Source organism: Acinonyx jubatus, chromosome E1 (assembly GCF_027475565.1).
Source record: "Acinonyx jubatus isolate Ajub_Pintada_27869175 chromosome E1, VMU_Ajub_asm_v1.0, whole genome shotgun sequence".
In the NCBI taxonomy this organism is placed as follows: domain Eukaryota; kingdom Metazoa; phylum Chordata; class Mammalia; order Carnivora; family Felidae; genus Acinonyx; species Acinonyx jubatus.
In genome coordinates, this window is record NC_069397.1 from 19,782,682 (window position 1) to 19,925,214 (window position 142,533).

Genomic DNA, 142,533 nt, shown 5'->3' on the forward strand with positions numbered 1-142,533 from the left:
CCCCGGGCGGTGCAGCCACTTCCCCGCCAGCCCCGCCGCAGCTCTGCCCCCTCTCCTCCCGGGGCCGCGCAGCTCTGACCGATTTGGCTCTGGTGGTGGCGCCCGGGGGTGGGGGGGGGGGTGGGGGCGGGGGACGGCGGTCCCCGGGAGCAGCCCCGCCCCCGCCCGCGCGCCGCCCCCGAGGAGTCCGCGGGGAGGAGGAGACTCCGGCGCAGAGCTGGGGCCGCGGGAAGCGGGAAGGGAGCGCGGGGAGCCGCGGGGCCAGGGCCGGCCCAAGGGCGCCCTCGCCTCTGAGCCGGGCGTGGGGGCCTGGGCGGAGGCCGGCGGGGCCGCGAGCGCGGAGAAGTTTGGCGGCGAGGGGCCGGGCGTCCCGGGGTGGCGAGGCGGCGACGCGGGGGCCGGGGCCATGGGGGCGGGCGCGGGCGGCGGGGCTGGCGCGGAGGCGGCGCGGTGCGCACAGGGCCCCCGGAGCGGCGCGGCCGGCGCCGCGCAAAGTTAGCCCGGCGCGCCGGGACGAGCCCCACAGCCGCCCGCCGGCCCTGGACCCCGCGTCGGCATGGGAGAGCACCCCAGCCCGGGCCCCGCAGTGGCCGCCTGCGCCGAGGCGGAGCGCATCGAGGAGCTGGAACCCGAGGCCGAGGAGCGGCCGCCGGCGGCGCCGGAGGACGTGAGTGCCCCCTCCCCCGCCCGGGCAAACTTTCTGGGGGGCACTGTGGGGGAGCTGCCCCCGTCTCTCCCCCGCGGGGCAACTTGGAGGTTTCAAGGTGACGGCGGGAGCGCCCCGGATTGGCCGGGTCCCCGCGGGCGGGAGAGGGCGGAGGGACCGGTCTCCCCCAAACGCGCGCGCGCCACCCCCCTGCTCGGGCTCCCTCCGTTTCGCTGCGGGACACAGCCCCGCCGCTGCGCTGGGGACCCGTCTGCCGCCGGAGCCCCCTCCCCGCGGCTGGTGCAGTGCCCGGGACACGGCGTTTTCCCGCAGAGGCGGCCGCGTCACAGCAGTGACTCCCCCTCCCCTCCCACTCGCGACCTGCGGGCTCCCTGAGCCCGGGGAAGGAGCGGGCGCCGCAGAGTCCCCGGAACCCGGCAGCGCCGACCGGTCTGGCGACCCCCTTCTTCGCTTCCGGATTAGCTCCCTCCCTGCACCTGCCCTGTCGCGACACTGATTGAAATTCAAGCCGGCCGCAGCCCCCGAACCTGGCCGGAGGAGGAGGAGGGGGTGTACTGGGAGCCCAGGAGTCCCAGACCGAGTCGGTGCCTGCGACGGTCCCCCGGGCGAGGATGGGGAGGGGCTGCCCCAGAGGGCTTCCCTGCCATCTGCCGCCGGAGTCTCCTTCCCTTCGATTCGGGGAGCCAGCGGCGGAGCCCGCGCCGGGGAGTCCTGGGAACTGGAATTTCCTAAGCTACTCCCTCCCCAGGTTAACCTGCAGACAGAGGGGAAAAACTGGGCAGACGCTCTGCCCTGCCCTAGCTCTCTCTCAGAATGGGAAATGGAGGTGAAGCCAGGCCCCCCAACCTACTAACCCTAAGCCGGCAAGTCTGAAAGAGTGTGCCCCAGGGGAGCTTAACATCCTCCCTTCCCTCTGGCTCCCGCAGTTAAACCTCTCACCAGCTTCTGGCCCCAAAGCCCCGTACTCACCAATTAGACTCAGCCTTGGAAGGGACCACTTAGATTTCAGTGCTTTCCAGAGACCCCTCCTCCCAAGCTGCAGGCAAAATGCTAGCGTTTGTGCAGGCTGAGGTTTCCTGAGTAGGGGTCTCTGGCCCCTAGCACGTTGGGACGGTTCTGGCGGGTCTGATGGGATTGCACCTGGGTCAGCTTTCCCAGGTGTGAGAATAGACACGGCTACAAGCTTTAGGTGTAAGTTATTAGAGGCCCTTGGGGAGAGTTGAATGCCTTTATTTAGTAATTGTTGAGAATCACCCTTGTTCTGTTTATCCCCTTCTGCGTGTCTCCAAGTGAGGGACACCCCCCACCCCCAACCTCCCCAACCTGAGTTCCCTCCCTTTGCTTAGGGCAGATTCACTTGGGGAGCTCTTCCCACATTTCCCCTGGTGTCTTGTGGCGGGTCCCTGAGTCTGGGCAGCAACTGGGAGGCAGTGTCCGAAATCTCAGCGGGGCTAGAGAGTCCTTGGTGATAAGTGTGTGTTTCTCTCTCTCTCTCTCCTCTTCCTCCTCTTGTGCATGGCCTCCCTCTCTACCAGCACTGGAAAGTCCTGTTTGATCAGGTACGTGAGCAGTTAAATCCCCCCCCCCCCACTTCCTTCCAGCCCTCCCCACAATCAGTCTCCCTGCCTGCGTGGGCTTCCCTAGCTCTGCACTCCTGAGATGCTGACGTGGGGTGGGGGCGTGGCTTAGTGCATCTTTGAGACCGAACACTGCTCTCTACTGCTCTCCAGGTTTCAGGAGTAGGCGGTGGGCTCCCCTGAGAGATCCTTGCCTCCCTGCTTCTCCCAGCTCCGCCTCACCAGAGCCAGGTTTAAACCACATAGAAATTGGACAATAGGTATCGAAAGCCGGGGACATTCTCTATATGCCAGGGGATTGCAGTTGGGGCTGAGGAGGTGGGGGAAGGGCTGAGGTTAACATCCCCTCTCCTTTCCTACCTCCACCTTCAGAGACCCATGTGGCTACCACTGAAGTCAAATCTCTACCCTCCTTGGAGGATGACTCACAGTATGGGCTCTTTTGAAAGCTGTCTCTAACTTTGCGGCACGGATGAGAGTTAGGGGAAATAGTACGTGATTGTTTGCAACGCCTAGCGTCTAGGTGTGGGGGGTGGATTTGGAAATGCCACCTTTGGAAGCAATTGATGGACAGTTGACCTTCGGCAAGGAAACAGTTTCTTCTTTGCTTGGTACTCCTGTTGAAAGCTTTTGTGTATTTCCCTCTCCCGCTCCATTCCTCGATGCAGAGGATAGGCAAGAGATGTCCCAGTGCAGGGGGAGTAGTGAACGCTGTGGTCCCGCGGTAAGCATGATTGTGCCACGAAGTCTGTGCAACTTTAAGAGCCCTGTCTGGTCGGGCCAGAGGGCACCTGTTGGATTGGAGAAGGAGATAGAGCTTTAAAAGTAGCTCGGACCAGACCTCGTCCTGTTGCACGCAGGGGAAGCTTTTGAAAGCTTTTTTAGCAGGGATCTGAGCAGTGCTTTGGGAAGGTCCTGTGTGATAGGATGGAGGCAAGGTGGGTTGCAGGCATGAGGGAAAGTAGTCAGGGGTCTGCCTCGGTGACGTAGTAGATGAGGTAAAAACGGAAAGGAAGAGGGATGTGACCGCGGGGGAATTGGAAGGCTTACTGCCCCTGAGTCAATGAGTGAAGCACATAGATAAGTTTGAGATTCTGAACCTGGGAGGAAAAAGGGAAAGTCAGGGTGGGGGTCAGGTGTTGGCATAAATGACAGCTTTGGTTTCAGACCAGTTCGGTTTGGGGAACCCACTAAATGCAGGTGCCCAAGTGGGACTGAGACTTGGAATTACAGCTGGAAAGTCATGGCAGGCCTGGGGTGGGGCTTGGGGGGTGTCATCCGCATTAAGCATGAGGCCTGGCTGTGGTCTGGGGAGCATCCCCTCGGCTCCTGTCCCAGTGGGGTGGCACATCTCTCCCTCTGCCCCCACATGCCACCCACTCTCCCTCCAGTTCCTAAGAGCACAGCCGCTGCTGGCCTGCCGCCCTGAGGCAGGAGGGGCCGCCTGCTGTCACCCATACTAAGACCAGCAAGCTGCCAGCCCTTCACACCTCCTGCCAGATTTAGAATCAGAACCTAGAACAAAGTGTTTCATTTTTTTCCCTCTGTGTCTCTTTCTCATTCGATTAGTTTTCTGTGTGTGTGTGTGTTTACATTTTAAAAGGAACTGTTTGGGTGAATGGAGGGAAACTTTTAGTAGGAAGACTTTGGAGCCGGGAGAGGGGAGGCTGTGCAGAGAGCAGAGAGGATGTGTAGCAACTAATAGCGGGTGGTCTGTGAAATCCATTTTCTCCTGCTGGAGGGAGGTCCCTAGTGTCACAACGATGAGCATGCCCCTACTTCTGGGAAGGCCCACCCAGAAACCTTTCCAGACAGACAAAATTAATTCTAGGAAGAAAACTCCCAGACATACTCAGGGCAAACCATTTTTTCTCACAGTAATTTCTTCCCCATCCCTCACATAACATTAGAAGCCCATTTCTGTTGCCTTCCTTCCTGTGGGTGCTTTGTGTTTAAGGAGAGCCACTCCTGGGCAGGGCTTGACCTCTGGCAGATTTCCTCTGTGTTCCTTCTCCCTCCTTTGTGAAGCTGCCTGGGGCCATTCCCGCATGGGGCTAACTGGAGAGTAGGTAGGAAGCTTCACAGAAGGATGCGGAACTTCAGGATGCTAGGTTCTTCAGAAAGCTGAAGGGTTTTCCCCCTGCCTCTTCCTGTGGGCCTGCTTAAAGGTGGGACTCCAAGGATTGGTGAACCTGGTGCACTTAGGAAAGAATGTTTGGCTGGGGGTTGAGGCAGCGCCCCAACCATCTCTTACAGAACTAGACAGCCCTGGAGCACCTGGATGGCTTGGTGGGTTGAGCATCCGACTCTTGATTTCAGCTCAGGTCATGATCCCAGGGCTGAGGGATCAAGCCCCACATTGGGCTCCATGCTGAGCATAGAGCCTGCTTAAGATTCTTCCTCTTCCCCTCTCCTCCACTTGTGCACGCATGCTCTCTCTCTCTCTCAAGTTAGAAAGGGAGGGAGGGAGGGAGGAAGAAAGGAAGGAAGGAAGAGACAGCTCTGACCAGTTGAACTGTGGTGGGGGCGTGGGGCACATGACACCTGTCAGAGTCCCTCCAAGCTGATGTGTTCACCTTCCAGAGGTCGATGGGATGAGAGGCTGGCCCCAGTCAGTCCTCCTTTCCCTCCTGGGTCACGGAAACACCAGTGAGCACCCAGTTTCAAACTGGGACCTGACCTGCTGTCTGGTTCTTCAGCACACAGAGTAGCTTTGACCCAGCATGAAGCTAATTAAGCCCCAAGGACTGAAGCTGTGCCCTACGCCTGTTGGTCCTGTGTGGTCACCCCCCAACTAAATGGCCAGGATGCCTTTTGTGGGAGTTCCAAGTGAAGAAAACAGGTGACCCCTGTCCCTTGGAGATTTCCCTGCCCCACCAGGTGTTCTGGGAATCTGGCCCGCTCAAGCAGGAGAGTAACGTGTTCTCCCTCTTCACCCCACCCCTGGTTTCTTCCCCTCGGGTCCTGAAAGTTCTAGTGGGCAGGACACCTAGACATCATCACTCCAACCCCTAGATGCTCCATATACTTTCTTTCCTATGTGTACTTCTGCTGAGGGAATCGTCTTCTCGTGTACTTGGGATCTTAATGGTTTCCCTAAATATTAGATTTTAAAGTAACCTAAATATGAATCTGTGGTTATAGTGTAATATGCTGTAAAGTGTCTTATTTTCCTATAGTTGGATCTGTTGAGCTTTTCCTTCATGATTCTTCCTATTGCTTTGGACCCGAGACAGTCTTCATCTGTCTTTATTTTATTTTATCTTATTATTTTTTAAAAGTTTATTTGTTTAGGGGTGCCTGGGTGGTTCAGTCGGTTAAGTAGCCAACTCTTGATTTTGGCTCAGGTCATGATCTCACGGTTTGTGGGTTTGGACCCCGGGTTGGGTTCTGCACTGACAGGGCAGAGCCTGCCTTGGATTCTTTCTTCCTCTCTCTCTTTCTCTCTCTCTCTCTGCCCCTCCCCTGCTCATTTTCTCTCTCTCTGTCTCTCTCTCTCTCAAAATAAACCAATAAACATTTTTTATTTTATGTTTTTTTTTTAATGTTTATTTATTTTTGAGAGAAAGAGTGCCAGTGGGGGAAGGGCAGAGAAGGAGACACAGAATCGGAAGCAGGCTCCAGGCTCCAAGCTATCAACACAGAGCCCAATGCAGGGCTTGAACTCATGAACCACGAGATTGTGACCTGAGGTGAAGTCAGATGCTTAACTGACTGAGCCACCCAGGTGCCCGATTAAACATTTTTTTAAAAGTTCATTTACGTACTTAGTTAAGTAACCTCTACACCCAGCCTGGGGTTCGAACTCACAACCTTGAGACCAAGAGTCACTCGCTTTTCTGACTAGGCCAGCCAGGCACCCCATTCTTCATTCCTCTTTTTTAGATTTTATGAATATGCACTTGTATTTCCTACTGCTTTTTCTATACTAAAAAAATCATCAAACCCTTGACTCTATCCAGACCTTTTTCCTATCCAGTTATGCCAGCATCACTTTTTTTTAAATTTTTATTTTTTAATGTTTATTCTTGAGGGAGAAAGAGACAGAGTATGAGTGGGGGAGGGGCAGAGAGAGAGAGGGAGACACAGAAACTGAAGCAGGCTCCACGCTCTGAGCTGTCAGCACAGAGCCCGACGCAGGACTCAAACCCACAAGCTGTGGGATCATGACCTGAGCCGAAGTCGGACGCTTAACCGACTGAGCCACCTAGGCACCCCTTGCCAGCATCACTTATTAAGAAACACTTCCTTTAGGTGTTGTTTGGAAAATTTGATCACTTGGTAAATTTTTATTTGTGGTTGGATTTATTCTTTTTTTTTTTTTAATGTTTATTTTTGAGAGAGAGAGCACGCGCGCACGTGGGGGAGGGGCAGAGAGAGAGGGAGACACAGAATCTGAAGCAGGCTCCAGACTCTGAGCTGTCAGCCCAGAGCCCGATGCAGGGCTTGAACCCAAGAATCTCAAGATCATGACCTGAGCCAAAGTCAGACACTTAACTGACTGAGCCACCCAAGCGCCCCAGGTTTATTCTTTATTTCTCATCTATTCCCCTGATATTTGTAATTGTGCAGGTAATGTACCCTTCAGTCTTTGCTTTACCTTATTACATAGGTTCCCTCCAGGCTCCCTTTTTTCAGGTTACGCTTGGAAAGTCTCACTCTCAGTCCCTTCCTGAACCCCAGGGAAGTGCCCTCAGGGGTCCAAGGTCAAATAGTGAGTCAGTGGCAGATAGAGGACCCATGAAGGGCTTCCAGGCTGGGAAAACCATTTTTGGGTTCATCCTTAAAATGCCTTCAAGATTTACAAATGTTTAATGAGCAAAAGTGTTTGGGGGCAGAGTTCTGCTAAGTCAACAAAGCACTATTTTGAGCACAGATGAGCAAGAAGAAAAGGAAAGATTGAAAGTAATTTGATTGTGCTTGTGTGTGTTCTCCCCCTTCCACTGAGAGCGTGAATTTCTCAGAACCCCCAAAAGAGCCCCAACTGCTAATCTCCCAGAAGGAAAGCAGACAAGTTTTGACTGTCCCACCACTGAAATTATAAACATGCTACAACCAGCTTGAAGAACAACTTAGGCAGCCTCTTGGGTCCAGAACCCTGGATTTGGAGTCACAGAGACCTGGCTTCAAGCCTTACTGACTTTGTGATTGGGGGCAAGTGACATTAGTGCTCTCAGCCCCGATTTCCTCATTTGTATAACAAGGACAGTAATCTTTAAAAAATTGTTATAATGTTTATTTTTTGAGAGAGAGAGGGAGAGCATGCACAGGGGAGGGGCCAAGAGAGACACACACACATAGAACCTGAAGCAGGCTCCAGGTTCTGAGCGGTCAGCACAGAGCTGGACGCAGGGCTCCAACTCATGAACCACGAGATCATGACCTGAACTCAAGTTGGACGCTTAACCGACTGAGCCATCCGGGCGCCTCAAACAAGGACAGTAATCTTGAACTCCAGTGGCAACTGTGGAAATTAAATGGAAATGGAGACTCTTCGTAATGTCTGATACCCAGTGGACATTTGACAACTGTCTCTTGACTGGGACTCAGACTTTACTAGAAGAAGCCTAGGGCTGCTTCTGGGATCTAGGCCCCCACCAGGAAGGCAGTGGCCTCCCTAAACCAGCTCCTTCCCAATCTGGGCTCCTCGAAAGAGAGCCACTTCTGAGTCCAGAGGACTTTCTTGCTTGCTCTCCCCAAGTATCTCCCCTGCTCAGCCCCCTTTTCTCCAGCTTGGGGTCTTCCCTTGGCCTGACCCTAAAGCCTACCTCATTTGCAATTGTCCTGCACGCTGGCTTAAGTTCGGGGAGTTGAAAAGAGGTTCACACGGGGCTACTGAATGGATTAGTGAGGGGCCATGGAGAAAACACCTGCCCCAGAGACAAGGCATTGATGGTGGCCCCCGGAACACATGAGTAGCCAGCAGAAAGAGGTTCCCAGAGAAGGACAAAGCCGTAGATTTGACTGGAGCCCTTGCTCAGGCTCTGTACCTCCACTCCATTATCAGGTGGCCTCCAGAGCCCCTGAGGCTATGGAAGTCCCTCCACCACAAAGCCAGCTTTCCTACCCTGCTCCTGTCCCAGTGACCCTGGCAGTCATGCTGAATTAACCCTTGTATCCCTGACCACTCACAGAAGTACATGTGGTAGCAGTTGAGCAGTGGGGCCAAGGGATCTGAGACTGTGCTGCCTGCCACATAATAGGCATCCGTCCTGTCAGAGCTGGGACTAGAGCCCAGCTCTGCTCCCCTCTGACCTGTGTTCCCATCACCAGGCCATGCAGACTTCCATTTGCTCACTTGGCGTCCTGAGTGACTAGGACAACGAAGAGGACACACATCTGGCTCAAGTCCCAGTTCTCCTGCCAGCTGCGTGGCAACGGGCGAGCCAGGCAACCTCTCCAAACCTCAGTTTTCTCATCTGTAAGCTGCCTAGAATAATATCCTTCCCTCAGGGTTGTGGTGAGGCTCCCGAGAGTGTGTGTGTGCAGCACTTGGGGCAGTAGGGGCAGTATGCAGGGAGCACCTGAGAAACCTGGCAGTTGTATCGTCTTACTGGGACTTAAGGAAATGGACACTGTTTTCATTTCGAAAGAACATGTGACGTGTAAGGGTCACAGGTGTTGAATCAGCATTCAGATCCCCAGGATTCCGGTGGGGTTCATCCTATCCTATCAAGCTGGCTTCAGGGCAGGAGCTGGACATCCACATTCCTCCTGAACTTTCCGCAGGAAAAGAAGAGAAGCTTTGGGACAAAGGCTGGCTGGGGTGGGGATGACGCCCAAGTGTCCCCTCTGGTCACTGCCTGGCTGCCTGCGTGGCTGAGGGTGAACGGTCCCGCCAGTCAGGTGACCAGAGCCCAGAGCCAGCCTCCTGGACCTGGCAGTCCACTGTGAGAATAGGGCACTCTTCTCTGTCTGTGTGTATCTTGAGTTGTGAGCGCCCCGGGGGGAGCCACCTCCTCTGCCCCCCCAGCTTTCCTGAAGCACGTTGCAGGTTTGAGTCAGTAAATATTTCTTCAAGAGAGCAGATGTTGAGTGCCTACTGCATGCACATATCTCCTCATCTCATTTTGATCTCTCAGCCACCCTGTGAGGTGAGTGGTGCTAGACCTTCTTCACGGAGGAGGAAACTGAGGCCTGAGGGGGCGGGGCCTGCCCAGAGCCGCAAAGCCAAGGAGGATCCTCTGCAGAAGGGGTTGTATGTGTTTCTCCACAAGGTGGCTTCTGAAACAGGGTGGAGGGCCCAGGAGGCGGAGGAGTTTGGTGACCCTTTATCCTACCTTATCCTAGCTCTCCACCCCCACTCTCTCCTCTGGGGCTCTCAGCCTTCTCTTTTCTGGGGAATGAGGGACCAGAGGGACTCTTTGGTGGCTTCTAGGAGCAGCAGGAAGTGGGTTTAGGCTGAAGGGAAGGGAGGGATGGGACAGATGTAAGCCCCTGCCCATACCCAATCCTACTGCACTGACCCCCCCCCTCACCCTGCCTGTGACCTGTGACGGCCCCCCCTCCCTGCCAGGATGCCCGCCTTTGTGGCTGATGCTGTGACTCAGCTTCAGTCCCCAGGCGGCTGTGATGGCTGTGCCTGGATGAGTCAGCATGGGCATTATGTCTGCTCCTGGGGACCCAAGAGACCTGCCTCTGAGTCACAGCCCCTAGCTGTCTCCCCTGCCCTCCGAGTCTCCAAGGCCTTCTTTGGGGGGCTCTGAAAAAGAAGCAAAGTCTTCCAAGGGGCTTTCAGGGTGGAAAGAGACAAAGCCTGGAGGAAAGAGGGGCCCCACCCCTCATTGCCCTCCTAACTCCAGCGTCCTGCATCCCAGGGAAAGTCTGGGAGCGCTTCCCCTCCAGTCCAGGTGTTGAGCACATTGGATGGTTTCTGGAAACATGCCCATTATCCAGCGACTCAGCCTGGACTCAGGCCAGGATGCCCGCTTCTCTACTGAGGGAAGGGTGTTCTAGCTCCCTAACCAACCTCACAGCTCTGTTCAGCTGTTTGACTTGTGGGGAGGAGGGTTGCTCAGGGGCCCTCCTGAGTGACCCCCCAAGGGGGGGGGTCTGGGCAAGCTGTTTATCTCTGTGTCCCTCAGTTTCTATGTCTGTTAAATGGGACTAATCACACTCACTCCAGGGTTGACGTGAGAAGAAAAGTAATAAAAGATTTGTGAAAATCAGTATTTCAGAGCGAAGGGAAGTCGGGAACAGTGTGAGGTAGTTTTCTCTACGGGGAGAATTAGCATCCTCGTTTGCAAGGAGGGAGAACTGGAAGAGAAAGCTGCTACTCCCATAACCTCACCTCCTGACCTCAGCAGCTGCAGGCCTGGACCTAATTTATGGGGCAGTAAATATCCATAATGGGCCCAAGTTCCCTGGTGAGCTCTGGCTGTTGGGTGGGGACAGCTCTGCTGAGCATAAGCCCCTAGGTAGCCTGGTTAATTGTGCAAGGACCCAGCAGATGAGCCTTGGTAACCGCCCCCCAAGTGAGGAGGGGCAGCTGTTCATATTTTCCCCTGCCCACCCCGCACGCATGCCATGTGGTCATTTCCCAGGGCTCCTTCTGTCTTGAAGGACAGCGAGGGCACGCAGTGGGGCCAGGGATGGGAGCCTTCCCTAGATTCCAGGTCCCGACCTTCCAGACTGCAAGGCACTCTGGGTGCTGCCTTCGGTGTCCTTGGAGGTGCCCACACCCTTCACTGGCATCCTGGGGCTCTCTAGATCAAGGAGAGGGAGGGGGTCGTCCTAGGAGCAGGAAGGAAATTCGAGTGCTGGGAACAGGGACCAGACGTGTAATTGTCCTGGAAATGCAGTTTGTACAATTCACACATACATAATAGATAGAAAATAAGTGTGTGTGCGCCTTTCTTCTTTCTCGGATTCTTTGCTGCTGCTGGGTAAACTCTGAAACCTTGGCCTGGCTCCCCAGCCAGCACGAGGGGTTGGGGGGGGGGGTGGGGAGGGAGGAGTGGCGCCGCTGTCCTGGGTGCTGAGCAGACAGATCCTGGCTCCCGCAGGGCTGTTCTCTGAGAGCTCAGCCCAGCCGTCCCTTAGGCCAGTCCTTGATTCTTCAGCCTCTCCCTGGTGACACCCCCCTCACCCCTTGGGCTGTGGCCTGGGTCCCGCAGATTTCTAACCGCTGGGGGCCTCCAGACAAAGTGTCAGTTGACTTGAGGGCCTTTGCCACTCAAGTGATGGAGGTGACAGGCTGGTTCGGAACCATGGACAGAGGGTCAGGTTCCACAAAAGGAAGAAATTACTACTCTGTAGTGGACTCATGCGTTTTTCCCAAAGGGTGTCTCATGGAGTGTTGGTGTGAAAAATATGATGCTCAAAGGTCCAGTAAGTTTGGGAAATGCTGGGCTGAGCAAAATCAGGTCTCTTCACTGTGAGCCCTTAGTATGCTTTTATGCATCAGGCCCTTCCAAAAGCGTTTCCCAAACTTACGGGACCTTATTTTAGGCACCATCTTGGGCCTGATGTTCACACAACCCCGAGCCAGAGGCTATATTTCGCATGCAGGACGGCACAGAGAGACAAGGAAGGGCAAGGCTAGAGCAGGTTCCCATGGAGGAGCCCAGAACTGTTCCTGTCTTGACCACTAAATCGCTCTGTAACCTTGGGCTACTTTCTTTTGCTCTCCGCACCTGTGTTTCCCTGTCCAGGAAATGCGGTGTGGTGCCTGGCACGTAGTCGATCCTTGGTAAATATTTGTTAAATGGACCAAGGAGAGGATTAGACTGGACTCTCTCACGCTTTTTTTTTTAGCTACACTGTCCTAATGATGGGAGAGTGCAGGCTCTGGGCCCCTTCGCCCGGACGTGAATCCATCTGCACCAACGATGGGCTGTTCAAACTTGGCCAACTCAGCTCTCCACCTGCTTCATTTTTCTCCCCTGTAAGATGGAGCTCATGATAGTATCTACCTGAGAGGGTTGTTGTGAGGGTTAAATGGGGGACTCTATATAATTTATCATCCAAATTGGGACCATTTTGAGGGGGAAAGGGGCGCTGGTAATAATCATGCTCAGACAATAGGTATAAGCCTATTGACTGTCTCAGCCAAACCAGGACATAGGGTGACCTGAGGTTTCAATGAGGTAGTGCCTGAAACCTAGCAGCCATTCTACATATGTAGCTTCTATCATGTTGTCGATCAACAAGTTCTGTGCAGAAGGCCAGGACAGGAAACAACTCAGAGTGGGGTTGCCCTAAGTTTCTGCAGAGCAGTTTGAGAGCCATAGAGATTCCTTTCAGCTCTGCTGGGCCATACGTTATGATCCCCTGGCCTGCTGCCCTTCTCCCCAATGTCCCCGGGTCTCCCTGACAGCAGAGACCTCACCCCCTCCCATGTGAGCTGCCTCATCCTGATCCCAAATTTCCCATCAGCCCTTTGACGGAGCAAAGATAGAAGACTGGCTGCCTCTGTGTGCTGTGTGGGTTGTGGATTTCTCTTTCCCCAAGCCTCATTTGCATATGGTTTGCTTATATGTGCAGCCATGGGGATGGACTTCCTTACATCACCCTGAGAAGGGAGAGTTCCTACCATGTGACTGGAAGAGAAACTGAGGCAGTGTGGTTAATGATCTGCCCAAGACAGCGCAGCAGGTGGGGCAGGGCTCCTTTTGAAACTCCCCCTACTCCTTTGCCCCAAAGAGGGAAAGAGCCTTAGGTGGTACAGGACATGATTCCCAGGCTTTTTCCCAGCCTAGGTCGTAAGTGCACAGGAAGGGATCCAGGGCAGGATCAGGTACATGACAGAGCGTGTGTGGGGCCCCAGGCGGGGGGAAAACTGGCAACCTGGGGGATTAAGGGGCCAGAGGGCTGGGTGCTGCTGGGATTAAATGTCCCTGAGGAGCCTCTGGCAGCTCTTTTCATGGCGGAGGCAGGTGGGCGGGGAGCCTGTGGGAGGGTCAGCTCTCAGTCTGTGCCTTTCTCCTCCCCCTGCTGCCAGCATCCTCCACTCAGGCTGAATGTGGACTTGGCCTGCCCCCTCCCTCCGCAGTGCTGGGGGCCCTATTCAGGAGGCAGCTGCGAGGATGCTCCTGACTCCTGGCTGCCTGCTGGGCCCCTGCCTGCAGCCCTTTCACAGCCACTGCCCCCCACGGCCCCCACATCAGCCGCCCCCCCCCCCCCCCCCCCCGTCACCGGGAACCCACCCAGCCAGACCTCATCCAGAAGGCGATCCACTGCTAACAGTGGATGAGTCCAGGGCACATGGCGGGGGGGGGGGGGAGCTTTGGGGTCCTCAGTACATTATTAACAGGGAAAATTGCATTTGTAGGGTTTATTTTCCCCAAAGCTCCAGACCATGGATCTTATCCCCCATACCTGGACTTGAGGGAGGCCCAAGGGCAGGAAGTGAACCCAGGAGGGGCAGCCAAGCTCCCTGACACGGGTGCCCCCTGCTTCGCTCTGAATGAGGCAAGTAGAAGTGGACACCAAGTCCGTGAAGCCCTCGGCACTGGAGAGCGGCTGCCCCCACGTTTGCTTTAACCTACTACAACCTGAAGGGACATTAGGCATGCTTGATAGATGGGGCAATTATGGCTTGAGATGTTTACCCTAAATTATATAAACTAGTTAGTGGCTGAAACAAGAATGGGATCCCTCGTTCCTTGTAGCCTCCTTTCAAAGCCCTCGGCTTTCTCCTGGGGCATCAGGACTTACCTCTGTCCACCTTCTGCTTGCGTCTTCTCTCTGTGACTGTTTCTCCCTTTGTCTTCCTCTCTCTGCACCACCCCCATACCCCCATGCCCACTGTCTGCCTCTGCTGTCCTCTTCCCCAGGTGGTGGAGGTGGGGGGCAGAAGGCATCCTTTGTGGAGCCAGCCCCTTCCCTGTGTCTCTCTCCCTGCTAGGCACCCTTCTTCATCCCTGAGGCCTCGTTATTAGGGTAGCGATGACCCCCATTGTCTGGCTTGTCTGGCCCTGGCATGAAAGGTAGAGTTTTGGCAGAGAAGGAAGACTCGGCCTGTTTCCAGCTCATTCTCAGTAGTCTGGAGGCTGTAATGTGCTTGGGGCAGGACTGGCAGGGGGTGGGGGCTCCCAGAGCCACAGGGCAGCCCCTGTCACTAGGACAACAGCAGGGAGCCCTGGAGGGGGAGGGAGAGCTGGGGAGCAGGTGGTTCTTTGTCTGGAGCTGAAACAAGGGAAAGGGGCCCTTGCCTGATCCCAGCCCCTCCACCCCACTGCCCTCCCAAGCCCCTGGGAAGCAATTGGTGTCACTGCTCTTGAATGAGAGGGTGTGCTCCCCCCAGACCATGTCAGGAGAGACTCTATCCTATAAGCATATCAGTGCCCCCCCGCCCCCCACCACAACGCTCATAGCGGGTGGCAGTGGGGAAGAGTGGATGTTCCCAGGACACAGGGCTGCTTCTCAACTTCCACCCCTCACCCCTACCATCAGCCCACCTAGCACAAAGGGGCCTGTGTGAGGCCAGCTGGCAAGTCAGATGTCCTGCATCAGCCCTTGGGGTTGCAAGGGGTCCCAGGCACCAGAAGGAGACCCTCGCTGCCTGTCATTGCCACTTTCCTTCTCCAGGCCTCACTTTCCTGGCCGAGCAATAAGGAGGTCAGAACTGTTGCTATGTGAGGCTCTGTCCTGCTTTCAAAATCTTTGTTTAGGATGGGGCCCTGAGACCCCCAGAGCCCCCTCCTCCCCCTCCTCTCACCACGGTGATCCTTCACTTTTGCTCCAGGGCAGCCCCTGGAGGCTGAAGGTCAGTGGCCACCAGTGCTGCTAAACTGTCTGGGTGGAGAACACCGCCTGCCAGGCGCATCGTCTAACCTCTCTGTGCATCCCCCTGTGCCTCTATTTCCTCCTCTGTCCTATGGGGATAGTATAGTAATAGGACCTCCTTCAGGAAGGTGTCATGGGGGGGTGGGTCAAAGAAATTATACACATAAAGTGCTTAGAGAGGTATTGGCCCCATGAGACAGTCAGCAAATGTTAGGTGTTTTCATCCTTAAAGATCTTTGTGGCGCAGGGAGTGGCTGAGTTTCCTGAAATACTCAGTGGTGTGAACTAAATAGGTGTCATCCCTGGAACCTGGTATTTGGACTTCAGGGTGGGGACACAGGCAGATTTTTAAATAGACCTCTTTAGAGATGTCCTCCCTTGTTGAGTTCTGGGAAGAATTGAAATAGCCCATGACTTGTGAGTCTGGGCTGTTTCTCTTGGATTGTCTTAGAGGTACTGCACGCGGGAACAGCCTTCCTAAAATAGTCTCCGTTGACCTTATCTAGAAAAGGGGGAGAGGTGCCTGGATGGCTCAGTTGGTTGAGCCTCCAACTGTTGATTTCGGCCCGGGTCATGATCCCAGGGTCGTGGGATCGAGCCCCACATCAGACTTTGTGCTGGCAGCACGGAGCCTGCTTGAGATTCTTTCTCCCTCTCTCTGCTCCTCCCCTGCTCATGCCCTTTCTCTCTCTCTCTCTCAAAATAAATAAATTTAAAAATGAAAAAAAAAGGAGTAAATGTGGGTTTGGTCACCTGGACTCCCCTGTCGCGCACACACGGACGCCCACTGTTTGCTTTCTAAAATCTAAGCAGCTCACCACAGCGTGTGTAGGCACAGCGAATTCGTGTGGGGAAGCACTCTCTGAACAGGACAGCTCTGAGCAGTGGCGACAGACAGTTGGCATCATTCTCTAGCAGGGCGTGTGCTGTGCGGGGGACCCCGGGGCGGCTCTGTGAGCAAAGAGGGGCTGTGGAAGAGGCACGGAAAGGCTATGGGCTTCTCTGGGAGAGACGAAGAAGACCGATAATAGCTTCCCTGGAAGATCAGTACCTGTCTGTCCATCCCAACACCCACTATTTATACACCCAAGAAATGTTTGCTGAGTGCCGATCATGCCCGACTCCTGCTAAACGCTGGGGTACGCGGTGCGGCCAGTGCCAGTGACCCAACAGCCCGGTGAAGAGGCGCAGGGAGGAGAGTGGAGGGCCGGGTGGGCTGGCGGCCCGAGGTCTGTCCGATGTGCAGGGGGCCAGCCAGAGCAGCCTGCGTCCCGGGGAATCCCGAGACTGCACGGAGTAGCTGGGCAGGGTGAGTGGGAGTCTCCCTGGGAGACGACAGTGGAAAGGGACCCCTGGGAGGGGGGGTGCAAAGCTGCACGGGGTCTCTGGGGAGCCCCCACCGAAGCCCATGTGTATGGCTGTAGGTGTGCCTGCATGCAGGTGTGAGAGGCGCCTGCAGTCAAGTGCAGGAGGATTTGCAAGGCTGGGCCCCTGCTCCCCAGGCCCGGGGCCTCAGCATTCCCCACTGGAGTCCCTCTGGCCCGCACGCCAGAAGTTCCTCATCTTCCTTCCCTTCTTGCCTTTTCCTTCTTGCTTTCCTCTTGTCCAGGGTCAGGATTAGGGGCGGACAGGATGGAGCTTGACCTCTCTGAGCCTGTTTCCCTGGCCATGCACGAGATGGTTGGGTTGGGCGATCTCCAAGGGCTCTGGGGCCTTCTAGGACTTTTAAGTGGTTGTCCATGCCCTATTTGGATGTTTCCTCTGGGGGCCTTGGAAATATCCCAGAGGCGTCCTGAGCCTCTGTTGGCAGAGGGCTGGGGACAGGAGCCCGTGCATGGGGATGGAGGTGGGACACCTGCAGGGCCCCACTGACCCCACTGCTATGTGTGCTTCTCCCTCAGTTTGACCCTGGGAACACAGGCTACATCAGCACAGGCAAGTTCCGGAGCCTCCTGGAGAGCCACAGCTCCAAGCTGGACCCGCACAAACGGGAGGTGCTCCTGGCTCTCGCCGACAGCCAGGCGGATGGGCAGATCGGCTACCAGGATTTTGTCAACCTGGTGAGCACTCTGGGGCTCTCGCTGCTGGGAGGGACCTGTTTGGGGTGTATGGCTTAGAAGACCAGGGGTGGTCCTGGGTGGCTCAGTCGGTTAAGCATCCAACTTTGGCTCAGGTCATGATCTCATGGTTTCATTAGCTCAAGCCTCGCTGCCGGCTCCGTGCTGACAGTGTGGAGCCTACATGGGATATTCTGTCTCTCCCTCTCCCTCTGTCTCTCTGCCCCTTATGGGATTCTCTCTCTCTGCCCCCTCGCTCACTTGCGCCCTCTCCCTCTCAGAAAACAAAACAAAACAAAAGATCTTTTTGGGCAACTAAAGGGAACTGTTAACTTGCAACATTGAAAAAGTCCAGGCTTCAGAAGGTGGAAGGACATCTCTGAGGACCTGGTTTCTCATTGTCACTCGGTTCTGCCTTCTGCAGCGTCAGCCCATACTCAAAGAAGCCCCTGGCAGTTCCAGACGCTCCCTGTGGCAGCAAAGTGGCTGCAGCTGTTCCAGCCCTTACACCCTCAGGCCCTCACCATGCAGAGGACGAGAGGGACTCTTCTGTTCCCGCACAAGGCTTGGGATTTCCTCCCGCCTATTGGCCTAGATTGGGTCAGTGGGATGTGTTGATTGACGTAGGCCAATCGGTGCCCACCCATGGAGCTGGGGGTGGGGTCAGCTCCACGGAGAGGAAGGGCTAGGAGTAGGAAGTGGGAGGTTATCATTGGAAGAAGAAGAGCTGGAGAGTGGATGCTGAGAGCAATGGGGCACTCGGGTGAAGGCCAGACCTCGTCAGACCTGCTGGCTGGGTACCTACCGTCCTGGGTAGTCGGAGGGGCTGGAGACAGGCGGCCTGTGAGCCCTGCCCACTGGTCCAGTGTCTTGGAGTAGAGACTTCTCCTTCAGTAGGAGGTACTGCTTTGCTGTCATGGGGGCCACTGTGGTGGGGTTGGAATGGCGTTCAGGGGGGCTTAGCAGGAAGCATCCCAGCAGGGATGCGGATGGACAGGACATGAGTAGAAGCTGTATGAACTAGCTGGGTCAGTACAAGGCCAGAAGCCACCTCCCGGTTTCCCTGTTGGTGAAGTGAAGATAGTCACCCCTTTTCTTGCCATCCGTGGAAGGGCAAGAGTGAAACGACTCGTGCAAAGTCCCCCAGGCTCCTAGAATTCAAAGGCACCGGCGATGGGGGGTCAGTACTGCCCGTGCCTGCCATTGTGCCTGGTGAGCTCTCTGACGTGGGTGTCCAGGCTTTGGGGCTATTTTAATTGCCGGGTGATGGAGACCTGCCTTTGCTCGGAGGGTAGCATGATTGCAGGGAGCAGCTGTAGGGTTTTTAGGGCTGTTCAGAGTGGAGCCAGAAAGCAGACCTCTGAGAGGGTGGGGGACGGAGCTGAGCTAAATGGAGGAGTCAGGATTCACGGGATGGGTGGTGGGGGTGAGCCCTGTGACCTGGAGCCCAGCAGTGGCTCGGGCCAGTCCTGCGTGGGCCCATCCACATCCACACCCGGAGTGCCAGCACGACTGCCACATGCCCTGCTCAGTCTCAGGCCAGAGGGAAGGCTTGGCTGGGCCCACGCAATGCTTCTCTCCAGCCGAGGATCTGTGGGTCTTCTGCGTGAACCCCAACGGCAGATTGCTTGTTGCTGTCAGGATTTCTGTGTTCACGCTCTAAGCCGGAGCAGCCAGCCAGAGCCTGGATTTGTGTGAGCAGGGCTGCCTGGAGACCGGGACTAAGGGGGGGCTCGCCAGGAGGGGAGCTCTGGGTAAGGCAGCGTGCCCAGAAAGGACCTGGGTCCTGCTCCTGCCCCTGCCTTTGCCACTCACCGAGAAAGATCCTCTGAGCCTGTGTTTTCTCATTTGTAAAATGAAGCCAAAGGATACCTTCCCTCTTCAGGATTGTTGCGAGGATTAAATAACCTGGAGTATTAGAAAGATTTTGTTATCTCTAATGTTCCTTTACCAGCTAAACCCGCCTGCATCCTTTGTGGGCCCTTCCCCAACCCAACCCAGGTAGAATGAACCCGCCTTATCCAGAGCCCCCACAGTGCTTTGCCCAGGCCTCTCTTCTAGCACAGACCACGTTGCATTACACCTGGGTGGCCAGGGTTGTCGTGTACGGGTGTGCAGCTTGTGTACTGTACAAGGATGCCTGCCAGTGAGGTGAATGGGGACTGCAATCCGGCCTGGGTTTTGTTCACCAAGGCCTAGAATGGGTTCATTCACCTGGAAGAAGCAGCTCCCTTATCTAACTGGCACAAAATGGACTCTGGAGTCAGATGTAGCTGGATTTGAATCCTGACTCTTTGGAGAAAATCCTGGTGTTTGGGAAGATTACTCACCTCCAAGCTTTAGTCCCCATCTTCGTAACGTGAGGATAATGCTGTGCACCGAATAATTCACATGTGCCTCTGCTTGTAAGCTCCATGAGGCCTGAGACGCGGGGTGGCCCTAGACACATCAAGGGTGCGGGCGAATGGCGAGTGTGTGTGCTCGTGCTGAGCCCACGTTGCCCGGCTTCAGGGTGTGGCTGTGGGTGTGCTGTGAGTATGTGTGCTGTGCCCACTTGGGGATTGGGAGAGAGGATGGTAACGGGGCTACAAAACAGTTTGACAACGTGATCCTGTCTCGGGTGTGCAGTGAACACGAAGCCCCAAGATTGCCTCCATTTACAGAACTCCTGCACCAGCGAGAGGAGCCAGATCCGAGCTTTGTAGGCATGGAGAGGATGAGAATAGGGGATCAGTGGGAGGGGTTCATCTGGAAAGGCCTCCTGGAGGGGGTGAGCTTTAAGCCAGATTTTGAAAGGGAAAGACCATGGAACCCGGGAATGGAGCAGGGGTGCTGCAGACAGAGGCTCATTCTACCTTAAACCCCTGTGCCTTGGTCTGGCCTGGTTCACCAGCCAGCCCTCTCTGGGCTTCTGCCATCAGGTTTAGCCAAATGTTCCCTGACAGGGCCACAGTCCCAGGAATATGTTGATAACCCCCACCCCAGCTACCCAGTGGGGTTACTGGGGGTGGAAGAGTTTTATCTCCCCATAAGAAGGATCTGGAGTGTGGTCGTGGAGGACGGGTGGGATGCCACAGAGGCCCCAGGAGCCTAGAAGTCAGCAAGGCTGGCCTCCTGGTTTCTGGGAGTCAGGCTGACCACAGAGCGAGGCCGCCAGGACTCCAGTGAGGATGCATCGGGCAGCCTGAGGCTGCGGACGGTAGGGCCGGTCCTCAGACAAGGCTCTACGACCAGTCCTTTGGCACACTAAGCGTTCCAGGCACTCAGGAGTGATGACCTTCCACAAACACAGCTCTGGGTTCTCGTTCTAGAGACCTCTCTGCAAACTGGTCCACCTCACCAGGGCTGCCCACCTCTTCCGAAGCTGGCATCTCTGAGGACTCGAGCTCCTTCTCATCCTTCAGTTCTCACTCAGTTACCCCCTCCTCGAGAAAGCCCTCCCTGACCACCGTGGGACAGGGCTGGGCTGCCTCCTGCGTGCACCCCCAGCAGCCTTCACGCTGAGCCGCGATTGCTGGTTTCTTATTTGTCTTAAGCACCATTGTGGCCTCTGTGCCTGGCAATGTGTTGACACTCACTTGTGACGGATGGATGATGGGTAGGTGGGTGGAAGGAAGGTACGGTGATCATGGGTACAGGTTCCGAGTTTGAACTTGGACTCCTAAACCTCTCTCTGATTTTGTAGAATGAGGATGTTCACCGTCCTTATCTAACAGGTAGACTAGTTAAGAATATCCGAGGAGCCCGAAACAAGTTGCTTTAGAACATCTTCCACGTGGGACCCCAGTGTAGAAGAAAGAGAAAGGTGGGGTGAGGCCTGGTCGGTCCAAGGTACGTGCTGAGACCCCGAGACCCCAGTTCTGAGCCCTTCCCCCCGCCCTGTTTCCCACGCAGATGAGCAACAAGCGGTCCAACAGCTTCCGTCAGGCCATCCTGCAGGGCAACCGCCGACTCTGCAGCAAGGCCCTGCTGGAGGAGAAAGGGCTGAACCTCTCCCAGCGGCTCATCCGCCACGTGGCCTACGAGACCCTGCCCCGGGAGATTGACCGGAAGTGGTACTACGACAGCTACACCTGCTGCCCCCCGCCCTGGTTCATGATCACGGTCACGCTGCTGGAGGCAAGCACAAGGGTGGGGAAGGGGCTGCCCAGCCCTGGGGTGGGGGGCGCAGAGGGGGTGGGCAAGAGGGTGTCTGAGATCAAGACAGGAAGGGCAGCGTCTCCTCCACCACAAGGCGGCGGGTGAGGCCGAGTTGCCAGTCAGGCCGTGTTACAGGGCCTGTGAGTGTTGTTAGAACCCCGGGACCACAAGGATATTCCGAAGATTATTATCGCTGCAGCAAAATCCCCATATGACCACCCCCTACCAAAACAGCAGCAACAAGAACAATGTCCTAAGCTTGTTGACGTGGGGGATTTGGCCAGGCTAACTCCTTAAAACTAAGTTATTTTAGTTCCTCCCTGGTGAGGAACGTGGACCAGTCGTTTGCTCCCCCAGGACTCCATCCCCCCCGCCTCCCGTAGAGCAGGGATCACCAGGCCCGCCTCCTTCTCCCATAGAACTCCTCTATTTAGCGCAAGAGTGCCTGGTGGCGCTTTCTGAACACAGAAGCATTACTCAAAATGCATATGGGAGGGAGTGTTTATGAACAGGTAAATGTGGGCTTAACGTATTTTGAAAGAACGTTCTCCCCTTAGGGAATCATCCGTCCCTATCGTTATTCTAAACGTCTCCTGCTTAGGCAGGAGAAGCCAAAGGTACCGTTTTCTGAGTGTGTGCCCCTGTGTGAGAGACTGAATTCTTTTGGCTGCTGAGCCTAGAACCCGTGGGCCCCCAACCCCAGCTCCTGAATGGTGTTCCGTAGTTTGCACCGTTTCTCTTCCAGAGCCACGGGCCTAATTACCACCACGGCATATGTTCCTATAAAGCCGATGCCGAATCAAATGGCAGGATCATTAAGCTCCATGGCGATCTTCTTCCTTTTTTCCTGAATCAGAGTAGCTGGTCTGCAAGGCCAAGCGCTCCTCTGTTTGTTGTTGTGGCTTCATCCAAGCGCGTGTTGAAGATGCGATGTTTCTGAGATATTCTTGGAATCGTTCTCCAAATGCTTACTGTGTTGGTCTATTTATTAAATTCTATTTGAGGACCAATAATAATGAGCTGCCTTGGGAGCTGTATTTGCTGCCAGACCACCCGTGTCACGTAAGATGGACAGAACGGCTCCCCAGAGAACCCAGGGGAGTCCATCTGCTGGAGGGTGGGGATGGGGGCGCTGGGAATGGCACAGGTCCCGCCCAGGAGGCCCGAACCCCACACCGATTACAGCCTCATTCGCTGAGTACATGACACGCACAGCTGGCCCTTCCTGTGCTTCAGCACTTTTCAAACCTCATGACCGCCTGGAAGCGTGGGCATCCCCATTTCCAGATGAGGAAACCAAGGACCAGAGCGTTCAAGTAATTTGCCCAAGGTCATCCAGAGAGGCGTCCAGGTTGGTTTCAAATTTCCAGAAACTGCAGCTCTGTAAACTCAAACCACCAATCAAGAAGAAAATGCTGAAATAACTGTTTCAGAGTACTTGTACTAAAGCCCAAAGCTTTTGTTTTACATAGAGCTTCAGTAACTTGGTTTCCTGGGTCCACAACAGGGAATGGGAGGGACGTGGTAGGAAGTTACTAGAAGGGGCCCACAACCAGCCAGCAATAGGGAGTAAGAACCTGGCTGTCATACCTGGTTTACAACCTGCTGACAACCTGGCAGTATGGGTGAGAACAAAAGAAAATCTCGAAGCCGACCTGAGTCTTAAAGAGACACGCAAATTGGGGCCATTTACTGTAGGACTGAAAATCCCAGGGATGCCCGGCTGGCTCAGTCAGAGGAGCTTGCGACTCTGTCTCAGGGTCATGAGTTCAAGCCCCACGTTGGGTGTAGAGATTACTTGAATAAATAAACTCTAAGAAAACAAAAAAGGCACGTGGGTGGCTCAGTCGGTTGAGTGTCCGACTTTGGCTCAGGTTATGATCTCATGGTTTGTGGGTTCAAGCCCCATGTCAGGCTCTGTGCTGACAGCTCAGAGCTTGTTTCAGATTCTCTCTCTCCCCCCCCTCCCCTTGCCCCTCCCCCGATTGTGCTCCCCCTTTCTCTCAAAAACAAATAAACATTAAAAAGAAAAAAAAAGAATGGGGTGCTTGGGTGGCTCAGTTGGTTAAGCGTCCAACTTCAGCTCAGGTCATGATCTCATGGCTTATGGGTTCAGGCCCCGTGTCAGGCTCTGTGCTGACAGCTCAGAGCCTGGACCCTGCTTCGGATTCTGTGTTTTCCTCTCTCTCTGCCCCTCCCCTGCTCACGCTCTGTCTCTGTCCTTCTCTCTCTCTCTCAAAAATAAACATTAAAACATTTTTTAAAAAAGGAAGGAAATTTGGACACATGCTATAACGTAAGTGAATCTCGAGGACATCGTGCTAAGTGACATAAGCCAGCCACCTGTGTGAGTCCGCCTAGATGAGGCACCCAGGGGAGTCAAATTCATAGAGACGAAGTAGAATGGTGGTTGCCAGGGCTGGTGCTTAATGGAGACAGAGTGTCACTTTTGCAAGAGTTCTGTGGATGGTGGCACTGACAGCTGCACAACATCGTGAACACACTGGATGCCACTGAGCTGTATGCTGAAAACTGATGAAGGTGGTACATTTTATGTTATGCGTATTTTACCGCAATTCAAAAAAATCACCTTGTGTAGAATTGCCTCTTCCCCCAAATGGGTATGTAAGTTTTTGCTGCAATTAGTTGAGCCCCCCCCCCCCCCCCCCCCCACCAAGCCTTTCCCGCTTCGCACCGAGGAGGTGCGGGCAGAGCCCACGTGACCATTTAACACAAAATAACCAAACCGAAGTGGGGTGAGAGGTGGCCGAGAGCTAGGCAGGGTGCCGGCCATAGGGGCTGTCCCTCATTCTCCGAGGAGGAAAAGTGACAAGTTCCTGCAGGGGATTCCGAACGTTAGCACCAAAGGGGCTCCTGGCCAGTTTCGCGTCTAGTAACAGGCCCCTGCCATTCTGTTTTCATCCAGGTTGCCTTTTTCCTCTACAACGGAGTGTCGCTGGGTCAATTCGTGCTGCAGGTAACCCATCCGCGATACCTGAAGAACTCGCTGGTTTACCACCCACAGCTCCGCGCGCAGGCATGGCGTTACCTGACGTACATCTTCATGCACGCGGGGTGAGTGCCTGCCTTCGTTCGCTCTGGCTAGAGTCCCCATAGGAAAACAAGAGGTCCAGAGAGCCTAGAAGGAAATGTTTCAGTTTGTTTTTATCTTCCTGGACACAGGGTTTGAGGTGGCTCCTTGAAACTTACCTAATACCAGAAGATAGTTCATTACTGACACGGTATGGAAAAGGGGAAATAGATGGAGGAAAATGCTAAGTTTAAACCCACAGTGAAAGCGGTACAAATGTAGGTTACAAGTTCGTTCTGAGCTTCCTAGTGGCCAAAGCAAAAAGGGAAGTGTCAGCTACCAAGTTCATGATCCATAAACCGTGTGCGTGTCAGTGCCCCCAGAAGTGGGATAAAGGACAGGTTTCTTGAAAGCGCCTTTCTCCCAAGGTGGTCTCCATAGGTGGTGAGAGTCTTTTTGAGGAATTCTAGCAATAATTATAGTATCTGTTGATGGGATTCCCTGTCCAGGCTGCCCAAGCCTGTGACTCCACAGTGGGTAAGACTGCTGCCTTATTTCCAGGACTGACCTCTGGCCTTCCTTGATCTTTTGGGGTGAGGAACAAGAATGGACAAAGCCTCCAAAGCCTCTTTGTCCATTCTCTGCCTCTGGGAGCTAAAAGCCTGGAGGCCAAAGTGGACAGTGCACAGAGGCTCTTAGCTGAGGCCCATAGTGGTGGCCTCAGGCCTTTCTCTGGCTATTGCTTCTAATGGGGCAGTGCCTGCCTGGGAGAGCCCTTGGAGGAGTTTCTAGGTCTGTGATTTTGAGGGAGGGAGGGGCTCTTGGCTGGCGCTGCAGCCGACAGGAGATAGGGACAGCTGGCCAACATCTGGGATGAGCCCAGCAACGTGACCTATGATCCAGGGGCCCACTCTGGACCAGTGAATCCAGTGCGGTAGAGAGGAAGGAGTTCGGACTGGGACGCAGGAGCCCTGAGTTCCCCTCACCGGCTGTCTTCTAGTCTCAGGCTCTTGCCTGTAAACCAAGAAGACAGGGCCGGAAAACCTCTGCAGTCTCTCTATGAATCTGATGCTCGCATCCGGCTCTTTTCCGGTGCGTTTGTCTGACACTTCTAACCCTTCGGCTGGCAGTCAGGTCTGGAAGATTCCAGGCATGATAGGAGTGTGGAACAGAGCCCCATCTGTCTGAGCTACCTTGCAGGTGCCCTCCTGGGTAGACAGGTGCTCACGTGTGCCCAACATGGCACAGTGATTAGTCTCCAGGCAGGGCCTTGCAGACCAGGACCAAGGCTGTGACCCAGGCCAAGGTCCAGACCCCTCATGATGTGCTCTGTTACCCTATAACTTAAACATCTCCAGGAAGCTGTGCAGGTGCTGTAGGCTCAATTTACATGAGACAGTGGATGTTAAAGTGCTTTGTAAACTTGAAAGCACACACTGATATAGCAATAGTAACATGACAGCTTTTTCCAATAACATAGGCATTCGGCTAGACACCAATTAGCAACAAGATCTGGTCGTAGATGTATGATAGTATAAAAAGGAAAGTATTCATAGGGTAAGAAAACCCAACCCAGAGTGTTGGGTAGAATGGGATTTTAAGGGATTTCATGATATTTTAAGGGATAACTTTGAATTATTAAGTTCTAAGAGATATCTCTAATACTTACAATTGTTTTGTTTTTTTTTTTAACGTTTATTTATTTATTTTTGAGAGAGCGAGAGAGTGAGCAAGGGAGGGGCAGAGAGAGGGAGAGAGAGAATCCCAAGCAGGCCCCATGCTGTCAGCACAGAGCCCGACTCGGTTTCCATCTCACGAACCGTGAGATCGTGACCTGAGCCGAAATCAAGAGCTGGATGCTTAACTGACTGAACCACCCACGCGCCCCTCTAATGCTTGCACTTGTCTTGAAAACATCTTTCTCTTTGAACATCAGTAGCTCTTACAAATGTGTCGTGAGCCAGAGTAACTTCGTGGCCTGGTGAATGGAGCAGATTCTGCCCATCAGGAACCCGGGCTGTGTGACTGTAAGCCAGTCAGTGTCCCTCTCCGAGTCTTGGCTTCTCATATGTGAATGGATGGATTTGCTGGATCTTAACCGTGGTGAGGCGCCTTCTCACTATGGCAGGTGCAGGCATTGCCAAGCACTGCCCAGGCCCTGCACTGTTCCTTCCTGTCCCAGGTGGCAGGCAAGGTATGCTGTTTCCAAGAGGACCTGTCTGCATTGTAATTCCTGTCCCTTAGACCCAGACCATGAGCTCCTCAAGGTAGGTATAGGGTCTTATTCCCTGCTGGATCCCCAGCATCTTGGCATACAGTGTTTGTTGAATGAATGAATGAGTGAGTGAATGAATGAATGAGTGTATGAATGGAGTGGTCTTTCTGTACAGGATAGAACACCTGGGACTCAACGTGGTGCTGCAGCTCCTGGTAGGGGTGCCCTTGGAGATGGTGCACGGAGCAACCCGCATTGGGCTTGTCTACGTGGCTGGCGTTGTGGCAGGTAGGCAGGTGGGCTGCAAGTCCACAGGGGTAAACTTCCCCAGGGTGGCTGGGAGACCCCATGGGATTGGGCAAGCCCCCGGCCTCCAGCAATGCAGAACTCCCATCGCCAAGGCTCGTAACTACCAGGGTTAGCAAACCTCCTCTGGAAAGGGGACTACCATCCAAAGAGGGAGGCATGTGATGGCAAGGGGAGGAGACCACAGGATGTGGAACAGGCAGATTGACCGGGGTTTCTGTCTTTATACTGCCATGTTGTAGCTGTGTGAGTTTGGGGAAATTCCTTAACCTCTCTCGGCCCCCTTAGGTTTTAGGAGGGAACTAATAAGATCTGCCTGTAGGGTGTTAGGAGGGTGGAGTGAGGTGACAAATGGAGTAACAGTGCCGTATAAACTGCACAGGCACAGTAAGATCCCTGTAGGGACATCCAAGGTGTGGGTGGAACCAGGCCCACCCACCAGGCCTACACCTGTCCCCTTGATTGACCCCCTGCTGACAGGAAGCAGGTCTGGCCTAAGAGGTAGTGAGCACTCACGCCAGCTGGAGGAGACTGGGGCCCTAGCTGACTCTGCTCACACGGCGAAGGACCATGACCTTGAGGAAGGCCGGCCCTGTGGCCAGTGGGACGCCCCCTCTCCTTCCCTGGAGGGAGGTTAGGCTGGCTGGGGTGAGCCGGGGAGAGCAGACTGCATTTCTGCAGAAAGAGTCTGCACCAACCGGGTTTCTGAACAGAGGGATCTCCCTCGTGATGTTTCCAACCTTATAGCTGGCTGCTGCTTCTCCTTCTCCTCTTCTTCTTCTTCTTCTTCTTTTTTTTTTTTTTTTACAAGGTTTGCCGCCTCAGCTCTTCACCTTGACAGCTGTGCCCAAGGGAGCTTTGTGTGTATGTTTAAGTAAGATCTTAATCCTTTCTGAGTGGCATTAAAGTTGTCATCAGGAGAGCAGGGCGGCGTTGACCTTGTAAACAATGAGCAGACAGGGACCCTGGGAGTAACTGAGGTGGCTTCAGGAATCCAAGAGGGAAGGGTCCCACCCCACTCACCCATTCGAGGCTGGTCTGCTAGTTCAGGAACCCTCAGCTTGGGAGATTGGCCCCTCACCTTCTTCATTTCTCTGTGTGCTGCGGGTGAAAACTTGGCCACCTCGGACAGCACCCACATGAGCTTCCCCAGCATCCAGCACCTTCCACATCCTTTAGCAAAGGTCTAATGAGGATCTCTGTGTGCCAGACTTAGCCACCCACGCAGTCCCCGAGTCTTGACATCTGGAGATTCATAGCCACATTTTCTATACCTACATACCCAGAGACCCAGATGGTTAATGGCGAGGAACAGGAAAGACACTCATAACACTTGCAGTTAGTAGTCGATTAGATGGGAGTGCCAATAACCCAGAAGACGGAAGTAAGATTCAAGATGACTCAGGCCTCACCCAAACTGACGACACCCAGCAGGAAGGCAGTGCAGGTGTCACTCGCCAGTGACCCCGGTGCAGAGTGGGATGGTGCACAGACAGAAGGGATCCTTGCCAACCAGACAGGAGGGGGTGGGGCTGTATCATAAAGCAAACAACATGTACTATTCTGTCTGAGGCATTGATTCAGACCAGAGGTCACTCTGGTCACCATAAATCATGTCATTGATCTTCTGGACTGAGTTGATTGATCTGCCTGCACCCCTTCCTTCCCTGTCTACTCTGTGTGCATCCCAGCTCAGAGAGGCGGCTCCATTCACAGCCAGCCAGACCCTGATCAGATAGCCAGTAGTTAGCAAGTGTTGGCCATGTGCAGGCAAGCAACCCCTCGAGGCAAGTACTATTACTCTCCCCTTGCTGCAGGTGCACAAACAGCCTTAGGGTGTCTCAGGGACTTGCCCGAGAAGACCTAGCTGTAAGTGGCGGAACTGGCCCCAGACCCAGGCTGCGTGACCCCAAAGGCTGTGCTTCAAACCACTACCGTATGTTATGAGAACCAGAAGGCAGGCCTTGTCCTTGTGCATGTTATTTATTGTCAGAAACCAAGGGAAGTCTTTTTTTTTCTCTAACGTTTTTATTTTTGAGAGAGAGAGAGAGAGAGAGAGAGCGAGCAAGCAGGGTAGGGGCAGAGAGAGAGGGAGATAGAGAATTCCAAGCAGGCTCTGTGCCGTTATCTCAGAGCCCGATGTGGGGCTCAAACTCACGAATTGTGATATCATGACTCGAGCGGAAGGTGGGTTGGACACGAACCAACTGAGCCACCCAGGCGCCCCACCCAGAGAGGTCTTAATAGACATCAGACCCCACCATTTAGCTCCTGCCCAATGAAAATATTGCAAAGGCAAGGCCATCACATTTTGTAGCAATGACAGCCAACCTCTGCTGAGCACATCCGATACTCTGGGCCTGTGATAGAGGATGCACATACATTTTTCCTGTATTGGCAAATCTTATGAGGTGGGTACCGTCACCCCATGTCACAGGTGGTTCAGAGAGGTGAAACGACTAGCTCAATTTTCTTAGAAGGACGAGGGAAGTACTAGAAGTGAGTGGGAGCCCCATGCTTCTAACCAATGCTTGACGTGTCTCTTGCTTCTAGCTAACTATCACGTGGCTAAAATTTAGGTACTTTAAAAAGGGCTCCACCCAACTTTTCTTATAGATTATATAGATGATGCACCACGTGTGCATCCCCAGAGACTTAACTCAGGGTTTGGCATATGTTAAGCAGCAAATATTTGTAGAACAAAGGAGAGAATACATACATAAATAAAGTTATATTGCTCAAAGGTAGATGTTCTGCTGATTTCTATTTGGATTTTTTTGTTTTAATGGCCAAGGGAGACGTTGGAAAACACCTGCTTTAAATTATTTCAGGCTAACATTATCGCAGCTGTGCATTATGATAAAGTCACCAATTTATCTGCGTGCTGGTGTGGGCCCAGTACTTTTTCAAGAGAGTTCATAGTCCAACCAGAACTAGTCCCTTGGCCTGTGCAGAGGTGCGTTTCACTCCATCTTGCCATTCTATCCCCATCCTCTGCCCCATGACGTCTGGGGCATTCATACTGGCCTTATGGAACTGTCATCCATGAGGCTAGGTTCCACACAGCTTGTCCGGAATCCTGCGTGGCCCAGGCTTCCTGCCCCGGGATGACCTTTATTACTATATTGATATGTATGCATGCCCTTGTTTCCAGTCCCTCTAGTCCAGGGCTAACCTGCAGCCACTTGAGGAAATCTTTCTGCCATACACGGAGGACCGGTGAGTCCAGATTGTTACTTTCGGGATTCTAGAACCAGGATCCAAACCTCGGATCCTGGATCCCAGAATCTCGGGCTGTTGAATCTCTCTGATCTGGAAGGAACTCTTGAGGTCCCCTCCAGTGGCTGCCAAATTTTACTCCCCAGGCCCCACCCCCACTCAGCCATAGGCTGTCCGCGCTCTGCTCCATGGGGGTAGGGGTGTGGGTAAGGTTTCCTTTGAAAAGAGGGTTTCACTGCTCAGAAGTTGGTAAGCCTTAGACCTCTTTATGTCACAGAAAGCTGAAGCCCAGAGAATGCAGGGGCTGTGCCCAAGGTCACACAACTAGCCAGCCACGCCCCCATTCCAGACTCCTGCCACAATCCCAAATTGACCCTTGACCCCGGGGTCGTGGACCCCTCTCCATGGGTAGGGTGAGAGAAAGGTCAGGGTGGGGAGGCTGGACCCTGGGGGCTTCCCCACCGCCTCCCTACCGCTGCGGATCCCCCCCCCCCCCCCCCCCCCCCCCCCCCCCGCACCCAGGAGGCTGACAGAGCAGAAGCTGGGCCTACAAGAGGAAAGAGGCCAGCCCAGGGAGGCTGGGGCTTCCTCTGTCCACGAGGTAATTAATGAGCGGCTCGTCTCCAGCGGCCAGCCCTCCACAGCCCCGCAATGCAGCCTTCCTTGCGGGCCCTGCCCGGAGAGCGGAGAGCGGAGAGCGTGGGAATCCTTTGTCATGCAGATCCCACTGCCTGTCTGTTTGCCACCCTGGGATTTTTTTTTTTTTTTTCTGTTATATATGGCTGACCCCTTGGCTAGGCAGTAAAAAAAAAAAAAAAAAAAAAGAAAAAAGAAAATGATCTGACAATAGATCAATACCTAATTAAAGCCAGAGGGAAGGCATGAAAGGGGAGAAGAAAGATTTATAGTCACCCTGGGAGGGGAGAAGGACTTGGGAGTTCTCGGTTCATGACAGTGCTTTTTCCTGGGAGATCACATCCCCCTTGAGACCAAGAATTTGCCATAGGGATCTCCCAGCGAGCTGAGGAGCCTTGAGAGAGGTCTGAGGGGGCAGCGAGGCAGGGGAGAAGGCGGATGATGTTCTGGGGGCTCCCGATGCCCAGGTGTGTCGGGCGCCCGGGTTCCCGGGTTGAGCCCAGCCTCCTCCTAAGTAGCGGACCCTACACTTGTGTGGAGCCTGCAGTTTGGCACTTCTGCCCATCTCCACCCAGGCAGCGGCTAATTGGCTCCCGAGCCTGCGGGCATTTTCCAGTGGTGGTTTCTGCGCACTCACCCAGGCCAGCCACCTCAGCCTCTGAGCCCTGGGCTCTACCTCCTGGTTATTTTTAGTCTCTCGTGTCCTTCCCTGGAAGCCAAAGCATTGATCACACTTAAATGAGACCAGAACAATACATTTCCCTTCTCCTCTCTGCCCAGCTTCCCTTCCAGCACAAAAGTTTGTCATCCCCCAGACCAAAAGTCTACCCCCTTCTCCCCCCAGACGGTATGACATCATCTCTCTCTCTTCCCTGGGACTTTTCAAGGACATTTTTCCTCCAGCGGAACCCCCACTCTGGAGATTCTGTTGGCCTTTTGTCACTCGGCCGGAGGGAGGGAGGTCGGAGGTGAAGCCAAGCGGGTTTCTAGATGCCGTTGAGCAGAGAAATGCTCTGGAGCGATGGAGGGAGGAGGCTGACCTCTGTCTGTACCAGTTCGGGGAGTGGCTGCCGTCGAGGCCGCGAGCGTGGACTTTGTGTCGGCAAAGCTGGACTCAAGTCCTGGTTGCAGCCCTTCCTACCAGTGACTCTGGGCTCAGCCTCCTCACCTCTGCATTGAGGCTGCTGTCACCCTCCTCAAAGGGCGGCCTCGGGGGTTAAACGGGCCGATGTAAGTAAAACGCGTGGCCAGCGCGCCATACACGGTGGCCCACGCGTGGCAGCTGACCCTGCAGTAAGTACTGCTACTGTTTGTTATCACTCAGAACCCCGAGGTAACGCCAAGCGGGGCAGAGTTGCAGTGACAGGCAGGTGGTCCCTTCCCTCCACTGGGTCTTCTGTAAAAGAAGTTCGAATCAGATGGCTCTTTCAAGCCATGAATTTAAGCTTTTAGGAGGCCCCAAGGCGACACCGGATGAAAGGAAGAGATGGAGCCTTTGCTCCGGGGTCTTACCCCCCCCCCCCCCAGGCTGCTGCGTGTGAGGGCCTGGGGCAGGGGCGGGGAGTGCGCGCCAGCACCCTTGAATTCCTGATGTCTCTCTGTACCAGGGTCCTTGGCGGTGTCTGTGGCTGACATGACTGCACCAGTTGTGGGCTCCTCTGGAGGGGTGTATGCACTCGTCTCTGCCCATCTGGCCAACATCGTGATGGTGAGCACCTGCTGTCCCAACGTGCCTATCTCGGCCTCCCCTCTGCATGTCAGTCCTCGCCGGGGATCTTCTTCGACTCCCCGCCTCAGGCCCAGAAATGCCAGGCAGACCTGGCTGGTATGAGGGCTCACTGACACTCCTCACTTTTTGCAGGCTGATTTCAAATGGGGCTCTTCCATATACGATTCATATTTTTTCCTTCCTGCCTATGAAATTACCCATTTCCCTATGCTACCCCTTTCCCATTCAGCTTTAAAAAGTGTTACAGTAGGGGTGCCTGGCTGGCTGCGTCAGTAAAGCCTGCGACTCTTGACCTTGGGGTCGTGAATTCAAGCCCCACGTTGGGACTAGAGCTTAATTTTAAAAAAGAAAGACAATGTTAGGTATCCCTGGGTGGCTCAGTCTGTTAAGCACCCAACTCTTGATTTTGGCTCAGGGCATGATCTCACAGTTCATGAGTTCGAGCCCCGCATTGGGGCAGTTGACAGTGCAGGGCCTGCTTGGGATTCTCTCTCTCCACCCCTCCCCCGCTCTCTCACTCTCTCTCAAAACAAACAAACAGATACTAAAAAAATAATTGAAAAAGGGCGCCTGGGTGGCTCAATCAGTTGAGCTGATTGAGCTGATTGGGCTCCATGCTGACAGTGCAGAACCTGCTTGGGATTCTCTCTCTCCCTCTGTCTCTACCGTTCTCCTGCTCTCTCACTCTCTCTCTCAAAATAAATAAACTTTAAGGGGCGCCTGGGTGGCCCAGTCGGTTAAGTGTCCAACTTCGGCTCAGATCATGATCTCACAGTTCATGAGTTCAAGCCCCACATAGGGCTCTGTGCTGACAGCTCAGAGCCTGGAGCCTTCTTCAGATTCTGTGTCTCCCTCTCTCTCTGTCCCTCCCCTGCTCGTACTCTGTCTGTCTCTCCCTCAAAATAAAAAACGAGAAAGGAATTTTAAAAAATAAAATAAAAAATAAACTTTAAGAAAAATAATAAAAATTAAAAAAAGACAACTTTAAAGAGTATTACAATCCTTGACCACTAGCATGCATCGTAATTGTAATTCGTTGCTTGTCACAGATGATTAAAAGTAAAGGGATCACAGCAAAATTCTCAAAAAGGAAAGGAGCCTCTAAGAGGTTAAATGATTTGTCCACAGTCACAGTGAAGATTGTGGCAGGTCGGGACTTGAACCCATACTTCCTGACAGCCACTCAGGTGTCATTCCCTTACACCAGACTCTCACAGTGTCGGGACACAGCCATTCCTTTCCCAGGCTCTTTTTTGCCTTTTCCTGAAGGGCATTCTTTTCTTAAGATTTTGTTTTCTAAGTCATCTCTGCGCCCAAAATGGGGCTCGAACTCACAACCCCGAGACCAAGAGTCACACGCTCTGCCGACTGAGCCAGACATGCCCTTCCTGAAGGGGATTCTAGCGTACTAGCTGAGAGCCCAGGCTCCGGAGCCAGTCAGCCCAGATCTGAGTCCTGGCTACTTACTTCCCAAAGAGGCACCTTGGGCACATTACTTAACTGCGCTGTGCTTCAGTTTCTACATCTGTGAAACGAGATGATATTGATAAATGAGATAAAGTGAAAATAACCTATTCAATATAAAGGTTAACTCCCTCCTCCTCCAAGAAGAGGCCAGGGTTGGACCCTGAATGGAGACAGAGTCTTTAAGGAGAGAAATAGGAATCCATCTGATAGTCCCAGAGGAGGCCAAAGTCCTTGTTTTAGAGGCAGTCGGGAGGAGGAGTCACCGGGAGCGGCCCTGCAGGCCCGATGCCCACCAGGGAAGGCCCAGGTTCTACTCATCCCCGGTGCCTGGCCCAGGGCTGGCCAAATGGCAGGTGGTGCCAAGTAAATTTTTTTTAAGATTAAAGAAAATGTTGGTTTTGAGAGAGCGCACACGTGTGCAAGCGGAGGAGGGGCAGAAAGAGAGGGAGAGAAAATCCCCAAGTATGCTGCACGCTCAGCACGGAGCCCCATGCGGGGCTCGGTCCCATGACCCCGAGATCATGACCTGGGCCGAAATCAAGAGTTGGATGCTTAACCGACTGAGCCACCCAGATGCCCCAGTTTTGTTTTGTTTTTTTTTTTTTAAGTAATCTGTACCCCCAACGTGGGGCTCTAACTTACAACCCCGAGATCCAGAGTCGCACGCTCCACCCACAGAGCCAGCCAGGCACCCTCCTCCCACCCCCAACTAAATTTTGAATGAAGGAAGGAAAGAAGGAATGAGCAGTGTCTAGAAACGGCATCGCTTCCCCCCCAGGGTCCTCCTGTTCTCACCTCCCTCCTCTGTCACTGTCTTCACCCACGTGGAGGATGTGTGAATGCTGTTACAACGTCTGGAGTTCCTAAATTCTCCCATTTCTTCTTTATTATTTATTGTCACTGTCACCTGCCAGGCTCAACACACCATCCCTTTTCTTTTCACCAAAGTCCCCTTTGTACATCGAGAGAGAGAGTGAGCGAGTGGCAGAGGGACAGAGGGAAGGAGAGGAGGGTGGGGGGAGAGATGGACCGACAGACACCAACGACACTTACTACTCATCTGAATTTTGGCAACTTCACGTGAGCACCTGAAGAGACACAGCAGGTGTAGGAAAGCTTGCGTGGACGTGCGAGTGTGTGTGTGTGTGTGTGTGTGCACGTGAACTTACACACGTGTGCGTGCGTGCGCACACACACACACACACACACGGCCCGGTCCGCTGAAGATCCTGACAGCACAGGGCTGCCTCACACAACCCTTTTAAATGGGTCATTCTGTATCGGTGCCACAGCTTTCCCCAGACACAGCTTTTTCTCTGGATTCCACCTCCGCCGCTCCCCCCTCCCCCTGCCCCAGTTCCCTTCTGGAGGGGATGGAAATGCTAACAAACTCCCCTCCCCGCCCCCCCCCCAGATGTGTACGTGTGTGAGGGGACCAACAAGCACAACTAAGAAGAAATAAACAGTTCATAGAGAGGCCCTGTTTCCACCCCCTTCCCTGCAGCATGGGAAACAGCCCTGGGGCCCCAGAAGTTCCCATGGTGAGGGCAGATCACCCCAAGAACCACGGGGTGGGGCATGGGGCTCGAGGAGGGAGGTGTGAAAGCAGTTTTGTTGCCGTTTACGCTTCTTTCTGGCAAGCAGCCCATGGCCTGTGGTGGTGGAGATGAGCAGTCCCATCCGAGAGCCCACTACCCTTCTAGAAGGACGTGGCTTTCGCCGGCCAATTGGGAGCGTCGCAGTCCCCGGAGCATGACATATGGTAGCCTTTCCCTAGAAAGTTGTGTGGTGCTTATCTGATGGTGAAACAAACCTCGTTTTCTCATTAGAAAGGTTGGTTTCCTTTCAACAAGAGGCCGCCTTTACCCAAATTAGCTTAGCACCCAGCACTTGAGAGATGCATTAGCACAAACCCTATACATTGGCCATTTCTGTGGGTCAGAAGCATTTAAACATTGGCAATTTCCATCTAATAGGTATGCTAGAATTTTGAATTCCCAAATGAAGACTTGTGTGTGAGTGTCTGTGTGTGTGTGTGCGTGCGTGCATGCGTGCGTGCGTGCGTGTGTGTGTGCAGCGAAACACCTTGTCAGAACAGACAGGAGAAACAGCATGCTAGTCAGAGAATCTAGACGTGAGTACTGGACCAACCATCTTAAAAGCTGTGAGTTGCTTCACTTCTCAGGGTCTCCGTTCCCTCATCTGCAGCCCCTCTTTACAGGGTAGTTGTGAGACAGACATGGAGAGTGAAAACGGTGGATGTGAAAATGCTTTCCATGTGGCAAATCACCACACAGCTGGGGGATCGCATGTGGGTGTGGGTGTGTGTTTACATATCCTTGAATACGTATCATTTTCTGTGTTTATCAATTTTGCCTGTTATCTGTAGGAGCAATTAGAAAATGTGTCCCTTTTACATCATAACACAAAACAGAAAAAGTGTTCAACACTTCTGTTCTCAGGACTAAGTGAGGATTCTGCCTTAAATGAAAGCATGTCTTGTTTTTCATGAAAACTCTCTGGGCTCCAGGGGTGCCTGGTTGGCTCAGTCGGTAGGGCGTGACACTCTTGATCTCAGGGTCATGAGTTTGAGACTCATGTTGGGTGTAGAGATTACTTAAAAATAAAATCTTGGAACACCTGGGTGGCTCAGTCAGTTGAACGTCCAGCTCTTGGTTTCAGCTCAGGTCGTGATCTCACAGTTCATGAGATCGAGCCCCACGTCGGGCTCGGTGCTGACAGTGAGGAACCTGCTGGGGATTCTCTGTCTCCCTCACTCCCTGCCCCTGCCCTGCTCACGTGCGTGCGCATGCTCTCTCTCTCTCTCAGAATAAATAAACTACGTAAATAAATCAATAAAATCTTTATAAAAAACCCCACTCTGAGTTCCAAAAAGCTTACAGTTTACATCAAGGGATTAAGTTCAGAAAATATTTCAACAAAAAAACCGGATGGCGTAAAAAACTTGCAATCAAGACTTCTTATTTTTTTATTATTAAAATTTTTTTTATTTTTTATTTTTAAATTTTTTTTATGTTTATTTCTGAGATAGAGAGAGACAGAGCATGAGTGGGGGAGGGGCAGAGAGAAAGGGAGACACAGAACGGGAAGCAGGCTCCAGTCTCTGAGCTGTCAGCACAGAGCCCGACGTGGGGCTGGAACTCACAAACGTGAGATCATGACCTGAGCCGAAGTCGGTCGCTCAACCAACTGAGCCACCCAGGCGCCCCTATTAAAACTTTTTTAAATATTTATTTATTTTTGAGACAGAGCGTGAGCAAGGGAGGGAGAGCAGAAAGAGGAAGACACGGAATCTAAAGCAAGCTCCAGGCTCTGAGCTGTCAGCACAGAGCCAGACGCAGGCTTTGAACTCGCAAACTGTGAGACCTTAGTTGAAGTGGGACACTTAACCGACTCAGCCACCCAGGCGCCCCAAGCCTTCTTAGTTTAAAGACTAGATGTGTTAAGATACACATAATTGAATAATTTATTAATTGCCTTTTGCTGGGGCCCACAGGCCAGCAAAAGTGATTCCATGTAGGAGATATTTACTTACACTCTCTTCTATACGATAGCTGCTTCCCTAAAATGTTTGAGATCTCAGTTTTTGCAACGGGACCATCTTGTCAAAGCACAAAGAGAGAGCGTTGTCTAAAAGACACTGGAGATCTCTATGTCGTAAGGTTCATTTCATTACTAAAAATCCTTTCACAGGAAATCAGTCCCCAATTTGTCTGTCATGCTTTCCCCTTTCCTGTGCTGGGTCTTTTTGAGGTCTTTTGACAAGATAGGTGAAACCGTGAAGCTCCCACCTGGGTTCCAGCCTCTGAGCTCTTAACTGGTTGGGTGAACGAGATGCCCAGGGGACTGGTTACCCCCTGGTTTGCTGAGGGTGGGTTCTTTCTCACCCTGCAAGGCTCTGGGAGGGAAAGAAATGAAAAGGGGCTGCAAGAGACTCGTGCCCTGGGGCTGCAGGCATTACCACATTTATAGCCTCAGCAGGGCAGCAGGGCTGCCCTCCTGTTGTTTCACTGCAGTTTGGAGGGAATAATGGGGCGGGGAAATGAAGCAGCTGGTGGGAAGGGGTGACTGGAGTTTAACCCCTCAGCTGCTGGGAGGAGTCATTTCCCCACGTCCACTCAGCTTTGGAGGCAGGTGGACACACAACAGCCAGTGGGGACAGACAGCACAGACAGAACATGACCCTCAGAAGTGTGGGCAGATGGAGTCCTGGACTGAGGGCCCTAGGGACCTCGACATTAACTTACCATGACCTTGAACCAGCCCTCCTCGACTCCCCATTTCTTCTTGGCTAAAGTGCGGGAGCTGTGACTGGACCAAGCCGGTCAACTCCAATGCCTTCAGGGCCAGTTAGGGATTGTAAGCGAGGCTGGCCTGGAGAGCACTGGGGTGAAGCTGAAACTGCCCAGCTGGTCCAAGGCCATTCAGAAGGTTTAAAGGTGCTGTGCAGGGCAAACCCACTGTCTTTGCCTCAGGTCTAGATGATCACGTCAGACACTTACGTGACACTTACCATACGCCAGGCAGTGTTCCTGGTGTTTTATGCGTATGAATTCATTTTACCTTCGCAACCGGTGAGGTAGGTAATTGAGGTAGGCACTGATGTTGGCCCAGATTTACAAATGAAGACCTTAGCCAGAAAGAAGTTCTGAGCCACCTCACCGCTGGCCTTGCCAGACCAAAAATATGGACGGTGCTTTTGAAGACAGACCCCAGATAGGGCCTGAAGGAGGGAGGTATGGACCTCAGCTGAAGGAGAGAGCGGCCAATATGTTCTAGACTGATTTTGCCTGATTTATCACTCAGGACACAGTGAAAGAGACGCTGTCTTAGGTAAGATATTCTTCCTGAGATTTTTTTATTTTTTATTTTAGAGAGAGAGAGAGTGAGTAGGGAAGAAGGGCAGAGGGAGAGAAAGAGGGAATACCAAGTAGACTCTGCACTCAGTGCAGAGCCTGATGTGGGGCTTGATCCCACGACCTTGGGATCATGACCTGAGCTGAAACCAAGAGTTGGACGCTCAACCGACTGAGCTACCCAGGCGCCCCCAGAGGGTTTTTATGAGGAAAAGGAATATTGGGAGTGTTCTGCATCACTTTATTTTTTTTTACATTTTTAAAATTTTTATTTTTGAGAGAGAGACAGAGCATGAGCAGGGGAGGGTCAGAGAGAGAGGAAGCTCAAACGTGGGGCTCAAATCCACAAGCCATGAGATCATGACCTGAGCCAAAGTCAGATGCTTAACCGACTAAGCCACCCAGGCTTAGTGAGCCCCTCACTTTGGTTTTTAATTGTGGTGAAATACAGCATAAAATTTATCATCTTAACTTTTTTTTTTTAATGTTTATTTTTGAGACAGAGAGAGGCAGAGCATGAACAGGGGAGGGTCAGAGAGAGAGGGAGACACAGAATCTGAAGCAGGCTCCAGGCTCTGAGCTGTCAGCACAGAGCCCGACGTGGGGCTCGAACTCACAGATCACGAGATCATGACCTGAGCTGAAGTCAGAGGCTCAACCGACTGAGCCACCCAGGCGCCCCTCATCTTAACCATTTTTAAGTATACAGTTCAGTTGTGTCAAGTACACTCTCACTGTTGGGAAATCATCACCATCCATCTCCAGAACTCTTCATCTTACAAAACTGAAACGCTGTTACCCATTAAACAACTCCCCGTTCCTCCCTCCCCCAGCCCCTGGCAACCACCTTTTACTTGATGTCTCTATGAATTGGCCACTCTCTGTGTCTTGTAGGAGTGGACTCATGCAGTATTTGTCCTTCCGTGACTAGCTTATTTCTCTGAGCATAATGTCTTCAAGGTTCGTTCGTTAGAACATGGCAGGATTGCCCTCCTCCTTAAAGTGAATGACATTCCCTTGTATCTCTGTCTGTCCATCTAGGGATACTGGTTTGCTTCCACTCTCTTTTGGTTGTTGGGAATCAGATGGCTAGGAACGTGGGTGTCACTGTTAGGGGAGAATTAGGATCCGTGGGTGGACATGACAGGGAGGCAAAGCCTGGCCGGATGAGAGCAGGAAGAACTTTTCAGTGGTTAGAGCCCCTTCACAGGGCTCCCCCAGGGGTGTCATGGGGCTGGGAGGGCCATTTTGTCAGTGGCTCAGCAGTGTGCCCTCCTTTGGGAGGAGCTGGTCCTTCCGTCAGGGACTCCCCAGGCCCTGCCCATCCTACGGTTGCATCCCGGAGAGGAGCTGAGGGGTCGCCCACCGCCAGCTAACTGCTCTAGGTTAGGTTGGGTTGCCAGATCCAGTGGAGGGCATCGATTCCTGTTGTTCCCTGTCTTCTGGTGGGGCTTCTCTGTGGGCAGTCGCCAGCAGGTGACAACGTCGCCTGCCATCAGCTTGTTAGCATAGAACACGTCGGCAGGTGAAGATGAGACTTCCCCACCTGAAGAGCAGCCATGTGTCGCCACCTTACCTTACGTGAAGAGGGCTCTCCAGTCAGTGAAGAACAATGGGGAAAAGGGAAGCAATGGGCAGGAAGCCGAACGCCTTCTGCAGGATTTCACCCTCTTTTTGGCAGATGCCCCGCAGCCTGCTTGCTCCACCGAAGGTTCCATAAACGTTATTGTATGTGCCAGTGCTCAGGGCCTTGGTAAAGTTTAACACATTCCCCCAACGTCAAAGGAGTGTGAGACGTGCCCTCAGCTGGGCCTGGGCCAGGCAGCAAAGGCAGAGCGGGTGGGTGGGAGGGAACAGAAGCCCCTGGCTCTACCCAGTAGCCTCCTTCCCTGTGGCTGGTGTGTTCCAGGGAGATTCCAGACTTGCTTCTGTGCGTGCCTCTATAAATGACACGGTGCTTTGAATGCGCCGCGGGAGAGCCCCTCAAAGGAACCCTGTGGCAAAGTCTTTTGTAAAGTGAAAAATCCTTTTGTAAGATGAATAATTGTACTCTGTCTATCTGCTTTGGAGGTTCAGAGTGTCCTGAGATTCTCAGGGGAAAGAGCGATTTGTTTGAAGGCCATCTGGCTCCCCCTTTTTCCAATGCCTGATCTTGTACAGCATCCCCCTCCAAGTGACGTAAAGCCCCCGTTTGGAGCTCTCAGTGATGGGAAACACACGATCCCCCAGGATGGAGCGTTCCATCTTTGGACGGCTCTTGCTTATTAGAAATGGAAACATCCCGAGCCTAAAAAAATTCTCTGATGTTTTCATCCATTGAATCCTCCACTTACAGATCACACTTAATATGCCCTTTCCTTATGGTGGCTCACTTGATACTTGATAACAGTGAACTTGACCCTGGGTCTTCTCTTTATCTATTTCTCACATGCAGGATTTTGGTTTCTTTCATCATCCTGATGGTTCTGCTTTGACTTTGCTTGGTTGCCGACCTGCATCCCTTTGGCAAACGTGAGACCTGACAATTAAGGCAGCTTTCAGGTGTTGTCAGCTCGTGTAGAGGGGGCAGGGACCTTATCTTCCTAGATCTGGATTCTCTCCCTTTCCTCCCTCCCTCCCTCCCTCCCTCCCTCCCTCCCTTCCTTCCTTCCTTCCTTCCTTCCTTCCTTCCTTCCTTCCTTGTTTTGAGAGAGAGAAAGAGGGCAGGGCAGAAAGAGAGGGAGGGAGAGAATCCCAAGCAAGCTCATCATAGAACCTGACATGGGGCTCGATCTCACGAATTGTGAGAACATGACCTGAGCTGAAACCAAGAGTCCTATCCTTAACTAAGCCACCCAGGCACCCTATGATGTCAGGTTTTCTTTTCTTTTTTTTAAACTCTTTTTTTTTAATGTCTTATTTATTTTTTGAGAATGAGAGAGCGCGCACACGCGTCCGCGGGGGAGGGGCAGAAGAGGGGGAACAGAGAATTGGAAGTGGGCTCTGCACGGACATGGCTGACAGCAGCAAGCCCCAGGCGGGGCTCGAACTCACGAACCCTGAGATCACGATCTGAGCCAAAGTCCGACACTCAACCAACAGAGCCACCGAGGAGCCCCGATGTCAGGTTTTCTTAAACAAGATACACCCTCGGAGGCATGGTCCGATCTGGAACTAATGGAACTTTCTCCTTTTGCTGTAGAACTGGTCAGGCATGAAGTGTCAGTTCAAGCTGCTGCGGATGGCTGTGGCCTTGATCTGTAGTAAGTACTGACGGGGCAGGCTGGGTGGTGTGGAGCCCTGCACCAGGCCTGGAGGATATAAAGATAGCACAGTCCCCGCCCTCGAGGGGTGTGTGATCAAGGGAAAAAGGGAGACATGTCAATGGTATGTGACAAAGTGGGGCTGTTAGAGAAGTCTGGCCCACTCTGCTACCACTTAATCTTTCTTAAACTTTTTATGGACTTATAACATGGAACCAGAAAGGTGCGGGATGAGTATCCAGCTCAATGACCAGCACCCAGATCAAGAAAAATAACTTTTTTTTTTTTTACATTTATTTATTTTTGAGAGAGTGAGACGAAGTGAGAGTGGGGGAGGGGCAGAGAGAGAGAGAGGGAGACACAGGATCGGAAGCAGGCTCCAGTCTCTGAGCTGTCAGCACAGAGCCCAACGCGGGACTCGAACCCGCAGACCGTGAGATCATGACCTGAGCCGAAGTCAGACGCTCAACCGACTGAGCCACCCAGGTGCCCCAAGAAAAACAACTTCTTAATAATTTTTGGGTCATGGAGTCAGTCCTTTGAGATCTGTTAGAAGCTAGAGATCCTATCCCCAGGATAGTACGTATGTGCACATGTGCGTGCACGCGTGCACACACATATACTAACTTGCAGTTTAGCAGGTTCACAGGCTGTAACTAATCCTTGAACCCCTGTGTCCAGGGTGTGGTGGGGCTGTCATCGGGAGAAGTCAGTTCTGCCTGAGGTCATTTTGAGTGTCCAGAACAGAGACCAGCTGCAAGAGGACATTTCCGGCAAAGAAAGATACAGTGTATGGAGGGAGGGTCATGGCTGTCAAGTCAGTTGGCGAGACTGACACGTGAGGTTTGGGACTGTGTGTGTTAGTGGTCAGAGATAATAGGAGTCAGGTCATGAGGGCCGTAAATGCAAAGAGAGAGGTTGGAGTTCATCCTGGATGTGCCAGGAGGCCGCTGGAGGGCTTTAAGCAGGGGAGTTACTGGCAGATTCAAGATTCAGGAGACCAGTCAGGCTCAGAGTAGAGAAGGAGTTGGGGGTGGGGAGTGAGACCAGAGGCCTTATAAGAGGCTCATTTGAGGTGATGAGCCTCTTCCAGAAGCGATGGAGGCAGAGAGAAGAGGGGACACACGGTCTGTCATTCAGGCCTCAGAACACGGCCATGAAGAAGGTATTTTTTTTTTAATTTTTTTTTAATGTTTGTTTATTTTTGAGACAGAGAGAGACAGAGCATGAATGGGGGAGGGGCAGAGAGAGAGGGAGACACAGAATCGGAAGCAGGCTCCAGGCTCTGAGCCGTCAGCCCAGAGCCTGACGCGGGGCTCGAACTCACGGACCACGAGATCGTGACCTGGCTGAAGTCGGACGCTTAACCGACTGCGCCACCCAGGCGCCCCCCAAAAAGTTTTTTTAATGTTTATTTTTGAGAGTGACAGAGCATGAGTAGGGGAGGGGTAGAGAGAGAGAGAGGGAGACACAGAATCCGAAACAGGCTCCAGGCTCTGAGCCGTCAGCCCAGAGCCTGACGCGGGGCTCGAACTCACGGACTGTGAGATCGTGACCTGAGCTGAAGTCGGACGCTCAACCGACTGAGCCACTCAGGTGCCCCGAAGAGGGTATTTTTTATAAGGCTTGGTTTACAGGTAGACGCTGGGGACACACTGCTGGCCCAGGGCCACCCAGCTGGCGGTGATAGAGGCAGCATTCAAAGCCAGCTTGTGCCATTTCTAATGCCCGCTCTTTAGCCAGGCTGGGCAGGAGCACCTGGGCTGTCTGCCTGGGTCCACCTGCTACGTGGGGAAGAGGAGGGTGGGCCAGAACAGCCATGGGCCTGTGTGGACTGCACTTCCATCCACTTGCACATATCTTGCTCGAAGGCCCACAGATTCTTTGAGCCAGGTCAGTGGGGGACGGCGGGGTGCAGTGGAGTGGGGGCGGGGTGAATGTTGCTTCCCTGTCTGCTCAGACTCTGTTTGTGGCACCCAGGGCCTGCTAAGCAAAGGCAGGAAGATACCCCAGGGCCTGGGTTGGGGGGGGGGGGTGTTCAGGGAGGACACAGTGTTGGTTCCCGGCTGCTCCTTCTCTGCCATCTGTCGGCCATCCTTGGAGTTGCAGGGCCCGGACCAGAAGATTAGGCAATTCCCAGGGGATGCTCATCCCTGGAGGTGCTGGCCCCCCCGGAGTGGTTAAGGCGGAGAAGAGCATAGTGGCTCATTAAATGGCACCTGAACAAGTGCAAAATTCCCGTCAAAGGACTTCCTTGCAATCTGTCAAATTTGCCTTGGTTTCCTCATCTGTGAAATGGGGATGAGAAGGCTTGCCCTAAGTGTTGTTTTGGTGGTGGGCAATGAAGTGGCAGTTTCCCAGCGACTGTCCTTTCAAGAGAGTACATCCTGTTGGACTGGCTGACTCAAGACGTTCATGCAAGAAGAATGCATTGGAGAATGGGATGGGGGCTTTTTAGACTCTTAAGAGAGAAATTCTAGCACTCTGTTGGCACTGTCTGTTCCCAGTCCTTCGTTGCCCTTTTCTCCTTCCATCCCATGTTTCCAGTCACAAAAGCACTGGTTCTGAGGGTTTTCTAAAGGTTTTGAAGCAATACATGAAAACACTTTATAAACTGTAAAGTGCTAGCACATATTGAAGTTGTTATTGATGCTCCAGCAGTGCGGCCTGGTAGTTAGAGGCTGAGACTGTACAGATGGGGAAACTGAGCCTCCAGGACCCATGAATGCAGAGGAGCAAGGGTCTTTGGGTTTTGGCACAAGCTGTCCCCTCTGTCTGGAATGCTCTTTCTTCTTAGGATCTTCTCTTGATATTCCACATCTCTGCTCAAATTTCATGTCTCTAGGGAGATCTTGCCTGATTCCCCAAACCAAAGGATCCCCCTCCTTAGGCCCAGCATTGATTGAAAGTCACCTGTTTTCTCCCCCATAGAATTTTTCTTACTGGAATTATCTTATGTCTGTAATTGACGCTGGTCGATTGCCAGATCTGTAAGCCCTGGGAGAACAGAGGTTGGTCTGTCTTCACTACTGTGTCTCCAGCGCAGAGAACAGACAGTGCTCAGCTAATGGGTAGTGAATGAATTAATGGGTGGGTGGCTGAGGCAGGGGGTTGGGTGTGTGGATGGATGGATGGATAGACGGATGGATGGATGGATGCATGGATGGATGGATGGATGGAGTGTGCGAGCGAGCGCAAGGCGTCTCTCTCAACCCCTGCCCAGTGGCCCTCCTGTGACTTCTCTGTCCTTCCTCCTTGCAGTGAGCATGGAGTTTGGGCGGGCTGTGTGGCTCCGGTTCCACCCATCAGCCTATCCCCCGTGCCCTCACCCCAGCTTTGTGGCGCACTTGGGCGGCGTGGCCGTGGGCATCACTCTGGGCGTGGTGGTCCTGAGGAACTACGAGCAGAGGCTGCAGGACCAGTCGCTGTGGTGGATTTTTGTGGCCATGTACACAGTCTTCGTGCTGTTTGCTGTCTTCTGGAACATCTTCGCCTACACCCTGCTGGACTTAAAGCTGCCACCGCCTCCTTAGGAGACTGGGGGACCGAGGTCAGGGAGGGGAGGGAGAGGCAGCAGCAGGAAGGAACATGTACATTCTTGTTCTCAGCGCCAGCTCCGCCACGCTGAGGAGGAGAGGACAAGATGCTCGGCCGCTGTGATGTTTGCGTTCAGGTTTGGACAATGGAGCCTCTTTTCTGAAAGGTGCCTGCTGGATGAGTTGGATGTGGTTACCATTGTTTTTCTACGCTGTTCTGAGGACATCGGGCCAAGGCGAAGGCCTGGGGTGCCCTTCCCTTGGGCTGAGCCTGTTCCGTGTGTTTAGGGGACCCCTCTCATCACAGATTGGGCTTTCCTTCCCCCTCGTCCACACACTGAGATGTCAGGAAGGCCCGAGAATAGAGTAGCCAGGCGGACTCTTGTCCAGCCCAGCCCAGAGGTGCAGTCGCAAGCCAGGAAATGTTCCCTCTGCAGCTACTAGGTTTGGAGCTCTGGAGTGGAAGAGGGCCAGGTGGTGGACATGTTAGTTTGAGTCTAGAGGAGCCCAGGGTCCCCGCTGTTGGTGGGCACTGGGACATGGCCTCTGGTGCCTGGGGTAGGCGGAGGAGGGAGATGCTGTAAGTCCAGGCCTCGCTCCTGCCCTGGAGGTGTCAGTGAGCGAAACCCAAGAGGAGGGAATAAACTTCATCCCAAGCCCCACCCTAGGGAAGACCCCATACCAACTTTGGCCTTCTCCCTCCCTGTCTTCCAGAATGCTGACATCTCACATCAGTGCCCCAGCGCCCCGTGGCCTGCCTTGTTTTTAGAGCCTTTTCCTTCCTTTCCTGACCCTACATTGTGCCTCTCCTTTGTTCATGGGGACGTGTGTGAGTGTGTGCATTGTATGTGTGTGGTGGATGAGGACGCCTGTGTGATGGTAGGAGATGCCACGGAAAGAACGTGAGGGGAGTTGGAGGCTGCGGAGGAAGGCTGTGGGGGGAGTGTGGGTGTGCGGAAGGGTCTGCGTGAAAGGAAAGAAAGCACTGAGAGGTGGGAGGGTGTGACTGCCGAGGATCTTGCTTTCAGCAAAGCTAGCCCCTTCCTTCCCGTTCCTCATCCTTTCCAGGCATCTCCCTGAGCACCACTGATCAGTGGGAGACTTGTCCATGGCGGAGGGAGCCCTTGGGCCCTCCCAAGGACCCTCAGGACGCCGTGGTTTGCCTTTGCCCAATTCCGTTCTTGTTTTCCTCTGGAATGACCTTCACGTGTAAAAACGTTCTGTTCTCTTTCCCTTAGGAGGGCAGGAGCTATGGGGGTGTAAGGCCGGGGCAGGAATGTTGAAGCCATGTGTCCATCTGAGTAGGGGGGACAGGAGGCTGCAGTCAAAGGAATTCCAATTTAGGCAGAAAACTGCTTCTAGAGAATTGTTGGGGATTCGGATGAGGGTCCGAGGTGAGGGCAGCCCATAGACTCAGATACTCAGAGCCTGGAGGGAACTTGGCAGGCTCATCCCTTCCTCTGCCGCACAAGTGGGAAAGCGAGGCTCAGGGAATGACTCCCAGGCAGGAGCGAGTGCAGGCCCTGAGCAGAGGGGAAGGGGAAGAAGGCCTTTGACAAAACCTGTGATTCCCTTTATACTGCTCGCGGAACTCCCAACCACTGACAACCCAGAAAGACGAAGAACTCCCGTCTGGGAAGCAGAGGGACTGGGTCCGCGCAGGGACGAGGGCAGGAGCTTGGTCCAAAGTCAGCTGGGCCAGGCAGTTGGGGATCTTGGGCCACTGTGGCTTCCTGTCCTCCGTGATCACACATGAATGAGCAGGGTCTTCATTCAGCCCCAGGCTATGCCAACCGCTCCCCACCCCGTCTTTGCCCAGTGCTGAATACATCATCCCGGTCCCCACATGTGGCTGCCGAGGTCATGCCGCACTCAGGCTGACACAGTACTGAGGACTGCCCACCCGAGCTGGCGTGGGCCCAGATCCGTGGCGGGGCTGCATTTCCCTCGGGCGTCTTGTCTGTGTCCTGACAGCCTGTGTCTGCCCTCTAGAGAGAAGGGGTGTAGTCAGCTTCCTAGGAGGAGACCACGTTGGGACTGGGGGCCGAGAGGACTTGAGTGAGGATGGAGAGGGCGGCCCTGGCCATGGGCCACAGCCCCTCAACTGGAGCAGTGCTGTCCCTCACTGGAGGAGCGGGGAGGCAGGGCTTCCCTGCAGGCACCCGGGTGCTCTGGGTTGTGGGTGGAGGGAGCGGTCACCCCTGCCTTCTCCGGGTGTGGCCTGGAGAGGGTCTTCCCCTCTCAGGGGCGAGAAGACTGTGAATAGAAGGCTCTAGCAAGCCCTCAGAGAAGCACCCAGGTCCCTCAGGTCTCCAGACGGGAGCTTGTTCCCGAGAAGGGCTGTCTGAGGCGGAAGTCCCATTTGCCGTCCTGTCTGAGACGCACGAAGGGAGCCTCACCTGACTTTAGGCCGCCAGCCGCAGCTGTTCCCTGTCAGCAGTGTCCAAAAGTGACCCCGAAGCTCGTCAGTCTGCTTAACACCCCCCTCTCCACCCTTGCCCAACCATCAGCTCCAAGCAGGGCCACCCAGTGGTGTCAGCAGTCACTCCACACAACCCAGGTCTCCAAACCAGGGCCAGAGACAATCGTCTGGTAAGAAAGGTTTCCTTTTTGGTGTCTGGCTTTCTCACCCTCCCCTCCCCCCCCCCCACCACACCCCCAGGGCCTGGCCAGCAGCACATCCCCATCATCCCTCCTTCCCGGTCCAGCACAGCCCCTGGCCCAGTGTGGAGGGCAGTGTGCTATGGGGCCGGGGAGGGTGGCTGGTCTTGCATCCATAGGATACAGAAATTGAAAGCCGGGGATCCCCCAAACAGCAGCCATAGATTTGCCCGCTCATTAAACAGAAGAGGAATCACAGAAACTAGGGAAGGGAAAACAAATCTTCAAAGGAGAAATTTTGCTTTAATGCCACCATTAATCATTCATTTTTTTAATTAGGAAAAGCTCCCTAAAGAGGCATTTTTGCCAGCTAATAGGACTCTCCATTTCCACGAGGACCGTTCCTACCCAGAGGATTAGGAGAGTCATTGCTCACAAACCCAGATCTTCCCCCACAGTGTCCAATTTCGCTTGCAAATAATGCAGATTCCCAGGTGCAGCGGAAGCCATCTCCTGGCTGCCTTCATGTTGCTCCTGGGGCTGGCCGGAAAGCACCGACACTCCTCTGCCTTAAAAACCGTGAATTCCACCCCCAAGGACTTGAGTAAGTGGAAAACAAAAGGAAACACAAGCTGCAATGTTTGTTTCTAAATATTTTTGTATTGTGTACATTCTGTATATTTTTGTCGTAACATATTATTCGAGCACAGATTCCATTAAAGATTTTTTTTTTTTTTAAGCCATCGGTTATTCAGGAAGTGGCATAAAGGGCTGGCGTGGGAGCCCTGTTTCATCTTTGGAGGTGGGAGGTGGGTGGGAGGACAGCAGCGGTGCTGGGCCTGTGATGTGCACAAGACAGAGCTGGGACTCGGCGCTTGGTGCTGCTGCTGGTGCTTCCAGTCTGGTGGAACCGTTTTTGAATTGCTGAACTCTTTGGAATGGTTGATGAGAGCTAGGTTTTCTCTTGCCCTAACAATGCGCAGGTAGACAGTTTTGTGTACAATGTGGAAGGGGGAGGTGGTCTGCAAATAAGGAAACTCACTCAGCTTCAGGTCAAGAGCTTTTGTGCCAGCTGTGCTCGTGGGGGTCCCTTCTTCCCCTTCTACCCTTACACGGTGGGAGATTAATGTTTTGACTACTGTTATTGTCGTAATCTTTGAAATACCTAGGTACTTCGTTCTTTACCCCAATAGCCTAGTCTGTAGGTCTTTCTAGGGGTAGTCAACATTCTGATCTGGAGGAAGGGATAGGGAACGTTCTCAGGGTGAAAGGACATGGTTCACGTACAGAAGGGGAAAACAAGAAGGGCGTAAGCGTGAAGGTCCAGTGCTTGGTAGGTTTAACAACCAAATGGGCTTTGAATGGATGAAGTCTGAGGAAGTGAGTTGTTTACTCCAGCTTTTCTAAACCGATGACAGCGTATGTGGTTTTGCAATTCATAACCGTTAAATTTCATTCGGGGATTAAACTACTCTGTTAAATTCAGCACGGGAGTCGTTTCCCATAATGTTCTTTCACATCAGTTTCCTGTATGTTATTAAAAGAAAAAAAAACATTAAAAAATTTTTTTAATGTTTATTTTATTTTTGAGAGAGAGAGAAAGAGAGAGACGGAGCATGAGTGGGGGAGGGACATAGAGAGAGGGGGACACAGGATCCAAAGCAGGCTCCGGGCTCTGAGCTGTCAGCACAGAGCCTGACGCAGGGCTTGAACTCATGAACCATGACATCATGACCTGAGCAGAAGTTGGACACTGAACCGACTGAGCCACCTAGGTGCCCCCCCCCCAACCACATTTTTAAATGCTGCAAAAGTCATTCTAGAACAACTTGAGTACAGCTCAGGCTGAAGGTCAAAAAACTCATTTCTCTTTCAAGTGTGGATAACTAACTTCCCTAGAGGGAAAATCAGGACCCTGTCTGAGCACCCGTGCACCCCCTGTACCCCATCAGTTCCAGGCTCCAATACCTGAGGCACTGACAGACAAGCTCCCTGAATAGCCAAAAGCTGTTTAGATGGCTTTGCCTTTAGCTCCCTATCACTTCCCCCTTCGCTTTTCTGGTTCCTCCCTTCTACCAGATTCTCATTCTTCCCATAACTTTGTAAGACATTAACCAGTGATAAGGTAATTATGAAGACAATTTACTGGTTACTTAGTATGTGCTGGGCACTGGATGAGGCATTTTCAATGTATTATTTTCATTTAATTGCATAGCTACTTGTGTGAAGTGAGTACAAATATGCCCATATTTACACATGAGGGGAAGGCTTAGAGTTTAGTGACTGGCAGGTGCTTTATGGCATAGAGGCTTCATACTATGGTTCCAAAGTTCATGCTCTCAACCCTCAGCTGTTCATCGGGTGTTCAAGGACACTGAAGTGTCAGGGAGTTTGTTTAAAGATCCAGTCTCATTGCATTAGTAACAGTAATGAACCTTGGAATGTTTGTTCGGTGTTCACTTAATAGGATCTCTTTATCAGCCCTCCTGGAAGTGGTTTACACGAAAATCCACAGCTATGAATTCATTACTGCTCCCTAATCACCCCTGACCCCCAGGATCTAGCATCGATGCCAACTCAGAATGATACGAAGTCTGTGACCCATTTGGGAAGGCTAGCAGTTGTAGGACTGGGGCTGCCCTCCTAGACCTCCAAGTAGAGAGACCGTCAATGTCAGGGGTGGGTCTCCACTACTGAGAAGATGCATGGTTAGGAAAACGTGGTCCTAACTGAATCTTAGCTCCCAGATGCCTGCAGGCTTTCCTTGCATCCGGTATACGTGCGCCTCCGGTAAAGGCCATGCGTTCTGTCACGTTAGTAATGAGTGAGAGTGAGGGGAAGTGACCTGCATTATTGGGTCCTACAGCTGTATTTCCTCGGACAGTGAGTAAAACACCGCGATGGAGACTGCCCTTACACTGCCTGATGCCTCCTGCGAGGTGCAGAAAGGTGTATGCCGGCAGGTGGTGTGATTTTCTTCAACAGGTTCCTTAGCGTAACAGGTGTAATTTCCCCATAAACTTGTTGCGGATGAATAAAAATGTCAGCGTTGAGAATGGAGATAGTTAAATAAAAATGACTCTGTCGGTGAGAAGCTAAGTCAGTTTATTATTATTATTACAAATCTAATTATAGGTAAACTGAGGCCATTTTTGATACATGACAAACATACATTTCCTCTGTGTGTCGAGCACACAAGTAATACATAAATGTATTCCGTGCCTGGACAAATCCTGTTTAAAAACTTTAAAAGTTAATTCATTAGCTTATTAAAATTTGAGTACAGTACATGTTTCTGGTCATGAGCTCTCTGAGTTTCTTCTCATGGCCAACCAGCTATCCAGTTCCAGGTCACCATTGTCCTTGCCTACAGTAGTGATAGTTCGTCACAGGCTTTAAAATAAGACTGTATGGTATACAACTGTGTAATGTAGTGAGCCTGCATCACAAAATAAATACATATAAGTACACATAAGGAATGTACAGTTATACCTTGACTATATCCATAAATAGCTTGAAGCAGGTAATACATTTACTTTTAAAGGCCATTTACATCATGAGCTGTTGATATGTGAATTTGAAAATGAAAAATATTTTTTTTTTAGACTCCAAATGTTGAGGTCCTAATGTTGTCTATTAAAAAAAAATTGATTTCTAAATGAGCAACAGAGTACATTAGAAAAAGATTCGAGGGTAGTGCCACAGAATTGCCAGTTTCCCATAGTCATTCTGTAAGTAATGCTATAAAAAATGCTATTTGGAATTTTTTTTCCTATACTGCCTACAATCCAAGTTATTAAAGTTTAAAACCATAGGAGAGCCTTTATGAAGATCCTGAATTGTATTTCTCATTAAAGGAAAAGAAATGGCTTGGTGAGTCATGTTCCTCGACTTCTGTAGAAGAGAAAGCAGAAGGCCATCGTCAGTCATTCTGAAAGTTAAAACTCAGCACTTAAGTGAATTTAGATGAGTTTAGGAGAGGATTTTTACGGGCTTGTGTTCCTCTGAGCATCCTGACGGCAGTGAGAATGGGACTTCTGATCTTCTAAACAAAAATCATTATCAAATGGATTTATTAAAGAGCTGCGCAGAACAAACTGCCATCATATGTGTGTAGCTACGGTTGGCTTCCGTGGGAATTATAAATGGCTCCAGATGAGGGCACATTCAATTGATTCAGAGTAAAACAACGTGAGGCTTGTAACAAATATACAAAAAACTGAAATCAATGAGTAACTGTGATAAGAAGAATCTGTTTGCGTCCTTCATGTTACAGTCTGCTTGTAGAATTTATGTACTGTTTCTGTTTTAACATCTGAAAACTAGCATTTTCATAGAAAAGACAAAGTACAGGCTGTTGGCAAAATACCTGTGAACAAATGAATGATTTGTTCCGCAGTAGCTTTCCATCCGAGATAAGGTTTTATCTTGAAGCTAGTGCGTCTATTTTTAAAGCTCATTTAATTTCTTACACACTCATGATTTGTGTATTGACTTAAAAGCTGGTTTTATCATCCATACCATTATCAATCAGACCAAAAAATCTATCCAAGCACCCACAGGATGCACAGATCTATCTTTGAAATGGTGTTGGAGGGCTAATCTTGTCCTAGGACTAGGAGGACATTTTTTTCAAGAAGCTATAATATATTGAAGAAAGAAGTATCACAATTTTTCTGGGAGGAAAAATTGCTAAATACTGCAGCCAACTTCTCAGAGAAGCCACAGAATTACTGTTCAAGATTTTGAGCATCAACCCCCCGAAGTCTAGAATTTATGGGGCCAGTGGTATACTAAAATTCCACGACTCTAACGCACGTGTGTCTGGGACTCAGTGAAGACAGTCCTCGGATTTTTATGTCTAAGTAAGTTAAGTTTTACAGGTACAAAATGAAAAAAATCTAGAGTGGGTTTCAACTAATCTTAAGTAGCAATCCTATGACAATTATGACAAGTGCAGTTTCAAACACCAAGGCTTCAATGTACGACTTCACAATACAACGATCTCAAAACGTGTGATCACAAACTTTGGGCAAGGGCTTCTTTCATAAATTCCTCGAGGACGGCCACCACGTTCTTGGCCTCGGGCATTTCTTCGTGTTCCACTTTAACAATCTTCAGAAGGATATCTCCACTCCCACAGTTCTTCAGGAACGTGTAGCATTTAAACAAAGCATAATGATTCATTTCTGCCTGTCGGATAAATCTCTTCAAATTATTTGTGTCTTGTATGGCCTAGAAAAAGATTTCCCAGTTAAATATGTGCTTAGTGAGATAATAATGAAGCCTGAAAAATATCTCCTATCCAGCTGAGAACTCAACTTACATTGCTGAGATGTTTTTTATTTTAAATATTTCTATCATTCTTACTGCTAATATGCTTTGCCCATGGGAGAACAAAATTTCTTATGAAATTACTTTATAAAAATACTTTTAAAAATACTTTTAAAATCAACTAAATAAAGTAACAACATTCCTCCCCATCAGAATTCTGAACCCTTAGGCACTGAACTGGGGTGTGTGTGCATGGGTGTGTGGGTGTGTGTGTGTGTGTGTGCGCACGCATGCACGTACAGTTCCCAACTAAGATACATCACAAATTAGAAGACTGATGTGCCTGAGATACAAGCAAGCGTTCAACCCAATTAATTGGAAATGCAAGGATATAAATGCAGAAGCTCCTGAAAAATATAAAGTAAATGGCTTCTGGAGATTCTGGTTTTGAGAACGTCCTGTTTAACAGACATCACAGCCGTAAAGCAGATCTGTTACTCTCTCACTGGTACTAATGAAAATTCAGACAAAAATTATATGTGGCATTTGGCACATAGCCAATTAATTACCTTTAGTTTAAAGTTCTCCAGTACTTGTCGAAAAAGAAAAGGGTTACCTCCTTCGGTGCCATTCAAAAAAGCCTGCATCCAATCCTCACAAAACCGGTTGCTTCCTATAAGGTATTTTAGAAAAATTAAACAAATAAAAATGAAATCCTACAAAGCATAAGACATTTGTTCTATTTATTTTATTTATTTATTAACAGGTGTAAATGACATATATTAGTTTCAAGTGTACAACATGATTCAATATGTGTGTACGTCGGGATTTTCTTAATAAAAACACTTATAGTGAATTATTTAAGACTTCTATAACAGTCTAAAAAAATTTACTCAACACCTGGCTAAGAAATACCAACTGGCGGGGCGCCTGGGTGGCTCAGTCAGTTAAGCATCCAACTTCAGTGTAGGTCATGATCTCGTCATTCCCAAGTTCAGGCCCCACGTCGGGCTCTGTGCTGACAGCTCAGCGCCTGGAACCTGCTTCAGATTCTGTGTCTGCCTCTCTCTCTGCCCCTCCCCTACTCACACTCTGTCTCTCTCTCAAAAATAAATATTAAAAAACAAAACAAAACAAAAAACAACTGGCTGGAGCCCTGTGTGCCTCTTCCCAATCACACTCCCCTCCTTTCCCATCAGAAAGGATTATTATTCCCACTTATTTATTTTTAAATATTTTTTTTTATTTTTGAGAGAGAGCATAAGCATAAGCGGGAAAGGGGCAGAGAACTTTTGCCACATACTTCTTTTTATCTCTAAGCCCTAGATAGTATTACTTTGCATACGTTAAAATGTTATGTATTTTTCTTTAATAGCTGATTCACTAAATAGTATGCTTCTGAGCTATACCAAGGCACACGGCTCTAGTTCATGCATTTTTGCTGCTATGTAGAACTCTACTGTACAAATGTAAGTTTTTCAATCTTCCTGTTGATAAACATTTGCTTCCAGTCTGCTATTTCAAATGACGCCTTTATGAACATTTTTGTACTTGTTTCCTTATGCACACATATGAGAATTTCTCTATATACACAGGAGGGGAATTGCCTGGCATGGCAGGATTTCCATGGATTCTATTCTAACCAGCAATCCTGGTTCTAGGATTGCTATTGTTTTTGGTGAGTTTGAGATAAACATGTACAACTGCACAAGGCAGGACGGATAAATTTGTATCATGTGTTTTCAGTGCAAAAACAGACTCCCAAGAGTGCCTCAGAAGTTGCGCTCACCTGCATTGTAGAACTGGGGCTGGGAGCTACTACAATCAATGATCACAGATTTACGCGGCTCCTCTGTCATGGCCATGCACAAAGACGTCATGGTGCCTTCGTGGATGAGGCCTTGAAGACTGGCTACGCTCAGAAACCTGCCGTACACACAAGTTCTTTTCCACACACAGTATTACAGGATAGGAGGGAGAAAGCAAATTCATTCTGGGGTGGGGGTGGGGGTGGGGAGTTAAAGATGTATATCAGGCTTGCTGTGGAAAAGTTTCCCTCCTTGCAAAACTGTTCTTTACCTGTTAATGTCTCTCTTTGTTTTTTCATCTGATTCTTTAACTTCAACAGGGGTATAACTGAGAGCCTACAAGAGAAAAATAAAGCCTAATTGATACATGTATCAGTTTTCCTTATTGAGCAGCTACTTGAGACTAAACTTCAGCTTCCCCAATAACCACCGCACTAGCCCAGAACTCTCCAGAGCCTTGTTTAGAGGCGTCAGTGGGCAGTCTAAAATGTGCTTTACCACCCTGGTCTCATGGACCATCCAGTCTCCACTGAATTTACCCACCACATATTTACATAAAAGCCTGGCCATATACTCTAGCCTTCCCCATCGCCTGGATATGTTAATGCATTTTTCATTTTTCATCTGGCATTTTTTTTTTTTTAAGTAAACTCTATCCCCAAGATTAAGGGTTGTACGCTTTACTGACTGAGCCAGCCAGGCGCCCCTATTTGGACATTTTTATATGGTTAAAATCACTTTGGATTTTTATTTTCCTTTTCAAATTGTTTTGGAAATTATACCTCTCCCAGATCACTTCAAAAAGTATTATTTAAAAATGTTTATCCTATTAGGAAGATTTAGTATTTGTGATTCTACCTTAGGAATAGGAACTTTCTAGATCTCAGTAAACAAAGTGGTCTATCCCGATTGCAAGCATAGTTTGAATATTCAGGAGGGAAAAAGTAATGTTCAGAGACAGTGAGTATGTCTTTAAATAATCCAGATTCTGTCAACGTGACTCTCAATTAAAGAAATGCTTTTGTTTGGGCAATACTCACGGCATGCAGCAGAAAGGTAAGCTTCTCCTGAAAGAGAAGAACCACCCTTTGGATTGGGCATACAACATCCTCAAACCAGCTGCTCAAGTAGGATTTTATATGGTTCTCCAGGCCCCTTTCCTAGATTAAGAAAGAATGTTATTTGGTTTAATATAAGCCTTCACTTTAGTGGACTTAACATTTTCTTCATGATATGTAGTTATCTATTTATTTGTTGAGAGAGAGAGAGAGGGAGCACACACACAAAGGGAAGAAAGGCAGAGGGGGAAAGAGAGAATCCCCAGCAGGCTCCATGCTCAGCACAGAGCCCGATGCAGGTCTGGATCCCACTACGCTGGGATCATGACCTGAGATGAAATCAGGAGTCAGACCATCAACTGACTAAGCCACCCAGGTGCCCCAATTCATGATACTCTTTACAGTGTAAAGAAGTGGGAATAGACACTTCCTTTTTTCAAGCTAACACGACCAACTCAAAAAAAGGAATTGTGATATAATTTTCCTAGGCTTGCTGAGCACAGTGGGGATTAATTCTGTACTGAATTTCTTAAGGAGCACCTGGCTGGTTCAGTTGGTAGAGCATGGGATGGGACTCTTGATCTCAGGGTTGTGAGTTCAAGCCCCATGTTTGGTGTGAAACCTACTTTAAAAACAAAACCAAATCAAAAAAACACACACACTTAGAAATGCATTACATAAAACAAAGAGACCAAATCAATAGGGTTCCATGCTATGTTGTCACTGGGAAATGTCGAGCACTTACTTGTCCATCTCCCCCCCGCCCCCCCAGTATACTGTGTGCACTCTGGAGATTTTCTTCTTTTGAGATTTTATTTTTCAGTAATCTCTACACCAAAGGAGAGATCGAATTCACAACCCCGAGATAAGAGTCATGCTCTACCAGCTGAGTCGGCCAGGCCCCCCAGGAGATACTCTCTTAATAATTCTTGTCTCTCTAGCACCTGGGAGTGCCTGAAACATCCACGTGTGAGCTTATAAAGCACCTGCTGAAAGGCTGAAGGAATGAGATAGCTCATTCACATGCGAACAGGATCAGAGAAGGACACACAAGTTAGCTCATCAAAGCACTCCAGCTGTCAGACATGCTGCATATCTGGTTTTCTGGGCTGAGCATATCTGGCTTTCTGGGCTGTGCTGCTCACTGGGGACTAGCAGAAGAGCTCCACTCTGGGAGAGCAGCTTGCCCCAGACTCATTGCTCTGGGTCACTCCTATGCTCTCCTTCCTGCAGGAACTTGTAAGCTCATGACAAAAGGAATTGTTACCACGTGTAATGGGTAGTAAAGTCGTAATTCTTAACGACTTTAGCAACTGCCACAAGTGGAGTGTGTAGTTTTTTAAAGGTATGGATAAATTAATCAATATAGATGTGTCTAATTCACAAAAGATCGATTAATGAAAAATGGAATTTTTCTAAAAATCTTTGATGTTGAGTTCAAGGGCAGTCAGACCACTATATAGCATGCCTTTGGTGCCAGAGGCTTCTTCATGGGCATTAGTTCTGGCCAGAATATAAATCTTAGGGGCCTAGAAGCCAGGAAAAGAGCATACTCTTCCTTCTTGGCAAGTTAACCATATACACTGAATTTAACAGAGCATATCTTTCATGGATACAAAATATTAGAAGCAGTCTTGTGAAACTTAGAGCACTTACAGGACTAGGTTCCCTGCTTCTCTTAACAAGTACCCTTCTAGCCCATAAAGCAGTACATTTTTAGAATCTATGTGTCTTTGTATCCACCTGTTTGGTTTCATAAGTACAGCAGTTATAGTATGTTAATCATCTCAAGCTGAATAGTTAAAACAATCATCTTACCTCACAGTTCATGTTATTTTTCAGGCCTTGAATGTACTTGTCCAATTCAAGCCTGAAAGTACGTTCTTAAGGAAGCAATAAAGGATGGATCAAGACAGTGTTTTTATCTCTCAATGGGAAATATAAAATCTCTCAATGAAAACTGTAAATTCAAAGACAAAGTGGTCGTATGAAGGTATGAAATGAAGCAAACACTTAAGGGGTAGAAAAGCTCTTAAGAGGTTGGTAGTAATACTCCTCCACCTGGCTTTCCATGTTTTTCTTCCTGATACCATCAAAGACAAAAGAAAGGATATAGCTCAAGTCCTTTTTCAGACCCTCCTAAGAAACAGACCACATACTCTGAAGCGTTACGTTCAGAGTCCACTGTTGCTGTTTCAGGAAGCAGTTTTTCTTGCTGGAAAAGACAGTAATAACAACCGACCCGGTAATCTGGAATCCTGGAAAAGAAAAACCAGTAAAATGTAGTATTTTGCTAACTCATGCACCTAGTTTTACGGACTGCTCTGAACCCTGATCATCTGGATCTGGCAATACTGTTAGATTGCAAACGGGGTCGGAACTTCCTAGACTTTAACTTGGTTTACTTGTAATAGCAGAAGAAAATTAACATGCACCATCATGGGCTTTAGCGAAAGCAGCACCTAACAGAATTCCTTTGAATTCTCCTCTCTTAATGTGAAAAACACATACAAATTCTCTTGTCATTCTTGGTATATCCACATTTACATAAATATAACCATGTTCTCTCTCTCCCCTGAACCCTGACGCTCCAGGCAGATACAACATGTTTATCCTGTGGCTTTATCTTTGGCCTGTGGCTGTCCTCTGAGGGGACTTGATGCTAAAATCATATTCTGAAGTGAACTATAGTCAAGGGATGTAATGGAAAGATGGCTGGAATTCAACGGAGGACACCTATGTTTACACCTGAACTCCATCAACATGACCAGCCTTGTGATCTTAGTGTCTTTGACTATATTTGCTTCTCTGTTCTTTGACCCCTTTGTAGAGAGAATGGCATCAAAGTTTGTGAAAGCTCTTTACAGACTGTCAAGTGTACAATTTTCGTTTTGGTAATTAACTCTCTTCTTCCAAGTGCAAGACTAAATAAGGGCACTTAGGAGGCCGAGTCTGCCATTCAAGTAATTCCATTCCACAATTGTGTGTGTGTGTGAGAGAGAGACCTAGTGCTCAGGCCTCCAGGGAACAAAGATGCACTTTGCAAGTCTAGTAAGAGCTGATGGTTTGGAATTTCTCATCACTTCTCATATTTAGCCCAGAAAGAAAAATTCAGGACACAGCACATTTTACACTTACCTCAGCTCCACAGATGCAACATTACCCAGCCCTTCAAACACTGCTCCCTTAGAAAGACGCTTAGCAATGAAACTGCGCAAGTCTGGCTCCGCTTCAGATGGCAGATTAGTGTCCACCAAGGAGAGGCTTGACAAATAAATAAAAGACACACATCCCTTACCAGTGGACTAATGCACGCACACCCCGTAAGGCAGAATATTACCAAAAGCCCCAATCTCTTTAAGGACTTGAAAAAGCTTATGTTTCCTGTTGGTGAGCCTTCTAGGAGTGTATGTCGCCAAGCAGGATCTACATCATCAAACACTTAAAATAATCCTACCTCTCCAGCTCATTCTCTCTAGTATTATGACTCCACTGGAATCCCCTCCACTCACCTTACCTACTTTTCACAATACAATACTATTGCAACACCTGAAAAATTCCTTAAACCATCCATCATCCAGTCAGTGAACATATTTTTGTAGTATACCCTACTTTGCATCAAGTGTTAAGGTTCATTAATTCGTCCATTTATTTATTAAATAGGTATTAAATGTCTACCCTAAGGGTTCCTGGGAGGCTTAGTCGGTTGAGTGTCTGACTCTTGGTTTGGGTCCAGGTCATGATCTCATGGTTCGTGGGATTGAGCTGTGCGTAAGGCTCTGTGCTGACAGTGTGGAGCCTGCTTGGGGCTCTCTTTCTCTTTCTGTCTGTCTCTCTCTCTGCCCCTCCCCCGCTCACACTTTCTCTTGTCTCTCTCAGAATAAATAAACCTAAAAACCAAACGTCTACCCTAGTACCTACCTAGGTGCCAGGTAGGGAGACATCAGTGAACCAGAGAGACAACAATCTCCTGGAGTTTATATTCTAGGGCATAGCAGAGAAGCTCTGAAAAGGTATTGAAAGGAAGGGGGGGAAGGGAGGATTTTAAATCGCTTTATACCCATATGATATTGAATCTCTAATGCAGTTTCCAATCAAGAACTAAGATTCATTGCCTCTGGCTAATCAGCAGGGGCACCACCAGTATTTCGATCTGCCCAGCCTTGAATGAATGAACTAATGAGGAAATCCAGATGAGGTTCCTAGGGGATTGGTGGGCTTGATGGTTTGACTTGGGGAAAGCCAAATGGAAATAGGGTACCCACTGATATCTAGAGGACAGAGAGATGCACAGAAGATAACCACACGCACGGGTTATGGCCAAGATGTTTTTACCTGAAATCATCACCAGAGGGAGTTCCTGCATTTGTGCCACTTGGGCTTCCATCGTCACTGTCCCCTCGCTGCTGTGCCAACCTGCACATGGCAAAAGCAATACAGCTATCAATTATGGGCTATAACTCAAGTGGAGTATGGCCCCTACCCCTGCAAGCAGGGTGGGGGTGAACAGTCAACTAAAATGCTGCAAGGTGGAAGTGCATGGATCCTCCATTGCCTATCCTCATGGCAGGGAAAACCCATGAAACAGTGCTGACAAGAGCCCCTTCTCTCTCCAGGCCGTTAAGGGCTGGAGGAAAGGTTAAATTAGATATCCACAAAGGTCAAAGAAATTTCTTCTAAAAACCAGACTTTATAGGGGCGCCTGGGTGGCGCAGTCGGCTAAGCGTCCGACTTCAGCCAGGTCACGATCTCGCGGTCCGTGAGTTCGAGCCCCGCGTCGGGCTCTGGGCTGATGGCTCAGAGCCTGGAGCCTGTTTCTGATTCTGTGTCTCCCTCTCTCTCTGCCCCTCGCCCGTTCATGCTCTGTCTCTCTCTGTCCCAAAAATAAATAAACGTTGAAAAAAAAAATTTTAAACCAGACTTTACAGGGCCCAGAGAGCCCCAGGGATGTCTGCCCCAACAGAGGAAATAGAGGCAGCGAGGGCAGAGGATAATCGGGGCGGGGGGGGGGGGGTGAGTGGGGTTAATGGAAGAAAACAGGTGATAGTAACAGGAAGGACAGGGGTAGAAATTGACGTTATAGAGCGTGCGAAGCACTGCGCCAAAGGGCAGGGGCGACAGGAAAGGGCTGAGAAGACGACAGGGACAGTTGGGGAGCAGAGGCTTAGGAGGGGCACGACAGTCCAGGACGGTGGCCAGGAAGAACGGCGTGAAGCGAGCTTAGGGCCAGACACTCTAGCTAGCCGAGGGGAAGAAGGCTTTTCGAGCCGCCAGGGACGGGATGCGGGGTCGAGATGCGGGGCCGGGGCGGGGCCGTAGGGACGACCCGGGCGCTGCACCTGCTTCCGCGGTAGCTGTAGAGGCAGTAGTGGCTGCTGGGCGGTGGCTCGGGTCTTCGCTCCTCGGCGGGGCCTCCCTCCTCGCTGCTCTCTAGCTCCTTTTCATCCCCATCCAGAGACTCTTGCAAGGAGGGGAGCATCGCGGCGGCGGCAGCGGCCTCCGAGCGGCCCTGTGTTCCCGCCAAACCACTCCCCCGCTGCCGTACAGTCCTGCGAGGCCGGGCTCGTGCGGCTCCCAGCCCTCGCACACCTGCGTTCCGCCGGTTTCCCGGGTCGCAGGTCAGGAAGCCGGCTGGCCTAGGAGCGCTTTTCTCCCCAAAGGGGCTCGCGGCTGCGCCGAGTCACGCAGAATCTTTTACCATTCCTCTTTTGGCTCCTTTTCTCCTCTGGCTAGCGTTCAAGACGTCTAGGAGACTTAGCTAGTACATATGGTGCAGCTAGCTAGCCACGTGGAAAAGGTTGAATCTGCCCTCCTACCACCTTTCAGGGGGGCGTGGACACGCATTCACATTCACCAGTTTGATAAAAGATTTAAAAGAATTTTAAAATGCTCCTCCCAGGTGAAAATACGGGAGAATTTTAAAGATTCTTGAAGAAGGCCTTTCTAAATGTTTGAAACACTTAGAAGCCACATGGGAAAAGATTAATAAATCTGACGAGGTAAAAAACTAAACACTTCTGTGTGGCTCAAAGTCAAAACACAAATGACCAACTAGGAAAAATATTTGCAACATATATAATAGATGAATGGCTGTCGTTCGTCAGGAAAAAAAAAAGACAGTAGGCAGTTCACAGAAGAAATAAAAATGAAAAATAAGTAAATAAACTGTTCAATTTCAAATGAGATTGATGGTATATTGTACAAGTTTTCACCTGACATGTTAGCAGAGATTTGAAAGTTTGATGGTACCTTGTGTTGAGGTATGTGAAGAAGCAGTCAGTCTCATAAACAGTTGATAGGAATAAAATTACTACACGCGGTTAATTTTAATTTTTTGGGATTTTTTAATTAAAAAAAAACCTCTTTTTAAGTCTATTTATTTTTGAGACAGACAGAGACAGCGTGAGCAGGGGAGAGGCAGAGAGAGAGACAGGTAGAGAGATAAGAGAATCCCAAGCCAACTCCACACTGTCAGCACAGAGCTGGACACAGGGCTCGAACCTACGAAACCATGAGGTCATGACCTGAGCCGAAACTCCGAGAGTCCCACGCTTAACCGACTGAGCCACCCAGGTGCCTCAATATTTTATTAAGTAATCTCTACACCCAATGTGGGGCTTGAACTCACACCCCTGAGATGAAGAGTCGCATACCCTGCCAAATGAGCCAGCTGGGCACCCCAATGCATATGGTTTAGAAAGGAATTTGAAAATACTTGTCAATATTTTAAATGCACATACCCTTTGACTATCAGTGCAACACCAGGACATCATCAAATGGATACATGCATATAAGTGTGAAAATACATGAGTCCAAAAATATTCCTTGCAGCCTGGTTTGTAATGATGAAAAACTAGACACAATCTGAATGTTGGTCAATAGAAGACTGATTATGTAAGTTTCGGTGCATGCAGTGGTAGGCAGAATACCCACCCCCCAAGATGTCCATGTCCTAATCTCTTGCAACTGAGAATATGTTACCTCACACAGCAAAAGGGGCTCTGCCGGTGTGATTAAATTAAAGAACTTGAACTCATGGTTCATGAGTTCAAGCCCCACTTCAGGGTCTGTGCTGACAAAGCAGAGCCTACTTGGGATTCTCTCTCTCCTTCCCTCTCTGCCACTCATGCTCTCTCTCTCTCTCTCTCTTTAAAATGAATAAATAAACTTTAAAAAATATTAAGGAACTTGAGGGGCACTTGGGTGGCTCAGTCGGTTGAGTGTCCAACTTCAACTCAGGTCATGATCTCAAGGTCCATGAATTCAAGCCCTGTGTTGGGCTCTGTGCTCACAGTTGGGAGCCTGGAGTCTGCTTCAGATTATGTCTCCCTCTCTCTGCCTCTCCCCTGCTTGCACTGTCTCTCTGTCTCTCAAAATTAAATAAACATTTTTTAAAAATATTAAGGAACTTGAAATGGGAAGACTTTCTTGGATTATCCAAGTGGGCCCAGTGTAACCCACAAGTCTCTCTAAGACGGAGGCAGGAAATCAGAGAGGAGAAGGCAATTGTGACATATAATGCAGAGACTGAAGTGATTTGGTAACCAAGGAATTTGGGCATCTACGAGAAGCTAGAAAAGGCAATAAATGATTCTCCCCTAAACCTTTCAGAAAGAATACAGGCCTGCCAATTCATTTCAGAATTGAAATGGATTTTCAACTGTTTATTTTTATTTTTGTGAGAGAGAGAGAGAACACAAGTGGGGAATCGGCAAAGAAAGGGAGAAAGAGAGAATCCTAAGCAGGCTCTGCACCACTGGTACAGAGCCAGTTGCAGGGCTCAAGTCCACAAACTGTAAGATCATGACCTGAGTCGAAGTCGGATGCTTAATCCACTGAGCCACCCAGGCACCCCTCCATTTCAAACTTCTACTTCCAGAACTGCAATATAATAAATCTGTATTGTCACTAAATTTGTGGTGAATTTGTTATAGCAGCAGGAAGAAATACATGTGTACTAGAAGACTATGCAACTATCAAAAAGAATGAATTAGAATATGTGCACATATAGAAAGACAATCCAGTATTTAAGTTGTTGTCCTGGCACACACAACTGAAGGAGAAAAGGCATGCACACCGGGAGGGGCAGAATGTGACTACTGCCAAGAAAGTAATGCAGACAGGGTGATCTTACGGAATCTCATCGCTGGCTTCTTGACCATCTACGAACACAATCTGAGGACGTTAGTCTTTGCGAGTTGGTCTGTCAAGTGTCAACAGCAATAATCATATGAATACAGCATTTATACTTTAATAGTTGTCATTTAAGTTAGCAGTAACCATGGGCCAGGTTATTTATCTGTTTTATTTCATTTATCCTTGACCGACTCTGTAACAGAGGGGTCTATCCTCATTTTATAGATGAGGAGAAAACTGAGGCTCAGTCAATATAAGTGATCAATCTATAATCTTAACTGCTATTTTGTATTGTATTCTCCTGCTCGGGTCTTAGAAACAACCCTACCAAAAGGGCTCTTATTATGTGATGCACGGAGTCCTTCATCATTTAGCTTGTAATTCCCCCTCTGTCTTCATTTCCCATCACCCTCTCCTTGCTCACTCTGTCCTGGTCACATTTCCTGTGTTTCTCAAATATTTCAACCCTCCCTCCCCCCCTCCCCCACCCCCACCCCCCCCCCCCCCCCCACAGCGTAACAGTCTTTTAATTTGCTTTTCTCTCCGTCTGGAATGCCCCAGATATTTGCATGTTTTTTTTTCTCCCTCGTTATTATTCGATTTTCTGCACAAATGCAGCCTCCTGAGAGAGACAGAAAATGCCCTGTACAAAAAAACATCCCACACAAATCTCTGCTGTCAAACCATCAGTCTCTACCGTGTCCCCTCATATTGTTTAGTTCTACTTCAGTGCAGTTATCACTCCCGACATGACGTACTTAGTGTTTCCTCTACTAGAGTGGCAGCTTGCTCGCCGCTAAAAGCCACATTCCGAGGCACTGGGGGTTAGGGCTTACTAATTTTTCTTTGTGAGTGAAGTTCAGCCCGTAACAAAATCATGCGATCTGCGAATACGGTTTTACTTCTCCCTTTCCAGTCTGGATTCCCTTTTTTCTTCCTAGGATAGTCTCTTGCCACCAGCCCCACTGCTATGAGTTCTGGTCCGAAAACCCCTGGTGTGTTTCAGGCGCTAAGCCTCAAAGACTTGCACGTTTTGCTCGTTCAATGACATCCTCTCTCCTCCACCTCCCTTGCTCCCATTAACTTTTCAGTTCAGAAAACCTTTCTTGACTCCCCCGTGGCCTCCAAGGCCCTGTTCGTGTGTTCCTCTTCTGTCCGCAGCCCCTTGTATTTCCCCCATCACAGCGCTGACCACACTGCCTCGTTTACTCATCTGTCACCAACCTGCAAGTCACCAAGCAGAGACTGCGACTTCTTTGACTTAGCAGGCAAATGCCCAACCATTAGAACAGCAAGGATTAATCCGGGCAATGAAACAAAATTAAAATTTGAGCGTTCTCTCATTATTCTTTATTTGTAGTCTGCCCTTAATTACGCTGGCAATCTTCCCAGGTTTTTTTGTTTGTTTGTTTTTTTCCTTCAATTCGCGAGTGTATCGGTGCACCTCGGCTGCCAGCTCCCTCACAAAGGAAACCGGGGGAATCAGCCAGCGCAAGCAAACAGGGCCGGGACACCTTAAACGGACAATATGGCGGCCGCCCGTCAGCCGCCACGAGTCTCCACCCACTCAGGGAGGAGGTCTGCGTCATGTGACCCTTCCCTGCCTGGCTCCGCCTCCGGCCGCAGTGCCTGACGGGAGCAGAGCGGCGAACGAGGGCGTCGGCCATTTTGTGTCTGTTTCCTGTGGGACGCGGTGGTGGCCGTTGGGTCGGAAGAGTGAGCGATTTTTGCCTCGTTTTTCCTGTTAGTTTTCTCCCCCTTTCACTTTGTCGGTAGAGCGCAGTTATGGGTCGCAAGAAGAAGAAGCAGCTGAAGCCGTGGTGCTGATATCCTTTGTGGGTTTGAAGTCGAGGCCGAGCGGGGGCGCCGGTTGGTGGTGACTGGGACTGGGAGGCCTTGCTTTGGCTGAGAGTGTCTGGGATGTAGGCCTCGAGGTGGGTGGCTTGGTGGCTGGAGCCGGATCTGGGAAGGTTTCGTGGGAACTGAATTCCCTAGGGCGAGAGGCTCTGGCAGTTGTGGATCGTGGGACTCCGTGACTCAGGAGGTTCTTGCTTCGGTGCGAGCGTTGACCTAACCACTGGGAGGCGGCTTGGACCCCTCCACCAAGGACAGTGTCCCCTAAGGATATTCTGCCACATTCTGTTGTTTTGGTGACGATTCAACAAAGGGACTTTCTTCGAGCATAATACGCTGATTGACTCTGGAGGATTAGGGGAGAGCTTCCGGAGTGTGTCACCCACTTTTTTTCCGTTTAATTGGGGAATCGGTGGTTTAGGGAAGGCTTGTGTTAGTCAACCATGGTTTCTTTCTTTCTTTCTTTTTTTTTTTTTTGGCCGGGGGTGGAGTGGGGTGGGGGAGAACTAGCTTCCGCGTCTCACCCGCTGGCGCCTTAATCTTCAAGAAGCGTAAAGGGTGGAGTTTCTTGTGTCTATCACCCAGCTTCGTGAGACTGAAAAAAAAATGCTTTTTATTTTTTAGTAAAACGTGGCGTCTTTTTAATACTTTTTTCGGGAAGGGCTAATACCGTTTACGTTAAAATTGATTTACTTCTGTCTCGTACCTGAAAACGGTTACGGAACTGCATTTGTTTATATAATGGTTGAAAAACGGTCACGAATTTCTTTAATGAGCTTTTAGGAAAGTCTGCCCAGTGAGAGAAAATTTCTCAGTTTTATTAATGTAACTTATCTGTGAGTTTAGATACATGCCATGGCAACATATTCGTAAGAAGTTGCAAACAACTTTGTGGATTATTCATACGAAATTGTGTCATTCTTACTGTGAGTTTATTCTTGGATCGAAATAAAATAAATATTCCTAAATTCCATATGTTAGGTAGATTTTTAACATTTTGATTATTTTGTTTTCTAGTTAATGAGTTCTGTTTTGAAATCCATTCTTGACATAAACTTGGGGATTTTTTGACATTGAACTGTCCAGTCCACAGCGTGCATTTGTAAATTTTGAAATATTGAACAGAAGTTATTTTACTTAAATCTTTGTAAAATGCGGGGAGTTTACAGTAATCTTGCTGATTACTGAGATGTGTTCGTTTAGAGATGGTGAGAGATTATGGGCATAAAGTACCTTCTTGGTTTTAACTGCTCTCATGTTTTAATGTTCCTCTTCCTAGTCTCTTAATATGACAGGTTTTTTAATAAGCAGTGTCATTTTGTGCTATTTTTGTACCTTAACAATATTGATCAGGTATTGTAATAGAGATTTTGATGATGAGAAGATCCTTATACAGCACCAAAAAGCAAAACATTTTAAATGCCATATATGTCATAAGAAATTGTACACAGGACCTGGCTTAGCTATTCATTGCATGCAGGTAAGGATTTTTTTCTGTCTTTAACTTTTAACACCTTGTGTGGAAACAACATGAAAAAAAATTATTTTAACAGTTGTAGGGTTTTGTTTATTGTGAAAGATTAGATATGGTCAGTCAGCTTAAAAAAAAAACCTGTTTTTTGGCCATTAAGTTAAATAATTGATTTTTTTTTTATGTTTGAAGAAAACTTATGTTCATAGTGTTTATCTTTAAGTTATTAATAATATTTTTTATTTTAGACTGGGGACAAGTTGAGGTCCCAGAGTATCTCCTCAGTTACTTGAGTTAGAGAACAAAGATCAGTGATTTAAATTTTGTGGTCTGACCAGTTCTAATCCCATGAGAATAATACATAATTAGCTACCATTACTCTCTGCCATTGAAGGATTTGTTACAATTTCTTGCCTGAGGATAGGCTTACTTCAGTTATTATTCCTTGGACCTCTTTTGGAAAGGTAATGTGTTTCATTTAATGATGTCTGGGTTTCTTGAGCTTTTCACTACTTAGGTAGGGAGAGCTTTGCAATTTATGTTTTTAAGGATCTAGTAAGTGCCTTTATGTCTTATTCAACATTATTTTTTCTACTTCGGCCAGTCCTGGTGCTACCTGAATTTTTGCCTAATTGGACCCTAGAGAGAGATGAGATGAGCAAATCCCTATTTATTGGAAACTACTGTTGGTAGGAGGCGGGGAGGTAAATTAAAATAAGATGTTTCCCCTAGTTAAAAAATAAGTTTATTTAAAAAAACAAGTTTATATAGATCCTCTTCAGTTATGTCACTGTAATAATAACTTAATACCCATTCAGAAATATTTTAGGGCCTGCTATGTGCTAGACCCATAACTTTCCACTGTGGCAATCACTAGTTACATGTGACTACTTAAAAGAAAATTTAAAAATTAAAAATTAAAAATTTAATTTCTCCACATTGTAACCACATTTCCAATGCTCAGTCACGTGTGGCTGGTGGATGACTTGTACTGGATAGTACTGATACAGAAAGAATATTACAATTTATCACAAAAAATTTCTGTGAGACAGCATTGTGCTAAGACAAGTGTTTTAGGCACTAGGTGTACAGCAGTGAAGGAAACAGTCACCATCATGGAGTTTAGATTTATATTGTGGAAGAAAACACTGCAGTATTTAGTTTGCCTTTTCACGATAAGTGATAGAGAAAGCTAAAACTAGGTAAGAGGCATAGGTAGGGCCACAAGATAGGAAAGACCTGAATGAGAAGCTGACATCTGAACAGATCTGAATGGAAATGAGAGAGAGCTTCCAGAGAACAGCAAATGAAAGACCCTGACATACAGGAGCATTCTTCTATATTGAAAAAGAAATGGGAGCAATGTGCTTTATATAGAAGGGTTTACTTATTATAGGCCATTTTCTTTCATTCTGAATGAAATGCAGGGTTGAATAGAGAGAGGTGTAGCATATTCTGGTACCTTTTCTTTTTCTTTCTTTTTTTTTTTTAAATAAGGATTCTCCTGGCTATAGAGTTGCAAATAGACAGACTGCAGAATGCAGTGAGAACACTTAGGATGACTGGAGTATTCCAGGCAAGAGGTGATGGTGACAGAGACCAGAATTTGCTGATAGATTTAGATGCAGAGTATAAGAAAGTGAGGAGTTGCAGATTGATCTGAAGGTTTTTGGCCTGAGGACTGTGAGAAATGAGTTATCGTATACTAAAATGTTGAAAGCTGCAGGAAGACTAGGCTTAGAGATGAGGATGTCACGATTGTGTTGTGTTGTTAATTTTGAGACGGTCTGTTGACTATCCAGTTGGAAATGTCATATAAACAATTGTATCTGTAAGCCTGGACTTCAGAGAGGTTGGAGCTGGAGGTAGAAATTTGGAAGGATGCTGTGGTGAGCATAGCTATTTTAATCCATGATACTAGATGTCGTTTCCTATTAGAGAGTAGAATATAGATCTAGAATAGGTGCAGGGACTCCAGCTTGGGCCACTCACAGCACTTAACGGTTAGAAGATTAAAAGAAACCATTCAAGGACATTGAAAAGGTAGGAAATCCAAGAGAGTAGTGCCCTGGAAACCAAATGAGATGATTAAAGGAGTTACTTAACAGAGTGAAATGCTGGTGGTAGGTCTAGGAAGATGAGGACAGAGATTGGATTTAATCAAAGTGGAGGTCATTGGTCACTTGCCAAGAGTGATTTCCTAGAGTGATGAGGATGAAAGCCTAATTGGAGTACTCTCGAGAAAATGAGAAAGTAGAGGCACTGTTTCAAGAAGTTGTACTATAGAGAAGAACAGAGAAATGGAATGGAACTGGAAGGAGATCAGTTGAGAAACTATTTTAGTGACATTGTTGATTGACCAAGTGCTTTTTTTTTATGGTTTTAGTGTAATTTCACAGCAACCTGTGAAATGGGCCTGGCAGTTAAATCAGACACATCCTCCAATTTTATAGATGATAAACTTAGGACGTTAGTAATTTAGATGGTTCACATCAGTGCTTGCTCCACCTATCTTTTCAACCAAGATCATCATTATTTCTACTAGGCAAGGTTGTAAGAAGTCTAATTCTGGCTAGGATATTGTGAGGTAGTTAAGTAAATGATGTTATTTTTCTTCTCTTTCCAATAGCTTTTGATTAGTATATTCTTGCCCTTATCATTTAGAAATATAACAGAATAGTTAATGTGTATGAATACAATTTTATTACTTTGAGGAACATAGGAGTTCCTTCATCAGCATTTGTCAAGAACAGCGTGATTAAGTCCCTTGTTGAGAAGCTTTGTTCATGGATCTTTTAATCACAGTAAGGAACAATGGTTAAAGATCAATCAAAAATTAAGATAATTTCTGAATTTGATTTGCATGTCTCTGTTTAAAGTCTTTGAGATATATGTCTTAAGAAGAAAACACTTAGTTTACTTTTCTGTTCTTGCATGAAAATGTTTTGGGAGGAAAGAGAAATTGAGTATGAGACAAATATGTCCCCTAAAGCAGTGGTTCTCAAACTTGGGCATGCCTCAGGATCACCTGAGGGCATGTTAAAACAAATTGCTAGTCTTAACCAAGAGTTTCTGGCGGTGGGGGTGGGAGGCCCCTGAGAATTTGCATTTGTAATGAGCTTTCAGGTGATGCTGATAGTCTAGGCAAAATACTTTGACATTTTTTTAGCCTAAGTTAAGGCAAGTTGCTGAAGAAACCAAGACTGACAGGAATTTTACCATATTGGCAGAAGTTACCCATGTTTGAGGGTTAGAAACATTTGATCTAGCAAAAACCATTAGTAAAAAAAATCGTAGGTTTCCAGTGTTTTATAATAAAATCTTTCTCTTTGTAATCTGTCAAATTTAGTGTAATGACAGGATGACTGCTGTGGCAGTGTTAAGTGCCTCAGGTAACGCATTAGTTCTGGATATGCTAATTATAAGTGCCACTTTTGCAATTTGTAACTACCAGCTTGTCTCAAGATCAATCTTGGAAATTTTATGTTAATTCTTCATATAGTAAGAACTTTCATAAGCTGTGCTTAAGTCAGACTTGAACCTTCTCTTATTTGAGTGGGACTGCTGGTTCATTGCTGATAATTCAAGCAAGCAAGATTACATGGTAAACAAAGTATTGAGTCCTTACTATGTGTTAGACATCCTGCCAAATGCTTTCTGTATTCACTATGTTTTATTTAACATATATAATTTAATACCTGTAACGTGACAGGTATTAAATAGTTTTATATATTTACTTACGTAATTATATAAATTGTATGATTTAATGCATTCCTAAAAGTGATGCTAGATGTTAGGTAGTGTATATAAGTTGGATAATCTTAAATCAGAGGATTTGCGTAGTCATACCTAGTAAGTAAGCAACAAAACTGGGGATTGAATCCAGATAGTCTCACTACAGAACAAGTTATTCTTAATGATTATACTAAGTGTTCTCTGAGTAATTTCAGATTGCTCTTAAAGGACTTTATGAGACACTTTATCTAATGGAAGTTTGTTTTAATGTTAGGTGCATAAAGAGACAATAGATGCTGTACCAAATGCAATACCTGGGAGAACAGACATAGAATTGGAAATATATGGTATGGAAGGTATTCCAGAAAAAGACATGGATGAAAGAAGACGACTTCTTGAACAGAAAACGCAAGGTAAACCTTAGGATGTGTGCTTTTTCTTAACACAGCTTCACTAATGAGAGTATTACTACTACTTTGACGTATAAATTTAATGGTGGATGTTATTCAAAATTCCAATTTTGAGGGTTTTTTTTTTAATACTTATTTGAGAGAGCAAGCATGTGCATGAGTGGGGGAGTGGCAGAGAGAACTCAATAACTGAGATGATGGTCTGAGTTGAAATCAAGAGATGCTTAACTGACTTAGCCACCAACACTATTTTTTTCAAGTTTATTTTGAGAACAGTGGAGACAACACAAGTGGGGTCGGGGAAGAGAGGGAATCCTTAGCAGGTTGCATGCTGTCAGCGCAGAGCCCCATGTGTGGCTCGAATCCATGAAACTGAGATCATGTTCTGAGCCAAAATCAAGATTCAGACGTTCAGCCGACTAAGCACCCCAAGCATCCTGAGTTTTATTGTTTCTTATGTCTTAATGTTTGGAGTTGTATATTTGATTTGTATATATGTAATATCACATGGATTATTCCAAACACTTTATTTTAATATAGTTTTGTTCATAACTGCATTCCAAGTGGAATTAGCAAGTGTTGAGGTTTCTGAAAATGAAGGTAGCTTGTTTTGATTTGATTATATAACCACTAATAGTAAATTTTTTGGTAATGCTGTTACTTGACTTGGAATTTACAATCATTTATTATCCAGATGGTAGAAGTTATCAATTATGAAAAAAAATTGTTTTTAAAGTAAGCTCTACACCCAACGTAAAGCTTGAACTCGTAGCCCTGAGATCAAGAGTTAAATGCTCTATTGACTGACTGAGCAGGCCAAGTGCCCTGAAAGTTTTTGTTTTCGAAAGCATTGTAGAAAGGTCAGACCTCTTTGTCATAGTTTACCTTTTGAGATGGAATAGAAAGCTGTTTGTTTTTGTTTTTCAAAAAAAATGAGGAAAATTATTTAAAGTTTATTTCTTTTGAGAAAGAGAGCACAAGCAGGGGAGGGGTATGGGAGGAGGGACAAGAGAGAATTTCAAGCAGGCTCTGCACCATGAGCATGGAGCCCATTGTGGGGCTCGATCTCCCGAACTCCAAGATTATGACCTGAGCTGAAGTTGTATGCTTAACTAAGCCACCCAGGTGCCCCGTAGGAAAATTATTTTTTACCTGTCAGAATAGGGAAAGGATGTTAACCTTCTTGCTTAATAGAGATTGAAAACACATTTGAAGAGTAAAAAGAATAATATTGACTGAATTTCTTTGCAAGAAAAATCTCATGAGCTAATTACAGTGAAATAACTTTTTTTAATGTTGAATGTCTTAAGCTTGCTTAGTTTTTTTTTGTTTTTTTTTACTTCATGGGAAAAATTAATTAAAACTTTTGTTAGCAGAGAGTCAAAAAAAGAAGCAACAAGATGATTCTGATGAATATGATGATGATGACTCTGCAGCTTCAACTTCATTTCAGCCACAGCCTGTTCAACCTCAGCAAGGTTATATCCCCCCAATGGCACAGCCAGGACTGCCACCAGTCCCGGGAGCACCAGGAATGCCTCCAGGTATCACATAAGGGTTACGATTTAACATTCTTAGGACTTTGTTGATATGGTATAGAAGTATTAAAATTTTTCTCTTAACTCTTTAATATTTGTGACTTTTTTGTTGGTGAAATTTTTATTTATAGGCATACCTCCATTAATGCCGGGTGTTCCTCCTCTGATGCCAGGAATGCCACCAGTTATGCCAGGCATGCCACCTGGGTAAGAAAACTTTTAATTGACTTGTGGGCTTGTGCCTAGTAATAATCTTTTCAACTTGGGTGTTACATGAATTGTAAAATGTTACTTTGCCTTTTTTCTTTCTTTTTTTTTTTCTTAAAGGTATGGGCTCCCTAAACTTAAACTTGTCTAAAAAGGGGTCTACCAATAAATTTAAGGAATATAAATTTGCCTCTGAAGAGAATAGATTTTTGGGTTTTAGGATGTGTGTAGGCAGCCATCTACTTCAATTGCCTCTGATGTAATTAAAGTAGTTGGTTGTAGATTTGTGTTTCTGAGATTCAGAACTGTCCATGACACTTTGTAGTTGTGACAAGAAGCAAACTCTGTAAATGATTTATTTGTCAAATCATCAAGAACTAAAATGAATATGAGGTGCTCGTGCCTATCACTTTTACTTAAAAAATTGTTGGATGTGAGAGGTATACAATACACTTTCCCACTGTATTTTGAAAATCACAGTTAGATTTTGATTTTGTCATACATTTTCACAGATTGCATCATCAGAGAAAATACACCCAGTCATTTTGCGGTGAAAACATGTAAGCATCTCATTCATAATGTAATTCAGGAGGTATAATCATAATGTCATTTTTTTTGTGTGTTTAATGGTATCTATTCAGTTGACTTCAGAAATTTTCTAACCTTCCTCACTAAAACTTCTAGAATGTGCAAGCTGGTTGACACAAGTCTTAATGGAGGGGAAAAAAAAAAGACATTTGTGAGGAACTAGTAATAAATAGACCCATATAAATAAAGCATTTTCTAAACGTGCAGCTGTTTTTCGCCAGACTGCTAAAGTAATGGAATTTAGTAAAAAGTGTTGATATTTAAGAAAGAATACTCTTTTGCCAAATTAACATGCGTTATTATAGAAGGTAATTCGATTTTCTTGTAGTGAAATTTATATATAGAAGTTAATTTTCTAATAAAGTCCTCAATTAAGAATTCACAAACTTGTAAATGTTTTAAGTGAATGGACACTGGTATTTGAAGGTGAGCTCTTTTAGGGGAAGGAAAATAAATATGGGTTATGTCTTTAGTCATGGTTTAGTGTTAGGTGGCCGTTAGAAATTAGGCAATTGTGTGAGGTTACTTTTGACTGTCATTAATTTTGGTGGTAGTTTTTTTGTAACCCTCCTCCCAAGAATCTTTACTCCACAGTGTATATTCAATATTTTCTTTTTGAAAAATATAATGACTCTAAAATAATTTTTCTTTTTTATTTATATTCTGTATGGGTATTTTCCAAATGAGACCAAAGGTGATTATGATTTCCAATCACACATATTTTAGATGAGGCCTCTTGTCTGTATTGAGGGTATAATTGTTTGTAGTGACCTTAAATGTATGAAAATGTTTTGTAAGAGAGACTGGTTTTTCCCCCTTACTTTACTGATAAACCCAAGAGGTTTGATGGTTTTTAGAAGACTTACTTTGATAGAATTGTTCTAGTGTTGTGTGTTCTTTCAGCTTGATTTTCAATATTAGGGGTCAAATTCAAGTCTTTTATCTATTGTTTCAGGCTTTAGCCAAAATGTTTTCTAATAGTTTATACTGTTGATTAACTTGGTTTGTTTCTTGAAATTTGCTTTCTAATAGAATGATGCCAATGGGTGGAATGATGCCACCTGGACCAGGAATACCACCTCTGATGCCTGGTATGCCACCAGGTATGAAACATTAGACAATAACCTTTTTACTAGGACTGGCATGCTTTATTCTTAAGTATTGTGGACAGTAGGTTTTGGACGTTGGTGCAATTTTAATATTAAAATTTAGTTCTTTTTTAAATTGATTGGACAAGTGTTAGAATGGATGCTTTTTTTTTGAGTTTTGAAATAGTAAACAGGTTTCAAAGCAATCAGAAATGAGTCACAGAACCTATGCACCAAAGCTCATATACCTAAAAGGGGTTTTATTTGTTAGGAATTTTTTAGATAAGTAACGGAGAGTCTTAGAAAATAATAGGGAACCGTAACAAACTGTATTAAACAATGTAGGCATTTATGGCCTCCCTCAATGAAAAGTGGTAGATTCAGTGGCTGGGGATCTCAAGAACCCATGTGTTTAAAATTTTCTCCTTTGCACTTGAGCTTTTCTCCCTGGGACATGTTGCTCAGTCGTTACAAGATAACTCAGGCAAGAAAGGGTGTCAACAGCAATGGGCTCTTGTTTTAAGTTTATTTATTTTGAGAGAGAGTGCACGTGTGCAACGTAAGCCAGGAAGGGACAGGGAGAGAGGGAGAGAAAAGCCCAAGCAGGCTCTGCGCTGTCTGCACAGAGCTTGATGTAGGGCTCCATCACATGCCTGTGACATGATATGAGCCGAAATCAAGAGTCGAATGCTAAACTGACTGAGCCACCCAGGCACCCCACCTTTTTGTCATTAGGCAGCAAAATAACTCTCCCAGAAGCTCCTTAGCCTCTTACAGTTGACCAGAAACAGGGCTAATGGACCCTTTAGCTGAAACGGAGCCTGTGTTAAGAACTGTCTTGACTCTATCCTATAATGTGGGGAACCAGATTTCATTAGCCAAGTAGGTGTGCCACACAGGCCTTCATGAGGCTTTCTCAATTGGTTGCCTTTTTTTTTGTATGTAATCCTAGCAAGTTTGATGTGCAGTCCATAGCAGATTAAGAAGTATTCAAGTGATAGTTGACGTAAAAGTAACAGGATAAATGAGGCAGCGGCAAAATGTGCATCATTGCCAGGACAGGCATTAATTTATAGGCAATAGCTCCACGTGTGTTCTGAGAGAATTTTAGGCATTTAAAGGAATGTAGAATAATAACCAATGTTCAGTTGATAATGTGAAGTTAGTAAAAGTTTTTAAGTTATGTTTAGGAACTTTGAAGAACGTACTAGTAATGGATTTTTAGGAAAATTTACTTGAACTGCTTTAAAGGAGGAGTGCCTGGCTGGCTCAGTAGAGCGTGTGACTTTTCACCTCAGGGTTGTAATTCTGAGCCCCATGTTGGGTTTAGAGATGACTTAAAAATCTTTTAAAGTGTTTGCAAGAATAAGTTTCCTGAAAAAAAATTTATGGGTATATGACCTATCAAAAGTTTTTACAATAATTTGAATTGAATTTGAGTTTAGAGAACATCCAGCTGTTGGATGATTGTAATAGTTCTCTTACGTGTTTCACAAGGTTTGCTAAATCAGGAAGATTAGTAACTTACTTTCTACTTTTCCTATACAAGGAGTCTCTAGTGGTGTCTTTCACTTTCCAAAATTCTGAAGAAATACAAAGGAATAGAAAGGTTGAGGCAAGATTGTTCCAAGGAACAAATGCCTAAGATATTTGGACTTCATTGAATTGAGCAGTTCATCAGTAACTTTGTAGTGTAGACTTGTTTTTTAACATGGTATATTTTAACAAGAAAGTCTTGGAAAAATACTTTTTCTGAATTAAAAGTTTCAACAACTCCCTTTCCCCAATATTTCGTCTTTACAGGTATGCCCCCTCCTGTTCCCCGTCCAGGAATTCCTCCAATGACTCAAGCACAGGCTGTTTCAGCGCCAGGCATTCTTAATAGACCACCTGCACCGACAGCAACAGTTCCTGCTCCACAGCCTCCAGTTACTAAGCCTCTTTTCCCCAGTGCTGGACAGGTAAGCTGAAATTTCTGAAAAGGAGTGCACTTGTATTTAAAGGTAAAGTTGTAGTTGTTTATAGAAATCCTTTAAATCGTCATAGGTCAATTTTTTGTTGATAATCATTTTCATACAATTTATTAACTACAAAGAAGTGTCCTACTCTCTTCCATGTTTGCACACATTGATTTCTTCTAGTCAAAAAAGATTGGCTGGAGCCCAATAGTGTAGTATGTTTTTTGTTTTCATAGCTGTGAATTCTGGTCATTCTTAGCTTTAGTTAGGAATGAAAGTTTAATTTCTGGGGACTTAAATACATAATAGTGTTTAGAGGTCCTCCTTCACATCTTGAACTATGAATGGAATGAAATCAAAGGCAAAGGTGAAAATCCTAAGACCTTAGCACATCATTCGTTGGACTCTTTAATGTAGAACAATGACGAAACACAATGCTGCACTTTTGCAGGAAGGCATCGTTTGACCTAGTTAGACTTCTCTTTCCTACTGACCTTGTCTATGTTCAGAACTCAGAAGCTAAAGATGCTTTTGTTATATATATAGTAACTGTATGATGGTGGTTACTTTTGGGCTTTTCCCCCAAGTTGTATTCAAAATTAAGCAGATGTAATCCATTCAGAATTAAGGTCGGGATGTATGTTCTTGTTTTTTTCTTTTCACTTTAACGTTATCCCATAGAGGTTTTCTTTTCTCAGTTTTTTTGTTTGTAGTTGCTAAGTTAAAAGTACTACTTTTTAAGTCCCTTTTAAACACATTAACTACATTTTTGAGGTGGGTGGGGATTTTGTTTATTGAGAGATGTCAAACTTTTAGCAAAAATCATTAGATTGAAGTGTCAGTAACGCATCTTTAGTCTCAGTTGAAGGTATCATTTTTGAAATATCACAGTGCAAAACACATCCAGTTTTAGAAAAAAAACTGGTTAATAACTAGGTTTATTGGTGTAGAATTTAAAAAATTTTATGAGGCTCATACTGTCACTTTGTTTATTGTAAATGCATTAACTGCCTGCCTCTTAAAATAAATCTGATTTGATTGCATTATATTTTGCATTTATAAAAATGCAATCTATACTAAAAAAAGTCTACCACATGGCTTATTTTCACCCATTTGTTTGGAGACTTTTCATTGTTTCCTTTCTTTTATGCTACAGATGGGGACACCTGTAACAAGCTCAAGTACAGCTTCATCCAATTCAGAAAGTCTGTCTGCATCTTCTAAAGCTCTGTTTCCTAGCACAGCACAAGTACGCAGGAAGTTGCAGTTTAAAATTGTTAAAATGGCTTTATAAACTTAACCCTTTGGACCCTACTTTAAAACTAAATCTTTTCTGAAAAATATATTATGTTTAATTTTTTTTTCTAAGTAAAGTTAATGGTATAAAAATCAATGGTATTTGAAAATTTGAACTCGTACCAATAGAAAAAAATGTACCCCAAACTCCTATGGTTCTAAAGGGTTAAAAGCATGTAAGCAGTAAATGCATTATAGTGGCCAATGGTTAGCCTGATGCATGATTAAGCTTTTTTGATTTATGCTGTTTAATGCATCACATACAATGTAAGGAAATTTAGTACTCTGTGTTTGGTTCTAAAAGTTGGCCTACTCTTCATATTTCAGTTGTTTGGTATTTTGAAAAGTAACCTATTTACTACTGGTAACTTTATGTTTAAAAGTTCCTACTAAACCCTTTTGTCCATGATAATCATCTAGCCGTTGTTAAGTGGGAGGACATTGTATTATCTATATAAAGAAAATTTCTGAAGGACATTTTTTAATATGTCATCACTGATGCAGTTTATGTTATGCTTGGTAATTGAAATTTATCCAAGCATTTGTATTCTGTAATTTCTGAACTTTTTTGTTTTGAACTGCTTGGTAGATTGATTAAACAACTAATTTAGAATAGTAACAATAGAGCATACTATTGTGATACAGTGTGTTTCATCAGCCTGAAATAAATACACAGCTTTGTAAAGCAAATAAACTTTGGTGAGAAGGTAGATAAACTCTTACAAGTTACATATGCAGTCTTTATTTCTGCTGCTGAGTTTTGGATGTGACTTTGACCCAGCATCTTTAGATATTCTTACATATTATCTTGATTTTTTGTGGAGTTTTTATCATGTTAACTTTGTTTTAATTTCATTTAAAGTTTGGTCCTTTATTGAATGTTGGTGTCTCACTTTTAGGTTAATTATAGTAGATATACTCACTTTTGGGTTTTGAAGTTTCGTTAATGAAAGATTGTGTTTTACAGGCTCAGGCAGCTGTCCAAGGACCTGTTGGTACAGATTTCAAGCCTTTAAATAGTACCCCTGCAACAACTACAGAACCCCCAAAGCCTACATTCCCTGCTTATACACAGTCTACAGCTTCAACCACTAGTACAACAAATAGCACTGCAGCTAAACCAGCAGCTTCAATAACAAGTAAGCCTGCTACACTTACAACAACCAGTGCAACCAGTAAGTTGATCCATCCAGATGAGGATATATCACTGGTAAGTTTTTCACATACAGGTTTTTCCTAGCATAATTTGAATACTGTTGTAGCATCTCATCCTCCTCTTGAGAAGTGTTAATTTGTACACTGATGGTTTTATAATCTGATTTAATGCTTACGCTGTGGTTTTTATCATTCTGATTTCTAAGAACCACAGAATAAATATTGCATGCGTGTGTGTTTTGATTTTAGACACACTCCTCCTCCCAGACTGTTTCTTAAAGAAGACACTAATTTGGGTTCTTGCTGTCAAAAATCATATTAGTTAACATAAATTTGTAAATTAAACAAGTGTGAGAGGTAGAATCTACAGACCCTTTGAAACTTACCTACCTTTCTTACTAGACCCTTTCTTGCTGAGGGAGGTGTATATTTCCTGGAAAGTTATTAGCCATTCTTCAAATATAAAAATAGGTGAGGTTTTCTTGAGGCATTGAGATTTTAAGTAGTCAGTCTGGTTTGTGGAGTGAAAGTAATGGTTGACAAGGGTACATTTGTTAAAGGTTACTGTGTAAGATTTTAGATGTTTGCCTTTTATGCTTAATGATTCTCTCTGCATTCAAGTGTTTAACATTGTGTTCATTTTTATTCATAGGAAGAGAGAAGGGCACAGTTACCTAAATACCAACGTAATCTTCCTCGACCAGGACAGGCTCCCATTGGTAATCCACCAGTTGGACCTATTGGAGGTATGATGCCACCACAGCCAGGCATCCCACAGCAACAAGGAATGAGACCCCCAATGCCGCCTCATGGTATTTCTTTTTATGTTTATTTAGTGGATTTTCTGAGTATACACATAAATTTATCTTCAAAATACATTGCATTTAAAAGTACAGTGCACAGACCAACTCAATCTATTTTTTGTGTTTTAAATGTGTTTTTTAGGTCAGTATGGTGGTCATCATCAAGGCATGCCAGGTTACCTTCCTGGTGCTATGCCACCGTATGGGCAGGGACCGCCAATGGTACCCCCTTACCAAGGTGGGCCTCCTCGACCTCCGATGGGAATGAGACCTCCTGTAATGTCGCAAGGTGGCCGTTACTGATCTTACTTCATCCAATCTAATAGGTTTGGAGATTAAACCTTTTCTCAACTTGTGCTGTTTATATAGCCAAGCTTCCGTCAATAAGGCTTCATTGTGACTTTAACAAACATTATCTTCCCACATACCAGGAACTATTGGACATTTATTTTACATGGGAAAAATTATTTGGAATAATAAAGCAGGAACTTTTCCTGAAGTTGCAATTTATACTGTATGGCTTCTTTTTCATGTTTCATCTAGGTTTTTAGAAGTGAAGTATAGTAAATTTGGTTCGTTATATTGTGAAGGCGCTGGAATTACATGAACATACCACCTTAATAAAGGCAAGTTCTGTAAGCTTACATTGCTATTTGTAAAGTTATGCCTTCACAGCATTTCAGATGCTGTTGGACTTCATGTCCCCAACCTAGCTTGGTGAGGGCTGTAACTGTTTCCAAGACCTGTACATTGGAAGTCTGAATGTATAACAATATTTAATGTATTTAGAGTTCCTCATGTTGCAGGGTTTAAGAAATCTGACCCACCAAGGTCATGTGACTTTTCTGTACTGTTAAACTTCATTGTAATAAAATGAGAGAAAAACTTATGCCTTTTTATTCATAACCCAGCTGTGGACCACTGCCTGAAAGGTTTGTACAGATGCATGCCACAGTAGATGTCCACAAAATAAAATTCATAGTTACCAATACAGTTTTGATACATCATTGGATTCTGTCTTTGAATTGTAGGTTGTTCCTTAGCTGCATGTTTTAAACTGGACAGTATGTATAGACTTGTATGTTAGTGCTTAAGTTGACAGAAAAACTTAGTTACATATGAGCCATTACATAGTGAGTATGAAATCTTTATATTGTGTCACCTTTCCATGCCCTTGGTGTCACTACATGTTAGATGTCCTAGATATTTAAAACGTAACTTTAGTGTGCCCTCTTTCCTGCTGATGAGGTTTAGAGCCTAGTGCCAGACCCATTCATTTCCTTCTGATTATTTTTGAGACTGCAGTACTGCGTGGACCTCAGAAGCTTTTCAGGTGCAAACTTCTAGAAGCTTAGGTGCATGCAGTAAGAGTTTTTTGTGTTTTTTTTTTGTTTTGTTTTGTTTTTTACTGTTAATGGATTGGAATCTTTTCTAAATGTAATGCCAAATAATCTAAATGTGCCTCCGTTAGGATGCTTAACAGATGGATACAAAATTTTTTATTATGTTCCTGGAAAATTACATTATTTCTTTGATTAGATGGTTATCTTCTGTTATTTAGCCTAAATGGCTTCCCTATTAACCTTTTCATCTTGGAAATTTGAATGTTACTATGTCCTGTGAAGAACTTTTTTGTAGAGGTGACTGCTATTCATATCTTGTATTGCACGTCTCATACAGTAATACCTCTTGTTGACTTTTTGGCATCCATTTTTAAAAATCTTTTGCAAGGCAGTTTCGTGGTTATTTAAAGTATCAAGTGATCTGTACAAAGCATAATTATTAATATGATGAACTCAAGTTGAGTTTTTCTCAACCTAAAGTTAAGACTTAAAATGGTGATAAATCTTTGTAACCTATATGTGAAGGTATAGATATGACCCGAAATCAGTTTTTGTCTTTGAAAAAAAGTTTTAACCTTGTAGGAAGATGTTGAAAACTGTTTTAATCATCATAAGAGTCTGTATTTAAGTGACAACTAGAAGAGATTGATTTAAACAAAACCTACAAATATCTACAAAGCTGAGTACTAATTTAAATCACACATTTTGCTCCAGTGAAATGTTTTATAGCTTTTTTCTTATGATACCATTGAGGTTCAAAAATTCATAGCTTGAAAAGGCAACGTCCATGTATCACCGAGAATGCATTTGTTCCGTCTGCCAGCAGCGAAGCCCCATACTTTTGCTCTCACCTGCCTACTAAGTAGTTGTGGGATTAATACATATTTCTTAGATTTGGCAGCACGTTTATCATATTGCCAAAGAAGAACCTGTGTTGAAAATTTGTAAGGTAAAAAGGGCATGATTAAATTTAGAATGATTAAATAGGAAATGTTTTCCCAAACCACGTCTCAAGCATTACATGTACAGGTTTATCAGCAAAATACAAATGGGTTAGTAATGTTTCAAAACTTTTATAAAGTTTTATTTACATTTAATGCAAAGATGATATATTTTATGCCAAGGTTTGTTTCTTTCTGAAGACTGAAGGGAGAAGATACCAGTATTTTTAAATAAGTGGTAGAATTTTAATTAAAAGTTAATCCAAAGTGTTACACATGGCACTAAAGCACACCGTCTTCCTGTGTCGTGTTAGGTATATATAGCTCAAGTGGTGCCCATTTTGGTATTATTTATAGTGTAATTTGTGCATGCATCAGCATAATTAAGCTTCTAGAAAATACCTTTTACCTAACTGCTTCTGGGGTCCATAGTGTGGTTAAAACATGAGTGTAACAAATCATGTTGAAATAACTCTTAACTTTGACTTACGCTGCTTTTAAGTAATAGGGGGGGTTGAGTTGACATAAACTATCTGCCCTCACAGAAGACAACCTTTAGGACTTGTTACATTCAGGCAGGCATTGCAGTTGCCATAATTTAGGAAGTTGTAAGACTAGTGGGACTGCAAACGTTGGCTGTCCCTTACGTCCACTCCTATATCCACCTTTTTTAAAAAAAACAAAGTGACTTAACGTTTTGTCTGGCACTAGTTTCTATTGTGTGTAGATTTTACCTAACTGTATGACAGAACAAGACCAGCAGGTGAGGATCAACTTTTGAATGGCTGCTGGAATTCTCATTTATCTGAGTACTTCTATATTTTAGTAATAATCTCAGACATTTTCCATTAGGATTGGGGAAAATACTCTTCGTGTACTCCTCCTGTTCCACTGATCGAGTTATATATTGAGCGTAAACTCAGCTTAATTGAACTTAGTTATTTGGGGGGAGATCCCCAACAAAAATAAGTATGGGTTCAGAGTGGAATTATAGCAGACATAGCTTTTTTTAAAAAAAAAAGCTGCTCCTTTTTCCTTTGCTTGCTTGATCATTGGGATTTTTTTTTTAATGCATGTCTTTTAAATTAATTGGGTAATGTTTTTCTAAAATTAAAATTTTCTTCTTCCTATAGCCCTGCCATAGGACAGGCTGAGGCTGAGTCTCAGTGTTGCCCTGTTCAGTCTGAGGCAAGTGGGATTTATTTTATTCCTTATAGGGGCTTTCACAGCTTTATGGCTGTTGGATATTTATGTCCCCAAACTTGCAGCAAGTTTGGTGAAAGCCCCTAAATTTAATTAAACTTAGGATTTTTATACTCTTTTGGCAGAGAAGGCTCTATATTAATATTCACGTTTGACTGTGGTGTTAATAAACATAAATAAAAATATTTGATATATGTAATTTACTTTGTGTTAACAGCCTCAGTAAAGCTGGTATTGCTATATCGAACTTCAGTAAATTAACAAAATTTGATGGTTTTGATTTGGAGGCATGAAATGTTTCGTTCAAATTTTCCACTTTCACTTTTAGGAAAAACTTGTCATTTTCTTACCAAACTGTTAAATTTAACCTCATGGATAAGTTTGATCATTGGAAATGCCACTGGTTACTGAAATCTGCATTCTTAATCCCAAAGTCAATGCTTTGAACATTAAGGTTGAAAGGTCATGTGGAAATGCTTGTGATTTTTTTTTTAATATTTTCATACTTCACCACATTAGAGCAAATGTTAATGTAGAGCCCTGTGAAAGGTGGGAAGGTGGTGTGTGTGTGTGGTATGTATGCATATACACTACACATTGATAAAATAAAAGTAGTACAGACCTGTCAGTATGGGTAGATTACTATTTTTCAAGTAGCCAAACTGAAATTGAATCATGTGGTAAAGTTAGTACATTGAACTGTGGTTTTGGAACAGTCATTTTGAGGTTCATTTTCAGCCTTAGTGAATGATATTTTATGCAATATGCACACATTAAAAGTATCCACATTTGTTCCCAACTAAAATTTGCTTATATTTGGTGTGAAACATGTTTATGTGTGTATGTTGTGGGGGTAAGAAGGAACTGGAAGAGAGGCCAAAACATGAACCTGGATTACTTTTCGTTCTTTCCTGTGTCTAAGCAACTGTTCTATCCAGATAGCATTTTCTTTCAAACAGTAACAGCATATAGTACAATGTTTAGCTAACCCAGGATTGTTTTCCTCGTGGTTTTAATTCTTGGAAGCATAAAGAAAAATTACTCATTACGTGAATTCCAAATTTTCAGTGTGTAATTAGAATATATGATTTTTCTCTGTAACTGAATCATGGAAAAAAGAGTTTAATGTTTGAAGAAAATTTTGTTACAACAAAAGAATACATTCATACCTTTGTTCAGTAATTACACCTTTTACATCTCCTTAATTGGAGATGTTTTCTATTGCATCCACCATCCCCCAGTATAGTGAAATGTTCGAGTGAGGCTGCTGCTTGTGCTAATCTAATAGTGATAGTTGAAATAATTATAATTGAAATAGGCTCTTACATACTTCTGGGAGTTGGAGGGTTTCAGGGTGGCATAAATTGTTGAAGTTAATTTTCTTAATATCTCTGAAGTAGTAGGATTTTGAGAATTACATAACTTTCAGGTGTCTATTACTTCCACTGGTGAACTTGGTAAATGAAAGGAAATGTGATAAAATTTTGTTTTGAGTAAACTGATACTTGTATTGGTTAGGGGATATAAAGAATATTTAAAATACAAAATTTTTGTATAAATCAGGTATGTCTTTTTAAACAGGCAGTATTTATCTGCCTAATATTAAGTAACCTTTGTGTGTTATTTCAAAACAAAATCGGTTTTCTCTTAACTGTAACTTTTATGGAGAGCTTCAGTTATAAGACTATTGACTCTGAGGCAGTTTTGTAAGTAAACATTCCCCTAGTTACACTTCTGCTTGCTATCTCATGACTTGAATATTAGTGAAGGTTATCTTTTTTTTTTTTTAACCCTTTCTCAGTATTTTATTTTCTGTCATCTGAATCACTTTAATAAATGACTTTTTTTTCCTAGCGTAGAAATCCTCTTTGTGCTATTTCTTGGCAAAATAATAAACAGTTACTTTAATGATGTTGTGTATAGTGTTCTGCACATAGTGGATATTCACAATTTTGTGATTAATGTTGAATTTTCAGAACAGTACTTTTAATATCTTGCTCTTAGGCAACCCCTATTATGGATCTAAATCAAACTATTGTGTAGGAAATGGGGAAAGTGGGATTTCAGTTTGAGCACCCTAATACTTGAATTATCTCCAACTTTACCCCAGTGTCTTCATGTTCTTACTTGGCATTTTTGTTGAGAAAGAATCAGCTTGAAAGTTGCAATTTTTTTTAAAGATTTCTTCAGTAAAACTCAGGAGAATTGCTTCTTATAAGCATTGTTTTTTTGTTGTTGTTCTGAGCTCTATACATTCTTGCATGATAATTTGTCCATAAAGGGAAGAGCCTTTCGTTTTCTGGAAAAATAATAGCTTGAAACAATATATTAATTTGAATTTTTAAAACAATCTCTCTTTAAATCTGTTCAATTAATCTTACGTATCTTCGGGGAAATATCTTTATTTTACTAAAGCAGGATGTAGAAGTCATATTAAGGCAGAAATTGAAGATCTAAAGGAGCTCTTCACTGAAGCTAATTTGAGCTATTTCTATCTGAAGCAAATTGAATCTGTTACTATAAATCAAGACTGGTTCCTGGTTAGGTTCTTTAGAAGGCCTATAATCAGCTATATTAGAATATGTTTGTGTGTATATTTTAATTTTGATCAAATTAACAACAGAGAAGATACATGTGAGTAAACTATTTAAATGATTGATAATTTGGACCCCATCCATTAATGCTAAATGCTGTAATGGTGTGTAAGGTTGTATTATGGCACAGCTTCAGTAATAATGCTGTGTGTTTGGTCAGGGGGTTGTGTAATGCTGTGTTTGTAAAGAGGGAAAGGCCTTTTTTGGAATTCTCCTGGCCCTTTGGCATTCTTACTGTGTCTGAGTTTTGTTTTTTTTGTTTTGTTTTGTTTTTAAGCATTATTGTATTTAAAGAATCTGTATGCCTTCACTTTTGGTTAAATTTGAGGAACTGGCAGCGAAAATTATTGATGCTCAACTTTGATAAAAATGAAGAATGATGTTCATACAGACCAGTATTATTTGGGGGAGAGGTCTAATTATATAGTGTTATTAGGCTTAAGAACCTTAAATGTAGTGAAAGTTAGCCCTCCGGGTTTGCATTTGTGATTAAGGTTTCATCGAATCCTTTATTCCAGTGTAGCTTATTCTTAACATTTTATTCCTAAATGCTTGAGCAATCAGATGGAAATAAAATATGCAGCATCATTTCCTGTCTCTACTAATAAAACAAGTGAGCCAAGGGAAGAGTTACTGAAGTTTCTATAGGTTTGAGTTAGAATAATATGGGGTGTGTATTTATTGAGCAAAGCCTTCCTTTTAGTTAGTAGTTTGTTAGTATACTTCGAGGAGAAACAATAGGTTTACTTTTCAGCCCATGTTTTAAATCCACAATCTCTAATAAAATGAAATCAAGTATTTTGAAAATTGAATTTTAAACTAATAAAAGTTGCTTTCCTCTGTTCGAGTATGTCTACACACACTTAAATTTAGAAATTACCATGTTGAGATTTTTCCCCCCAAATCTATGCCCCCCCTTTTTTAGAGTAACCAAAACTTCCACATATACATATCGGAATACATAGTTTATTAAAAGTGAGGTATGTCCAATAGATACACAGTGTTTTAAAGTCATTCTCATAAAGTCACTCTAAATAAAGAGCCAATGTAAGGTTACTTTTGCAAGACTTAGGGAAAAAGTTTAAAATGTATTAATGTCAGGCTCTGAGGAAATTTAATGCACATTGACTTTTTAAAACTATGGATTGAACTCCTCAGTTTAATACAATTTGTGTTTTTGTTAACTAGCAGCAGAATTTCAGCATTTGCTACTTACTGGTAGAGAAGAAAAATCCCACAGCCCTGCCAGTACAGGTTAGTTTAATCTGTAAGTACCTGATGTTCCTATTTTTTTCAAACATATCCATATAACCCACAAAAGGAAGAAAGCTGTGCAGTTACTTAAATGTGAGTATAACTAATAATAGATCCATTGGACACTTTTAAACACTCAGTTCTTGGGCCAAAGTAGCTCTAGGTTTGCTAATAACCTCAGTTGTAAGAGAGGTGTATTACTGCTCCTTTATATCTGGTTGTGGTTGACCCTAAATAAATACATTGTACATAAAAGGAAAAGATGGTGAAAGTTTCAATTGGCTATACACACGTGTTGGCATGTGATCTGGAGTGCAGGGCTTTGGGTCCAGGCTCTACTGAAGCCACTCTCATGGTGGTTACTCATACTTACCTTTTAACTTTTTACAGTATGAATCAACCTAAGCAAAAAGTCAAGTTTCCTTACCTCTAGCAGTGATAAATGGTGTGCAGTCATAAGCTAGAAAATGTTTTCATACTGTGTATTTTGTTAAATGTTTGTAGTAGCTCTTGCTGTAAATAAGTACTAATTTTGTTCACCTTTTTTTGTAAACTATAACCTATTCTGTTGTTGCACCACCACCGTGGGCTCATTTTACTTTGAATTAAGAATAACAAAACTTTTTAATACTCAAATGAAAACTGACTACCCATCAAGAAACCTAGACAGATTCCTTGTATGTTCCTTTTGAGGGGCAGTAAGGTCATAATGGCTTGTAAAAAACATGTTAAGGTTTTTATTACTGTCATTGGTTCTATCAGAATTCATTGTTGTCTTGAACCATCTTTGAGAGTTTCCTTTAACCTTTAAATATTATGCTTTTGTGTTGCTAAAAATTTTAAATGCAAAGGTAAAAAGAATAAAGCATACAATTTGGTTTGCACAAGCCTGAACCATCCTTCAACTCTGTAGCATTGACTAGGATGCATGGCTACCTCCTTTACACCCTAAGTGTAATGCTGTCTAATTTGAGAACATCTATCCATAAAACTAGTTGATCTTTTATTCCTATAATTGGGGGTGGTGATTAGCCACTGAAAACAGACCATCTTAGTGTTATTTTGTTTGAAAGTCATGCATTTAGTTAATTAAAAATCTCAATATATCAACTGATAATAAAATTTTAAGATATCCACTTGTTTTTTTAATATAAAATTGCCTAAGGGCTTAAGTTTCATTGCCTTTCACAGTTTAATCTATGTAAGAAATGGCGTAGATACAGTGGAAATGGTTTTCCTTAAAACCATCTCTATAAAGCTGCCTTTCTGGTGAGTACTATTTTATACTTATATGTCACAATTTTTCCTTTTAAGTTTAACTGAAATGGGATACTGATCAAAGAAGTGAGCAGTCTGAATTTGTACACTCTTTAGATAATATCTGAATCAGAAATGTATTTTATTTAAAAGTTGAATATTTCACTTCCTGACATTTCCCTAATAATCCAGGATCACTTTCTGACTTTGACTTAACAGACTAACTGGAAAACCTATTAACATATAAATTGTTTCCTTTTAGTGAGATGGAAAAAATGTTTTTATTCAGAATTATCTAGTATTTTTACAAATATTAAGATTTTCCTTTTAGCTAACAACCAAAAGTGTTTTCTCAATGCTTTCACTTCCCACACTGCATAGGTATAAAAGTTAAATAGCAGAATTTGTCTGTTCTCCGTGAAGCTGTTGTTGCAGTGATTCATGAGCTATTAAAGCCAAGGGTAGGGTTGAAGAAGGACTTGCCTGAAATGTTCCTGCAGACTAATGCTTTACAGGATTCCCTTTGAATGAGCTTAAAAATTTCAAGTGTATTTTTAAATCTCTCTAACCTTGCATGGAAAATGTGGATTAGAAATGCTGGTTTCTGAGACTGTATGCCAGCAGAAATTAGCCTCTGGGTATATTTCTAATTACTTTATGCCCTGTTCAGTACTTTCCTTCAGTGTAACACATGGATTTTTTTCCTCTCTAGTCTTAAACCACATCCTAGATGATGTCAATATAAGCTAAGGATGTTTTCATACTGTATTTCCTGCTGTTATCTTTGTAAACCAACAATGAACAGTAAGCTCCTAATACTTTTTAGTATGGAAAATGATAGTCTTCTCTAAAATAAACCAGAAAATTGATGTCTTGAGTATGTGATAATGGTGATGTATTCTTCTAGATAAGCACTAAACAAAGTATGGACCCTCAATTTATGTCTTTAAGATTTAAAGTGAAGTAAATTTCTAAGGAATTCTGTCCTTTCCTAGCAAGGATAAGCAGACATTGAAAATGTGGTAAGTATTTAACTGTGAATGCATGTAATAGTGGTGAGAGTAAGTAGCCAAATTTCCATAGCATAAAAATAACTTAGACATAAACAAGATTTCTTGAATTTCCTTTGCGACTTAATGTATGTGTGTCTAGCATTTTTACAAATTTGTGTGCACAATGATTAAATTGGAATGTACCTTACTCCTTTGTCTGGTTTCTTTTTGTTTTGTATGGTGCTTTAAATGCTAATTTTATTTCAAGCTTTTTTCAGGGTAGAAATAAGTGGCTGATAAAGAAAATACCTTCAAGAAGAATTATTTAAATGTTCCTATTTTAAAACCCATGATGACTTTCAGTTTTCTTAAAGCCTTTTGTTTTTCAGCTCCAGTTAAAACTGACAATAGACAGCAGATCAGAAATGGGAGAAAACAAAAACAAAAACCTTTGTGCTCATTCTGAAATATTGTAGGAATTCATTATTGTACGATAGTAAAATGTTGTTAAGCTAGTATTTGATTTTCATGGAAGCAGTGCTTTTTTAAAATAAGAGAAAAAGGTGATGAGGTTTGGAATCTCCCCTATTGTCCCTGGGGTGTTGTATTAAGAAGAAGATAGTAAATGGAAACATTTCACTTCATACATCATGGAAGGTGATTTATTTCTGAGTAATATGTCCATTTCTTTTCAGACTAGCATTGTGTGAAGCAGTTCAGGATCCCAAAGGGTTTGTAGTAAAGAGGAGGCCCTTCTCAGTTCAGTCTACAGGTTTTATTTACCTTAGCATTATACTGGTAAGGAGTAAAATGGAAAAGCAAGTTCTACAAGGGGTATGATGGTAAGGGGGACCCGAACAAGCAAGGGAGAACAAATGGCTAGTCCATTTGTATGGTTACATGATCTAGCTAAACAAATTGGGTAGCAAAGTTTTTAATGTGGGTAAATGAACTTATTTAATGTTGTAATTAAATTTTAACTCTAAAAATTTACCAACATAAAAGCTCTAGTAATTAGTCTATTTTTATGGTTTGGGGGGAAGAGATGTTCCTTAGTGTATAGAACCATACACGAAGATTAAAACTCACAAAAGGCACTGAAGTTTTTTGTTTCTCTTTGAGGTAGTCTGGCGGGGGGGGGGGGGGGGGGTGTTTCCTAGGCTTTGAGAAAACCAAAACTACCATTTAAGAAATGGTATTTTTTATTTTGATAGCTGAAGCAATTTTCAGTCTGTGTTTTCATCTAAAAGTTGAAGGATACTTGCTTCTTGCTAAAACTAAGCCTCTTTATTCCAGGGTTATGGTTGCCCATTAACATTTGAGTGCCTGTTCTTTATAAAAATAAATAAAATCTTTCATTTATTATTTATGATACTACTTGTCTAAGCCCATTTTATTAAGTTGTATCCAGAACAGTTTATATTGAGAATGATTAAAATAATAAGCATCAACTGTCCTGAACAGTTTTTTGGTGTGGAAAAGACAGGGCAGTTATTTTTATTAGAAATGGTGTGTCTAATGGGAGAAAATAAGAGGTAAATGAGGATATTTAGACTGTGGGTATATGGGGTATGTGATAAAGTGTTAATTGAAGTTGAACAGGTAGAATGAACCACAAGTGGTGTAGTCGTTTAAGCATAAGATTAGAGCCTGGTTTTATGACCGTAAGCAAGTTATTTCTCTCAAATGATGATAGTTACAAATTTCCTAGGCCTGTGAGAAAATGTAAAGGCACTTAGCCTTGTCACACCAGTGGAGATTGCAAGGATGGGGTGGAGGCAGGCTGGAAACCTAAAAATTTTTCATTTAGGAAATGCATATGAATGCCTACCATATGCTTGGATGCTATCCTATGTACAGATAGATAGGAAATGGATCTGAAAGGGGACCTTGGAGCTGAGGGTTTAAGAAGTCAGCCCTTGCAGAAAGTCTTGCTGGGTGACCATATGCCAGGCAGAAGGGATAGTTGGTGTAGAGACCGGAAAGCATCACCTTTTTTGGAAGAACAAACAAATAATGAGTGGTGGGTTAGGAGGGGTTGTGGTGTAGTATGAGGATTTTGGAAAGGTTAGATAATAAGATCACACAGGACTGTGATTTGAATTTTATTCCAGTGGAAGTTATTGAAGGACTTTGAACTGGTGAGTAAATACATCTTTGGATTTTTAAAAGTTCACTCTGTGTTGTGTGTGAGTTGGGGGTCAGTGGGCATTATAAACACTAGTTAGAAAGCAGGAAGAACCCTGACTCGACAGAACTCAGCAACTTGTGTTACACATTACTTTTCATTGGAAAAATTAGATGATGCCAACCCTCTTTTAGGAGCAATGAAAAAGGCAACAAGGAGATTTGGAATTTAAACTTTTTTACACATGTCTGATCTGCAAGACTTTTCTTTAGGAAATATGTGCTGAGATCTAGTAAGATACTGAGACGTAAAAACAAAACCAAACTTATGTCTTCTTTAGAGTTGGGTAGATACTAATAAAGTCAAAATGCCTCCCAGTGGATGTCAATTTTGGAGAAAGGTAATTCCACGTGCATTGTGTCAGGATAAATGTGGCATTTGAACTAGGTCTTGGAGGATTGTTAGGATATGGACACATTGAAAATAGTGTTCAGGAAAGAGGAAAATCCAACAATATATAGAGTTATGTGAAAGAGCATAGGATAAGGTAATTTGAGGCTAATGTGTAAAGGTCTTGAATACCACATTCAGGATATACATTTTCTCTAGGAATTGGAGTGATTTAAAGAAGTTGGCACTGAATAGAGCTATGGTTTTGGACTTCACATCTCAGAAGTACCCCAGATCTGCATTCCCACATCACCAGAGGCTGCCATAATTTCCTCATTACTATTGGCCTGGTGATATGGGGGCAGTAGGATTCAGAAATTATTATTAGTCCTGACTGCTATTGAGCTGGAGAAGTTAAAAGAATTTCTTGGGGTGTCTGGCTGGCTCAATAGAGCATGCAATTTGATTTCAGCGTCATGAGTTCAAGCTCCATGTTGGGCATAGAGTTTACTTAAAACACTCTTCTGTTCAAGTCTAGCTTAAAATGTTTTAGAAATCCCGTGTACCTCCGATCTTTGTTTTCCTTGGTTACCTTCCTGTAAATGCCTCAATTTTCTTTTTTTTTTTTGCTATTTTTCCAATGGTAAGACCTTGCTCCCCTCCCTCAATAACCTTTCTGTTACGCCCACAGAAGTCCTGTTGCATATAATTGAACTCCCCTCTTATCTGAATTCTGCATAGAACCTTCCTGAAACTTGGTTCTCCAGTGAGGTACAATGTCTAATATTTGTTTTGAGTGAATGTGCTATTCATCCTTCCAGATTATTTGTACCTGGAGTTTGAGAGATCAAATCGGTGAGGGCTCATTACCTAAAATGAAACGAGTCATTTATAAAATACATGCATTCTGTTTGCCCTCATGACGTCTTTATCCCTCTGCCTTTAATCCACAGACTCCTGAAGTTCCCCTTCATTGAAGTCTTTGGTATATTGTATCGTGGGTGCTCAATAAATTTGAATGAATGGTTAATATTCTTTCTCTTTGAATATTAGTTTTAGTGCTGTACTACTGAAGACAATCATGTAACCTTCCTTGCAATTTGGTGTCTAAATGTATAATTGGTAATTACGGTGTATAACGTGTAAGACTACATTTCAGTGTTTGCTGGGTTCCTGATGGTGCAAAGCAATTCCGTATAAGGATCTAGTCACCTTTCCCACATCTCTTCAAATCTTTATCCATTGCCAACATCACCCGGTGCCACTACACATGCACTTGTCTGATGACTTTGCCCCCTAATTCATGAAGATAATAAAATCCAAGGCCCATAACTTTTAGATGCCCTATCTATGAAGTAACCTACAAATACCTACATTTACATTTTTTATTGCTTTGGACTGGGTATCCATTTTTTAACGGCTGAGCCTTTTTGCTACATTCTGGAGTAGTATCACCACTTTTTTTTTTTTTTTTTTAGAGCAGTTTTAGATTTACAACAAAATTGGAAGGAATGCACAGGGATTTATCTTACGCTTTCTGCCCTCACACATGTATAGCCTCTCATTGTTTACCAGAATGGCACTTTTTAAACCAAGGAAGAACCTACACTGATCTGTCACTGTCACCCTGTCGTTTGTACCGTAGGGTTTGCTCTTGGTGTAGTGTGTTCGTTCTACATGAGTTTGGATAAAAGTAAGATGGCATATATTTGTCATAACAGTTTTCATCCTAAAAATCCTCCATGATCTGCCTGTTCATCTCCCTCACTCCCACACTTAGCAACTACCTATTGTATTTTCTTTTGTTACCGATTCATTTTCCTTTTTTGTAAGAATCGTTGACATGTATTAGTTTCAGGTGTACAACATAGTGACTGGACAGTTGCATCTGTTATGGAATGCTCACCATGGTGAGCATAGTTACCATCTGTCAGCATACAGTTATTACAGTATTATTAACTGTATTGCTTGTGCTGTGCTTCATCCCATTGACTTAAGCTGGAAGCTTGCATCTTCAATTCCTTCACCTTTTTTGTCCATCTCACCTCCCTCTTTGGCAACCACCGGCTTGTACTCTGTATAAGTCTATTTCTGTTTTTGTTTTTTAGGTTTTACGTATAAGTGAAATCATACGTGTTTACTTTTCTCTCTTTTTTAATGTTTATTTTTGAGAGAGAGTGCATGAGTAGGGGAGGGGGCAGAGAGGGAGACAGGATCCAAAGAAGGCTCCGTGCTGACAGAGAACCTGATTGGAGGCTCATACTTTCAAACCAGGGTATCATAACTTGAGTTGAAGTCAAGACACTTAACCACCTGAGCCACCCAGGCTCTTCTGCCTTTCTGTCTTACTTCACTTAGCATAATACTCTTAAGGTTCATCTTTTGAATGGCAAGATTTCATTCTTTTTAATTATGATTGAGTAATGTATGCACACTATCCATTCACCTATTGATGGACACTTAGTTTGTTTTCCTATCTTTGCTATTGTAAATAATGCTGCAGTAAACATAGAGTTACATACAACTTTTCAGAATAGTGTTCTTGTTTTCCCTAGGTAAGTAATCAGAAGTGGGATTGCTGGACTCTGTGATACTTGTTTTTAATTTTTTGAGGAACCTTCATACTGTTTTCCATAGTGGCTGCACCAACTACATTTCCACCAGCAGTACAGAAGGGTTTCGTTTTCTCATCCTCACCAGCACTTTGATCATTTTTTGTCTCATAGTTTTGCTTTTCCAGAATGTCATATAGTTGGAATCATACAATATATAGTCTTTTCAAATTGGCTTGTTTCACTTAGAAGTAAGCACTTAAATTTCCTCCCTATCTTTTCTGTGAGAAACTGCCAAACCATCCTCCACAGTGTCTGTACCATCTTCCCATTGCTCCATTGGTCTCTATTTGGTGTTGTCTGTGTTCCAGAGTTTGGCCATTTTAATAGGTACACAGTGTTATCTCATTTTACTTTGTATTTCCTGATACCATATAATGTGGGGCATCTTTTCATATGTTTGTATCTTGGTAAGGTGGGTGTTAAGGTCTTTGGTCCATTTTTTAATTGGGTTGCTTATTGTTGAGCTTTATGAGTTTGTTGTATATTTTTGACATACAGGGTCCTTTATTGGGGACACCTGCGTGGCTTGGTGGGTTGAGGGTCTGACTTGATTTAGGTGATGTTGTGGTTCCTGAATTCAGCCCCACATAGGACTCCACACTGACACTGTGGCACCTCCTTGAGATTCCCTCCCTGTCTCTCTGCCCCTCCTGCACTCTGTCTCTCAAAATAAATAAAAATTTTAAAAAGTCCTTCGTCAGATGTGTGTTTTCCAATTGCTTTCTCCCATTTTGTGGCTTATCTTCTAATTTTGTTGATACAATTTTTTGCAGAGTGACTTTCACCTCCTTAGTAGTCTCTACATTATTTTTTTTTTTTTTTTGGTGTATCTTCATGTTTCTCATTATTTTAACGATTCCTCTTTTCCTTAAGGATAAAACTTGAATGATTGGAGTGGCATTAGGGGTAGGAGTAATGAATGACACTCATGTTTTACTTCTCTTTGGTTTAGAAGACCTTTCATAATCTGAAAATCTGTTTGTCTTCCCAGCTTCATTTCTTGTCATTCCCCCTGTGGTTCTCAGCCCAAGCTCTTTTTTCTTCCTGTATCTCCAAATCTCCCTATTTGCCTTGGTTAACTTCCACTTCCTCATGTACCAAATTTTAGCTTGGACGTTATTTCCTTTTATAAACCCCCAAGTCTTCTTGATGACCTTCATTTGTGCTTTCATTGATCCAGTTGTTTAACCTTTAATTTTACTTGTTTGTACTGGGTACAACCTCCTTGAAGGCAGTAGTATGTCTTTTTCACTGCATTCCTAAAACCTAGCTTAGTGCTGCATGGTGCTTAATTAAAAAGGGGTACTCAATTGCTGAACCCAGTTAACTTGCCAGTAGTGGCAAGTTATTCAAGTGGCAATTGATACATCACAACAGACGAGAGGTCCATATAGGTGCACGCCTTTATTTGAACATTGTGCAATCTAAATCTGACTCATGAGTCATGCTGTTGTTTTTAAGTAGGCTCTAGAAGATACTTATTGATTGGCCAAAGAATAACCGATTTTAACAGCAGAGTTCTCTTGGATAGAGCTGTTATGAAAAACAGTGTAATTTGTATTTTTGCAGGAAGATGAGAAGGATTTTTTTTTCATTTTTGTAGGATTTTTGTGAAGTAACTTTTCCTGTGTGATGTCTGCCAGAATAAAAAGTTCCTGTTTCCTGGGACACCTGGGTGGCTCAGTGGTTGTGTCTGACTTTGGCTCAGGTCATGATCTCGAGTTTCTTGAGTTCAATCCCAGCATAGGGCTCTCTGCTTAGAGCCTGGCACTTGCTTCAGATTGTGTCTCCCTCTCTCTCTGCCCTTCCCCTGCTCATTCTCGGTCTCTCTCTCAAAAATAAAAGAAAGTTCCTGTTTTCCTACTTGGTGAAAGATTAGCTCTAGTTTAGTTTAAACACTTTATTTTGGGAGAGAGTTTGGTGCCTGGGCGGTTCAGTAGGTTAAGCAAGCATCCACTCTTGGTTTTGGCTTACGTCGTGGTCTCACCGTTTGTGAGTCCAGCATCAGGCTCTGCACTGAGTGCAGAGCCTGCTTGGGATTCTCTTTCCTGCTGTCTCTGCCCCTCTCTTTATTCTTCCTCTCTCTCTCTTTCTGTCAAAATAAGTAAATATAGGGGTGCCTGGGTGGCTCGGTTGAGCGTCCGATTTTGGCCTAGGTCGTGATCTCGCCATTTGTGAGTTCAAGCCCGCGTTGGGCTCTGTGCTGACAGTTCAGAGTTTGGAGCCTGCTTCAGATTCTGTCTCCCCCTTTCTGCCCCTCCCCTGCTCATGCTCTGTCTCTGTCTCAAAAATAAACATTGAAAAAAAATTTTAATGAATAAATTCAAAAACCAAAAGGAAAAAAAAAAAGTATGAGCATGTGCAAGTGAGGGGCAGACAGAGAATCCCAAGCAGGCTCCACACTGAGTGACGGGCCTGGGGCTCAATCTCATGAACCTTGAGATCATGACCTGAGCTGAATACCAGAGTCATGCTCAACTGGCTTGAGCTACCCAGGCACTCCTTGCTCTAGTTTAGAATAAAGGTGGGCTAGGCTAGGGATTGCAAGCTAAAATACCTCCAAGAACCAGATAAGTAACGGAAATGAGTCAGGCCAATTGGAAAGTAGTGAACTCTTGTCCTTCTAAACAAGGTCCATGCCATGTGTAATCTTTAGTCAGGTTGCCAGATTGCATTTTTCTAGGGAATGTAGAAATCTTTTCAAGTTTGGCAAAAAGATAGTTTTGTTTGAAAACTTAAGGAAAGCCTGAGTGGCCCAGTCAGTTAAGCATGCAGCTTCAGCTCAGGTCATAATCTCAGCGTTGGTGAGTTTGAGTCCTGCCCCCCCCCCCCCCCCCCAGTGGGCTCTGTGCTGACAGCTCAGAGCCTGGGCCCTGCTTCAGGTTCTATGTCTCCTCTCTCTCTGCCCCTCCTCTACTCGCACTCTGTGCCCCTATCTCTCTCAAAAATAAACGTTGAAAAGATTGTTAAAATGTGAAACCCACTTGGGGCGCCTGGGTGGCTCAGTAGGTGGAGCATCCAACTTTGGCTCAGGTCATGATCTCATGGTTTGTGAATTCAAGCCCCACATCAGGCTTGCTGCTGTCAGCATGGAGCCCACTTTGAATCCTCTGTCCCCCTCCCTTTTTGCCCCTACCCCATTCATGCTCTTTCTCTCTCTCTCAAAAGTAAACATTTAAAGAAGAAATAGAGGAGACCCACTTGCAGGCCAGTTGTATGGGTTACCAGTGTGGGACTTCTTGGATGGAAGCTGATATTTGTGGGAATTTAGTGGCTGCCCAAAGCAAGAAACTCAGTCCCAGGGACAAAGATTTGATAATAGAGAAGAGGCAAATGATCTGTCAGCATGATGGAGCACTATGCGAGCAGGACTGAGACTGCAGTTGAGCCAGTAATTGGCCACTGTGATCCAGCTGCAGGTTGCAGGTGGGAATAAATGCAGGTGTTCATTATTATTTCAGTTCCTAGGAGGATTTTTGGACAATGCAGTACACCAAGAGTATTGAGATCACAAAAGTAAAACTTCAGAACCATCAGTGAACATGTTTGGGTGGGAGAGAGCATATCTTGGAAGTAGTCTATTGACTTGAGTTTATTACTTTAGTTTTTGAAAAAGAGGTCATTCTGCCTGTGGTTCATAGTGCCTTTGCAACTGGCACTAAATGGTTCATCCCTATATCACCCTCAAAAACCTTTGATAACTGTCCGGGTATGGACAGTCGTCTTTCTCAATCAACAAATAGTGATGAGACCACGTATTTCACTCTACTAGTTCATAATTACCGAGAGCACATAATCATTTACCTAGTCCCTGGAAATTTGTATAAAGTTCATACTGTCTTTTTAAAAAATATATATATCCTTTTTTAAAAAATATTTTTTAATGTTTATTTACTTTTGAGAGAAGGAGAGTGAGAGAGCAAGTGAAGAAGGGGTAGAAAGACAGGGAGTTAGAGGATCCAAAGTGGACTCTGCACTGACAGCAGAAAGCCTGATGTGGGGCTCGAACTCATGAATGATGAGTTCATAAACTGAGCTGAAGTTGGATGCGTAACTGAGCCACCCAGGTGCCCCCATACTGTCTTTTTTAAAAATAAAAATTTAGGGGGCGCCTGGGTGGCTCACTTGGTTGGGCGTCCGACTTCAGCTCGGGTCATGACTGCGCAGTCTTGCGTTTGAGCCCCGCGTTGGGCTCTGTGCTGAAAACTCAGAGCCTGGAGCCTGCTTTGGATTCTGTGCTTCCCTTTCTCTGCCCCTCCCCTGCTCACACTCTGTCTCTCAAAAATGAATAAACATTAAAATTTTTGCTGGGGTGCCTGGGTGCCTTGGTTAAGTGTGCAACTGCAGCTCAGGTCATGATTTCTCAGTTTGTAGGTTCAAGTTGTACGCAGAGCCTGCTTCAGATCCTCTCTCTCCCCCTCTCTCTGCCCCTTCCCCACTTGTGCTCTCTCAAAATTAGAAAAATTATAAGGGACGTCTGGGTGGCTCAGTTGGTTAAGCGTTGGACTTCAGCTCAGGTCATGATCTCACAGTTCATGAGTTCGAGCCCTGTGTTAGGCTCTGTGCTGACAGTTTGGAGCCTTCTTCGATTCTCTCTCTCTCTCTCTCTCTCGACCTCTCTCTCTCGACCTCTCCCCTACTCGTGCTCTGTCTCAACAGTAAACATTAAAAAAGATTTTTTTTAAGTTAGAAAATAGGGAGAACATGTTATTGAAGAAAGGTAGAATTAATATTTTGGACCTCCTAGCCGCTGCTTACAAAACACAGTAAACTAGTTCAATCACTTTGGAGACCAATTTGGCAAAATTCAGTGAAGGTGGAGATGTATATATTCCTAGACCCTCTGTACAAGGAGATGTACCAAACCTTATTGTGGTATTATTTGTAATTGAAAAGTTGGAAACAACCAAAATGTTCATCAATAGAGAACTGGATAATTTAAGGACATATAGAAAAATACAGTTAAAATGAACCATGAGTTATGTGTATCACTATGGAAAAAAAAATAACATTGTCCAGTAAAAGGTTGGGTAAAGGTATGTACCATATTGATGACCTTTAATTAACATTGGATAACATGCAACATGATAGTATTTATGCATTGGTGTATGTGTAACAAGTATGAAGACTTACATGTGAATGAGAATACTAAATACACATTTAGGATAGAAGTTACCTCTTGTGGGGTAGGGTGGATAACGTGTTTTACCTGTATCTCATATTTTCTTGATCTGGAACAAATAGGGGCGCCTAGCTGTCTCAGAGGAGCATGTGACTCTTGGTCTTGGGGTCATGAGTTTGAGCCCCACATTCAGTGCAGAGAGCTTACTTTAAAAAAAAAAAATAAACAATAGTTTTTCCCTGGCTTGTAAACATGGTTATGTGCGTTTTTCACTTTTTGTTCTTGTTTCTCTGAAGTTCTTTCTAGAGGTGAAGGAGATAGGGGTCCCATAGTAATATGACGTTTTTATTCTTTATACTGGGAATTTGTAATGTTAATTTCTAAAGTATTTAATCATCACAGAGACTTAATAAAGCCTCATTTTTTTCTTAAAGTTTTAGATTTATTTTTGAGAGTGTGGGGAAGGGGCAGAAAGAGGGAGAGAGAATCCCAAGCCGACTGACTCTGCACTGTCAGTGTGGAGCCCAACAAGGGGCTCAAACTCCCGAACCGTGACATCATGACCTGAGCTGAAATCAAGAGTCAGACATAACCAGTGGAGCCACCCAGGCACCCTGAAGCCCCATTTTATATTAAAAGTTTTCCTTAAATTTCTGTGCATTAGAATTTTATCAGGGGCACCTGGGTGGTTCCCTTAGTTAAGCGTCCAACTTTGGCTTAGATCTTGATCTTGCAGTCCGTGGGCTCAAGCTCCGAGTTGGGCTCTGTGCTGACAGCTCAGAGCCTAGAGCCTACTTCAGATTCTGTGTCTCCCCAACTTGTGCGTGTGCACTCACTCGCTCTCAAAAAAAAAAAAAAAAAAAAAAATTATCAGGAATGTCCTACCTTCCTGGAAATGAACTTAGTTTGCCAATTTATTATACTTAACATACCTTCCACCCTTTCAATAATCAGCTTTATGTACAACCAAATGGCATCTAGTGATTTCCTTTCTTCTCTCCAACTCCGTAATTGCTGTACTTTTTATGTGTTTTTTTGATGTCAAGATTTCTAAAGAGTATCATACAATGTTTTAAATTTTACAGGAGCCTAGGAGTGTCTGGGTGGCTCGGTTGAGTGTCCGACTTTGGCTCAGGTTATGATCTCTCGGCTGTTGAGTTCAGGCCCCGCGTTGGGCTCACTGCTGTCATCACAGAGCCTGCTTCCAGATCCTGTGTCCCCCGCACCCCCCACTATCCGGCGCCTCTCCCCTGCTCATACTTCTTTCTCTCTAGAAAATGAATAAACGTTTAAATTTACAGGAACCCAACCAATACATTGGCCTTAATTTTATTGCTGACAGAACGTATCTAAATGTGAAAGAAAAAAGGTGATGCATCTAACTTCAGAAATTCACATTCTGTTGAAAATTGTGTTCCTGTAAGTTTGTTTCAGTTTGCTCATCTCCAGGCTGTGCTCTAGTCTTCCACTCCCCAGGGCTGAGGTAGGTGCTCTCTTTGTATTCTCCTAGAACTTTGCTGTACTTCCAGGAATGGGGATAATAATGAAACTTGCCTCATAAGATTATTGTGAAGGTTAAGATCAAACGTGGTACTTCATGCGAAGAATTTAAAATTGTTCTTAGCTCAGTAAAAGTACCTGTTTTTTTCCCCACTTAAAAAATTTTTTTATTCTTAAGTAGGGTTCTCTCTCCTGTAGGGGTCGAACTCATGACCTCGAGATCAAATGTCTCATGCTCCACTGACTGAGCCAGCCAGGCTCCCCTCTTTCCTTTTTTTTTTTTTTTTTTTTTTAACATAGCCAACACATACAAAAGAATATACAAACATGCTTATCATACTTTTACTTTTCTTTAAGTTGAAGTATAACTGACTACTTTTACTTTAGAGTTTTATTATTCATTACTTATATATAGATACAAGATAGATATGGTTCTGTCTGTCTCTAAGCTGTGGGAGATTGGAATCATGGGATGCTAAGTCATAACAAGGTTCATCCATGTTGTCTTGTTTAGCCGTAGCACATTTGTTTCCACTGTTGTATAGTATTCTGTTGTGCGATATACCAGAATTTATTGATCCATTTTCGTTTTTTTTTTTTTTAATTTTTTGGAAGTTTATTTATTTTGAGAGAGTGAATGGAGGAGGGACAGAGAGAGAGGGAGAAAGAGAATCCCAGGCCGGCTCTGCGCTGAGCCCTATGTGGGACTCAAACTCACGAACTGTGAGATGATGACCTGAGCTGAAACCAAGAGTAGGACACTTAACCAACTGAGCCACCCAGTCCCCTTGATCCATTTTCCTTTTGATGGACATTGGGATTCTGGTTTTTTCCTTTATAAACAGTATTGCTTTAAGCATTATAACCTCTGTCTCCTGGTGCACACATGAAAGGGTTTTTCCAGGGGTGGAATTGCTGTGTGATAGAGAATGCCAGTAATAAACTTTATTAGAAAATGTCAAATGGTTTCCCAAAGTAGTTGCATCAGTTTATACCCCACCAGTGATATATAAGGGTTCCCATATAAGAGTGTCCTCTTTGGGGCACCTGGGTGGCTCAGTTGGTTCAGCGTCCAGCTTCAGCTCAGGTCATAATCTCATGGCTCCTGAGTTTGAGATCTGCATAATACTCTCTGCTCTCAGCACAAAGCCTACTTTGGATCCTCTATGTCTCTCTCTCTCAAAAGTAAACACATACATAAAAATATCTTCTTCAACGTTTAGGGTTCTAGATTTTTATTTTTAATCTTTTTCCCTCCCTCCCCACTTGCTGGTTTTCACATTTTTATTTAACATTCAAAAAAAATTTAATGTTTACTTTTGAGAGAGAGAGGGAAACACAGAATCCCAAGCAGGCTCCAGTCTCTGAGCTGTCAGCACAGAGCCCGATGCGGGGCTTGAACTCACAAACTGTGAGATCATGACCTGAGCTGAAGTAGGACACTTAACTGACTAAGCCACCCAGGCACCCCTAATATTTTATTTTTAAGTAATCTCCATACGCAACATGGGGCTTGGACTCACAACCCCAAGGTCAAGAACCACATGCTCCACTGACTGAGCCAGACATGAGCTCCAAGGTTCTCACATTTAAATATTTTTTTGCCAATTAAGTGTGCATAAAATACCTTCTGGTCTCATCTTTCACTTTTTGAGCTAACTTATTCTCTCTGATCCTCTTTCTTTTCTCATACAAAAAAAGATTTTTTCTTTGTTCTGATTACAAAATTGGCTCATACATACTCATTTTTCAACAAATAATTGTGTGCCAAAGTGTGCTGCAACATCCTAGGGGAGAGATGAAGACACAGCAATGAAAAAACAGGCAAGCCTCTCCCCTCACGGAGCTTCCATGCCAGTGTCAGAGATTAGCAAGAGGCAAAGAAAGAGTAAAAAGCTAATTTTGAATTTCTGATACTGATAAGATGCTGTGAAGGCACTTCGCAAGGTACTAAGGTAATGATGGTAAAATAATAGTGGTTGGTGGGGATGGAACCGCTCTAAACTGGATGATCAAGGAAGGCCTTTCTGAGGAAATGAATTATATGTGAGCTGTATCTGAGTAATGAGAGGGAGACAGCTACACAGAGGAGTTAGCTTAGCCATGTGAAGAATGAAGATAGGCTAAGAGTGTTGCAGGCAGTGGGAGCATGGGTGGGAATCATGAGCTGAGAAAGGAACTCGTAAAGAAAATGGAACTACCCTCAATCCAATCATCCAGAGATAGTGTGTTACATTTTGATGCATGTTCTTCCAGACATAGCTGTGTGTATTTTGGTCTTTCCCTCCAGGTTCTGGCATATTAAGTGGTAGACTTTCTGCTTTTTTTTTTTTTTTTAATTTTTTTTTTCAACGTTTATTTATTTTTGGGACAGAGAGAGACAGAGCATGAACAGGGGAGGGGCAGAGAGAGAGGGAGACACAGAATCGGAAACAGGCTCCAGGCTCTGAGCCATCAGCCCAGAGCCCGACGCGGGGCTCGAACTCACGGACCGCGAGATCGTGACCTGGCTGAAGTCGGTCACTTAACCGACTGTGCCACCCAGGCGCCCCTAGACTTTCTGCTTTTATTAGTGGTTACTTTTTTGTATTTTAAGATAATGTTCATATACATACCTTGATTCATCAAGAATGAAATTGATTCACTCTTAAATGTGAAGAAATTATCATAATTTTATTTTTTCCCATCCTCCTACCCAACCTCTTGGGTTTTTTGTTTTTTGTTTTTGTTTTTAGTATTAGTGGATTAACATTGTGGGCTTATTCATGAATTGTAGCATATTTAATTTTTTTAAGGTTTATTTTTGAGAAAATGCAAGCAGGGCAGGGGCAGAGAGAGGAAGACAGGATCCAAAGTGGGCTTTGCACTATGAGTTTTGGTAGTGTAGTGGTTACCACGCTCGCATAATAACAAAGTGGACTCCACACTGACAGCAGTGAGCCAGATTTGGGGCTCAAACTTGAGAACTACGAGATCATGACCTGAGCCAGAGTCGGAAGCTCAACCGACTGAGCCACCTAGGTAGCATATTTCATTCTGCTTCATAGCCATAATTACTAATTTAGCTTTAAAAGCGTAAACATTAACTGTTAGTCCTTTGATATCACAAATTCCTTGGGGCACCTGGCTGGCTCAATTGGCAGATCGCTTGACTCTTAACTTCAGGATTGTGAGTTCAAGTCCCACGCTGGACATGAAGCCTACTTAAAAAAAAAAAAAAAAAAAAAAATCCAAACCAAAAATGTGGTTTTTTTCACTGGTTGCTTGGCTGGGTGATATATTCAGGTGCATTTTTTTTTTATAGTTTACTTTTTTTTTTTAAGACTGTTTATTTTGAGAGAGAAGGAGAGCATGAGCAGGGAACAGGCAGAGAGAGAGAGAGGGAGAGAGAATCCCAAGCAGGATCCACGATGTCAGCATGGAGCCCAACATGGGGCTCGATCTCACCAACTGTGAGATCATGATCTGAGCCAAAAGCAAGACTCAGACGCTTAACTGACTGACGCAGGTGCCCCCAGGTACATTTTAGAGAAAACTATATAGTTGGTGTGTGTATGTATTTGTGTATATACATATACGCACATATATATGTGCGTATATGTGTATATATATATGTATGCACATATATATGTATATATACGTGTGTGTGTGTATATATATATAGTTTATTTTATTTTGGAGAGAAAGTATTAGTGGGGTTGGGGCAGAGAGGGGGACAGAGGATGTGAAGCAGGCTCTGTGCTGACAGCACAGAGCCCAATGTGGGGTTCAAACTCATGAACTGTTAGATCACGACCTGAGCCAAAGTCAGATGCTTAACTAACTGAGCCACCCCATAGCTGGTATATTTTTTGACTTTTTATATTTGAGAACATTTTTCTGTTGCCTTCAAACATGGTCAGCAATTAGGCTGGATTAAGATTTCCTATGAATATTCTGTAAGTTTTGTACCTACTGGTGTCTAATGTTGCCAAGAATGAGACCACACCCCCCCCTTTATATATAAACTAATTTTTGTCCGCATTTTTTTAAGTTTATTTATTTTGAGAGATGGGGGAGGGGGAAGGGAGGGACAGAGAAAGAGGGAAAGAGAATCCCAAGCAGGCTCCATGCTGTCAGTGCAGAGCCGGATGTGGGGCTCGAGGTCAGGAACCCTGAGGCAAAATCAAGAGTTGGATGCTTAACTGAGCCACCTAAGCACCCCTGTCTGTATTTTTGTATGATTCTTTAGATTGAAGTAAAATTGGTATATAACATTATATAAGTCTAGGATATATGACTTTTAAAAAAGATTTTATTTTATTTATTTATTTTTTAATACAATCTATACCTCCAATGTGGGGTTGAACTGAAGACCCTGAGATCATGGGTCACATGCTCTACTGACTGAACCAGCCAGGTGCCCCATATGTGACTTACTTGATATATATATATGTGTGTGTATATATATATATATATGCACATACACACACACATACACATACATGCTCTGTGCTGACAGCAGAGAGTCCAATTTGGGGCTCATGAACTGTGAGATCATGACCTGAGCCAAAGTTGGGTGCTTAACCGGCTGAGCCACATAGGCGCCCCTAGGGTATGTTGTTTAAAAGTTTTAATATTTTAAGGAAACTGACAGGAGAAAAAGGAATGAAGCTGTCTTTAATAATACCTTGAATTGATATTCATATCTTTCTGTATGCAAATTGCTGCTTTCTTGAGACATTAGGCAGGTTTCTATAATTTGCTGTTTGTGGATTAATGTCCCCTTTTGATACTAAAAAAAAAATAGAGCTAGAGCATAGCCCTGAGGTAATTGAAGTTTAGTTTCATGGATCTTCAGCCATCTTGATGATAATGGTCTAACGCTCTGAATGTATGAATTTCCCTGTCTGACCCCGTCCCTAATCTCCACTGCTGGGAGATTGCCACCCCATCTCAAGATCCAGCTAAACCTTAGGGTCAGGACCAATGTGCTCCTGCGCTCAGCTGTTGAACTCATTTTAATTTTTTAAATGTGTATTTATTTTTGAGAGAGAGCAGTGGGGGATGGGGGCAGAGAGAGGGACACAGAGGATCTGAAGTGGGCTCCTTACTGAGTGGAGAGTCCGACAGGGGCCTCGAACTCAGCAGCCGTGAGATCATGACCTGAGCTGAAGTCGGATGCTCAACCGACTGAGCCACCCAGGCGCCCCTCTCTCTCATGATTCTTACTGAACTGCTAAACTGGCTCCGTTCCCACATATGACAATAGAGCAGACCGAAGAGACATGGGCTGCAGCAAACCAAAGTTGATATCTGTGCTCCTGCCCCCACTGCACTGTTGCCACTTCATCTGTGATGGGACCTTTCTACCCAGTACTGCATCACGGAGCTTTTCTCACAAGGTCATTAGATGGGCCTGGATGTTTTTTTCACTTCTTCCCTTCTGGTTCCAGTGAATCTGTAGAACATTTTGGGATGCTGGCAAATGAATGATTGAAATGGGAAGCCTTTTCCAGTTCCCTATATGAGAATTTGGCCCTTCCTACTCTTTGCATCCATAACTCTATTATTTGCCTCGGTTATGGTAAAATAATGAAGAGAGTATATGTAAAATATAATGTGTGTGTGTATATATATATATTTTGTATATATGTATATATATATACACACATATATAAACATTTAAAAAATAAAAATGAGAATCTTGTAATCAGAAAAAACTCAGGTACGTGTGTGTGTGTGTATATATATATATAGTATACATTATACAATATATCAGGTGTGTATGTATATATATATATATAATATACACCTGATTTTTTCTGATTATAAGATTCTCATCTTTTTTTATTATTTATTTATTTATTACATTTATTTATTTTTTGAGAGACAGAGACAGAACACGAGTAGGGGAGGGGCAGAGAGAGAAGGAGACACAGAATCCGAAGCAAGCTCCAGGCTACGAGCTGTCAGCACAGAGCCTGACGCAGGGCTCGAACTCACAAACCATGAGATCATGACCTGAGCCGAAGGCGGACACTTAACCGACTGAGCCACCCAGGCAACCCTTTTTATTTTTTAAATGTTTGTTTTTGAGAGAAAGAGACCGAGCATGAGCGGGGGAGGGGCAGAGAGAGATGAAGACACAGAATCCGAAGCAGGTTCCAGGCTCTGAGCTGTCAGCCCAGAGCCCAACGCGGGGCTCGAACTCACAGACCGTGAAATCATGGCCTGAGCCTCTACACTTAACTGGTAGAGTCACCCAGGTGCCACAAGATTCTCGTTTTTAAAAATGTAGAAATAAAGTATGGCTTGTGATTGAGATAGTAGAATGAGTCCATGCTTCAACATAGTCCCTCGGCCTCACACACCCAGGAGAAAATGGAAAAAGAAAAAACAGATAAATTCATGTGACTAAAAATGTAGAAGAAACCCCTAGTGGTGAGTGGGGCTCACTTTAGGACTCAGACTCTGGGTCTAAAACCAAGGTGGCTAGGAGTGTGACCTCTTTTGGTAAAACAGACCACCTTGAGAGCTCCATGACTGAGGTGAATGAGCTGGAATAGGGAAGTGAAGCCAGGGCCCGAGATTTCAGCTTGTGGAAACAGAATGGTTGAGTCTATTGCTTTGTGAAAAACTGGGCCCAGTGACAGTGAGAAAGGCAAACATGGTGTGTTTGTGTTTTAATGTTTATTTCTGAGAGAGACAGAGTGAGTGGGGGGAGGGGCAGAGAGAGAGGGAGACACAGAATACAAAGCAGACTCCAGGTTCCAAGCTGTCAGCACAGAGTCTGACGCGGAGCTCAAAGTCATGAACCGTGAGATCATGACCTGAGCTGAAGTTGGACACTTAAACAGCTGAGCTAGCCAGGTGCCTCTTCTCAGTTGTTCTTTCACATAAAATCATGTTCTTTGAAAAAAGTGGCTAGTTCAACTCAACGATCACACATGTACTTTTCCATGAATCCACTCTCGTACTTCTTTGTGCAGCAAAAGTGCATTATGCATATTTCCCACATCACTCAGAGTTTTAAAAAAGACATGTATTCATGGGTCAAATTTGATAAGATTAAACAGTTTTTATTGCCTCATCAAGGGCATTCTTAAGTGTAACTGTTTTTTGTTTTTTCTTTTTGGTGAATGCATGACGATGAAGAATACAATGACCACTGGGACAGTTTGGTACCAGTGCCAGCATTCATGCTCAGTTGCCAGCTGTTTTTACTCATCATTGCTTTTGTATCATCAGTGCAAATGTCAGCAGTGTGGGGGGAAAAAGCAAAGTCTTAGTATTACTATAAAAATGTTTTAACCTTGTAGATTTTTGAAATTGTCCTGGGAAATACTCTGAGAACTGCTCTAAATGGTAATAGACAAGACAGAGCACTTGTTCCGTGGTGTGCTAAGAACCACCAGGAAGAAGACAAAGATAGCTGCAGAACATTTAGAATAAATGTTAAGTGTGTCCTCTAAAAACGAGTACTACTGAAAAAAAAAAAAAGACATCTATGGTTTACAAACAAGAAGAGCTATAAAAGAAAATACAGAAATCTACGAATTCAGTAGAAGGCAAATCTATGGTTTACAAACAAGAAGAGCTATAAAAGAAAATACAGAAATCTATGAATTCAGTAGAAGGCAAGAAAAGAGCCTAAGAAAAAGGGATATACATAAGACACTAATATGGGGAAGTAAGTCCAGCTATATGAGTAGTCACAGTAAATGAACTGTGTAAAAGATGATCATATTGGATTTAAAAACATCTATATGCTGCTTAAAAAAGACAGCTAAAAATGAATAATGAAAAATGTTGAAAAGAAAATCTAGGCAAGTACTAAGTAAAAGCTTGCACAGTAATATTATTATTAGACAAAATAACATTTAATGCTAAAACCATTAATTGAGAGGAAGGACATTACCTAGTGACAAAAGAGTGATCTAGTAAGAAGATATTATAGTTAAAAATTATTCATTTTCTGGGGCGCCTGGGTGGCTCAGTAGGTTGAGCGTCCAATTCTTGATTTCAGTTAGGGTCATCATTTCGTGGTTCGTGGGTTCGAGCCCCTCATTGAGCTTGGGGCAGGTTCCTTGGATCAGCTTGGGATTCTCTCTCTCTCTCCCTCTCTCTGCGCTTCTCCTGTGCGTGCTCTCTCTCTCAAAATAAATAAACTTAAAATAGTATGCATTTTCCAATGTATTAACTGAGAATTACAAAAAGAAAGTGACAGATTCACTGGTCATGGTGGAAAATTCTGAAGCAGCTCTATCAGAAATTGGTAAAGAAAACTCAGCTTACAAAGAACAAAAGCTTTTTTTTTTTTTTTTGAGATTAAGTGGGAGAGAGAGAATCCCAAGCAGGCTCTGCACTGTCAGCATAGAGCCAGATCAAGGGCTGGAATCCATGAACCGTGAGGTCATGGCCTGAACCGAAACCAAGAGTTTGATGCTCATCCAACTGAGCCATTCAGGCACCCCAGAACAAAAGCATTCTTATTCACAAATATAGTAGTATATTTTATTTTCTTGTTTGTTGTCTGTATTCCCAACTAGAATTTAATGAGTGCAGGGATTTTTGTCTGTTTCTTGCTATTTCCCCAGAATCTAAAGCAGTGCCTGACACATCACAGGCACTCAATACTTGTTGAATGAATAAATGAATGAAAGTTTCAACATCAGAAAACTTACCAACAGGTTAAAAGAGGAAAATCAGGGATAAGCTCAGTCAGTTAAGCAATCTGACTCTTGATCTCAGCTCAGGTCTTGATCTCGGGGTCGTTGAGTCCAAGCCCCATGTTGGGCTTGGTGCTGGACGTGAAGCCTACTTAAAAAAGAAAAAGTCATATGGTAAGTTCATATACAGAAAATGATTGGATAAAATTATCCGTGATCAGAACTCTTAGTAAACAACTAGAAAAGAACTTCTTTCGCTTGCCAGCAATAAAAAACCTAGACTTAACATCATAATCGATGGTGCAACTGTAAGGAGCATTTCATGCTATCCCCTATTCAACTGCATGCTAAGACAGCAAAAAGTACTAACGGATATAAAATTGGGAAGTAAGAGCAAAGCTGTCTTATTTGCGGAGGATGTTTACCCTGGATATTCAAAAGGATCTACAAATTGGTGAAACAATTAGTTCAATGAAGTAACTATTATATATTTTTAATGTTTTTATTTTATATTTAAGACAGAGAGGGACACAGCATGAGTAGGGATGGGGCAGAGAGAGAGGGAGACACAGCACAGAGCCCGATGCAGGGCTCAATCATGACCTGAGCCGAAGTCAGATGCTCAACTGACTGAGCCACCCGGGCGCCCAAGTAACTATTATATAAAGGTCAGCATTCTCACACAAAAGTAACAATTAGTACATATAATGGCAAAATGAACCAGTTTATGATAACCTGAAGTATAAACTACTCCAAAACTAATAAAAGATCTTTTTACGAAAAAAAATTATACTATCAGGAGACAAAGAAGTCCTCACTATTTGGAGATAGATTTGTAGATGGGAAGACATATCAGGAAAATATCAATTCTTCCCAAATAATCTGTACATTAAATGATTTATGCAATGATTTTCACTGGAACTTGACAAGCTTAACCTAAAATGCATATGAAAAAGCAAAACAGCCCTGAATGTTAAGACCCCTTTAAAGGAGAAGAATGTGAGGGACAAGATGAATTATAAAGCCATAGTTGACTCTGGAATGTAGCATAGTGTCTGACACAGTACTCCATGAATTTTTGCTGGGTAGATTGATAATTAGGGGATGAATGGACTTGCGTGGACACACAGATGTTACGGTAACCTTGGGTCCTACGTGACCTTATATTACCTTTTGTCTGGAGTCAGGATTAACTCTGGAACTGGTAGGGTTGCAGGAGGGCTGAACTTGAAGGTGAGGGCTACTCAGATTGCAAAGATCAGGGAAGGTGGGCTCTGACAAAGGGCAGTACAGAGAGCTAATTTGTTTCATTTGTCTACAGATACTTTAAAGTTTTTTTTTTTTTTTTAAGTTTGTTTTTGAGAGAGAGAATCCCAAGCAGGCTCTGCACTTTTAGCATAGAGCCCGATGTGGGGCTTGATCCCCTGGTCTCATGAGACCTTGACCTGAGCCAAGATCAAGATTCAGACGCTTAACCAAGTGAAACACCCAAGCACCCATAAGTTTTTCTTTTTAATATAATTTTCCTGGGGTGCCTGGGTGGCTCAGTTGGTTGAGCGTCCAACTTCAGCTCAGGTCATGATCTCACAGCTCGTGAGTTTGAGCCCTGTGTTGGGCTCTGTGCTGACACCTCGGAGCCTGGAGCCTGCTTTGGATTCTGTGTCTCCCTCTCTTTCTGCCCGTAACCTAGGGCATCCTGTCTCTGTCTCTGTCAAAAATAAATAAACATTAAAAAAAAATCTTTTTTAATATAATTTTCCTAAGATCAACTTAAAAACAAAATACTTACCTTTGAGAGAGAAAGAGAGCATGGGGGATGGGTAGATACAGATGGAGAGAGAATCCCAAGCAGTCTCTGTGCTGTGAGCACAGAGCCTGATGCAGGGCTCAGTCTTATGAACTGTGAGATCACCACCTGAGCTGAAGTCAAGAGTTGGATGCCCAGACTGAGTCACCCAGGTGTCCCCTTTCTTTTTAAAAATTTGTTTTGTTGGGGCGCCTGGGTGGCTCAGTCGGTTAAGCGTTCGACTTCAGCTCAGGTCATGATCTCACGGTCCGTGGGTTCGAGCCCTGCATCAGGCTCTGTGCTGACAGCTCAGAGCCTGGAGCCTGTTTCGGATTCTGTGTCTCCCTCTCTCTGTGACCCTCCCCCGTTCATGCTCTGTCTCTCTCTGTCTCAAAAATAAATAAACGTTTAAAAAAATTAAAAAAAATTTGTTTATGTTGAGAGAGCGTGGGTCGGGGAGGGGCAGAGAGAGGGACAGGAAGAGAGAGAATCCCAAGCAGGCTTTGCAATATCAATGCAGAGCCTGACGCAGGGCTTGAACCCATAAAACCGTGAGATCATGACCTGAGCCAAAACAGAGTTGGATGCTAAACTGACTGAGCCACTCAGGTGCCCCCTATCTTAATAATTTTTAAATGTACAGTTCAGTGGTAAATACATGCATAATGTACAACGATCACCACCATCCATTCACAGAACTTTCTTCATCTTGTAGAAACTGGAACTATATCCATTAACAACACAGCCCCACTTTCCACACCTCTTACCCAATCGCTGACAACCACAATTCTACTTTGTCTCTATGATTTTGATCAAGTACCTCATATAAATAGAATCATGCGGTATTTGTCTTTTTGTGGTTGGCTTCTTAGTATAATGTTTCCAAGATTCATCTTTGTTGTATCATATGTTAGAATTCTCTTCCTTTATAAGGCTGAATAATATTCCATTATATGATTATTCCACATTTTGCTTATGTAATCATCCATCGATGGATACTTGGGTTGTTCCCATGCTTTGACTGTTGTGAATAATGCTGCCTAAAACATGGGTGTTCAAATATCTGTTTGGGATGCTGCTTTCAGTTCTTTTGGGTATATATTTAGAAGTGGAATTGTTGGATTAAATAGCAATTCTATTTTTTATTTTTTGATGGATCACCATACTATTTAACACAGTGACTGTACCATTTTACATTCCCACCAACAGTGTACCAGGGTCTAATTTCTCCACATCTTCACAAACTTGTTATTTCTGTTTTTGTGACAGTGGTCATCCTAATGAGCATGAAATGGTATCTAATTGGTTTTTTTTTAATGTTTTTTAAAAATTATTTTAAAATATTAATTTATTTTGTAATTTATATCCAAGTTCGTTAGCATATAGTGCAACAATGATTTCAGGGGTAGATTCCTTAATGCCCCTTACCCATTTAGCTCATCCCCCTATCCCACAACCCCTCCAGCAGCCCTCTGTTTGTTCTCTATATTTAAGAGTCTCTTATGTTTTGTCCCCCTCCCTGTTTTTATATTATTTTTGCTTCCCTTATGTTCATCTGTTTTGTATCTTGAATTCCTCATATGAGTGAAGTCATATGATATTTATCTTTCTCTGACTAATTTTGCTTAGCATAATACCCTCTAGTTCCACTCACATAGTTGCAAATGGCAAGATTTCATTCTTTTTGATTGCCGAGTAATACTCCACTGCATGTATGTATGTATGTGTGCGTATATACACACATGTACATACACCACATCTTTATCCATTCAACCGTCAATGGACATTTGGGCTCTTTCCATACTTTGACTATTGTCAATAGCGCTGCTATAAACACTGTCCCTTTAAAATAGCACACCTGTATCCCTCGGATAAATACCTTGTAGTGCAACTGCTGGGTCGTAAGGTAGTCCTATTTTTAATTTTTTGAGGAACATCCACACTCTTCCAGAGTGGCTGCACCAGCTTGTATTCCCACCAACAATGCAAAAGAGATCCTCTTTCTCCACATCCTCGCCAACATCTGTTGTTGCCTGAGCTGTTAATGTGAGCCGTTCTGACCAGTGCGAAGTGGTATCTCATTATGGTTTTGATTTGTATTTCCCTGATGATGAGTGATGTTGAGCATCTTTTCACGTGTCAGTTGGCCATCTGGATGTCTTTGTCTGTTCATGTCTTTTGCCCATTTCTTCACTGGATTATTTGTTTTTTGGGTTTTGAGTTTGATAAGTTCTTTATAGATTTGGATACTAACCCTTTATCTGATATGCCATTTGCAAATATCTTCTCCCATTCCATTGGTTTCCTTTTAGTTTTGCTGATTGTTTCCTTCCCTGTGCAGAAGCTTTTTATTTTGATGAGGTCCCAATAGTTCATTTTTGCTTTGGTTTCCCTTGCCTCTGGAGACATGTTAAGTAAGAAGTCCCTGTGGCCAAGGTCAAAGAGGATTTTGCCTGCTTTCTTCTCGAGGATTTTGATAGCTTCCTGTTTTACATTTAGGTCTTTCATACATTTTGAGTTTATTCTTGTGGATGGTGTAAGAAAGTGGTCCAGGTTCATTCTTCTGCATGTCGCTGTCCAGTTTTCCCAGCACCATTTGCTGAAGAGACTGTCTTTATTCCATTGGGTATTCTTTCCTGCTTTGTCAAAGATTAGTTGGCCATATGTTTGCAGGTCCATTTCTAGGTTCTCTATTCTGTTCCATTGATCTGAGTGTTTTTGTGCCAACGTTTATTTTGTTTTTGAAAGAGACCGCAAGCCAGGGAGGGGCAGAGAGAAAGGGACAAAGGATTCAAAGTGGGCTGCAAGCTGACAGCAGCAAGCCTGATGTGGAGCTTGAACTCGTGAACCATGAGCTGAAGTCAGATGCTCAACTGACTGATCCACCCAGGTGCCCCTCATTGTAGTTTTGATGTACATTTCCCTAATGATTGGTGATGTGTAACATCTTTTCATGTATATATTAACTATTTGTATATCTTCCTTGGAGAAATGTCTTGTGCCCTTGAATCAGGTTGTTTTTTTGTTTTTGAGTTTTATGAGTTCTCTATGCATTCTGGATATTAAACTCTTATCAGATATTTGATTTGCCAATATTTTCTCCCATTCCGTGGGTTGCCTTTTTACTCTGATAATAGTATTTTGTTTTTGTTTTCTTTTTCCCCAAGTTTTTTTTTTTAATGTTCATTTATTTTGAGAGAGAGTGTGTGCGAGTGGGGGAGGGGAAAAGATTGAGAGAACGAGAGCAAGAGCGAGAGAGAGAGAGAATCCCAAACAGGCTCCACACTGTCAGCACAGAGCACAGTGTGGGGCTCGATCTCACCAACTGTGTGATCATGACCTGAGCTGAAATCAAGAGTCAGACGCTTAACCGACTAAGCCACCCAGGCACCCCTTTTCCCCCAAATTTTTATTTGAATTCTAACTAGTTATCATGCAGTGCAGTACTAATTCCAGGTGTAGAATTTAGTGATTCATCACTTCCATACAACACCTGGTACCCATCACAAGTGCCCTTCTTAAGACCCATCACCCATTTAACCTACCCCTGCCCCCACCTCCTATTCCAATAACTATCAGTGTGATAACAGTATCTTTTGGTGCACAAAATTTTTAAGTTTTCAGGAAGTCCAGCTTGTCTATTTTTTCTTTTGTTGCCAATGCCTTTTATGTCCTATTCAAAAAGTCATTGACAAACCAGCGTTGTATCCAAAGCATTTTTGCATGTGTTGTTTCATTTGTTCATCAGAGATGTGTAAAGAAGGTTTGTTTCAATTCAGTGATTATTTATAGGGCAGGGTTATTTTTGTTTTATTTTTGAGAGAGCGAAGGATAAAGGGAGAGAGAGAAGCTTAAGCAGGCTCGACAATCAGCACAGAGCCTGATGTGAGGCTCAGTCACACGACCCTGGGATCATGAACTGAGCCAAAATCAAAAGTTGGATGCTCAACTGACTGAGCCGCCCAGGTGCCCCTTGTTTCGTTTTTTTAATGGAGCAGATTTGTGCCAGGTTTTGTATTGGCTCTTGGGGAACCAAAGATAAGACAAAGATGCTGACCTCAAGTAACATCAACAGATATCATGGGGATATACCACCAGAAGTGTAAATGTGAAAACAGTGATTAAGGGAGAGACACAGATTATTGAGATATGGTAATGATAGATGGTGATGGCATTCATAGGCTTTGTTATGTTTTCCCCCCTTTGATCTCTAGCTTTTTCTGAGCTATAATTAGAATATAACATTGTATAAGTTTAAGATGTACAATGTATTGATTTGATGTGTACCATTTGTATTACAAGAAAGAATTGGTGTTTATGTTATTTTACTTTTTTAATGTTTATTTATTTTTGAGAGACCGAGTGTGAGCGGGGAGGGGCAGAGAGAGAGGAGACACAGAATTTGAAGCAGGCTCTGGGCTGTCAGCACAGAGCCTGACATGGGGCTTGAACCCATGAACTGTGAGATCATGACCTGAGCCGAAGTTGGATGCTTAACCGACTGAGCCACCCAGGTGCCCAGGAATTTTTGTTTATTACACCATTTTGAAATTATATTTCACAATTGATAATGGCTGATTTGGTATGTTTTTGAAAAGTACATTTTCCACAGTTAAAATTTTTTCATCTGAACAATCTGAGTTATGTGTTAAAACATTCAGCCTAGGTCACCCTCCTTGATATTGTGATTAATCTGTGTGCAAAATTTGGCCCCTTGCATCTAAAGTGCAATTTTGCTTATTAGAAGTGTTTTATTTTCAAAAAGTGTTTGTTTATTTTGAGAGAGAAAAAGCACGTGCATGAGTGGGGGAGGGGCAGAGAGAGAGAGTGAGAGAGAGAATCCCAAGCAGGCTCTGCACTGTTAGCACAGAGCCTGACATGGGGCTCAGTGTCACAAACTGTGAGATCATGACCTAAGCCAAGATCAAGAGTCAGATGCTTACCTGACTGAGCCACCCAGGCGCCCCTGTTAGAAGTATTTTAGATGATTAATGCCTTGTAGGTTACTGTTGTTATTTTTTTATTTTTTTATTTTTATTTGTTAAAAATTTTTTTTTGTAATGTTTTTTATTTTTGAGAGACAGAGACAGAACATGAGTCAGGGAGGGGCAGAGAGAGAGGAAGACACAGAATCCGAAACAAGCTCCAGGCTCTGAGCTGTCAGCACAGAGCCTGATGTGGGGCTCAAACTCACAAACTGTGAGATCATGACCTGAGCTCAAAAGTCAGACGCTTAACCAACTGAGCCACCCAGGCGCCCCCTTGTTGTTATTTTTAGATCTGAAATAGATGAGAAATAAGACATGAAAAGTCTAGCAGTTGAAGTACATGAAACAAGTCAAATGTCAACAAAAACAAAAAAAAGTCCTTGAGGTGAATAACAGAAAATCTGTGATTATTATCATTATTATTAACTCCACAGGGATGTTGAGATGATCAGCATATCAATAATACAATTAAGTGGAAATGGATTTTAAAATTTGGGAAATAGGGGAGCCATTGCTTTACAGTATGTCTCTTATTTATATGCAGAAAACCTTTTTTTTCCCAGTTAAGCATCAATGATGAATAAATGGTCCATTCATATTAATTATACATCAGTCATACATTATGATTGCATTCATATGGTGATATTACATAAATGATGGCATTCACTGGGTACTCTTAAGGCAGCACATATACATATTACACTGATACAAAAGTATGCAAATTTATTGCAGATTGTTTTGTACATTGTATAGAATTCCTTGTTCATATCAAAGTGAGCCTGTAAACACTGTAACAAAACTTTTGTAGAATTTAGCTTTCTAATAGAATGGAATCTCTAACAGAAGACTCTACCGAATGCAATGATGGAATTATTTTGAGCAATGCTATTTTTTTTAATCAGTCTTTTTTTTTAAGTTTATTCATTTTTGAGAGAGAGGGAGGATGAACATGTGGGAGAGGGGCAGAGAGAGAGGGACAGAGAATCTGAAGTGGGCTCTGCAGCAGAGGCCCAGGTGTGGGTCTCCAACTCACAGACTGAGAGATGGTGCCCTGAGCCGAAGGCAGATTTGAGCAATGCTACTCTATCAGGGAAAGCTGGCCTTTGGGGTGGTCCTGAGGCTCTGCTTTCTCCTGACCGAAGCCAAGTTGAGGTTTTCCACCAGGACTGGCCTGTGGGTGACAGATGTGTAATACCTGGTAGGCGTGTGTTAAGGTGGCCGACAGAACCTTCTCTGGTTGCTTTTGTGGAATTGAGGTGCAGATTTTATCCGTGACTAATCATGATCCCACATGTGCAGGTATTGTGAGATAATTGGTAATGTTTGGAAAATCTCATCTTGGTTTGCTAATTTGACCTCCTTTTATGTGCCAGATTTGGAGATGAAAGTGGTATTGTATAGTTGAATGAACAGAAGTTCTGTCATCAGAGTGATTGGGATTGAAATCCTGAGTAACAACGTAAGCCTGGGCAAGTAGCGTCTTTGAATCTCAATTTCTTTACTTGTAAACATGGCACTAGTATTACTTCGTAGGGTCTTCGGAAAATTGAATAAAATCTTAGTGTGGTGCCTAGCATACAGTAAGTACAATATTCTGTCATCAATAATACAAGCTTCAGGCACCTGGCTGGCCCAGTTGGTGGAGCATGCAACTCTCGATCTCAGGGCCGTGAATTCGAGCCCCACGTTGAGGACAGAGATTGCTTAAAAAAATAAAATCTTGGGGCGCCTGGGTGGCACAGTTGGTTAAGCGTCCGACTTCAGCCAGGTCACGATCTTGCGGTCCGTGAGTTCGAGCCCCACGTCGGGCTCTGGGCTGATGGCTCAGAGCCTGGAGCCTGTTTCCAATTCTGTGTCTCTCTCTCTCTCTGCCCCTCGCCCGTTCATGCTCTGTCTCTATCTGTCCCCAAAATAGATAAACATTGAAAAAAAAATTAAAAAAAAATAAATAAAATCTTAAAAAAAGATAGTAATAATACAGGGGCGCCTGTGTGGCTCAGTTGGTTAAGCGTCTGACTCTTGGTTTCAGCTCGAGTTGTGATCTCACAGTTTGTGGGTTCAAGCCCCACCTCAGGCTCCGCACTGACAGCTTGGTTCCTTCTTGGGATTCTCTCTCTCCCTCATTCTCTGCCCCTCCTCGCTCTTTCTTTCCCTTAAAATAAATAAACTTTTACAAAAAAGTTTTTTTTTAAATAATACAAACATCTACAGCAATGTTTGGCATATTTTATTTGTACCTCAAAGGTATGTAAACTCAATACAGATGAGTTCCCATCTAATGTTAATTTCTCATTGTTAATTTAGAGAAATTTTAGTGAAAATGTTACCATGTAAATTATTAAACTTGTGTGTTGTTAACATTTAATCATCTAAGAAAATGCAAACATTGTGGTAGCCTGTTTTTTTGTTGTTAGATTTCTTTTAAAAAATTTTCTTAATGTTTATTTATTTTTGAGAGAGAGAGAGCAAGCAAGGGAGGGGCGGAGAGAGGGGGACAGAGGATCCAAAGCAGGCTCTGTGCTGTAAGCACAGAGCTGATGCAGGGTTCTAACTCATGAACCATGAGATCATGACCTGAGCCAAAGCTGGACACTTAACCGACGGAGCCACCCAGGTACCCTAGTTGTTAGATTTCATTTTAAATATAAATGTTTCTTTCTTAAATTTTTTTTTAATGTTTATTTATTTTTGAGAGAGAGTGACAGAGAGTGAGCAGGGAAGGGGCAGAGAGACAGGGAGACACAGAATCTGAAGCAAGGTCCAGGCTCCGAACTGTCAGCACAGAGCCCGACATGGGGCTCAAATTCATGAACTGCAAGATCATGACCTGAGCCAAAGTTGGATACACAACTGACTGAGCCACCCAAGCACCGCTGTTTTGTTTTGTTTTGTTTTTTATGTTTATTTATTTTTGAGAGAGAAGTAGAGCACAAGTGGGGGAAGGGGCAGAGAGAGAGGGAGACAGAATCCAAACCAGGTTCCAGGCTCTGAGTTGTCAGCACAGAGCCTGATGTGGGGCTTGAACCCATGAACCTCAAGATCATGACCTGAGCTGAAGTCAGACACACAACTGACTGAGCCACCCAGGAGCCTCTGGATTTTTTTATTCTTTATATTAAAGTTAAATAAACACATGCTTATTTCTATTGCTTTTATTTTTTATTTTTAAAAATTTTTAGAGTTTATTTTTGAGAGAGACAGAGCATGAGCAGGGGAGGGGCAGAGAGAGAGGGAGACAGAATTTGAAACAGGCTTCAGGCTCTGAGCTGTCAGCATAGAGCCCAGTGAGGGGCTCAAACTCACCAACCGTGAGATCATGGACAAAGTCGGATGCTTAGCTGACTGACCCACCCAGGCACCCCATTTCTATTGCTTTTAGCTATTTATTTATTTATTTATTTATTTATTTATTTTAAATTTATTAATTTTTTTTTGAGAGACAGCTTGAGTGGGGGAGGTACAGAGAGAGAGAGAGAGAGAGAGAGAGAGAGAGAGAGAGAGAATCCCAAGCAAGCTCTATACTGCCTGTGCAGAGCAGAGTCTGACGTGGGACTTGAACTCATGAAACCACAAGATAATGACCCGAGCCAAAACCAAGAGTTGGACACTCAACCAACTAAGCCACCCAGGCACTCTGCTTTTAGGTGTTTAGACTAAAATTGTTATTGAAGGGGAATAAAGACCAGGCCTTATTTATTTATTTATTTATTTATTTATTTATTTATTTATTTATTTATTTATTTTAAATTTTTTAACTTTTTATTTATTTTTGAGACAGGGAGAGACAAAGCATGAACAGGGGAGGGTCAGAGAGAGGGAGACACAGAATCCGAAACAGGATCCAGGCTCTGCGCTGTCAGCACAGAGCCCGACGCGGGGCTCGAACTCACAGGCTGCGAGATCATGACCTGAGCTGAAGTCGGCCGCTTAACCGACTGAGCCACCCAGGCGCCGCTAGACCAGGCCATATTTATAAAAGTTGTGAAAGAGATCTTGTAAAGTATAACTAAGATTAAGCAGTGTTAAGTCGATACAAATGATCCAGAATGCAGGGGATGAGTGGAATGAAAAGTGCTCTTGAAAAGCCTTATGCCTCAGAGCTAAGTGTCTATTTTTAAACAAGAATAACCCGAGGCATCCTGAAAAAAATTATAATGGAAACTTGGTTTGAGATATGGCTCAGGGCGCATTTGTAGATGGAGTGCAGAGAATTCTGAAGACGAGCAGTACTCCCTGTGAGAAATATTAAGGCGGACTGTTTGAGTGGAAAGGAGAGCCCAAAAATGACAGTATAAAGTTAGGAAACACAAAAGCAGTAAAAGTGAATGTCTCTGTAAAAAATACACCAAGGAACTCACACACAAAAAAGAATTTAAAATACAATAACATGTATCTAAAACAGGAGGAGGAGAGGAGAGAAGAATGGGTTCAAGCTTAAATGACCATCAACAACATAGGCAGCTGTATGCAGAAGAGGTTATATACAAACCAAATGCTAACCAAATATCAAAACCACCATCGGAATGCAAGCTGGTGCAGCCACTCTGGAAAACAGTATGGAGGTTCCTCAAAAGATTAAAAATAGAACTACCCTACAACCCAGCAATTGCACTACTATTTATCCAAGGGATACAGTTGTATCGAAGGGACATATGCACCCCAATGTTTATAGCAGCACTATCAACAATAGCCAGAGTATGGAAAGAGCCCAAATGTCCATCAAAGGATGAATGGATAAAGAAGATGTGGTGTATATATATATATACAATGGAGTATTACTCAGCAATAAAAAAGAATGAAATCTTGCCATTTGCAACTACGTGGATGGAACTGGAGGGTATTATGCTAAGTGAAATTAGAGAAAGACAAAAATCCTGTGACTTCACTCATATGAGGACTTTAGGAGACAAAACAGATGAACATAAGGGAAGGGAAACAAAAATAATATAAAAACAGGCAGGGGGGCAAAACAGAAGAGACTCATAAATATGGAGAACAAACTGAGGGTTGCTGGAGGGTTTGTGGGAGGGGGGATGGGCTAAATGGGTAAGGGGCACTAAGGAATCTACTCCTGAAATCATTGTTGCACTATATGCTAACTAATTTGGATGTAAATTTTAAAAAATAAAAAGTAAAACAAGTTAATAAAAAAAAAACCATCAGTAAACATGCAAAGAATAAAGAGAACAAAATCCAAATATATTACTAAAAATCAGCAATACATGAAAGAAATACAAGAAAGGATCAGAGAAAATCTCTGGGAACAACAAAACAAGTAATGAAATGGCAATAAATACATATCTATCAATAATTACTTCGAAAGTCAATGGACTAAATGCTCCGAGCAAAAGACATAAAGTGACGTAATGCATAAAAAAAACAAGATCCATCTTCTGTATGCTGCCTTACAAGAGACTTATTTTATTTTTTCAGGTTTACTTAGAGCATGAACAGGTGAAAGGACAGAGAGAGAGGAGGGAGAGAATCCCAAGCAGGCTCCACACTGTCAGCACAGAGCCCAATGCAGGGCTCAATCCGAGGCACCATGAGATCATGACCTGAGCTGAAATCAAGAGTTGGCACTGGGTGTTGTATGGAAACAAATTTCATATATTTAAATAAATAAATAAAGAGTTGGACACTCAGCCAACTGAACCACTCAGATGCCCCAGGACTCATTTTACACCTAGATACGTGAGGGCCTGGAGAAACATTTGTCATTCAAATAGATGTCAAAGGAAAGCCAGAGTAGCAATACCTACATGGGACAAACTAGGCTTTTTTTTTTTTTTTTTTTGACAAACTAGTCTTTATTTATTTTTAAAATTTTATTTATTTTGAGAGAAAGCATGGGTGTGAACAGGCGAGGGGTGGAGAGATTGGGAGAGATATTTCCAAGCTGACTCCATGCTGACAGCATGGGCCTCACAGTTGGTGAGATCATGACCTGAGCCAAAATGTAGAATTGGATGCTTAACCAACTGAGCCACCCAGGTGCACCTAGACAAATGATTATAAAACAAAGACTGTTAAGAGACAAAACCACTATATATATTTTTTTCCTTTTTCCCTTTTTTTCCAATGAGGCATTTTATTTGTATGAATGTATTGCATCGCTAGAAAAAGAATCCCAGGATTTTCCCTCCTGTGTGTTTTTGTCTTACTTCTTCATGGTCCATGATGCCAGCTGAGGTTGTCAGCACAATGAAACCAAACTGGCGGGATGGGAGCAGATTATTCTGCCATTTTTCTAGATCTTTGAGTTGTACATCAAACCTGGGGCTGATCACTCCACACTTGTTTAATCTGCCTGTGAGGTTCGCAACAATTTTCCCAGCTCTGTAATCATCGATGATTTCAGATTCGCCAATGTAACCATGCTTCATCATCACAGTCAGAAATCGGACAATGACTTTGGAGCATGGCCTAATAAGAACCTGGCGTTTGCCTCTCTTTTCAGCATTGTTAATGCTCTTGAGAGGATCTGCCAGGACATTCATGCTCACCATAATGGCGGCACAGAAAGATGGTAGAAAGAGCTAGAAGGCCACTATATATTAATAAAGGGACAATCCAACAAGAAGATACAACAATTGTAAATATTTATGCACCTAACATAAAGCACCCAAATACAGAAAACAACAAACATAAAGGAACTAATTCATAATTATGCAATAATTGTAGGGACTGTAACACCCCACTTACATCAATGGATTGATCATCTAAAAAGAAAATCAACAAGGAAACAATGGCTTTGAATGGCACGCTGTATATATACAGATATATTCAGAACATCCCATGTTAAGAAAGCAGAACACACATTCTTTTCAAGGGCACATCGAACATTCTCCATAAAAGATCACACATTAGGCCACAAAACAGGCCTTAACAAATTCAAGAAGGTTGAAGTCATACCATGCACCTTTTCTAACCACAATGCTAGGAAACTAGAAGTCAATCACAAGAAAAATTTGGAAAGACCACATATACATGGAGGTTAAACCATGTACTGCTAGACAATGAATGGGCCAACCAGGAAACCAAATTAAAAAATACATGGAAACAAATGAAAAATGAAAACACAACAATCCAAAACCTTTGGGATGCAGCAAAATCAGTCTTAAGAGGAAGGCATATAGCATTAAGGCCTCCCTTAAGCAGCAAGAAAAATCTCAAACAACCTAATGTTACACTTAAAGGAGCTTGAAAAAGAACAAAGGAAGCCTAAGCCAGCAGAAGGAAGGAAATAATAAAGATTAGAGCAGAAATAAATGATAATAGAAAGGAAAAAAAAAAAAAAACAGAACAGATCACTGAAACCAGGATCTGGTTCTTTAATAAAATTGAAAACCCTCTAGACAAGCTCATAAAAAAAAAAAAAGGGGGGGGGTGGGAGAGAAAGGACCCAGATACAATCACAAATGAGAGAGAGGAGAAATAACAACCAACACCAGCCACAGAAATACAAACAATTCTAAGAGAATATTATGAAAAACTATATGCCATCAAATTGGACAACCTGGAAGAAATGGGATAAATTGCTGGAAACCTATAAACTATCAAAACTGAAACAGAAAATTTGAACAGACCAACAACCAGCAAATGAACTGAATCAGTAATCAAAAAACAAAAGTCCAGGGTTGGATGGCTTCCCAGGGGAATTCTAAGCATAACGAAGAGTTCATACCTATTCTTGAGGTGCCTGGGTGGCTCAGTTGGTTAAGCATCCAACACTTGGTTTTGGCTCAGGTCACGATCTCACAGTTTGTGGGATTGAGCTCTGTGCTGACGTTGTGGAGCCTGCTTGGGATTCTCTCTCCCTCTCTCTTCACCCCTCTCCCACCCACATGCATGTTCTCTCACTCTCAAAATAAATAAACTTAAAAAAAATAAAAGTTCATACCTATTCTCAAACTATTCCAAAAAACAGAAAAGTAATGAAAACTTCCAAGCTCATTCTATGAGGCCAGCATTACCGTGATACCAAAACTAGAGAATGACTCCACTGAAAAAGAGAACTACAAGCCAATATCCCTGATGAACATGGGTGCACAACTTCTCAAAATACTAGCAAACCGAGTCCAACAATACATCAAAAAAATCATGCACCTTGATCAATTGATATTTATTACTGGGTTGCAAGTGTGGTTTCATATATGCAAATCAATTAACATGAAACACTATGTTAATAAAAGAAAGCGTAAGAATCATATGATCATTTCAATAGATGCAGAAAAAGCATTTGACAAAACATAACATTCATTTATAATAAAACCCTTCAATAAAGTAGGTTTAGAAACTGCTAGAACTGATAAATGAATAAAGCCAGGATACAAAATCAATGTACAGAAACCTGTTGCATTTCTATACATCACAAATGAATCAACAAAGAGAAATTAAGAAATCAGTCCCATTAACAATTGCACCAAAACCCATAAGATACCTAGGAATAAACCTAACCAAAGAGGTGAAAGAGGTATACTCTGAAAACTATGAAACACTGATCAAAGAAATTGAAGATGACACAAAGAAATGGAAAGACATTCTATGTTCATGGATTAGAAGAACAAATATTGTTAAAATGTCTATACTACCCAAAACAATCTATACATTCAGTGCAATCCCTATCAAAATAACACCTGTATTCTTCACAGAACTAGAACAAACAATTCTAAAACTTGTATGGAACCAGAAAGACCCCAAATGGCCAAAGCAATCTTTTTTTTTTTTTTTTTTTTTTTTTTAGCAAGCGAGAGAGAAAGCATGAATGAAGAAGGGGCAGAGAGAGAGAGAGAGGTAGAGAATCCCAAGGAGGCTCTGTGCTGTCAGTGCAGAGCCCGTGGCAGGGCTCAACCTCACAAACCATGGGATCATGATTTGAACCAAAATCAAGAGTCAGATGCCCAATCGACTGGGCCACTGAGGCGCCCCATAGCCAAAGCAATCTTGAAAAGCAAAGCTGGAGGCATCACAATTCCAGACTTCAAGATATACTACAAAGCTGTAGTGATGAAAAGATGGTACTGGCACAAAAATAGACATATAGATAAATAGAACAGAATAGAAAAACCAGAAATGAATCCACAGCTATATGGCCAATTAATCTTTGACAAAGCAGGAAAGAATATCCAATGTGATACAGACTGTCTCTTCAGCAAATAGTGTTGGGGAAAGTGGACAGCAACATGCACAAGAAAACTGGGCCACTTACATCATACACAAAAATAAATTCAACATGGATTAAAGACCCAAATGTGAGACCTGAAACTATAAAAGTCCTAGAAGAGAACAGAGACAGTAACTTTGACATGGGCCATAGTGACTTCTTTCTAGATATGTCTCCTGAAGCAAGGGAAACAAAAGCAAAAATAAACTATTAGGACCACATCAAAATAAAAAGTTTTTGCGCACTGAAGTAAACAATAAGACTGAAAGGCAACCTATGGAATGGAAGAAGATATTTGCAAATGACATATCAGATAAAGGGTTAATATCCAAAATCTATAAAGAGCTTCTAAAACTCACCACCCAAAAAACAAATAATCCAATTAAAAATGGGCAGAAGATGGGGCGCCTGGGTGGCGCAGTCGGTTAAGCGTCTGACTTCAGCCAGGTCACGATCTCGCGGTCCGTGGGTTCAAGCCCCGCGTCAGGCTCTGGGCTGATGGCTCAGAGCGTGGAGCCTGTTTCCGGTTCTGTGTCTCCTTCTCTCTCTGCCCCTCCCCCGTTCATGCTCTGTCTCTCTCTGTCCCAAAAATAAATAAACGTTGAAAAAAAAATGGGCAGAAGACACAGATATTTTTCCAGAGATACAGATGGCCAACAGACACATGAAAAGTTGCTTAATATCACTTATTATCAGGTACATGCAAGTCATACCTACAATGAGATATCACCTCACCTGTCAGAATGGCTAAAATCAACAACAGAAGAAACAACAGGTGTTGGCAAGGATATGGAGAAAGGGGAAGCATCTTGCACTGTTGGTGTGAATGCAAACTGGTGCAGCCACCATGGAAAACAGTATGGGGTTTCCTCAAAATGTTAAAAATAGAACTACCCTATGATCCCACAATAACACTATTGGGTATTTATCCAAAAAATACACAAATACTAATTCAAAGGGATACATGCACTCTGACGTTTACAGCAGCATTATCTACAACAGCCAAACTATGGAAACAGCCTAAGTGTCTTATCGACTGATGAATGGATAAAGAAGATGTGGTGTATATATACAATGGAATAATACTCAGCCATAAGAAAGAATGAAATCTTGCCGTTTGCAAGGACATGGATGGGGCTAGAGAACATAATGCTAAGCGAAATAAGTCAGAGAAAGACAAATACCTTGTAATTTCACTCATATGTGGAATCTAAGAGCAAAGGAAAAAGAGGCAAACCAAGAAACAGATTCATAACTATAGAGAACAAACTCGTGACCAGAGGGGAGAGGGGATGAGTGAAATAGGTGAAGGGGATTAAGGAGTGCACTTATCATGATAAGCACCGGAATTGTGTGGAGGTGTTGAATCACTATGCTGTAGATCTGAAACTAATATCACACTGTATATAAACTAACTGGAATTAAAAAATTTTTAGTTTCTTTATTCTGAGAGAGAGAGAGAGAGAGAGCGAGCGAGTGCACAAGCAGGAGAGGGACAGAGAGAAAGGGAGAGAGAGAATCCCAAGCAGGCTCCACACTGACCAAGTGACCTGAGCCTGAGCCAAGATCGAGAGTCGGACACTTAACCAACTGAGCCACCCAGGAGCCCCATGGAACTTAAATAAAAACTTAAAAAGAAAAAAAGATGAGCAGGGCTTTGAAGTACTGAGGAATTTTCAGGTGAAATATGGGTATGAAGGATAATCCCTGTGAGTCTGCATGGAGAATTTACCTGATGGCCGTATTTTCAGAACTGGATGACATTTTATTCATTCATAAAGTCCTCTTTCATTTGCCATTTCCTCCTGAGATCTTCCCCAGTTTTCTACAGCTAATAAGAATCCTTATTAGGGGGTTTGGGCAGCTTTCATTTATACCTTCTCTTATGAGACATCATGCTATAATGTGTATCATAGCTTTACATGAATGTGTCTCTCTCTTCAATCATGGTAGTAGGAAGAGCATGGGTTCTTAGGTTGGAATAACCTGAATTTCGATACTAGCTCTGATCTTTTCTAGCAGTCTGTTTATTTTTGTTGTTACATAATACTTATTTCCATATGATTTCTGGGAGGATTGAATGAAATAATATATGTAGAGTACCTTTACCATCTGATGATCTGTAGGCTACAACTTAATGGCATAGAATTCTGTTCTTTGCTCTCTGCTAAGGGTTCTAAGGGGGTCGTTTGAAAATGGGAAGTTTATAGATGACAGATGGGATTGAAAACCCAGGTGTACAAGGAGTCTTCAGTAAAAATCCCTGTCTTTTATTTATTTATGTATTAACGTTTATTCATTTTTGAGAACAGAGAGAGACAGAGCATGAGTGGGGAAGGGGCAGAGGGAGAGGGAGACACAGAATCTGAAGCAGGCTCCAGGCTCCGAGCTGTCAGTGCAGAGCTCGATGCAGGGCTCGAACTCACGAACCATGAGATAGTGACCTGAGCCGAAGTCGGACGCTCAACCGACTGAGCCACCCAGGTGCCCCCAAATCTCTGTCTTTTAATTGACTGGTTAAACTAATGGATGAAGAGAAACTATGTGACATCAGGAAAAGCTGTCGTTAGCCACTCAGATTATAAATACATTTGCATTATATATTGTATAATGGAGAACTACCACCATTAGTACCAGAAATAATTTCTACTAGGAAGATTCATTCTGATGACACAAAATTCTTGTTTAAAATTTGGGCACCACGGGACGCCTGGGTGGCTCAGTCTGTTACACGTTCGACTTCAGCTCAAGTCATGATCTCACGGCTTGAGTTCCAGCCCCATGTCAGGACAGTTCAGAACCTGGAGCCTGCTTCCGATTCTGTCTCCCTCTCTCTCTGCCCCTCCCCCATTCGGGCTCTGTCTTTCTCTCCCTCAAAAATAAAATAAACATTAAAAAATTTAAAAAAATGGGCACCTGTCTATATGTGTTATGGAATTAGCCAAGTCAGAAGACAGACATTCTAAAAATGTAGTTTTGGTGGTACTGGCTTAATACAGAATGCTTATTTGTCTCGTAACCATGCTGCTCTGTCAAGAGTTTGCACCTAGGCACCTGGGTGGCTCAACTGGTTAAGTGTCCGACTCTTGGTTTCAGCTCAGGTCATGATCTCACAGTTCATGAGTTCGAGCCCTGTCCCCCATTGGATGTAGACATTACTTAAATAACGGAAACCTAAAAAAATAAATAAATAAACATGGGTGTGAAAGACCCTCCCACCCTGAGATATACAGCACTCTGACTAGACTTCGAAGATCTGACGATGTGCTGGTTGCAGCACACAACACAGAAGTGTTGCCACACCTTGAAGAAATGTTTATCTGGCCCCAAGAAGCAAATACAGGGAAGAGTTTTCTGGAACTCCCTAGCTTGCACTCAGGGAAAGACAGGAAAATTAGTTGGCTAAGAAGGTTCTTCAAAAATGGACAGTGAAATGCTCTTGAGATGAATCTAGGTAATGAAAAGGTCAAGAAAAATTCACTCTGAAAAAAAGAGGAGAAACGGTGACTTCCAGAGAAGGTAAATCTACCACATGCCTGTGTGGTTAAGATGCTGCTAAGAACATAGGCATTGAGCAGTGACATCTGAGTGCATGCCTTTTTTTGTTGGAGGTGTCCTCGGTGAGTTAAGTCTTTATCTTGTCAGTCTCCTTGACTTTGTCCAATTTGGACTGCCTCCATGACTTTTTTTTTTAACTTTTGTACTTTATTTTTATTTTAAAAAATGTTTATTTATTTATTATGAGAGAGACAGAGTGCATGTGTGCATGGGGGAGGGGCAGGGAAAGAGGAAAAGAGAGAATCCCAAGCAGGCTCCTTGCTGTCAGTACAGAACCAGATGCAGGGCTTGATCCCAAGAACCGTGAGATCATGACCTGAGCCAAAATCAAGAGTCAGACACTTAACCAACTGAGCCACCCAGGCGCCCTGACTCGTGATTTCCTGATCCTGGATTCTTGGAAAGCTCCTTCACTCCTCTAAGCTAGCCTCAGTTTCCTCATCTATAAAACACAGATCTGTAGTACCTGCTATTAAAGGTTATTTTGAGGATGAAGTGAAGTAATGTATGTGAAATTTTCACTATCAGTTACTTGGTAAGCACTCCCATGCTAAAGATTTCCTAAGATTGATAGGCAGGTCATTATGTTGCTTCACTGCTAGCCTCTAGCTGCGACCCCAATAACACCAGCACTTCAGGCCTGTTCTTATTTGTAATCCTTATTTTTACCTTAAAAAAATTTTTTTTATTACATTTATTTATCTTTGAGAGACAGAGACAGAGCACAAGCGGGGGAGGGACAGAGAGAGAAGGAGACGCAGAATGCGAAGCAGGCTCCAGGCTCTGAGCTGTCAGCACAGAGCCCAATGCGGGGCTTGAACTCACAAACCATGAGATCATGACCTGAGTGGAAACCAAGAGTCAGATGGTTAACTGACTGAGCCATTCAGGAGCCCCTGTAATCCATGTTGTTAATCATTTCGCTTCACCTGGTGGAGGAGGAACACACAGAGCAAGTTGTGGACATCACGAAGCCTTGTATAAATGGTTGTGATTCTAATAATGCCCCAGTTCATGCACAAAATGTGTTTCCAAACAAAACTTCCTAGCATAAAGTATGATTTCAGAGGCCCAAGGGAAAAATTGAATACTTTTCACAAAGAGACAGATGTGTAAGCAACCGGTTTTTCCTTTTTTTTTTTTAAAAAAAAAAACAGCATTATTGAGGGGTGCCTGGGTGGCTCAGTTGGTTGGGCGTCCCTTGGGCTTAGGTCATGATCTTGCAGTCTGTGAGTTCAAGCCCTGCGTTAGGCTCTGCGCTGACAGCTCAGAGCCTGGAGCCTACTTCAGATTCTGTCTCTCCCTCTCTCTCCCCCTCCCCCACTCACACTCTGTCTCTCTCTCTCTCAAAAATAAAACAAAAACATAAAAAAAAATTAAAAAACCCAGCATTATTGAGACATAATTCACATACCATACAATTCACCCATTTAAAGAGTCAAATTCACTGTTTTTTAGTATATTCAGCATTGTGCAGCTATCACTGCAATTTTAGAATATTTTCATCATCCCCAGATGAAACCCATACCCATTGGCAGTCACTTGCATTTCCCTCCAATACCCCCAGTCTTAGGCAACAATTAATCTGCTTTCTGTCTTTATACATTGGCCTAGTCTGGACATTTCCTATGTGGAATCATGCAATATGGAGTCTTTATGACTGGCTTCTCTCACATAGTGTGAGTTTTTCAAGGTCCATCCATGTTGTAGCATCTATCAGGACTTCATTTTTATTGCTGAATAATTTTCCATTCTATGGAGAGGCCATATTTTATTTATCCATTCACCAGTTGGTCATTTGGACCAGTTTCCTCTGAACTCTATTGCATCTGGTCTTCACAGAGAAGGGGCTTCTAGAAGACCGGCTTGACTGTACTTAACGATTCAACTGTGAAAGCCCTGATACAGATATTTCCTATGTGTTTGTGATTTAATCAATTTTGTTACTTAAACCAAAATAGGAAGACCCAAACCACTCCTATTAGAAAATAACAATACTCCTCAATCCTTCTAGTGTATTTGATGGTGCTACTGAACTATTTACAGGTCCTGATGGCTCCCGATTTCAGATTGCTCACCTTTTGAGCTTTTTCTTAACATTGTAACACAAATAGGGGAACTTGGGTCCCTCATTTGGTTAAGTGACTGGTTCTTGGTTTCGGCTCACAGTTCATGAGATCGGCCCCAAGTCAGGCTCTGCACTGACATTGTGGAGCCTGCTTGGGATTCTCTCTTTCCCTCTCTGCTCCTCTCCCTGCTCACTCTCCCTCTCTCTCTCAAAATAAATAAATAAACTTAAAAAAAAAAACGCAACATGATAATACAAATATAGGCACACTGTTGAAATTGGGAAATGCAGATAGGCAAAATTAAAAATTACATGTAACACTCAAAGACAGCTGACCTTAACATACTTTTAAGAATGAATTTATTTGTAAAAATGATACATATTTATTATAAACTCAAAAAGAAGTAAACAATTAGAAAATAAATCACTTTAAATTCTACCCACCCATGGGATGCCTGGGTGGCTCAGACAGCTAAGCGTCCAACTTTGGCTTGGGTCATGATCTCACAGCTTGTGGGTTCAAACCCTGCACCTGGCTCTCTGCTGTCATCAAAGAGCCTGCTTTGGATCCCCTGTCCCCCTCTCTCTTTGCCCCACCCCCACTCATGTTCTCTCTCTCTCTCTCTCTCTCTCTTTCTCTCTCAAAAATAAATAAACATTTAAAAATATGGGTGAGGGGCACCTGGGTGGCTCAGCTGGTTAAGTGTCAGACTTCTGCTCAGGTCATGATCTCACAGTTGGTGAGTTTGAGCCCCACGTTGAACTCTGTGCTAGCAGCTCAGAGTCTGGAACCTGCTTTGGATTCTGTGTCTCCCTCTCTCTCTGCCTCACTCCTGCTTGTGCTGTTTCTCTCTGACTTTCAAAAATGAATAAACATTAAAAAAAATAGAAGATAATAAATAAATAAAAATATGGGGTGCTGGGGTGGCTCAGTCGGCTAAGCGTCCAACTTTGGCACAGGTCATGATCTCACAGCTTGTAAGTTCAAGCCCCACGTCAGTCTCTGTGCTGACAGCTTGAAGCTTGGAGCCCACTTGCACTCTGCCTCTCTCAAAAGTAAATAAACGTTAAAAAAATTAAAAATAAATAAATTCCACCCACCCAGAAGTAACTATTTTAATATTAAGTTAAATGGATTCTGGACGTCTTTTTGATTTTTTTTTTAGTTTATTTTTTGAGAGAGAGCAGGGGAGGGGCAGAGAGAGAGAGGGAGACATAGAATCTGATTGAACCACCCAGGTGCTCCTTTTTTTTTCTTTAGTTAGGCTTCGTGCCTAGTGCAGAGCCCAACATGGAGCTTGAACTCACAATTCTCAGATCAAGACCTGAGCTGAGATCAAGAGTTGGACACTTCGGGGCACCTGGGTGGCTCAGTCGGTTAAGCGTCTGACTTTGGCTCAGGTCATGATCTCATGGTTTGTGGGTTCAAGTCCTGCATTGGACTGTGTGTTGACAGCTCGGAGCCTGGATCCTGCTTTGGATTTTGTGTCTGCCTCTCTCTCTGCCCCTTCCCCGCTTGCACTCTACGTCTCAAAAATAAATAAACATTAAAAAAAATTTTTAAAGAAGAGTTGGACACTTAACTGACTGAGCCACCCAGGAGCCCCCTAGGCATCTCTTCTTTTATGATAGATAGAAGGACAGAGGGATGGATGGATGGATGGATGGATAGAAAAAGAAGTATATAAATGAAATATTATACATGATGATTTTAAACAAAAATAATATTTTACTTGAGTTTTATGGAAGAGTTTCTCGTCCAAGATGGTGAACTGAGCACATCCTGCGGTTTCAGTCCTTCCCCCCAAACTCTAGAAATGATAGGAAAAAAAATATTTCATGTGTTCATAGATGAGCTCTAAAAAAATGCGCATTCTCAGAGATCGTGAGAAATTCTCGACTACAATCAGATGGGATTGAATTGAAGAGGGTAATGGCAGTCCAGTGTGCATGCAGAAATCCTATGTATAGTAGGACCAGAAGTGGGAGCCTCTGATCAGGCTCTGTATTGACAGAGCAAAGCCTGCTTGGGATTCTTTCTTTGCCCCTCTCCCACTTGTGCTCTTTCTCTCTCAAAATAAATAAATAAACTTAAAAAATATGAAAAAACCCACACTCAGACACCAAAATCCGGCAATATGATGTGTACAAGAGGCACATGCAAAGCAACATAGAAAACATAAATATTAAATAGAAAAAGACATACCAGGCAAATAGTAACCAAAAGTCATCTGGACTAGCAATTTAATACCAGTCAAAATGTGATGTGGAGAAAAAAAATTTTTAAGAGGAAATTTGACTTTTATAAAAGAGTCCATCTTTTTATAGTCCATATAGTCTTTTATAAGTCCCTCTTTTTATAGAAGAGTCCATCTAAAAGATTAAACAATCATATAAATAGTCCCAACACTATTAACTTTAGGTGAGTACAAGATACTATTTCACTTAGATTGCCAAAAATGCCAAGTATTGGCGAGGATATGGAGAAAATGGTGTTTTGTCACACCACCTGAGAGAGGACTGGGTATGCTGATACATGGTCATTTGCAATAGTAATTTGGCAGTATCTAATAAAACTGAAAACGAGCCTATCTATAGAATCCAGCCATGACATTTCTAGGTATACTGAGAAACTTTCACATATGTGCAGGGATGTCCATGAGAGCATTGTTTTTATTTTTATTTTGTTTTGTTTTTTAATTTACATCCAAGTTAGTTAGCACATAGTGCAACAATGATTTCAGGAGTGGATTCTCTAATGCCCCCTACCCATTTAGCCCATCCCCCCTCCCACAACCCCTCCAGTAACCCTCTGTTCTCCATATTTGAGTTTCTTATGTTTTGTCCCCCTCCCTGTTTTTATATTATTTTTGCTTCCCTTCCTTGTGTTCATCTGTTCTGTGTCTTAAAGTTCTCATATGAGTGAAGTCATATGATATTTGTCTTTCTCTAATTTCGCTTAGCATAATATCCTCTAGTTCATTCACTTAGTTGCAAACAGCAAGATTTCATTCTTTTTGGTTGCCAAGTAATACTCCATTGTGTGTGTGTGTGTGTGTGTGTGTGTGTGTGTGTGTGTGTATACACATACATACATACCACATCTCCTTTATCCATCCATCTGTTGATGGACATTTGGGCTCTTTCCATACTTTGGCTATTGTCATTAGAGCTGCTATAAACATTAGGGTGGATGTGCCCCTTTGAAACAGTAAACCTGTATCCTTTGGATAAATGCTTAGTAGTGCAATTGCTGGGTCATAGGGTAGTTCTATTTTTAACTTTTTGAGACACCTCCATACTGTTTTCCAGAGTGGCTGCACCAGTTTGCATTCCCACCAGCAGTGCAAAAGTGACCCAAGTCTTTCTCTGCATCCTCGCCAACATCTGTTGTTGCCCGAGTTGTTAATGTGAGCCATTCTGACAGGTGTGAGGTGGTATCTCATTGTGGTTTTGATTTGGATTTCCCTGATGATGAGTGATGTTGAGCATCTTTTCATGTGTCAGTTGGCCATCTGGATGTCTTCTTTGGAGAAGTGTCTATTCATGTCTTTTGCCCATTTCTTCACTGGAGTATTTGTTTTTTTGGGTGTTCAGTTTGATATGCCTTTTAGCTTTGCTGATTGCATGAGAGTATTGTAACAGCAAAAGCCAAAGAATAACAATCTAAATATTCCTTAATAGTGGAGTGGATAAATCTGGGAGAGTATGTGCAATTTATACAGTTAATAGGAATAAAATAGCTCTATATGCAGTTCACTCCACAATGTAGAATGAAAAAAGCAAAATGCAGAACACTATGATTGATAGGCTACCATTATGTGAATAAAAAATGATTATTCACACAAAGCAATACTGTATATCAGTTACTGATTTGTCTCTAGACAGAATGACAAGTGTTTGCTCAGTGAGAATGGTGGGGCTGGGAAAGCTGGCTTGAAGGGATGGTAGTTTTGTCTTTTTAATGTTTTATTTCCTAAGAAGATGAATAAAATTTGACACACAATTATTAATTTTGAGTGGTAGCAATGTAGGTGTTTTGTTTTATAATTCCTACTACTTTTCTACACTTATTTTTTTTTGTCAGAAATTAACCAGCAAAAAAGGCTCAGTCTGTGGAGCATGCAACTCTTGATCTTGGGGTGTGAGTTCAAACCCCACGTTGGGAGTAGAGTTTACTGAAAAGAAAAAGTAAAATGGGGGCACCTGGGTAGCTCAGTCGGTTAAGCATCTGACTTCAGCATAGGTCATGATCTCACAGTTGGTCAGTTTGAGTCCTGCATTGGGTGAGCTTGAGCCTCGCTTTGAGTGAGCCCTGCTTCTCTTTCTCTCTCTGCCCCTCATGGGATTCTCTCTCTCTTCCCTCTCTCTCTTCCCCTCATTCACTTAGCCATCTCTCTCCAAAAAATAAAAAGATAAAAATAAATCTCTATTAAAAAAAATTGGGGGAACCTGTGTGGCTCAGCCGGTTAAGCTTCCAACTTTGGCTCAGGTCATGATCTCATGGTTCCTGGGTTTGAGCCCTGTGTCAGGCTCTGTGCTGACAGCTCGGGGCCTGAAACCTGCTTTAGATTCTGTGTCTCCCTCTTTCTCTGTTCCTCTCCTGCCTGTGCTTTGTATCTCTGTCTCTCAAAAATAGATAAACATTAAAAAAAAAAAGTAAAATTGAAGAAACGGTTGAATTTCAGTAAATATTTCTCCATTGGAAGAACTATTATTTCCTAGACTATCTCTTTAAAGTTAAGAAGAGGGGTGTTAAAAACATTAAATAATTGAAATAATTGTGCATTTTAGCTACTTTTTGGACACTTATACCTAACATCTTACTACAGAAAGATGAAGAAATTGAAGTTAACACTGATCAGCTTTCCATCTTCTCTCCTCGTCCCATTGTTTTCCGTAGTTATATTGTTATTTGTCAAGGTTTTTAACATTTGCTTTACATCCTGTTTAGTCTCAGTACTATGTTTATATGGAATCAGAGCTCACCACCAGCAGTGCTCTCTTATTAGTTCATTGTTTTGATCCATCACTAAATTAGATTTAATCAACTTTGTTTTTTCTAAAAAAGTTCTTTGTCTTATATTCCCTGACTTTTTTTTTTTTTTTTTTTAATGTTGCCAACATCGTACCTTTCTGTTTCTCTTATATTTGAATATACTGACTGGGTATAATATTCTCGGGCCACATTTTCTTTCTTTTCAAATTTGTGAGAGCATGTCACTATCTTCTGGCATCGAACCTTGCCTTAGGTGTGAGGGAAGCTTGATTCACAACTCCACTTTACCCCTTTTAGTCAACTTGCTGGTGTCTTGTTGTCTAAAGAATACTTTCTTTAACTTTGGTGTTTAGTTACTTAACTAGGATAGAGAGTTCTATCATTCTGTGCCAATTTTTTTTCTTCCTGGGATATGATTTGTTATTTCCACCTGTAACTACTTTTTTTTTTCATTTATAAAAAAGACATTTCAAAAATTATTTCTTTGAATAATTTTTCTATTTTATACATTAGGTTGTTTACTTCAGGGGTATTACTTATCTTTATGGTAGTTGCCTTTCTTCTTTATTATCATTAAAAAAATTTTTTTTAATTTTTGTTTATTTTTGAAGGAGAGAGATAGAAACAGAACGTGAGCCAGGGAGGGGCAGAGAGAGAGGGAGACACACAATCTGAAGCAGGCTCCAGGCTCTGAGCTTCCAGCACAGAGCCTGACACGGGGCTCAAACTCATGAGCTGTGAGATAATGACTTAAGCCGAAGTCAGCCACTTAACCACGCAGGAGCCCCGACTTTTAAAAAAATTGTTTAATGTTTATTTGAGATTGAGAGAGAAAGAGCGTGAGCAGGGGAGGGGCAGAGAGAGAATGGGAAAATCATGACCTGAGCTGAAGTCAGATGCTTAACCAGTTGAGCCACCCAGGTGCCCCTCTCTCTTCTTTATTATTATCTCTAGGAATAATATCTCTAGGAATTCCCCAAAGCCTGTAAACTAATGTAAATTACACTCATGGAACAGTGATATTGGAACAGTTTGGCAGAAGCAAACTCACTCTAGATCTCCTAGGAATAACAAAGATAAAACCCTGTTGAAGATGAGCTCATATTTCAAAATTACAAACACATGAGAAAAAAAATCCTCCAGGAGGGAAATTCAGCAAACACAACAAACTGCAGAACTGGGTCCCCAGGAAGATCAAATAATTACCAGATATAGATCATAGACTTTGGTTTGTATACTTAAAAACATAAAAGAAGGAACCCAGTGCATAAGAAAATAATACAATATTTCGGAAAAGGACCAAATAAATCTTGTAGAAATGCACATATAGATTTCAATTTGTTTAAAATGAAAGCATAGTAGTAGATGGAGCATATAGCAGATCAGAAGCGGCTGAAGATATAATCAGTGGGCTATTAATACATTTAAAAAAATCACCTGGAATGTAGCACAGAGAGATAAAAAGATGGGAAAGATAAGAAATATGGTGAAAAGAAGCAGATAGTCTAACACAGTGCTGTCCAATTGTAATATAATGTGAGATTATACATAATTAAAAAATTTCTAATACTGGGGTGCCTGGGTGACTCAGCTGAGTGCCCTTCTCTTGGTTTCAGCTCAGGTTGTGATCTCACAGTTCTCAGGATCAAGCCCTGTATCGGACTCTGCACTAACAGCATGGAACCTGCTTGGGATACCCTCTCTCCCTCTTTCTACCACTTACTACCCTGCTTGCTCTCTCTCTCTCTCTCAAAATAAATAAATAAACTTTAAAAAATTCCAATACCCATATTAAATAAAGTAGAAAGAAACTGGCAAAATTAATAAAAATATTATTTCCATATATAATCAATATAAAAATTATGAATGAGATATTTTACATTCTTTTTTTTTCCATTTTGCACTTACACCACAGCTCAGTGTGGACTGATCATATTTCAAATGCTCAGTAACTACATGTACTAGTGACTACTGTATTGGACAACATAGAGCTAACTTACATCTCAAAGGATTTTCAGAAGAGAAGAGAAACAGAGGAGGCAATCGTTAAAGAGATAATGGTTGAGAAGTTTCCAAGGTTAATGTAAGACATGAATCCTCAGATTCAGGAGGCAGTGAGTCTTTAGACTCATTAGAATGTAAATATTTTTGTAGTGAATCTGTAGAGAGCCAAGCACAGAAAAGATATTAAAATTAACCAGAGAAAGGGAGCCTCGGTGATTCGGTTGGTTGAGTGTCCAACTTTGGCTCAGGTCATGATGATGCAGTTCGTGGGTTTGAGTCCCACATCAGGCTCACTGCTATCAGCTTGTCAGTGCAAAGCCCACTTCAGATCCTCTGTCCCCCCTCTCTGCCCCTACCTGATTTGCGTTCTCCCAAAAATAAATAAATATTAAAAAAATTAATAAAATAAAAATAAAATTAACCAGAGAGATAAGACATTACCTACAAAGAAATTTCAATTAGACTGAAAACAGTCATCTTTAATATCTTTAATGCTGGATAAAAGTAAATGTCAGTATAAGAATTTTTGTACCCATTTGAACAATTAAGAATGAGAGTCAAGGGGTGCCTGGGTGGCTCAGTTGGTTGAGTGTCTGACTTCGACTCAGGTCATGATCTCACGGTTCATGAGTTTGAGCCCCATGTCGGGCTGTCTGCTGACAGAACCTAGAGCCTGCTTCAGATTCTGTGTCTCCCTCTTTCTCGCTGCCCCTCCTCCACTCACACTCCTTCTCTCTCTGTCTCTCAAAAATTAATAAATGTTAAAAAAAAAAAGGAAGAGGGTCGAAATAGACATTTTTAGTCAAAGACAAAGTGCGTCACTAACAGACTTTCACTGAAGGAGAATTGTAATAAAACATAAATACAACAAGGTACCTGGAGGTCTGGGGAAAGGTGGCAGTGTGAGAGAGAAGGATTTCCAAAGAGAGATGAAAGGATAATAGTGATATACTTTGTCTACTTTGTACTTTCTTTTCGCTTCTAGAACTTCAATGGCAGCCAGCGTGCATAGCTGGGGAATCACCACTAGCTTAGAATTGCTAACCTAATTCCCTGTCTCTGCACTGCACAAAGTATGAGGGAGAGCAGAAGTGTATCCTCTTATATTAGTAGGATAGTACATTATTGCATTTCCCTACTTGGTCATTTATGGGATATAAAACATTTAAAAATCTCAGTGAAAAATGAACTATTATAGGGGTGCCTGGCTGGTTCGGGTGGTTGAGCATGCAACTCTTGATCTTCGGGTCATGAGTTCGAGCCCCACATTGGGTGTAGAGATTACTTAAAAATTAAAAAATTAACAATTATATTCAGGAAAAGAAATAGTTCTGGAATATAGGGTAGCAAGGGGGAGATTAGGGCTTTGTAGTGTGTTTCGGAATAGTGTAGAGACAGAAATTTTACAGAGAGGGAAGGGAGGTGAGGCAAGGGTGAGGAAGTCTAAGATTGGAAACAAAATTGACGATTGATTGATAGAGCTGATTGCAATAAAACTCACTAATTAAAGGATCCTTTAGCTCCCTGTGAGGGCTCCCTGAGGAAGGGGAGTAGTGATGCTAATTAGCTAATTTAATCAGCAACTTAACTATGATATTAACAGCTGCCATTTATTGAGCACTTATAGGTGTCAGTCATAGCGCTGAAGTGATCTAGTGTCTTTAAAATTTTAATCTTCAAAGAATTCTGTGAAGTAGATTTTTTTTATTGTGGTAAAATATATGTAATGAAACGTATTTCTACCATTTTTCAGTGTACAAGTCTGCGGTATTAAGTGTATATGCATTATTATGCAACCATCAAGTGGAGTAGATTGTATTTATTTATTTATTATTTTATTAAAACATTTTTAATGTTTATTTATTTAAAATGTTTTTTAGGGGCGCCTGGGTGGCTCAGTCAGTTAAGCGTCCGACTTCGACTCAGGTCATAATCTCGCAGTTCCTGAGTTCGAGCCCGCGTCGGGCTCTGTGCTGACGGCTCAAGAGCCTGGAGCCTGCTTTGGATTCTGTGACTCCCTCCCTCTCTGCTCCTCCCCCCGCTCATGCTCTGTCTCTCTCTCAAAAAATAAATAAACATTAAAAAAAATTTAGAAAAAAAAATGTTTTTTTATTAGTTTTCTTTATTTTTGAGAGGCGGAGAGAGACAGAGCACGTGGGGGGGAGGGGCGGCGAGAGAGGGAGACACAGAATCTGAAGCAGGCTCCAGGCTCTGAGCTGTCAGCACAGAGCCTGACGCGGGGCTCGAACTCACGAACTGCGAGATCATGACCTGAGCTGAAGTCGGACACTTAACCCACTGAGCCACCCAGGTGCCCCAAGTAGAGTAGATTTTAAGAATAATTTATTGATAACCAAACCCAGTCTCAGAGAGTTTAAGTAATTTGACTATTAGATGGTAGTAGAGAGAAGATTTGAGCTCCATGTTTGCCCAACTTCAAATTCCATACTTTTTTTCTATAGTATACAGTGCCTTTGCCAGAAGTAACTTGAAAGCCATCTGTAAAGATTATAAATTTAGGGCAGGGATCCAAAGGACTTCCTGGTCTTCCAATCAGAGATGTAATTTCGGAATAAAAAGAAAGATGATGGGAGGTAGATGGTTGGCTACATAGTGGTATTTAAACCAGAATTTGGATTTCTGAAGCAAATAATCATTTGCTTATCATACATATTCCTGGTTTTTTCCATGTCCACATACCATATGTATTGCTATTTAAATTGACCCATTTTGTTTTTCAGGGTAACTATATGTCTCTACCTTCGATGGAAAATCAGTAGTATTGGCCATAACTAAGATGTACCTATAAAAACCAAAACAAGGAAGCCTAATGCCAGCTAGATACTGTTGCCTCCTCTCAGTTGGCTGAAAAGAAAGATAAACGAATATTGAAGAGCCATTAAACACATAATGGCACCACACTGAACCTTTCTTCTTGACATAATGAGGAAGTTTGGAGGATATTTGGAAAGGAAACATGTCCCAGTATTTCCAGAATGGGGAATGTGGCATGGGTGGGCCTCATGGGGGTGGAAGTAGAAATCAGAAACTTGTTAGGAACTGAGGTGGTGGCCTTCTGTGCAGGTGTTGGGATTCCCTTCCACGACATTCCTGCTTCTCTTCACTCCTCTAGTGAGTTTTCCCTCTGCCAACTTGGGTCTCGTTGGTTCCAAGTGACAGATTTTGGGTTCAGTTCACTTGGCTAACTGGCTCAGTCTTTCAGTTTCCCAATTCCCGAGAGACGAGTTGGATTTTGGTCCAGCTAATCTTTTCAGGCCAGTCCTATAAACCCTAGCTCATGGCTGATCGTGACAGTCCTTTCACCCCTACTGCAATCTGAATAGCAATGCCTAAACAGTCACATAGTGCAGGATATAGACATTTAGGGCAGCAGAAGTTTATGGCAGGACAGATTCTAGCACTCATCCGACAAATATTTATTGAGGGTTTGCCACGTGTGTAAGCCACTATGTGGGAGCTGGGGACTGTAACTGTGGACGAGATTGACAAGGTCCCTAAAACCTTGTGGAGGGCAGTGAGTTTTAGACAAGTGAGATAGTAAAATC

At 44.1% G+C, this 142,533-nt stretch overlaps 4 protein-coding genes and 1 long non-coding RNA gene across 18 annotated transcripts; 3 read left to right on the top strand and 2 right to left on the bottom strand.

Moving 5' to 3' along the window:
- Positions 1 to 412: 412 nt before the first annotated feature.
- On the top strand, positions 413 to 54,405 carry RHBDL3 (rhomboid like 3). Of its 4 annotated transcripts, XM_027034414.2 has the most exons (9): positions 413 to 667; positions 2,203 to 2,226; positions 16,875 to 17,033; positions 20,925 to 21,149; positions 24,097 to 24,245; positions 26,592 to 26,704; positions 32,185 to 32,285; positions 41,832 to 41,892; positions 45,154 to 54,405. In XM_027034414.2, the coding sequence occupies exons 1-9, from the start codon at positions 557 to 559 to the stop codon at positions 45,423 to 45,425; spliced, it is 1,215 nt and encodes a 404-aa protein (XP_026890215.1). In that variant the 5' UTR covers positions 413 to 556; the 3' UTR covers positions 45,426 to 54,405. The 4 variants fall into 4 exon arrangements, with proteins under 4 accessions (XP_026890215.1, XP_026890216.1, XP_026890218.1 ...); XM_027034415.2 differs by lacking the exon at positions 32,185 to 32,285; XM_027034417.2 differs by lacking the exon at positions 2,203 to 2,226.
- On the bottom strand, positions 51,114 to 61,874 carry CE1H17orf75 (chromosome E1 C17orf75 homolog). The gene is made up of 10 exons (XM_027034422.2): positions 61,509 to 61,874; positions 60,505 to 60,585; positions 59,308 to 59,433; positions 58,284 to 58,427; positions 57,988 to 58,045; positions 56,152 to 56,271; positions 55,383 to 55,447; positions 55,093 to 55,229; positions 53,873 to 53,976; positions 51,114 to 53,264 (listed from the first exon to the last, which is right to left on the bottom strand). The coding sequence occupies exons 1-10, from the start codon at positions 61,646 to 61,648 to the stop codon at positions 53,049 to 53,051; spliced, it is 1,191 nt and encodes a 396-aa protein (XP_026890223.1). The 5' UTR covers positions 61,649 to 61,874; the 3' UTR covers positions 51,114 to 53,048.
- A 4,065-nt stretch (positions 61,875 to 65,939) lies between these two features.
- On the top strand, positions 65,940 to 90,200 carry ZNF207 (zinc finger protein 207). 11 transcript variants are annotated; one of them, XR_008294405.1, is made up of 14 exons: positions 65,940 to 66,130; positions 67,512 to 67,639; positions 71,640 to 71,778; positions 73,149 to 73,319; positions 73,445 to 73,520; positions 74,033 to 74,080; positions 75,141 to 75,211; positions 77,000 to 77,157; positions 78,311 to 78,403; positions 79,418 to 79,660; positions 80,258 to 80,417; positions 80,551 to 80,734; positions 83,826 to 83,880; positions 87,678 to 90,200. XR_008294405.1 is itself a non-coding variant. In XM_053212712.1 (13 exons), the coding sequence occupies exons 1-12, from the start codon at positions 66,091 to 66,093 to the stop codon at positions 80,709 to 80,711; spliced, it is 1,488 nt and encodes a 495-aa protein (XP_053068687.1). In that variant the 5' UTR covers positions 65,940 to 66,090; the 3' UTR covers positions 80,712 to 80,734; positions 83,826 to 84,481. The 11 variants fall into 11 exon arrangements, 8 of the variants coding, with proteins under 8 accessions (XP_053068687.1, XP_053068686.1, XP_053068685.1 ...); XR_008294406.1 differs by having other exon boundaries at positions 87,681 to 90,200; XR_008294404.1 differs by lacking the exon at positions 87,678 to 90,200 and adding an exon at positions 80,952 to 81,034 and having other exon boundaries at positions 83,826 to 84,481.
- Positions 90,201 to 110,973: 20,773 nt separating this feature from the next.
- Positions 110,974 to 118,894, top strand: LOC128313415 (uncharacterized). Its single transcript, XR_008294087.1, has 2 exons — positions 110,974 to 117,224; positions 118,053 to 118,894. It is a non-coding gene; the product is annotated as an uncharacterized LOC128313415 (long non-coding RNA).
- A 4,349-nt stretch (positions 118,895 to 123,243) lies between these two features.
- LOC106985250 (40S ribosomal protein S15a-like) lies at positions 123,244 to 123,706 on the bottom strand. Its single transcript, XM_053211923.1, has one exon. It carries the CDS (start codon positions 123,679 to 123,681, stop codon positions 123,289 to 123,291), a length of 393 nt encoding a protein of 130 aa, XP_053067898.1. The 5' UTR covers positions 123,682 to 123,706; the 3' UTR covers positions 123,244 to 123,288.
- Positions 123,707 to 142,533: the final 18,827 nt, after the last annotated feature.

Coding starts and splice junctions, on each gene's coding strand:
- RHBDL3 (XM_027034414.2), top strand. CDS start 557: ATGGGAGAGCACCCCAGCCCGGGCCCCGCAGTGGCCGCCTGCGCCGAG. Junction 2,227..16,874: donor GGAAAGTCCTGTTTGATCAG/GTACGTGAGCAG, acceptor CTTCTCCCTCAG/TTTGACCCTGGGAACACAGG. Junction 17,034..20,924: donor ACCAGGATTTTGTCAACCTG/GTGAGCACTCTG, acceptor TTTCCCACGCAG/ATGAGCAACAAGCGGTCCAA.
- LOC106985250 (XM_053211923.1), bottom strand. CDS start 123,681: ATGGTGAGCATGAATGTCCTGGCAGATCCTCTCAAGAGCATTAACAAT.
- ZNF207 (XM_053212712.1), top strand. CDS start 66,091: ATGGGTCGCAAGAAGAAGAAGCAGCTGAAGCCGTGGTGCT. Junction 66,131..67,511: donor GCAGCTGAAGCCGTGGTGCT/GATATCCTTTGT, acceptor CAATATTGATCA/GGTATTGTAATAGAGATTTT. Junction 71,779..73,148: donor TCTTGAACAGAAAACGCAAG/GTAAACCTTAGG, acceptor AACTTTTGTTAG/CAGAGAGTCAAAAAAAGAAG.
- CE1H17orf75 (XM_027034422.2), bottom strand. CDS start 61,648: ATGCTCCCCTCCTTGCAAGAGTCTCTGGATGGGGATGAAAAGGAGCTA. Junction 55,230..55,382: donor ACAAAGAGAGACATTAACAG/GTAAAGAACAGT, acceptor TGTGTACGGCAG/GTTTCTGAGCGTAGCCAGTC. Junction 53,265..53,872: donor TGGAGAACTTTAAACTAAAG/GTAATTAATTGG, acceptor ATCTTTTTCTAG/GCCATACAAGACACAAATAA.